Genomic DNA, 144,179 nt, shown 5'->3' with positions numbered 1-144,179 from the left:
ATGTTGTGTAGCAGCAAGGGCAGGAAAAATAATTATAGCCATTATCATCACTACTGGTTTTTGGTGATATGTTTCATGCTTTGGCCGGTACGATTGCGAAATAGGTAATAAACTGTGTTGTCCGTGGTTTTAAAACGTCTTATATTGTCTTAAATTTAACTTGGTGAGCCATGCAGAAACCCTGTTGCCGATTGAGCGTACCACAAGCAGCACATACCATTTTGTGTGCTGAGGTTTAAAAAAAAACACACACACACACACACACACTGTTATTTCTTAATGTAATGAGCAACTTTTTAAATACATTACTAAAGTTTGTCACCCTTGGGAAAAGTTTGACAATGTACCTTCCTGGCAGCTAGTTGAGTTGTCGGTGTTTGACCTACGGTATCTGTGGTCAGCGTCACTTGATATTGTGTGAGGAGGTTCTCATTTCTTGTAGAGAAAGAACTGGCAGCTGACTCAGCATCAGTGCTACAACTATCACATGGAAAAGCTGAAGATAAATACACAATGAGCAATGAGTTGAATATTCTGAACTTTGATGGCCTGATGACAATCAATCTTTTTTTTTCTTTTTTTTTCATCTGAACCATACATGAGGCGGTTTTTGTGATTTTTTTTTTTTTTTTGATTTTGTAAGTTTATTCATTTCATTTTCATTTGAGATCTGAGGTCCAGGAGACAAACTCCTTTTTCCTGGGTGACGTTAAAAACACTGTTCGTTTAAACGTGTCAGTGCCGGTCAGGAGGATCGAGGTTTTTTAAAGTTATTCAGTTTAACTTGATGAGAGTTGGTTGATAACTTTTTACCAAGTATGTCACTTCTTTCTTTTCACACATTACTGACTGATCTGACTGCTGTGTGTTTACTATAATTGTGGTAGCCCGCAGGTACGATGAAAACACCGCTACCAGTTAGTGTAGCTGGTTGCCAACAAGCCATGTGATTATTGATTAAAGTTTGCTTCTATCTTTATATCAAATTACACAAATATGATGGAATTGTGCTTTTTCCCCGCTGTCGACAGGGAGACTGGTTGAACTGTACAACTCTGTACAACACTGTGAATGTGTTTGAAGCTGAGGAAGAACTGCAGAACTGGATAAGCCGTAATAAGCAGTAGAACTCCTCCCTGGGTAAATAATGCAATATTGAGGAAGATTAAAGACAAGACTCAGGGATTCAGCTGGAGGCGTGAAGCCGTACACAGTTAAAATTCAACATGATGCATTATGTTTTTTTGTCATCACAGTGGAAAACAAATGGGCGATGTCACTTCCAAACGACTGACTGATCTTTAGTTTACACCAAACACCAAACAAAAACTCAATTTCATTTTCTTTTTTTCTTTTTTTTTCATCTGAACCATACATGAAGCGGTTTTTGTGATTTTTTTTTTTTTTTTGATTTTGTAAGTTTATTCATTTCATTTTCATTTGAGATCTGAGGTCCAGGAGACAAACTCCTTTTTCCTGGGTGACGTTAAAAACACTGTTCGTTTAAACGTGTCAGTGCCGGTCAGGAGGATCGAGGTTTTTTAAAGTTATTCAGTTTAACTTGATGAGAGTTTGTTGATAACTTTTTACCAAGTATGTCACTTCTTTCTTTTCACACATTACTGACTGATCTGACTGCTGTGTGTTTACTATAATTGTGGTAGCCCGCAGGTACGATGAAAACACCGCTACCAGTTAGTGTAGCTGGTTGCCAACAAGCCATGTGATTATTGATTAAAGTTTGCTTCTATCTTTATATCAAATTACACAAATATGATGGAATTGTGCTTTTTCCCCGCTGTCTACAGGGAGACTGGTTGAACTGTACAACTCTGTACAACACTGTGAATGTGTTTGAAGCTGAGGAAGAACTGCAGAACTGGATAAGCCGTAATAGGCAGTAGAACTCCTCCCTGGGTAAATAATGCAATATTGAGGAAGATTAAAGACAAGACTCAGGGATTCAGCTGGAGAGCGTAGACGCGTACACAGTTAAAATTCAACATGATGCATTATGTTTTTTTGTCATCACAGTGGAAAACAAATGGGCGATGTCACTTCCAAACGACTGACTGATCTTTAGTTTACACTAAACACCAAACAAAAACTCAATTTCATTTTCTTTTTTTTTTTTTTTGTTACGTTGGAAATCGCCTGCTTACATTTGAGACGTTTAGAGGCAAAACATAAGAAACAAAAGCTTTTATTATCATGTCTTCAGTTATATATGAACATATCCGATGCCTAGAGTTGGGCAATATGACGATCTCTAACATGAGACTCCTCAGTCCCCTCTCTGCCCATATGCAGAAGCCCCCATCCACTCTCCCAAGTTTAAACTCCGCATTGCCCCGGATGGGACTGAAATGTGATAAAGATGAGAAATGTTCCAATGTTTTTGGATATCATACGATACAGTTATCATCAGCACACCTCACATCATCATATCAGGCACTTCTAGCGAAAAATGCGATTGGGCCATTCATTTCTGCCATTAAACGGATAAAAACTGAGTAGAGCAGAGGAAATAAGAGCCTCTCACTGTGAGAAACCAATCCCAGCATGATTGGAAAAAAAAAAAAAAAAGAAACTAAAAAAGTACAGACGCAATCACATTGGTCAGTCAAGAAATGCCATTCATTTAAAAAAAAGTGAAACAATTTTAAACGTGTCCTCTTTCCAAATGTCTGCTCGCTGATTTGGGCCCAATCTGTGAAAGTTTTCAAGCACTTACAGATCATGTTGAGAGGGTGTATCATGACACCAGGGTGTACGCCCCATTTCCCCACGGTTTAACGCAGGGAAAGTGAGAGGCGTGGTAATAAGGGTGGCGGGTGGAGGTAAACCTGAGTGTGAATGTAATCCTCTAACTACATCAAAAAGTAAGAGAGTGTGTGCCCTCAAAGAGGAGAGTGCAGACGAAAGTGCAGGAGGTGTGTCGAAAGACAGATGAAGTGGGCGAATGTGTTGCATAAAAATTAATCAAAATGTTCAAGCTTGTACAGTCCTGAGGCCTTCATAGCCTGTAGTTGAAATTGAAATTATTGGGTAATCACCACTTTGTACAATAAAGACCTTTGTTGAGACTTCACACTACTCCTGTTGTAAAGAGAAGCCATAGAAATGTGCATGTTTATCCTGTGAAAATGATCCTCTTCCTCCCGTTTGAAGGCAGAAGCCTGAAGAGGCTGCTTACTTGACACATTTCTTAAGTCTCCGATAGCTTGTGTGTGAGCTGAGCAAAATGATCCGGCATGCATTTTCCCATCTAGATATTTACAAAGGGGCCTCTCAATCTTGGTTGTGTATTGGTTTATTGGTTGAAAATGTTTATTTTTCATTTTCAGAGGCGGGGTACAGTGTGGGGGCGGCACGGTGGTGCGGTGGTTAGCACTGCTGCCTCTCGGCAAGAAGGTTCCGGGAACTTGGCGTGTTCTGGGTTCTGTTTTGGGAGCGCATGAGTTGCCATTGGAAATGTTACAGGGGCCCAGAGTTGGGTTTAGAAACTGTTGAAATGGTTGGGGGGGGGGGGGGGGGCAGACCCACATTTAAAGGTTCTGGTTCTTGGCAATGATAAACTGTTCATTGTTAACAGTTAAAGTACAGCCGTGGACAGATTATGAGACTGGGCCCTTGGACACAGACATGTAAAAAGAACAGAAAGAATTGTGCCTCTTTGTCATTTTGCGTCTGTCTGTGGTCATTTGGCATCTCTGTAGTTGCTTTTATGTCATATTGTGCTCGTTTTGCATGTCTTAGGTTTAGCATTTTGGACTGTTGGTTAGTAAAACAAGCAATCTGAAGACGTCACCTTGGGCTTTTGGAAAATATGATCGGCAATTGGTTTGGTTGAGAAAATAATTGTCAGATTACTAAATAATGAAAACAGTTGTTAGTTGTAGAGCTGCAACAATTATTCGATTGGTCAGTCGGAAGAAAATTTAATGTGCTGCTACTTTTAAACATTTTTTTAAGCTAAACATTTTCAAGCTCTGGGAAGCTGTGATAGTCATTTTTCATTGTTTTTTGACATTTAATACCCAAATGATTAATTGATTAGTTATGAAAATAATCAGCAGATTAAACGTTGATGAAAATAAGTGATAATTAGATTTCTTCCAAACAGTGTTCCGCTACCACAAATATTGTTTCTGAGGTTTATTTTCATGGTAAGAGAATGTACAAAGGAAAAAAATGAAGGAAAACACAGAGGACTTGCAGCTGCATTAACATAGTCACTTTTAAACATATTGATTATCAGCACAAATGATCAGCTATTTGGAAAGTTCCGTCAAAAAATGGATTGGCAACAACCTTGTGTTGGTCATACGGGTCCATGTGCTGTCCAAACAAAAACAACTGCTTTTTACAGTCAAGCACCGCATTGTTGTCAGCTGGCATCATAGAACTGCATGTCAGTTTTGGCTTTCAGGCCAAGGCCATCCACAGTGTTTCTAAAAGAGGGACCTTCCAGGTCTCCAGCTTCAATAAAAAGCTGTTGACGTTTGTGTTACGGATTATCCGGAGTAACAGGGATAGTGTCTCAGGGGGGACATGTTGCTGATGAGTTTTTAACGCTTTGAGCAATGAAAACAGAATTCTCTTCGTATCAATTGTTTTGGGTTTGAAGCAGAAATCTCTAGAAGCTACTAAAGAGGAGGCTGGAAATATATCGTTTTTTGTTTGTTTATTATTTATTTATTAGTTTTTCAACCAACCTTTTAATGTAGGTCTAAAGGAATGAATGGTGGGAGAGGGGAGACAAATTAGAAAGAGCCATCCAAAGAAAAAAGAAAAGGGAAAGTTTTGCATGGACAATGACAGATAGATGCACGACGAAGTGGACTAAGAGAAGATCAAGGGAACATGTGCTAAATCACTTTCCTTCATCGTGTCAAACATACATCTCCCATAACTTAACAGGTTTGAACAACTCAGTCACGCCTGAAAACGCTGGGTTGCCATAATACTTATTGTCTCTGAGCCCTGGGGATCAGAATCAACTTGTAGACTTCTAAGCTTTTCTCCACAGAGCATCAACAAAGAACAACGAGACTCATTTCACTGAGAAAAGCTGATTATTCATCTTTGCGAAAGGCTGTAATTAGGGATTGCTTGTTGCAATCCAGAATCACAGCGCTCCGATGCGAAATTCCACCCTAAAATGAAACTTTAAATCATTCTGACAAACCGTAATATGAAGGTTAAAGCTGGTGACTTGAGTGTCAAAGTTCAAACTGCTATATATGCTAAGATATAGTAGCTCGTTTGTACGCACACGATGAGGAGTTGAGTGTAGAGACTGTGCTGGGAGATTTTTAATTAAATTAAAACAAAACATTTAACCAGGTGCATTTTTTTCACTGATGGTGACATGGTGTGCAAGAGAGTGGCCCGAAACACCGCAACAGGATATCCAAAACATGACGTGTACAACTCGCAGTACGCGGGTATGTGCCAACGACCAGACAACAGATACAGTGCTGGCAAAAAAAGCGCCCCCTACAATTATGGCCTCGTTTCTCTTCTTTTTTCTTCTTTTCTTGTAGTAGGAACTTGGTTAGATTTAGTCTTGGGTGTAGCCAGACCGATAAAGCGTCTGGGCTGATATATCAGACGATATTAGCTTACTGCAGATACAATGGTATCGGCCTATGTGTCGGCCAATAAATCACAAGAAATTGAAGTACAAAAATGCCAGAGTTATATATTTTAAAATGGCGTCACCGTTCTTTAGTCTCTCCTGTGAAAAGTGAAAAGTGCTTTGGTGTTATGGGTTGTCAGTATAGCATTATTGGATTTTACACTCAAATCAATATCAGTATCAGCCTCCGAAATCCTGTATCGATCAGGCTATGGTCATCGGTGAAATATCAAAACTTTTACCTTCCGTTGGTACAAGCGATAAAGTCACTGAATCGTCAGAGTCATTAGGATTCATCCTGGGGTTTTCACAATCGACTGTACATAATCTCATGGCAGTGCATCCAACGTTTAACTGTTTCAGTGTGGATCAATGTGGACTGAATGATATCACCATCCTTATGGTCCGGCTAGGGGAAGGTACCGTTTTTGTTTACCAGCCTTTGTCTTGATCATTGATGAATCTTTGGACTGATCTTGTTGAACTATTCACTGGACTCATTTTGTGGACTTATATGGAAAGTCCTACCCAGGACTCAGTACGTTACATCAGTACTGAACACTTAAATGTTACTGAAAAAATATTCATTTGGCATTATGGCAATGCTCTCTGTTTGTAGAATAAATGGTTCACAGCTTAGGGAAAAGGTTTTTTTTTTTTGTGTTTTAGGGTGGATAATGCTGTTAGGATTTTAGGTTAGAAGCTATAAAGGCTTATCTGTGGCTGATCTTGTTTTAGCAGTCAGCACCTTTTAATGCCAAATAAATCAAACTTTTCTTGTGACTATTGGATGGATTAAAGACATGCGATGAGCCTGGTGCAGATTCCCTTCCCCCCCCTGTTCATGACTTAATGACAGGAACAGACTGTCAAGAGAAAATAAAATGCGGATAAAGTATGTGCTATTCGCAAGAAAAAGTGCATTGTGAAATATTTCTTCTAAGAAATAAGTCCTTTACTTCCAACAGAAGATTTTTTTTTTACATAATACAGGGGCTTATTAGAGCGAGGAAAATAAGAAGACAGCTTTTGATTTGGGAAGAGAGTGGGTTGCAAAGAATATTGATTTCTCAAAGACCTTGTACTCTATCAACTCTGAAGGTTTTTCAGCCAGTCCTATTGTACTGCCCACAGTTACACACACTACACAGATGTCCTTCCTTTGATCAAGAAAGGAATATGTGAGGTTTAGTGATGGAGTGTAGAGGTATATAGCGACATGGTCCTTTTTGTCTTTTGCTGCTATTTACCCGATCACACACCTTCTCAAATCAGTGGGTCGGGGAATGAAATACTCACTGTGCCCCCTGGTAATTAAAGTCATCGTTTCGGACGGCGTTATAACCACTGGGAAACCGCAGGATATGGCCTGTAATAGACATGAACATTCAGCAGGGCAAAGCCTAACGAACGAGACAAAAGCCCCCCGAGAGGCTTGTTCTCTGAGTCCCAGCTCGGTTAGATCTTAACACACACGTAGGGACGGGAATTGATAAGATTTTGTTGACACCCAATGCCATTATCAATTCTGCTTACTGGTCCGATTCTTTATTGCTTCCCTTGATGATTCCTAATCAATTTTCTATGTGGGGGGGGCAGGCCTACAAAGGCTATCATCGTTAATGCAACCGTTTTATTATCTCTGAGGCTGAACACAGCGTAGAAAAGAGCTGGCGGTTGCCTGAGCTGTATCAACATCCCTCGGATGAAATTGGAGAATATTTGTACAGCGTTCGTTTTCATTTAGCTTTTCTTAGGCAAAGAAAAAATCTGCTCAGCCTGCCCGTTTGGCGCTAATGTTTTTATGCGCTGCTCAGTTGGGAAGCAGTGGCAGTCGTGCGTAGAGTGTCAAATAAATGGCATCCCTGGAATTTAATCCCGTTGCGCGTAGAAAGATGTTTCAGCCTATTGCTTGTGCTTCCACCTTTACTTGAAATGACCGTTTTTAGACATTGTACATCCGGCGCCGTCGTCGTCTTTCTCTGTGAAACGAAGCCGCGCTTTGGACTGTTTCTTCCCCTCCGCCACGACTCCTTCAAACAGCTTGGACGCACAAGTTTGATGTTATTGTGTTATGCACAACTGTCAGAAAAAACATGCCAGCATCCAAAAAAGGAATTGATAACCTCCGATGGTTTGGACAGTTTGGAACTGTCCCTACATATTGACATCATTCAGTGCTTAAATTTTTCAGCGGGGCATTCCCCTATTTTATAGTAGGATATTTTGAAACGAATGAAGTTAATTGGTGAAGGTGATGATGTCAATGAATTACATGTCGAGCGTGACAATTGTCGAACAGATGCGTGTCACAGAGCTCCGACATCTGGGTGTCCGCAAAATATTGAGCCTCACTTCAAAGATATTAAATGATATATGCCAAGAAAGCGATGCCGACATAACAAAAATGATTGATGCTATGGAAAAAAATGAGCTCCTTTGTTGATAAAATAGTCATTTCTAGATTGGCACGGTCATTTAGATGAAATAAGTAAAGCGTCCCTGTGGGGAAACTGAGCCACCGTAGCAGGAGGGAGATCTCTTCCTCAGAACAAAACAAAAATAACAAAACAGAGGAAACAGGTCACAGTAACCTGGGTATCCTGGATATCCTGACGTTAACAACAGTGTCTCTCCAAATATCCCAGAAATCACCCATCAATCAAACCATGTCGGAGGTATTCTAACATCTCCCAAACTGTCCTTAGCCTACAGCATTACTGAAATGTAATATGCGGCAAAATCTTGTGAATTAGAACGACCTTTTTTTATCATGACTATGAACGTGCAAGATAACCATATACAGTTCAGTATCTATAAACTTGCCAGAAAATACTGAAAAATGCACAAGTTCCCGGAGGTCAAGGTCTTCAAATTGCTCGTTTAGTTTAATTCTGTGAAAGTATTTGGTGTACAATGATATGGACCAGAGCAAAGCAGCCAACGATCCTCACGTTTAAGAGGCTCGAACCACAAAATAAATTAAACGATTAATTGACTGATCAAACTTTTTGCCTGTCTATTGTTGAATCGTTTAATCAACTAAGTGTTTTTTCACTATAGTTTTGCTTCCCTGTTTCTTGTTGTGTCAGCGAGGGCAAAAAAGAGCCAGCGAGGAAATAATTGGCAATCCACCGGGGCTGGACTGAAGTGAAACTGGTTTCTGTAGAGTCCCATAAAAGGCTCATTTACATGGAGGGACCTGTTTCTGCTTTCTGACTCTGGCAGGCATTTAAGCTTCGATGTAAAATATATGAGCCAGTATCCTCATTGACAAGACAGAGCTGCCGATAAAACTGTCAAGAGGTGTTGTTTGTTGTTAGCACAGATGTGTTTTAAAAGGGCGTGAGTGTTTTAGATGGCAGGGTTGGGATGGATCTGTGTGCGTGTGTGTGTGTGTGTGTGTGTGTGTGTGTGTGTGTGTGTCGTTTGGTGAGGGATGGTCACGCTTCGCCAACATTACGTCACTGCTGAATCTCCTGATCGTCCTCCGGCCAGCTGATGCCTGGTCAGCGCCCAGTGGCATGCTGTGTGTGTGTGTGTGTGTGTGTGTGTGTGTGTGTGTGTGTGTGCGTGTGCGTGTGTGTATGTGTGTTCAGGTACAAAGAGGAAATTAAAAAGGAGTGAAAGAGAAAGGAATGGTTGTTAGATGAGACGATGATGATATAGAGGTGACGGGGACTGTGATTTTTTTCACTCGAGCGTAAAGCAAATCTGAAGCAAATTCTTGAAGTGCTGCCAAAATCAAAACAATCAAACATGTTGTCTCCCTTAAGTGATGGGGGCAACCCTTCAGCCAAGTAGTGAAGAGGTTCATCATTTCTCCAGGTATTGTTTCAATCAGACAAGCGGCGTCAGAGATATTACACGGGTTGATGTAACAATCAGATGCTCTTAGGGTTGACTTTTCGTGCTTTTTTCTTTTGCTAGTGGAAAATGGAGGAATTTGTCTCAAGAAATAGAAGCGACACAGTGAGTGAACACTTTTATTAGGAACGTCATACTAACACTGGGTAGGGCCTCCCTTTGCTCTCAGAACAGGTGTACAGTGGTGGTCCCAGTAAAGTGCTGGGACCACCTCTTCATTAGGAATACCTGAACCCCCTACGTATTCATGCAGTTACCCAGTTAGCAAATCATGTAGCAGTAGTGCAATGCATAAATGTAGATAAATATAGCTTTAGATTTCGGAGACATTTTCTGCTATTAACTTTCATTGGAACTGCTGGAACTGTCTGGATGTCACAATAGGTCTTCTACTTTCAGCCAGCAGTCGACTGGAAGAACAACAATACACTAATATCACTTAGACCTTTCTTAACATTGTTAAATGTTAAAAGGAACATTACACAAAATCTGCGTTTGTTTAAAAATAGAAATAGGATCCTTTTAAGTAAAGAGTAAGGTAATTAACGTGGTTAATGAAGGTCCACACAAGAACAGGAGTGTGTGTGTGTGTGTGTGTGTGTGTGTGTGTGTGTGTGTGTGTGTGTGTGTGTGTGTGTGTGTGTGTGCGTGTGTGTGTGTGCGTGTGTGTGCTGTGTGTGTAAGGGGGTGTCGGTATTCTCATATATGAAGGAGGCAGATGGTGCTGAAGCAGGAGGTACAAGACCGCCCAGAACTCCTGTACGTGTGTGTGTGAACACAGCAGGTCCCAGGAAACAGGAGCAAATTCCCAGCAGATCTGCTGGTTCAGACACAGTTATGCTCGACCCAATATACACAACACACGGTCTCTCTGTCCATTCGTCCATCTGTCTCTCCACTGTTTGTAGGTTTCTATGTCTGCCTGACATCTACTCTACTCTATTACTATCTGTCTTTCCTCTGTCCCTTTTCTCCATATGTTATTGTCGCTCTCCGCTCCTCTCCCCTTATTTTCTGTTTCGCTGGTCCTGCTGGTTTTAGTAAGCTCCCATTGATTTGATGATAAATATTTTTGTGACTCACTGCTGCTGTTGTCACCCTCACAGCCCGCAAAGCGCACATTACTCTGTGTGTTGATACACACATGCTTTGAATGACTGAGGCGGGTAAGAAATAAAAATAGAAAAAGAAAGTAAATGAAACACAGAAAAACTGAGAATAAGAAAAATCATAACTAACGTGATATGTGACGAAGGAATATGGGATGAGTGAATACTGTATCCTACTTTATGACATCTAATAATTAGAATGATCAATCGAAATACAGTTAACCAGTGTTCAAAATATACATTTTCTCATCTTTTTTGGGCCATTATTAAGTAAATATTTATAAAAACACAACACAGATTGTTGTTTTTCTGAGTAACTGAGACAATGGCAGGAAGAAAAGTGAAATAAATATGCTCACTGATGAAGTGAGCCAAAAAAAAAAACCGTTGGTAAAACAAGAAGTCAATGGATTTGATAAGCAATTTTTAATCCTCGCATAGTCATCTGACAGAAGTAGCATTATTTCCTCTGTGGCAATAGAGGAAATAATGCATATTGCACCAGCCTTGAGAAAGTCCTACAGGTTAAACTGGACTAACGAATCAATTTTAAGGCCGTAATGCAGCACTCTGTAAAAGACCGTAGTTACACGGGTATTCTGCCCGTTCAGAAGGAATATCTGTTGTAATGAATGAAAACGTATTTGTCTAGTCCTGAAATATAGGACAACCCTCACTTTTTTAAACCTAAGTTTCAGAAAAAAATATCGTCTCATTCCAAGGCCAGTACAAAGTATCCCTTGTCACCAGAGCAGTAGAGAACTCTCAGCGTAGTTTTTTCTGTTAATCCAGTTTAGGCGCTGCGCCTGAGTCCTATAATGGTAGGGAAAACCCTGTTCATCTATTCAGGTAGTCTTGTTTAGACTGAGGTCTCATTTTCAAGACAGACGTGTGAACAAGGATCATTCATAATCAGCCAAGCTCACAACCGGCACATGAAGCTTTAAAATTGCCAAGGGCGATGACAAAGCTAGCTCTTGTGTAAAGGGTGCAGAGTACCTGAAACTAGTTCGGCCAACGTTAGTGCATACAAATGGAATATCCAAGGTTAAATAGTAATTGGACCGTGTGCTGTCGTTACGAAATTTAAATGAGAGGAGAGATGTGAGTTAGTCTGGCAGCTTTTACTGTACAACTTTAGAGATGAATATCACGAGGTGATTATTTCTTATTGTCAGCAAGGAAGTCCGTACAACTTTGTGATACAGAGAGCAAAGATGAATTTGTCTAAAGCTTCACGCACTGAAGTATACAACGTTTAGCTGCTGAAGTAATGATGGGGCAGTGTAACTGTACAGAATATCTGCATAATCAAGTACAGACATAAAAGTTGATTGAACAGTAGTAGCAGTAGCAGCAGTAGTAGTAGCACTAGCAGTAGTAGCAGTAGTAGTAGTAGTAGTAGTAGTAGCAGTAGTAGTAGTAGTAGTAGCAGCAGTAGTAGCAGTAGCAGTAGCAGTAGCAGTAGTAGCAGTAGCAGTAGCAGTAGTAGTAGCAGTAGCAGTAGTAGCAGTAGTAGCAGTAGTAGCAGTATTAGTAGTAGTAGCAGTAGTAGCAGTAGTAGCAGTAGTAGTAGTAGTAGTAGTAGTAGTAGTAGTAGCAGTAGTAGTAGTAGTAGCAGTAGTAGTAGTAGTAGTAGTAGTAGCAGTAGTAGTAGCAGTAGCAGTAGTAGTAGTAGTAGTAGTAGCAGTAGCAGCAGTAGTAGTAGCAGTAGCAGCAGTAGTAGTAGCAGTAGCAGTAGTAGCAGTAGTAGTAGCAGTAGCAGTAGCAGTAGTATTAGTAGTAGTAGCAGTAGCAGCAGTAGTAGCGGTAGTAGTAGCAGCAGTAGTAGCGGTAGTAGTATTAGTAGTAGTAGCAGTAGTAGAATTAGTAGTAGTAGCAGTAGTAACAGTAGTAGTAACAATAGCAGTAGTAGTAGTTGTAGTAGTAATAGCATTTCAATCAAATGTTAAATATCAATCTTTAATGACAGATTCCTGAGTATTTGTATGACTCAGAAAGAGTGATGTGGGTACCATCTGAAGTTTTAATGACAGGATAGTCATAATATGTACTTAGTCTGAACTGCATTTAAAACAAGTCTGTTATTACTAAGTGATAATTGGAAAGCATCAGAAGTTGATTGGGAGGAGCCAGAGGGATAAAAAATTATATCATCCGCATAAAGGTGAATGTTAAAGTACTCATTAGGAAGAATAATGAACGCATCTCAAGAAGCGAGGATAATATTGCTGTGTGTGTCTGCTGGATGTGTAAATAGGTAACTATTTTCTAAAAATTAGCAGTAAAAAAAATATCATATCAATGTTGTAAATATTTGTTTAGTTCTCTCTAAATCTTGGGTGAACTTAAACTGACAGTTGAGATGGTTTAACTTGAGGACTAGGGGAAAGGAGGACGGTGTCTGGACAGAGATCATAGAAAGACTTCCCCAAATTGAGATTTGTGACGGTTGCTAAAAGCCCCACAGGTTCAGGAAGGTCTGTCATATTAAAGCAGACAAGTTGGAGTTGCTATCACACATCAGAGGTAGCAAAGTGCTAGTTGGAGACCCACTCTCTCTCCTTCCTAAGAGTGACATTTCAACTAAGTTTACCCAAACAATGCCAATCAATCAACCGTAACATTTGTTTTGAGTCCATCCCCGATGGGTTGGGGTTACCGTGTGCTGGCTCTGGTACACCACGGCGCTACAAATTTCAAATTTGTCCTGAAGGTTGTGCTAGATTTCAATAAAAATTGGCCTCTAGTTGTTAAGATCCTGTAACTCTCCTGCTCGGGCCCTGAGTGGTGAATGGACTAACAAAGAGTTAAAACCATTCAGACTTTTCTGTTTTGATTTTTAAGGGAAGATATGTTGGTATTGTTCCTGAGGGACAACGGTGGCGGTGCAGTTGCTGAAAGGCTCTGAAACACAGACCTGAGCACATACTGCGCATACAGCTGCAGAATGTGTTGACTGTCGTCACACGAGGGTAAATAAGCAGCTTTACGATAAGCCGCAACAAGCAGCTTTAGAAGGAAGAATTATAGTTTTAAAGAATTATTTTTATAGAATTATTGTTGTGTTGGAACTACCCAAACTGTGAGTGTGGAGTACGGAGTCTGCAATTTGACAGTACATGCAGAGAGGAGAACATCCAAAAACATACTTTGTTTTTTTCTGCTCTGCTGTGTTCTTACTGGGGGGGGGGTACTCAGTTGCAAAAACCATCTGTATGAATCTGTATGACTCTACTCCCAAAAACACACTGAGAACCTGTAGGATTAAAATCGGGTTATTTTATTTTATATGTTAAAGTTTATCTTATACTGGACACTTGCCCGGACAGTTGTCATGGGATAGGAGCAGAACTTGCAGACTGCATACCAATGTATCGTCCAGAGAACATCTTGTATCCTGCAACATTTTGTATGTCCAGATGGCTCAGGTGCGGGTTGGTGAAACGTGAGAGGGGAAAAAAAAAAAAAACAGTGTTTGATTTCTTGTGTAGGAGCACAAGGCTGCAGCAAGGACATGATAACACCTGAAAGAGCGTCTTTGTCTGAAACTGGAACAGACAACAGGAAGGAAGCTAAACCCGCAGAGACGCAAGACTTGTGTCTGCTGAGTTCTTCAGTGGCCTTGAGTTCTGAGAAACAAACACTGGTTGGACACACGCACATGCACGCGCACACGCACACGCACACACACACACACACACACACACACACACACACACACACACACCAACACATAAAGTCTTTCAATTAATATTATTCCAGCACCTCAGTCAAGGAGGGTATTTCTTTTGCTGTAATTTGTTTGTTTGGTTGTTAATCAGCAGTCATCTCAAATGCTAACAGACTCCGATGAAATTGACAGAAATTTGGTGGAAAGTCAGGCCAATTGTCACAGGAGAACTGATCATTTATTCATCATTGGGCCATTTATCGGGCACTTTTTGTTTCGGCTCATATTCTATCAATTCAGTCCAGTTTTGAAATTGGTAATTTCCTCTCAGTGCTTTTTCATTTATTTTTTATTTCTGTTCAAAAACAGCGTGGATACATTTGAAGATGTTGCTTTCGCGTTTCTAATGTGGATGCGCAAGAAAGAAGCTATTTAAAAACATTGGAAGGTTTTTCACTGTCCGTTGCCAGCTGTCACACATGGCCGACAGCATGTTATATGTACAATGCTCAGGCGAGTCACTTATTGTAAATAACCAAGAAGAACAACTGTCATATTTCCCCCGGCCTGCTCTGGAAAACCCGAATCCTACAGATGGCGATGTGTAAAAGCCGATGATTGTGGTTCTGTTTGACAGTGTTGTTATTCAGACAACATCCACCTTGTCTGCAGGTGGTTACGGCTGTATGTCACGCTCACATGTTTAACAGCCTCAGAGACGCTACATGCCGCTTTTTTTTTTCAATACAAAAGAAAGTCAATGCACATGCCTGTATTCACACAACAAACAAACGCAAGTAAACATGGAGACAAATATGTATGCAAATATTAGTAGTGAGAAAATCAGTTTTTCCTGAGCTGTGTGTACGTGTACGTGGTATCATTGATGCATGTACTGTTGCTGTATAAGTGCATATATAAATGTATTTGCACAGGTGAGTGATTGAATTCTTGCTTCCTCAGTCTTTAACCTTTCCCCCACTGTCTCCAGACAGGTGACAGCGTTTCTGTCAGAAGCACCAGCGCGCGAATCTGTCCCAGCATGCCTCTCTGTCTTTAACTCAGTTTTGCTCGATGTTGATGTGCTGTTGGCCCGCCCACGTAGAAATACTCCCTCTTGTTATGACGTTTGGAACTTAGCCAGAAGGGGCTAAGACTTAATCAGAAGAGAAACAGAGAGCGTGGTGACAATCGGAGCTTAAACGATCAGTTGATTAATCTTTTAGTCGATCGACAGGAAAATAATTTGTAACTATTCTGAGAATCGATTAATCAGTTCAGTAGTTTTTCAACCAAAAATTGTGACAAATGTCAGATACTTGCAGTTTTCAGCATTTGAAAACTATTTGCCATATGTCACTGTAAACTGAAGACTTTTGAATACACTTGTTTGATGTTCGATAGACTAAACGATTAAGTGATTAATGAAAAAAAACTGTTACGCTGTGGACGAAAGCTGTCTGACTCCCTTCAGCACCGGGGAAGATACCTGATGCAGGCCGGTCGGTCCCAGTCTGGAGCGTGTAGAAAAAAAACTGAGTAGTTGTGGTGGTTTTAGTGGAGTCTGGCAGAGGAGTGAACGTAGACACAGAGCTGTTGGGGGGTAAATCTTTGAGAAGTTTGCTTGTGTTTGGAGGTGATAGTAACCTGAAAGACAGAGAGCACAAGACAAGATAATCAAGAAATTTTCCCACATACAACCTCTGTTCAGTGGTCGGACATAACTGAATACATTTCCTCAAGTCTACGGTGCTCGCACTTTACTTGAGTATTTTCTTTTCATGCCACTTCATGCTTTTACTCAACTACAGTTAAGAAATATTATACTTTTTACTCAACTATAACTATTTGACAATTAATCGATTAATTGATTAGTCGATTCACTATTTTGATAATCATCAAAGCTATTATTCATGCAAAAATGCCAAACCTGTCATTGTCCCAGCTTCTTAAATGTGAGGATTATTGGCTGGACAAAACAAACATCGTAAAAATGTCACTTTGGGCTCCAAAGGTAATTTTGGCGGCATTTTTTTTGCTGTTTTCTGACTTTGTACTAACAAAACAGCCAATCAGTTAGTCGAGAAAACAGTCAGCAGGTCAATCCAGAATGAAAGTAATCATTGGTTCCAGTCCTTTACAAAATAGTTAAAAATTGGCTCCATCTCAACCAACCTCAACTGTAAAATGCTGCTTACACATTAAAGTAAGTATTAAAAGTAATGAATAATGTAATGATATAAATATTTAATACCGTAACAGTCACACAGGCCATTTTTCTGTAAATGCACTTCTACTTTAAATACTTTAAGTACATTTTCCTGATTATACATACATTTTTAATGGAGGACCTTTACTTCTATTAGAGTATTTTTACAGTGTGGTATTAGTAGTATTACATGAGTAAAGGACCTGAATAGAGCTGGGAGTTGTTATACAATAGTTTATACAAAGACTACTTGGTTAAGTAGAATGGCACTCAGTAGAGCACATACCTCTGCCTGTGGCCAATGTCAAACCACATACGCCCAATCCCCCAACCAAGTTCGCTGCAAATCGGTTCAGCTCCTGCGCAATCGAACTGAGAAATAAACCACCAAGCAAACAGACGCGGGTGAAAAACATAACCTCCTCGGCGGAGGTAAATATGCGGCGACACACCATGAGATGTTCAGACCTAGGATTAAACAGACACGGAGCTCAAAGAAGTGAGCCATAAAAAAAGGTTTATAGAAAATCTTTTCTGCCTCTACAAAAGCACATTAAATTCAGTAAAGAAAAAATAAATTGGAGATGTCTCTTTGTTTTGAGCTGAGTGATATTTACAAGATACAGAGGGAAGATTACAAGGTCACGTCTCCAGTTTACTTCCTGGTACACTGGGTGCAGGCACTAGGCCATGTGTATATATACATATGACGTATACTGTATATATACCCCATTAATCCAAATCATTCAAACCCGTAACTGGTTTAAATGTTGCGGCCGATCGGTGTATCACTGTGCGCTCGCAGCAGTTGAGATTTACAAGCAGTAGTGAGTGATTTCAAATGAATTTCTGCCTGGAAACGTACAAGCTGGCTTTCCTTCTTCCTTCTGTCTGTCTTCACGAATAATTCCCCCAAAGAACTTATCACCGTGGAAATTGTAAGTGATTATTAGGTTGCTGCATTATCATGCAGCAATTTATGCGTATTACTTGTTTTGTGTTTGTTTGTCTTAAACCAAAACTACGCCCTTGACTGTAAGGGCCAAACAAACTGGCAGGTGAATAGGATGAACAATATGAATGCCGCCTTTTTGTCTGGACTCAAACCACGGACTGTGCAGAATCGGAGTCGGTCTCGAAAGTGGGGCCAGATCGGCTAAATAAAACTGAAATTCCCCATGAACGGACGGTGGCTCTGCTTTTCAGAGAGCCCCCTCTTCGTGTTGGGAGAACAAGAAGACTCCGTGCTGCTGCTGCCAGTACGATCCTTATCAGCCAGCCGGGGCAGGCGTTAAGTGAGGTGGGGGCAAAGGCTGTAAATCAAAGCTACCCCAGTAGGGGTTATTACCTAACAGCCTTCAGGGATGAGTGGGGGAGGTTACAGACATATGAGAGGCAAACACTGCAGAGACAATTCTTTCACTTAAAACTCATAAAACTGACTTGCAACTTTTATTTGCTTTATTTGCTTTTAGTATTAGTTACTATGAGGTGGGTTTTTTGTTTTTGGAGGCTTTTAAATAAATGCAATGTATATTTCAAAGGTACCTGCTCAAATTCGCCATTCGTCCTTTTCTGTTTATCGCCGCGTTTTATCTTAGTTTACTTGCACGGTGACAAAATCTAGAGGCGGAATCATAAGAAGACAAAGCTCATGTACCATGAATATCATGATATGCTGTTGTTCGGAGGAATTCGGGCTAACGTCTCTCTGATTTTTATCAGTCCGAATCTCGTGGGAGTTTACAGTTGAATTGCCTCAGGAACTAAAATATACAGTGCAGGAATCTCTGCATCTCTTGCCACCGTAACGATCGACACAAACTTCTGAAGGGAAAGTGGAGCAATGTCTTATCGCTGACGAGATGATATCATTCACTCGGTGTAATTAAATATGTAAGTCAGCTGTCTCTCATTATAAAGAGGAAATAGGCTGCAAAATCTCAGAGACCTTGAAATACAGTAGATATCTGATGACCTTTGCTTTCCAATATCAACAGAGAAACTCTGTACAGCCGTGTCATTTAGCCGATGCTTTGATCCATGTGGTACAATGAAGCCTGCATTGTGGTGAACATTTTGTGCTTCACCCGACCCCTAGATCCCTTGTCAACTCTGGCAGGAGAGAGAGCGAGGAACCGAACTTGTTGACAGACACTCTGACACGTTTTGGGAAAGGTCAGCTGAGGGCTTTTCAAGGCCCTGCAACCTCAGTCCATTACCGCACCTGCAAACCGGCACGGTCGACGTGTCGCGACAGTTTTCCTTTCACTATCCGTCGACCTGGAGGTGGCAGGGTGGAACCTGAACAGGACGTGGCTGAACCGACGGACTGAGAGCTGACCCTGCACTCTCAGTGACAACAGCTCAGATGATGGGTTGCTCTCCTCTGACTGGTTGTGGGTGAGGACGGGGGCTCCAGTTGCATTTTTTTTTTTCAAGTGTTCTGTCATTCCAGTCATTCTTAACTGGTGTCTTTTGCTCCTCGTAGGTCATCTTTCATAACATTACAAATTAACAAATTGGCACATCTGGCTGCTAAGCACCAATTCCTTTGCCTTAGGAGGAAAAACATATTCATTTGCTCATAATAAAGCAGCTGTAATCAGTATATTGATAACAGCAATGTATCAAATAACGGAAGGTAGAAACCTTCCGTTATCATTGCGATGAACCCGCAGAGAGCTACCGCCCGAATCGGCGGCTGCCTGCGGCTTTACTGAGCATTGTGACGACTTAACCCTCGAAGTTTAGCCGACCAGCCCAAACCTTTAAGCCGGCCACATGCTTCCTCTTGATGGCCTCTGCAGACACGCGCGTGTGCCTGCGAACCTCCGCGGACCCAGTGCGTGCTCCTTGAAATTTGAAAGATCAAGGTCTAGCCAGGCACATTTCCTTACTGATGATTGGTTCACTGGTCTGTGGGAACCCCCAGCCCGGACCGCAAGAACATAAAAGCGCGTAGAAAACAGCACACGTTTCAGTAGATTCGTAAATATTCGTAAAGTAATTAAAACACTCCAACCGACTAAATTACAATAGTAATTACTTGTAATTAGTAACTTTCCTGCCTTACATCTCTTTAGACATGAGCTTCATTTTCACGTTATCAGCTTTTCTCTCCCACTTTGTGATTCAAAATAAACAGCCGTTGGAAATAAAACACACGTACAATTGTAGATGTGACTCCGTGTCGGAGACAGTACAGGACCTTAACGGAAACACAAGAGTCACCACGTGGCCCACGACACATCAATGGTGTCAGTCCCTCAACTAACTCTAAAGGAGGAGATTCGATCTGTGGGAAGCTTCAGGGATCCACCCACCCTTGGCCAAATTCTAGCACTTGTGCAGACTCGATCCTCTACATTTTAACAATATTAAATGACGGATTAAAAATTTACAATTAACACAGTACGTTATGCAGAAGCAAGTCAAGCCCGGACCTGAAAAGTAATTTTCTCCTGTTTTCTTTGACCTCAGGTTGTGGTTTCAATAGCTGCAACGCTGCTTCAGCAGGCTTTCGTGTGTGTTCCTTGGTTGCGTGTGAACATTATGTGTGTTGAAGTGCGCTACACCGAAGGTTGTAGAGAGTTGCTGGTTAGAGTACAGCCTATTAAGTCTGTTTACATCAGTCTCGCAGTAATGGAGGTGATGACACGTCTTCTGGCATCGGTGCCATAAATCAGTCTAGAAACGTACAAAACGCTCAATGGCTCGGCCCCGTTGGTAAAAGATGCAAACTCTGTATTTTGTGGGACAAAACAATTTGTTAAAACTTTACTTTAATTTCCAGTTAAGCTTAAATTGCAAGAACGTGATATATTCGGAGTGGACGTATAGATGAAGCGATCATCCAACACAAAATCTGTCACAAGGAGTTGAAATTCACTGAAATTCAGTGCACTGGCATTTTTGGCCAATTTCCTCCGACATGCTCGATGAACACAGGCCATAGTCCGTGTCCTTTGCCTGTGGCCATAGAAACTGGTCTGTGTTCCCTCTTCTTGTTTGACCGTTGAACACTGAAAAACCAGTAGAGTGATTCGGCTTGATTCTGAGGGACACACAGCAAACTCTGACGTGAACTGTTCTTCTGGTGGATGTTTTAAATTGTCAGTCAGCACAGAAGCATCAGCCGAAAGGACCCCTGGTGTAAATGTAAATGTTGTGCAGTGTGGACTGAACAGCAGGAGACAGCAGCAGCAGGTTACATAAGGTGGATTTTAGCTTCCATTCCCTCCAGGCTCTCCTGCTCTTTGCTCAGGTTCACCTGCTGCCGGTGGCTTCATGCCCACCTTCTGTTGGTGTTTATTTCTGGACCAGACCTCCTCCCTCCTTTATTGCACTGCTAATCTGTCTCCCTCTCTCTTACTCCCTCTGATCAACCCTCCTCCACCTCTCTGTCCGTCTCTTTTCATCTTACAAAGCCGTTTTTTGATGAATTCCCCTGCTGCCTTTTTACGTCTCATCTGCTCGTGCTCCCCTGTCTTTCTCTTCACCTCTGCCTCCTTTCTGTTTTGTCTTTCCTGTGTAACATCTGCCATCCATTTCTAATACTAACCCTTTTTTCATTAGCAATGGTTCGACTTGTTTACCTCCACAATCCTCCTTTTCCTTCTCATCTTTCTTTTCTATCGCCGGATATTTTTTTCTTTCCTGTCCCCTTTATTGCTCTCCACCTCCTTACCCGTCTCTTTTTTTCTATTTGTCTTCATCTATCTCTTTCCTAGCTTTTCTCCCCCACCCCCACCCCCACCCCTCTCCACAGGTCCATGTGTTGTGTCACTCTTCTCTCTGTATCATCAGGTCTCTCTACCTTGGCCTGGAAATACTGGACATGGAGCCTCGGGGAAGCTTCTGCTCACCTTCTGTTCCGCCTTTAAAGGGATATTACACTGTTTTACGCAGCCAAAATTTTAATAGTTTAATGTCTAAACTCTGAGATATCTACATCCCTTAACATCCAGGTTTTCGACATCTTTTTCATTTCATGATTTCCTACATTTCCCAGGAGGCCTTTAACACCCCCTAGGCTCTATATCCTTGATGTGACATTGACTAAATTTTCAAATCCCAGTTGGTTTCTTTTCCCAAAATCATTATTCAATCACTGTTGTCTGCTCATCGTATGAGAAATTCTGTGTAGAGGAATCCATAATGTGTCTGACGGCAAAATCAGATACATTTTTTAAATATTATTTCAGCAGCTTAGCTAACAAATTGTGAATCCTGAAAGTTGAGTGTGAAAAGCTGATAGGGAAAGGTCGTCTCGGCGTGGAGTTAAAGTCAACCTCCAGCAAATGGAGCCTGCACTGTGTGGTCTGTGAGGTCTCCAAAGAATGAAGAAATCTGTTCTTTTGTCAAAGCACATCCGGCATAAACGTAGAAGTGGTATTTAACAAGATTTTCCTCGCCAAACTGCCCAAATGACTCTAATACACAGCATCTGTGGCAGGTTTATTTGGGTTTTGATCAGGCTACCGCTCACACAACAATCCCCCCTTTGGGAACTTCCCTCCAGTGATGGAAGTTGACGCCACAGACCCAGGCAATGGTGTTGCATTTCCTTCTCGGGCGTGATAAGAAAATGACAGAGCTTTATTATTTTTCCAGTATTTTTAATGATTATGATTGACCTCTTTATTATACCTTTGTGTTTGGACCCCTGCTCTAATCTGATATCTTTCTCACAGTTACCAACTGTAAATTTTAGATTATTGTCCCTTGGGGGCCACTGTAAGCCTTGCCTTAGGTTTTCTGCTCTTTAAATCTTGATAAGACAGAAATACTTAGTGTCTCTTTATTCAGAAACGTCCTATAGATTAGATGCCACCCCCCCATTATTCTCCCTCCTGTACCTAACCACAGTCATGACTCAGGGCCAGGAGTTAGAGAGGTGTATGCAGTCAGTTTTTTTTTTTTTTTTTGCAGTGTTTACACAACAGCAAGACAAAGCCTGTTGAGTTTCTGCCACAAAAACAATACATTACAGCTAATTACCACTCTCCATTAGGCTGAGAGGGTTTTAAGTAGCTGACTGTTGTTCAGTTACTGCTGAGTCACCTGGATACACCCAGACTGATCAGTAAAGCAACACTCAAAGTGTAAAGGGTTATCATCACTGTAAATGTTTGTTTGTTAGAGCTGAAATTATGAGTCAGTGAATTGATTAGTTGCTAATCAAGAAAAATTGCCAAACATTCTCTGGTTCAGCCTCTCAGCAAATGAGAATTTGCTGCCTTTCTTTGTTTTAATGTCATTGTACATCGAATATCTTCGGTTTTGGTTTTTTGCTGTTGGTCGGACATAGCGATCAATTTAGAGTTGCCACCTTGGGCTCTGCCAGCAAGCGATGGGCATTTTGTGCACTAAGGCTTCATTCATTTGTAAAAAAACAAAATCTTTGGGTTGTCTAGAGTAACTGGGACGTTATCTCTGGCAGTGGAGTAGCCTCAGTCAGGGCCTCAGTCCTGTCCCCTTGTCACGTAAGTAGCTCGATTTTTTTTTTGGGGGATTTTTTTTTTAAACTTATCTCCATGTCGGAGAAGGATCGTTTGTCCACCTCACAGTTTCAAACTAGTGGTAATGGAGTGAAATGGCGCCTGGTTTTGTCGGTCATCGGTTTTCAGCCACTGCTGCTGAGCCTGCTGTACTCAGTTCCCTGTCGGGCACGATCACCATCACCGGAGAAGAGAAAGAAGCATTAAACGTTTCAGCAGGGGAAACTGTCCAAATGATCACACACCACGGTAAAAATAAAATTCCATCTGCATCCATTGTGTGGGTGTAGCAGCAGAAGTCTCAGTGGCAGATATCTCAAAAAAATCAGCACACGCTTGTGAACAGCCGAAGAAAAACAGATGATTTAAACCTTTTTTTTTCTCTTGTTTTCACGCTAACATATTTCGTATTTTTTTAGGTTGCTTGTCATGGGTGTGAATGAATTGGGTGTGTTTTTGAATTTGCTATTAGCTTGCCTCGAATCGCCCCTTGAGGGGCCAATTAACAGTTTTTGACTTGAAATGGGGAGAGAAAATGATCTGTATGGCCAGATGCCACCAGGGGTTTGTGGGAGGGTTTTGTCTGTAATTTGGTTGGACGGACCTTTTTTTTTTAGTTTTTCCTGTGGTTCTGTTGGTTGCCCTCAGAGGTCTATACATGTCCCTTTTTTTGTTTTTGTTTGCTTGTTTGCTCTTTTCCAGTAAGAATGGATATGGGGTTTGTGGCTATAAGAGAGTTTCTCAACAATTCACCATTTAATCATTTGATTGAATGTGAGGCAAAGTTCAGAGTTGCTCATTTGAGACCTTTGTTCACCAATTAGGAGATTTTATTACTAAATAAATATATTGAACAGAAAACAAAAGGATTAAATATATTTCCCAAAAGTACGGAATTATATGAAACTATAAGCAAAGCCATACAATTGTTTGCAAAAGTATGGGCACCCCTGGACAAACTACTTTTTTTTGTTTTTTTTTTAAATTGAAGGAAGCAAATACAACCCCTGCTGCAAAATGAGCCTTTCTTCAAATGTTAATGCAGCGTTACAGGGCTCGGGCACCCTACTAGGTCAGTGTTTAGTATGGTGTGTGTGTGTGTGTGTGTGTGTGTGTTTGTGTTTGTGTTTGGTAAATGTTGCGTGTTTTGTTCTTATACAAACCTTTTTTCCCTTAAATTCAGTTGTTGCATTTATTGTTTGCAAAACTTTTCATCAGATCACGTGTTTCGAGGAAACAGTTCTGAATCAGAATCAGAACAAATGTAACTTAACATATTGTACAGTATCTCACACACACACACACACACACACACACACACACACACACACACACAAATGTATAATGCACACACCCTAGAAGTCACACAGTCCTGGCAAAGGCCCAAAGGCTGGAGCCCACAGGCAAGAGAGGGGGAGCACAGCCCACAATCTGGGCACATGGAAGAGGTGTGTGTGTGTGTGTGTGTGTCACAAAAAGAGAGGAGGGACAGTGTGAGAAGTGGGTGGAGATGGGACTCCTGAGGGAGAGCTGAAGTGTCTCAACAGCACTTTGGTTCAGAGCCCCTCCAGGCGCTGAAGTTGAAGTTAGAGGCAGTCGAAACACATTTCTACAGCTGTGTGTGTGTGTTTTTACTGTTTCTTTTCTTTTTCATGGACTTGACACCAGACCGCTATGGGAGTACACCGGTTGCCGCCGTCCTGTCAAAGGATTTTTAAAGTTCCTGAAGCGTGACGGGAGACAAAGAGAGATATTCCTGGAAGAGTCACCTAGCTGGACCTCAGGTAGGTTTTCCTTGTCAGTGACCAAACACGCTGCTTCACCCCACTTCACACTGCTGTTTATTGTGGAGAATGACACCACTATTTAGTATCACAATATTACCAAACATCGCCCTGGAGTATGTATAAACAGAGCAGATGCGCTTCAGAAGGAAGAACCAAACTTTGCATGCAAGACATAAGTCGGGCAAAGGAAAATCCTTTTTACACGTTATGCCTCCCTTATCGTGTTCTAGTCCTAATCGTGAACTAACACTGTGTAACTGAGGCTCCCATGATAATTTATCACCAGTCAACTGTTGAGAAAAAAAGATACTTAAAATTTAAGAGTCAATCAGTCGAGCAATTTGTTTTATTTCAGACGGAAGAGAACGCGTTTTAGGGAATGAGCCTTTATTTCGGCCCGTTTTTGCTGGCCGTGTGTTTGCATGGGAGGAGAGGCAAAGAGCAGCGGTGGAGGCACATGTCAACACATGCAGCTCAGCTCTTGACATTTGAAAGCTCTGGCCAAAGAGTCCCTCCCTCCTCTTTATTTTTTCTTCTAGAGCTTATTTCGTCTGTGTGGAATGAAATTGCCCAATCGTGTTTTCTTGCAGCAGCGATGCTGCGTGTATCCGAACCTTTTGCGAGGGCGTGACGGGAAAAGAAAAAGTGCATGTTTGCCACTTTTTTCAAATGACTCCCAGGTCAGGGGCTGGTTTTTTCTCTCCGGCCGAAGTTGTCTGTTGAGTCCTTTCACTTCCCCGGTGAGGCTGGCGTGGATGGTGCACACTACGAAATGGATGACGGCATTTGTGATGGATAGCCGCCAAGATAACCTTAGAAGGACTCACCACTTCATCTCTTTAAAAGTCACTTTCCATAATGGAAAGCAATACATAGGTGCTGAAAGCAAACGAGCCACTCGTTTTACCTGATTGAACCTCATTTGACCTTAAAGTTGCTCAAGGCTACATTGTGTTTACATGTTACTTTCAGCCGATGATTTAATTTGAAGGCATTTAGGCAAATGATTGGTTTTTCTGACCCTGAAGAAATGCCATGTCTCTGATAAGGCAGTGTAATTTACTAATGTTGGAAGAAGTCAGTTCAGCTTTCCAGTAAAGTAAAGTTTTTAGAAGCGCGGGGTTTCTGCAGAAATATTAAAGTCAAGCATGTGCAAATCATTCACCGAGGACCGAGAGCTTCCTAAAGGATCTGATGGATAATTTGGCAAAAGGCGAGCCTCATTAATGACACTGCTGATAACACGGCTGTTTGGAGTCACTGAGATAAAGCCTGGCCTCAGCCGGAGAGATGGATGGAACCGCCAGCCGTAAATGAGAGAGATGGATATTACCCTCGTGCAACTGGGCCCGGCCTGCAGGCCGTTTCAACTGACTGTCTTACTGGCTGAGTTACTGAGTGTGAGGTGCACACAGTCACCGAGGGGAGTAATGGAGTTAGCCGGGGAAAGACTGAAAACTAGAAAAAAAAAACACACACCAGTGGGGATCAGAGCAAACACGCAGCTGTGAATCCCACAAGAGACACACACCTATCTCCCCTCTCCGCCCACTACTCATCCCATACAGTGACGTCCCAACGATCTGCCCGACCACCTGAGTGAGTGAATGACAGGCCGAGCTCACATTTCTGACCCTCCCTGTAATTATGGTATTTGCTGTGAGGCCTGAGTGACCCTTTGGGCGTTTGTGTGTTTGTGTTTTTGTGTGTGTGTGTGTGTGTGTGTGTGTGTGAGTGTGCGTTGAGAGGGGCACTTTAACTTGAAAGGCGCCCCCCCCCCGACCCCTGCACCCAACCTTTCACCCTTCACATGACGTGACCTAAACCTGCAGAGGAGAGGCTCAGGCTGTAGCACTGTACAGTATCCTGTTGTGGACAGGAGAGAAAATTGTAACAGGGTATTTGTGTGATACGTTTTAATACGATATCGCAGGAGTTGAGGCGGTTTATTGCTGCTAAATGCTTTACTTTTATGGCCCCAAAAAAAAGAGGAAAAACAAATGCCGTGAAGGCCAAATGGAGTCTGATTGTCACAGTGTTCCCCACAGTCGCTTGAAATCTCATCCCCGGAACATTTCCGTGTCTACATGACTGCGTGTGACGGTGCACCACCACGACTTCTACAGATGTTCTGACAGTAAAAATGTTCTCTTATCTGTAGTCGTCTAGAAAAGTTGTGGGCGCCGGGTGTGTGTGGTGTGGTGCTTGCAGGGGGGAGCTAATTTAACATCAGTCAGTTAGCTTTTTGTCATTATCCCCAGACATTGAAAATCTTTCACCGGGGGGGGCTTCTGCCCCAGACAATGTATTACTTTACAAAACCGCTGCAATGGGTGGGAAAAAAATTTTTTAATGTATTATTACATATTGAACGGTAAAAGTGATACAGTTTTGATAACACGATGTTCATTATACAGTATCTTTCTTTTGCCGGACTCTGCCAGTGTGGTAGCATCTTAATGCAAATCAGAACATAGATTTACATACTCTATGGGCCGGTTGTACATAGGGTTTGGGTATGTGACAATATATACTGTGATTCAATCTACCTTGGCCTACCATCAGAGATTTTTCAGTACTGTTATCCTTTATTATCCCCGGAGGCCATTGTGGCCGGTGCTGTGAGGTCACCCATCCTTTCTGTACTGAAGACTCGGTTTGTATTAATTTAAGAGACACATCCGGTCTGTGCGCTCAGGGTTTCCGGGTTTTGTCAGAGCGCTCCGTTGTCCTGACGGGGTTAAATGTCTCCGGACCAGAGCAGCACAGGGCTGTTAACTCATCCCCATATAACCTCAAAGCTCCAGTTAAACGCCTCCATGACCCGGCCTCATGCTGAGGGTGGGAGAGACGTTGGTTCGGAGGCCGTGCCCTTCCCAACCCTTGAACCCTTCCGGGCTCGGGGTTAGCATCGTAATCCCACCCTAGCATAACCCTGGGGGTATGATCTGAAATTACACTCCTGGGCAGAAATTAGCCGTGAAAGATTCCGCGGATGGCATTTTGAAGGAACACCTTAATTTACAGTGATGCTTTTATACGGAGAACAATTGAAAAACAAGCTTTTATTCCCAGGTTTAGTTTAGTTTAGATTACATTAGATTAGATTAGACGAGATTTAGTATTAAGGAGGGTTGTGGGAAAAGTGGGTTGTGGCAGAACATAAAAAAGGACTGTACTTCCATAAAACTCAAACCTACGACTGTGGCACTAATGTTGTATGAAATGTAGAAATTAATTCTGCATGATGAATAATGGAGTCCAACACTGGGGCACGAATGAGAGCAGAATAAATCTGACTGCCGACTGGAGCCGGTTGCACAGAGGTCAAAGGTCAGCGCTATCGAGCACTGATAACGGTCATGCGGGACAAAGTCATAAAACAAGAGCAGAGCAGAGTGCTAGCAGGCAGGTCCCATAAATTAGAAGGAGTCAGAGTGAGGAGAGAAAGATGGGGTCACTTCCAGGCTTATCCGGTACTTCCTCTGATCCTCTAAATTCAACACTTGGAATCCACTCCAGACCTTTCATCTGCTTAATATGTCATGAAATAATGAGGGAACAGGGCAATTGTCAGTTGTCCAATCACTTTTGAGCCTCTGCAAATGAGGGACTATGTATGAGAATCTCTAATTCCTAAAAAGGTAATGGGATGTTTTTGTTAAGCCTCTTGAATTAAAGCGGAAAGTCTGCGCTTCAGTCACGTCTTGATGGCCTCATTTCAAATCGTTAATGGCGGTGTACAGAGGCGAAATTACGCAAAATGCGTCACTGTCCAAATACCTGTGGACCCTAACTGTCCATAGGTTGGTGGTTTCAGTAGCCGGAGGCACCGACATATACCGTATTCCTCTATACCCCACATGGGATGTGTATGGGGGGGAAGAAAAACCGAAGATTCCAGGATGCCCAGACCTCGCGCCGTAACGCAGGATGTCCTACAGACAGCAGGTCGTCCAAATAACTGCTGACAATTTACAGAAACCCTGCAGTTACACGGGGATCAGTGGGGATTAGAACGAACTCTTGAGGCCCATTCTTACAAACACGTATGGCGTATGAGACTGGTTTAAGTTGTAAGTCAGCAGCAGCGTCTCGTTTTTAATTATCGATACCCGACTGTAATGATACGGGGCTGTGATGACTCATGTTGACTAAAAATATGAGGTCACAGTCGCACCTGACCTTTTCCTTAGCATCTGGAAAACTCTGCCCTTCTGAATTTGCTAGTTTTATCGGTTTTACACAACCTCCTGTGGCCCTCCGATCGTCGTTGCCGGACACACTTCAACCAGGCTTAAAGACCCGCACGTCTCACCGGGTGTCTTCAGAAACAACCTTTCATCTGAGCGGGACCAGCTGCTGCAACACCTGGTCGTGGCGGCTAGTCGTCAAATTTGACATTTTGGGGTATTTCAGCGAGAGGCGAAACATCACTCCTGCTCTGTTGTCGACAATTCTGGGGTTGTCTTTTTCCTCAGAATAGAAGAGTGAGCGCTTAGAAGACTGACACCAGGTAAAGCCTCCCCATCCATCACGGCTTTATGCTGCAGCACAGACTTATTACCGTGTTAAATTGTACCAAGGTATAAACTCTGGATGCTGATGGGTTTTTTTTTTTTTTTTTTTTCCTTTATGGATAGGGAGGAAATTGAACACTGCAATTATGCAAATGAGAGACAGTCTGAGGGTAAGCGTAGTTTCACGTGGAGAAACACGTTTGCACCGCCACAACTGTGCCAGGAGCTTTCAGCTGTTTCTTGTGGCCTTCATCGGCAGGTAGGATTTCCTCAGCGGTTCCCGAAAACCACTGAAAGTTCTAATGGATAAATATAATAAAAATAGTTTCTTCTGGACCTTTCGGCTGTATCTTGTGGCCTTCATCAGCAGGTGGAGTTTGCTTGGCTATAATGCAGAATGAAGATTAAGGAAGTATTTATAGATGCATTTTAAATTTATAAATATAATGAAATTATGGAATTTACTTGTAAATATAAGAAATACATATAGTTAATTAGTTAATATAATTGACAAATATGTAATATTTCATATTCACATAAACATGAACGCATATTTTTTATATGATTACAACTGTATTGTATTGTCAGTCATTAATTAATCACTGTTTATGTCCCAGTGATAGACGCCTAACAGGAGGAGCTACAGTTGCCACTACTTGCATTTTGAATTTTGTGGCCTCCGTTCGCCTTGTGTCATTTCTAGCAGTTGTAAAGTGTGTGTGTGTGTGTGTGTGTATGTATGTGTGTGTGTGTGTGTGTGTGTGTGTCTTTATATTTAAAAATTATAGGTTTAATGCATTTTCTTTTTCTGTCTTTTCACTTGCACAAATAAAAACAAACTAAAATGATACATACATTAATTTACACTTAAAATGTAACTATGAAATAATAATAATATATAATATAATTATAAACCGTTTGTTAATTGTTTACATACTCCTTGTAAATGCTAATAAGGAGAGGTGACTGCAGGGATGTGTAATGTCAAACAGAAGCTGGGTTTTCATTCACAGAAAGGTACTCGAGTCCTTCTGGATTTTAGCGACTCCTTTGAAACTCCCACATTCAGACCAGCACCTCCATGTGATTACTCAGATATCGTATTTCGGCTGAATCCCAGCAGCGCTCCCCTCGCTCCTCGCTCCTTTCTTCGGGAGAATGGGGACGTGATCACTTCACAAAGACCAGGAAACAGGTTGATGGGATGAATGCAGTCACGGAAGGGGCGGCGGGAGGAATAGTGTCGTGTCGTTTTCAGTGACAAAAGGAAAACCTGGAAATCCTTTAATTCCCTTGTAAGACCACTTTCTCCCATTAGTCCTGTACCACAATTTGCCGGTACGGAGCCTTTGTACAAACCTATGGAGATAATTAGCTGTGTGCCACCGGGCCTGGCAGGGCCTGCTGTGAGCTGTTGGCTCTTTAAGATCAAACCGCATTCCCTGCCCTCCTGTTATAAAACACCCCTGGGTTTACAAAGCCAGACTGGCAGCTCTCTGGGTCCATGATTCAACTTGTCTCGCAATAGTCGTCCCGCAGGAAATGGACGACTGCCTTTACAATGAGTGAGATGCTCCGTGTGGTTAAAGGTAATTTGCACTGATGAGTAAGCGGGACATTGACTGTAAAATAAATAAAGACCAAGATTGGACGCTGTAAGAGCTACGACTAAACATCACTGTCTTACTCTTTCGATTCGTCTCACCATCATTGACAAATGCCAATCACAAGTAACCAAGTGTAAATGTTTTGCAGTTGAAAAATAACGGCCGACGGATATTTGATTTGAACGTATGGAAGAGAGAAGAGCGAGCAAATCTCTACTCATAAGAAATTGTGAACATCAAAATTTTGCTTTAAAACCGACTACATCTCTACCACCAACCGATCAGTCAACTAATAAGCTGCGAGTGAATGCTCAATTTGTTCCCTCAATATTTACAAACTATATTTCAACACAATTGCTGAATATTCCCCGTCCAGCCTGCTGAATCATAAAGTGGAGATGCAAAAGAGATGAGTGTCCCCTTCCCGCCCACTGAGACTCAAGAAATTGTACTCTTCACACTTCCAAACTTGCCTGTTTTTCCTGGTTAATAATGAAAAAAGAATGATATAGAGCATCTCAGTTGTTTCCCAACAAAGAGATCTTGCCTGGTGCCACTTTGAAAAGTGTCTAGAAATTAGATCCTTCCTGATGTGGACATTTTTTTTATTGTTTTTCTATCTATATATCTGCCATATGTCCAGTTTTTACACATCTGAATGTAATAAACACTATAGAATCAATTGATTGTAAAGTAAAGTGATTTTTACAGATAATTTGCTCACTCAAAAAAAGTGGACATGGACATGTCACAGGACATGTCACAGCTAATCTGTAAAATAAAAAATGTAGTAAACCTAAGATGACAATAAATGTTGGACTGTAAATCATAAATAATTACGATAATTAAAAGCACAACACAACAAAATACTTGAAACCTGAATAAAGATATGTATATGTCTGAGATAAGCCACAATCGGCTGATAATATCAGTCAGGCTCCATGGAGAGGTGATGAGCGGCAGCTATCGCATGTCCTCAGCCCCCCTCCCCCCGAGTTGTGTCTAAAAGCGCGTGGGTCTGCGGTAGATTTCAACGCCGTTGAGCCGTTGACCCGGTCAGCCTCACGCTGGCAGGCGGAAGTCGCAACGAGGAATGAAAGACGCTGCAGATACTGTTCTCTGACTGTACCGGGAGCCACAGTGGTGGTGGTGGTGAAATGTGATCCAGGAAGCTGGAGCTGAACATGTGGGTGCAGGTTGCTAACAGGAACACCGAGAGGGAGGGTGGGGGTGGGGCTGGCATCCACCTCAGCAGCAGCAGCAGCAACGTGCTGAGGTTCCTGCCCCGCAGCACTGGATGTTTGGAGGAACGCCGGAACGTTTCTTTTCGGTCTCAATTTCAGGTTCAGTCGGGTCCAGTGACTCCAGAGAGACACTGAGCGACAAGTCCGCAGAATCCTAAAAAGCCTTTTCAACGAGCAGCAACAATCCGCGGCGGCGTTGAATTTTACAGTAGACTTGTCAGCCGCAGCGGTGACTGACTCGGTAGTGACTCAGCTCTTCGGCTGAGGAAAAGAGTTGCGTTCGCTCGCGCTGAAGATTATTTTAGATGTGGCACAGGTCAGGCATGCGGCACGAAGGTGCCCTTCCACAGTAACTACCTGTGTGTGCAGGGTATGGGCATTAACAAATGCAATGTTGAGGCAAGTAATGCTGATTTGTGGGTTTCATTACATGTCTGGCACAGCGTTCATTGGATTGAAATGGAATTCATTATATTTCTGTGTTTTCAACCAGACTGTAATCCATCTTCATCTCCCCACTTAAATCACCCTCCTCTGCTCGCTCACTCCAGGCTTTAGCCACCGATTTACCTCCATTTCAGCCTCATGGGAAACACTACAGGAGCAAATATTTGTTTATAAGTATTTCTCTTTTCAGTTATGGCGTTGTCGAATAGTGTTCGATGCTCTGTAGCCTCATAAATTACAGAAAGCTTTGGGTCGACTGTAATTTCTTTTAACAAGACAAATGTTCTTAGGTTTTTTACTTCAGTTTTCGATGGCCGATCCACTTTTAGTTTATATTTGAATGCCTATTACAGAGTTATCAATGACGTGTTTGGCCTATAATTTACATCTTGGTGTATATCTTATTTTTTTTAACAGTGCATGTGCTACAGTAGATATTTGGATTAAAATTGCACCAGGGTCAAATCATTCTGCCATATCACAAAAGAGGAATGAACAAACCCTCTGATATTCAGATTAATGACTAATTTCTGCATCGCCTTTACCTGAGAACAGATCATTTTGCTCCTAATAAATCTAATAAAATTCATGTTTGATGGTTTAATACTGTAGCAGTAAAAGTAAAGGACTTTCCTGCAGAGCTAGCGTGATGTGACTGACAGCTGGAGCTCCCCAAGGCTTGGATGGACTGAGTAAAGAATCGGTAGAACCGAACAGAACAACTGTCTTAAAGTATCTGATTCTTTGGTGAGAAACTCAAAGGTACAAGCCTGTGTGCATGAAAACGCAAGTAACGTAATACGACCTGTGGAAGCTAAAGATGATACTTTTCAGGAAACTGATAAAACACTCAGCAGTTTAAATCAGCTCACTTAACAATTAGTAACATCATTTCAAAGTGACGGCCTTGTTACAAACCTGCAGCATTTTTTTTAAACGTTATTCAGGAGACTACCGTGTTTCAATGTTGAGGAAGAGTGAGGTTATCATTGAAAGAAAACTTTAAAGCGTCACTTCACCCAAACCACAGAGGGGCGACCCTTTAAGAAAAACCCGGGCTGCGCTGCTAATCCCTGCTTGAGACATTTGAATGTAGACAGATCTGTTCTGTCCACAGGGATAAGCATATTAAAGTGTTATTCGGAGACAAAATCCCTCTTAAATCTGTAATTATTACCCGGAGGATTACTTACCTCATACCTCATGATGCCAATCCTGTAGAAGCCATCCTTGAGACCCAGATCAGTGTGAAATTGTACGTACTGTATAAGCATGTACGATAAACTAGGAGCCAGACACATTGCCAGACAATATAAATATTCGACTGCAGCATGGGTTTGTGCAGAGGGACCCGCAATGTATGAGGTATTCTGTTGATATTTTACCGCATGTGAAATGCCCTGGGCCTAAAATAGGACCTGGCCCCTAGACTAAATAATGCAAAATCCCATTTTAATCCAGCCTCGCAGATGTAAAGCAAAGAAGAATGACATTGCAGAAAACTCTGGGAAGATTACAGGAGGCCGTAAATCTCTTCTCAAACCCAAACAGTGACCCTGACTATAGAAATCTGATTACCTGTCACCGAGCGAGTGGAGATAAAAGCCCACATACCTGTCACCCTCCAGTGAAACCTCCAGCGCCAGTCGACCTGGAGACACAGACCTGAATATTCCATACATCATAAACCCAGGGAGGCCTGTTTTCATAAACCAATATAAACTGTGAGACAGTATACGGTACTGGTATTCCTAACTGTGTGGCACAATATGAAGACATCCTTCATCTCGCATTCACATTTATCTAGGGCCTCTTAACGGAATAACAATAATGGAGTCCAATGGTTTGGATTTTTCTCTCATTACACTATCTGAACAACCTTATATCTGCAGAGGAGCAAAAGGGGAAAACAACGTGACGGTTCTTTTCATCTCTGATCTCAGGGAGCAGAATCTCTGCCCCGCAGATTGTTCTGTGCGGATTGCTGTTTTAGCTGTGGATGGGCTGTCAGAGAGGCAGTGAAGGGCAAAGTGTTCTGCCCTCCAGTTCTCTCTGCTGTCAGTGGCGGGCGGCGTGAAATGCGAGCGGGCATCAGCTGGGCTCAACTTTAGTTCATGTATGTCCACGTTTCTTGCGTACATTTGGGTTTGTGGAATCCATTGAAGAGTATGAAATACCAGTGCAAAGGAGGCACCTTCAGGCATTTTTTTTTTTTAAATCTGAGGACAAGTCTTGAGGCCTTTTTCGGGGTATCTGCAGGTCTTCATTCAGTTTCCTCAGAAAAAACAACAAAAAGGCCCTAGAATGTATTAAAACATCTTAAATTTAATTTACAAAAGTCCTAAATATTTTTTCTCACCTGCTGTTGTTTGTTTTGTTTGTTGAGCCATCAGTCTGAAACAAATGTTTGACATTTTTGGCTGAAAAGTTACCGAGAGGATTAATCGCTTATCAAATAGTTGCCAATTAATTCTCTTCCAACGGACTAATCAATTATTGTAGCTCTAAAATGAATTATTTTTAATTGGTTAAACCATCCATCCATTTTCTGCTCCAGGTCCAAGATGCGGTAATTACATTATTTAAATCAGCTTGATTTTTATATACCGCTGGGAAGGACTAAAAAATGTGGTAGTAAAATAAATAAACTGCTTATGAATGTTCCTCTGCGGAAGCAGTGATGATACAGAATTTCCTGTACTGTGTCACTTCATTTCTGAAAGGAGTTGGGAATACTGCCAAAAAAGAATTTGTGTCTATAATTTTCAAACGTTTGGGCCTCCATGTACTTTTTACAAATTTCTTTTTTTTGAAGTTCCTGTGTCAGGAAGTGGGAGTTTAACTGCACACACACTCTACTTTTCCCACATCTTACTCATCACTCCACCTCGAACAGAACTTAGAAATTGATCCTTGTTCTTTTCACTGTCGCTCTTTACCCGCAAAACCATCAAAATTCTGGGTTGTGACTAGGGATTTTGATAATATCACATATGTCTCTAGATTTGTCTCAGTGTTGATCTGTTTTTAACAATTCATGCTGCAGTTTTTGTCAGGTCTCCCTTGTAAAAAGAGATACTGCAATTCCAACACATACTGCCATTCTTCTGACCCTTTGTTAATTATGAAGGCAGCAATTTGAGGGCTCATGCCTCCAGCGACATCCAACGCACATGCAGCAATTACCATTTCAGATCTGCAGTACACATGCAGCCGTTTACACACGGATCAGCACTGAACCTCCTACTGTCATCTGCATGATACCTAGACATCAAACTACAAATCCCTCCTCATAGCTGTGCGATGACAAACGCTTAGAAATAATAATTTACTTGATCACTTGTTGCTAGTATATGGCCACCAAAAGAATAATTATGGGGAAGGGATTGGGCTGCCAACTGCCTGAAAAGGCTTGGAGGCAACTTTCTCGTCCTGAAACATTGTGCTGCTTTACTTTGCCTCTTTTATCTATTCAAGGCATGTTGGGACAAGAGTCGGATACCTTGCCACAGTCCTCCCCTCTGCTGTTGTGTCATTGTGTATTCTGTGTCCATTTTGTATTCTTTGTTAAGCTGGAGCTTGGGGGACATGATTGGTCTATTCACAAAATATTTGTTGGTAGAAGAGTTATGTGTGTGTTATGTGTTTTTCTCCAGATATACAAGTCGATACTGATGAGACTATTTATCCCAGGAAGCTCAAGGACTCAAGTTATTTTCCATAAAGGATTCTTTTATTCCTGAGTGATAGTAAATTACATTATGTTTATATGTCTTTTTTTTTTCCCTTTTCACAGGTCTGAGATCTTCATGGAGGTTTTAAAGATGGCAGCTTCAGGAACAACCCTCCTCACTCTAGCGGCAGTGCTCCTGCATGTGGTGAGATGTCAGGGGAGTATGGGAAAGGGAAAGGACAGCTCGCCGCTGAGGTTCACACACCATCTCTACAACGCCACCATCAACGAGAACTCGGCCCCTCGGACATACGTTGAGACACCAGTGAAGATGGGCATTGAAGTGACGGATCTGTTCTGGGAAATCAAATATAATCTCATCTCAGGTGACGACGACGGCCTTTTCCAAGCAGAGGCTGTCAAAGTTGGGGATTTTTGCTTCCTCAGAATTAAAACACGCAGCAGTAACTCAGCTCTCCTCAACAGGGAGGTCAGAGACACTTACACTCTCACTGTGGGGGCAACTGAAAGCACTTTTGACTTCCAGGCGAAGACGAAGGTGTTTGTCCAGGTGCATGACACCAACGACTTAAAACCTCTTTTCTATCCTGCCTCGTACAACGTAGCCATCAGTGAGGACACCCCACTTAAGTCAAGCGTGGTCAGGGTTAGCGCCACAGATGCCGACATTGGGAGCAATGCTGGGTTTTATTACTCTTTCACCAGCAGAGCTCATCCTTTTGTTGTCGACCCTTTCACAGGCACAGTCAGCCTCGTAAAGAAGCTCAATCACACCCGGTCAGAGAGATATGACCTCACTGTTTTAGCTGAGGACAGGACAAAGAAGATATCTGGTGTTCAGAAATTTGGCAATGTTGCCAGAGTCACGGTAAATGTACAAAAGATGTCTATGGGGTCTCCAGTTATCAAATCTCCAGCCAAACCCACAGTCTCTGCAGACGGCAAAATAACTATGGATGTCCACGTGGAGGAAGGAGTTAAGTCTGTGGAATCCCTTAATATTGTTGGAGGGGATCCCCACAAGTGTTTTGAGATAATCCCCTTAGGTGTGCAGGGCAGTGACTTTCAAGTGATCTCTACAAAGAGGATTATCTGGTCTCAAACTCCTTTTGGGATGAATCTATCCCTTCAAGCTAAAGACAGGAGCTCCCCAAGTTTACTCTCTCCAATTACGCAAATCCATATTCCGGCCTATCATTACAGCCCGTTGACATTTTTGGAAGACACCTACATTGTCACACTGAGTGAGTTTTCACCTCCTAGAACTCATGTACTGAAGGTTTCTGTCACCTCAGTACCTTATAATGTTACCTTTAGTATTAAAAATAATCCAGAAAGCTCTAATTTCAAGATAAATCCCAAAACAGGGATTATCATAACAACAGAGAAATTTGATTATGAGAGAAAGGATCGATATGAGTTTGATGTAGTGGCCAATCATGGCGAAGCAGAGACTCACATAGTGGTTGAAATAACAGATGAAAATGACAATAGCCCACATTTCACCTTGACCTCCTATCAGGCCACAGTGGATGAAAACATCCCTGTTGGCAGCAGTGTTTTGAAAGTAGAAGCCACAGACAAAGATAAAGGCAAAAATGGCTTTGTGACTTATGCTATTGCCAGCTCAGGCCCCTTACCTTTTGCAATAGACCCGTTTACAGGTGTCATTTCAACCTCCGAACACTTGGACTATGAGCTGATGAAACGGCGGTACCACCTGAGAGTTTGGGCTTCAGACAGCGGCAGCCCCTTCAGTAAGGTCAGCGAATGTCCCGTGACGATAACTCTGAACAACGTCAACGATAACATCCCTCTGTTTGAAAAGGTGGGCTGCAATGCCACTGTACCTCAAGATTTACCTGTGGGGTACACAATCACCGAGCTCTCAGCCATTGATTTAGATGAGCTGCAGCAGTTGACGTATGTCATCGAGTCAGGGAATGAGCTCCAAGTGTTTGGTATTGGCTCAGTGTCAGGAGCCGTCACCCTTAAGCAACCGATTCCCCTGAGCGCGAGTTCGTTCACTTTAAGAGTTGTAGCCACAGACGGAGAGCATCACTCCGAAGCCTCAGTTGTCAGGATAACTGTCACAAGCAGAGGCGACGACGCAACGCTCCACTGCCAGGAAACGGGCATTTTCAAACAGCTAACCAATAAACTGATAGAGTCGATCAAACCCATCTTAACCAATCAAGAGGAAGACACATTTTCTGATATTCACATCACCAACCGACATTCTCCCAAGTTTGACCTGAGCATTCCCAGTTCGATGGACCTCATTGAGAACCATCCACTGAATTCCACCGTTGTGCAGTTCAAGGCAACGGACAATGACACTGGGTTCAATAGTAAGCTGGTATATGCCATATCCAGCGGGAATGAAGATGGCTGTTTCTCCATTGACACTTTCTCTGGTGACCTTCAGTTAGTTTGCCCACTAGACAGAGAGAGTAAGGAGTTCTACATTTTGAACATCACCGTTTATGACTTGGGAACACCGCAAACATCCGCATGGAAATTCATCGCAGTGAATGTCATAGACGTCAATGACAACCCTCCTGTTTTTGATCAGCCCAGATATGTGGTACGTGTACCTGAAAACACGGAAATTGACTCTATTATTTTTACAGCTCGTGCAATTGATCTGGACACAGAGACGAATGGTAACGTCCAATATTCCCTGCTGACGTCTACTGACATGTTCAGAATTGATGAGTTGACTGGCGAGGTCACTGTGACGTGTCATTTGGATCGAGAAACCTCACCCAGACACGACCTCCGCATTGAAGCCAGAGACCAGGCCAAACTCAGCCCTCAGTTATTCTCCATGATTGACCTTGTGGTTGTTTTGCAAGACATAAATGACAACCCACCCAAATTTGATCCCAAGATTTACAAAATAAAAGTTCCAGAAGATGTTCCTGTGGGCACCCTTCTTGTCTGGGTGGAGAGCGTCGACTTAGATCTGGGCAGTGGGGGCCTCATCAACTACAACCTCAAGAACACAGAGAGTGGTATCTTTCACCTCGACTCCTCCACGGGTGCGCTGACCCTTGAGAGGGAGCTGGACTTTGAGGGGCGGCCATCTTACAACCTCACGATTCGGGCTGTCGACCACGGCCTCCCTCGGTCCCTCTCATCCTCCTGCTTTGTGGAGATTCAGGTTCTGGATGTCAACGAGAACCTCCACAGGCCAGTGTTCTCAGAGTTTGTGTATGAAGCCGGAGTGATGGAGGATGCAGCGGTGGGGACATCTGTGGTAACACTTACAGCTTCAGACAAGGATCTGGGCAGAGATGGAGTCGTCAGGTACCACATCCATGAAGGCTCTGGTCTAGGAGTTTTCACTATCGATGAGGAAACGGGTAATACACATTTTTCCAAATGAAATCGAAATAATCCTACTTAGCCTGATATTAGTTTGACTCCTATGTGGTGTCTTCATCTGCCGGACTTGGGTGACTAATAGTGCTAGTAAAAGTGGATACAAGCTAATTGAAGCCTTAGATTTGTTGTCATGTTGCTGTAATGCTGTTGCATTTTAAAATAGTTGACCAACAGCCTATTCATAATTTTACTATCTGTGATGTAAGAATCAAAATAATGCTTTGACTCGTTCTTCGCAGATGCTCTGTTCTTGTAATTATTCCCTGTTTTCCTTAATTTTACAATACAACAGTAGCCTAGTTTACTAATAATCACTAGGTTAGAGTGACCTATGACCTTGCATGCACAAAGAATCTTGCTGGAGTAGAAGATGAACTAATTCAAACAGTCTATTTCTCTTAAAGACTAAATTCTGAATTTAAACATCATTACAGATCATATATTTCATTTGCAAAGTATTTCACCAGTGGGTCCATTAGTGGCTGTTCGTGCGCTTTTGGTCGTGTTCACACACGGTTAGATGTTCAGATTCCCGTTGTTCTGAAAATTGCAGAGACTTATCATCCATGTTGGCATGTAAGTGGAGTTTACTTTCATACTTGACTTTGGAAACACCAGTTACCCCAAGGTCTGTTAGTAGCTGTTCTGGGGCTTTCGAAAATAGAAGACAAAATATTTTGAAAAATAGAAATTTCAGGATCTACAATTTCATGGCAACCATGCAGGATTTGCAGATGAGGTTCATGTGATATGATAGAAAGCACAAGAAACAGCCATTAAATGAACCTTTGCCCACTGCTGTTTCCAAGGTCATTTATTTAATGTTTTCTCATCTTTGAATAATAGCTCAAATTTTGAATAAGTGGCAGCACTAGTCAACTCTAGGTCGGTCAGGGGTCAGATTCAGGTATAGTCTGCATCAACGCAAAGTAAAATCTCAGCTGATTTGGTGTCACAAATGATTCTAAATCCTCTTTTCGAGCATTCTTCCTCAACGTAGCACTGGGATAGGGTTACATTTTTGTACATCAACACAATGAAATGCCTGCAGCACGTTGTCACAGAAGGTCTTCACAGCAACACATTTCCTCATGTACCTTCCCTAAGATGAGACACGTGCATGGTTGTACAACATGGTATTTCCCTGTGGGGTGTTTAAGGTGGTTTGTCTATTTTTCCATCAACATATCCTTTGCAGTGGATACCCTGCGACCTCTCAGCATATCGTGGCCCATTCCATTATCCTGCTGCTGCACTTTAGGCTCAGATAAAATCAGGGCAAGTAGAGTTCTCTGTCAAAATGGAACCACGCTGAAATATATCTCTCTTTTTATGTTGCTGGTTTTGGAGCTCTCCCTCAGGGTGTCTGTGTTTAAACTGCTTCTGAAGACAACTGTGTGCAGAAGAGTCGATTTCCCTTGCTTTTAGACTCCCGACATACCATAACTACGTTGTGGTATTCAGCTTCTTGTATACCATAAGAGCTTGAGTAAGTTTTGGCAACAGAAATGTGTCACGCATGTTAAGCAGAGAATACTAAAGATGTCCTGCCCCACCTTTGGGCACCAATCCAGACTTTTTAAAAGGCAAACAGGCGCCTTAAGTTTGGTGAAAATCCTGGTGACTGATATTTCCTTCAGGGTGGTTACAAATATTAAGTACAAAATTGATTATACTGATAACTGATTTATTCCTGAGCCACAACAGCAGGTTTGAAACAAGTAAATACTTTTATGCTGTTCACAGGTGAAAACAATGCTTTATCCAAAGAATTAATCCCGTTTCCCCACCCGTTCATGTGCCTCAGGTGTGATTCGTACAGCAGAGGTGTTGGACCGTGAGACGATGCCTCACTACTGGCTTTCTGTCTATGTCACTGACCTGGGGACCGAGCCTCTGGTCTCCTGGACTCACGTCTTCCTGGAGGTCCTGGATGTTAACGATAACGCTCCAGAGCTTTCCCAGCCGGTGTATTTTGCATCCGTCCGGGAGAACGTGGACAAGGTCAAATTAGTAGTCCAGCTGTCGGCCAAAGATGTAGACACATCTTCTGAGGGGAAGCTTTCCTTCCAGATGCTGGCATCTCACCAGACATATTTTGACGTTGATCCCAAAACAGGTAAATAAGAGCGAATGAGCATAAATGTTGTCTCCTACAAAACAATGTCATTAAACACGTAAAACAATACAGCTAAACGTTAATAATTCTACTGGTTCCCAGTGGTTCTGAAGGTCACCTTTTTATATCTCTTTCTTTAAACAGTGGAAGACACATCCAATAGGAACAAATGAAATTCTCATTTAAATGGTAGATTTTGTCTCTGAATTTAAAAAAAAAGAAAAGAAAAAAAAATTCTAATAGGAATCGACATAATTTGACGCGTTGCCACTGCAGCACAAGGCTTTCATTGTAAAACACGTTATCAGCCTGTTGTCTAACCCCAACCTGTAACCGTGGATAACAGAACCCCACTGACTTTCAATCTACAAAAGTGCACTTACCTTTGGCTATTGTCAAAATAGAACCAAAGTGGAAGCAGTGGACAACACAAATGCCTTTGGTGCTGGGCGTTTTCATAGTTAATGGTGTTGTAGTTAGTTGTCCCACTGTGCATCTGTTTTTGCAATGATTTGCTCAAGGTGGTGGGACTTAAGGTCCAAACTTAACGTTACAGTCAGTGGAGCTCCGTTCACATGCTGATGCAGCAACCTACAGCTAGGTCAGCACCAACGTCATCACAGCATCAAACCCGACTGCTTGTAGTCAGTTCGTTAAAACAAAACCATCTGATGCTGTCACATGTAAAATGTATCTTCAAAATTCCAAGCAAAACAATACTTGATCTCAGTAATATTGTGAAGAGAAAAAAAAAATTCTTCTAAATGATTTTCATAGAATAATTCATTAAAATTTAATAATCTGAAGTCCAGTGGAAACTAAACAGAATTTTAAGCTTTCAAACATGTTTTTTCAAGTGGAGCCTAAAAGTCGTATTTTTTCTGTAGCATAAAATCTCTTTTTTTTACTTTTTTTTTTAAATTCTCAAGATGACCCAACAGAAATGGCAGATAGTGTCAGTGGCCTATAATTCAAACATTCCTCTTATTTTATATTCTTGCCTTATGCCCATCCCCTGCTTATCAAACCCTCAACCGAAGCCTGCTTGAAGCTTTTAGTGAGCTTAACATATGGGCCGGGAAATATACAATAACTTTGGGGTAAAGGATGTAATTTGATCAGCCTGCGCAGTGTCATCCTCCATTTTCACGAGCAGTTTGGACAGAAATATAGGCGGCACGCTCCCCTCTGATTGATTTACATTTGGATTCAAACTCCCCTTGTGAATACAAGACATCTGGAGCACCTCTTTGCTTTGTCATTCACCGTTATCACTGCGGCCGCGCAACCTAACAGGGATTTACGTCCCACAAGAGTTGTTTGAAAAAGGGTTGATATCTCCTAATGCGCTGTTGCAAGTCCAAGCAGAAACATGCGATGCAGAACCCGGGGCGTGTCACACGGAGGTCACAGCTGAAAATAAAACTTCATACTGAGAAAACTTAAGAGGTCACTCACAAACTCACTCATCCGTTTTCTGAATGGATGTGGAGTTACTGCGAAAACCCCCCCCCTAAAATACCAGGAAAAAGAAAAGAAAAATTTGCCCGTAACCCCCTCTGGTATTCGTGCGTTCATCTTTGACAGTTGCAACTAAGTCACCTCATACAGACTTTGATGTTCAAGCACATGAGCGCTACAAGCTGCTACATGTCCTGTCCTCCTCTTATAATCTCCAGGTAGCTCTAGTGTATGTCCACACCCTAAGGCCACTATACCGAAGGATCACAGAAAGGAAGGTTTGAGTTTTGTTAATAGACAGACGTCGCACAAAGGCGGGGAGGACGGGAGGTGTTGAACAGCTGGAGAGCGTCATATTAAGACAAACTTTTTGTTTTGTTTTGGTTTTTTTGTGCAAAAGCAGGTGTATTTGATATTCATTTACTCATGAACAAAAGCACAGGATGAAAAGGGATATTGTGTGTGGGTGTACTTTTTACATTCTGAGGATTTATTAATGACAAGTCTCAGCTGTAGACACAGCTCTTTTGAACGCAGATGAGCTATAGCAGTAAAAACTACACGTCTATTTAAAACAGCACAGAACTGGTGGAACAAGAAAAGACCCAAATAACCGCAAGTAACACGGCCACCCATCGGGAACTGCTTTCGCAAAGAGTAATAATTACACAATAAAAATGTCAAAATGATCTGATTAGAACAAGACTGTATCTCATTAAATCAGGTTGAATTTACTGTACATGACCTGCTGCTTCGACCACATGCAAGCAGCTCAAGACAGACTCTACATGGCCAGAGGTATGTGGACACCCCTGAAAATCATCGGACGCCAGGACGAGTCTGATATCAGCATTCATTGATCAAATGACGATTGTGTCTCTTTGAACAAGATGCTGTTGAAGCCAGAACTTTTTCGAACATGAACGACCTTGTCTTATTTTCACAAATGTACCCATGCTTACTAATGCGCAGGTTGAACTGGTGTAGAAACCTCTCATGCCTTGACAGGATAAAAAGTGAGTCATGGCTGCGCGGAGGTTTTTCTGTCTAAGCTTTTATTTTCCTGAAGCAGATATATAGTCTGATTCAACCCCGAAGGATCACTTGAAAACGTTTCAGGAGGGCAGGATGTGTGCTGAGCGAAAACGAATGAAATCTTGTCCATTCAAGTTTTTTGGTTTTGTTTTTTTTTTTTTGAGCTGTTGTTGTCTTACTCCGACAACAGGTTTGTGCAGGGAACAAGGGTGTGCCAGCTCATCCAAATGACTGAAAATTGGTGGTGTGGCTCTGGTTAAGTAAGTTCGGTGTAGGTTTCATTATGTGTTTCACAAAAAAAAAGAGTAAAATGGTGGCAAGGCCGGGCAAGTTGGGAATGTGCCCAATTCATTAGCAGTTTGCAGTCTGCAGCAAATTCCTCAAATTACTGCGCAGCTTCTAAGATCCTTAGACTGATACGTTGTGAAGCGAACTGTTGTCTTGCTTTACTTTTAAGTTCATAAGCCCCGACCTGAGAGCTGGCTTATCATTAAAGGTTAAGTTTGGTGATATTCTATATTTTTCTTATTGTCAGGAATAAACTGAAAAGACCAAAACCAACAATGTATTGATCCGACTAACAAGTACTGCGTGCGTTGCCAAAACCTGATATACTGTACCTTATTCCTCTGAGCCATAGAGCTCAAAAATCTATTAAAAACACGTCGGTGAGCCACACTGTTGCCCGGGCTGACGTGATCCCTCATGACCGCGAACACACACACTGTAGTTTACTTTGACTCCATCTCACACACACCGTCCTGCTGCGAGAAATATAAATTCCTCCTGTTCGAACGACGTCTGAATAAAAAAAATTACTACATATTTACAAGCTGTTTTTTTTTTTACAGATTAGCATCTTCAGTAGGAGCCAGTGGGCTCGGAGCTGAGAACCACAGACGAGTTAGGGAGACAGACTAGCACATCGTTTTAATGGGATTCGTTGAATAGCAACAGCATTATCCTGTAAACATTCTCAGCGTCCACCAGAAAAGTCCCATCTCTGTGCACCAGTGAAGTGGAGTCAAACAGTGCGGGATAACCAACAATGTTTCGCTTGCTTTGAAACATTTTCATCTCGAGTTGATGTGTCAGCGTGGTCCATGCGAAGCAAATCTGTTTGTTCCACTCTGTTTCTATCTTTTTCTGCCGACTTCCAAAACATTTGGAAGAGCCTCTTAATGATACAGTTTGCATCTGAACGCACCTCGAGTCAGCTTGTCTGTTCGGATTGGCTGCGCTGATCAGATATCATTGTCAGTAAGTCAGACAAGTGAGGCTGAGAGTTTTCCATCTCAGATCTCTGATCAGATCAGGTAGTCGGGTGATAATCAAGGCCTGGTTAAGACCCAGTGGCGGCAGCTTGGGTGGATTAGTTTTAAACAGTTTTGCTCCTGCAATTAGTAATGAATGGGGCTGTTTGCTGCTCATTTCGGGGGCTTGTTTACCCACACGATTTAATTTGCATACATTTCTTTACTTAATAGTATTTGTGTATTCTTAGCTCAAGAAAGAAACCCCCCGTCTAAACCAACCCGGGTGAACTCGGACTGCTTCCTTGAAATCTTGATATCTTTAACTGTCTTTTCTTTTCCTGGCAGCCTCAGACGCTTCCTCCTCGTTACTCATTGATTTTTATGAAATGTTGCTCGGAAATGACAGGGCTCGCTAGGTGAAATAAGAGCAGCATTAAAAAAATAAAAAAAAACAAAAAAACAAAGGTGGGAAGTAGCAGCAGTGGAGCTTCAGACTGGCAGTGATTCCAGAGAAAGAGACGAGGAAACAAACAAAGTGGGACCCAACGTGCCAAACAACACCGTTTATCTTCACGTGCTTTTGACAGCCGTCCAGCATGGTTGAGTGAAAACAGGCGACGAGGGAGAGACGAGGCTTTAGCCCTGATTCCCGTGTCTGCGCTAATGACAAAAACACACTTTCTAATGTCCCCCACCTGTCCTAATGACGCCCTCCCAGCAGGGCTTGTTTGCACTGTTGTAAAAGAGACCCAACGACCCTCAGCGGGACCTCTCGCTCCACTTACGACCTGCAGCTCTGTCCACACAGAACGGCTCCCAAACGGCCTCGTGTCGGCCTCCTGCGCCGGCCCCTCACACCTAAACACTTTCTACCTAAATTCATCTAAACCTCAGCGAATGTAGTGGAGATCATAGATGCTGTTCTTGCATCCGTCGTCTTGATTTTCAAAAAAACAAAAACAAAACATGTTTCCCTGCAACTTCTTCCTTTAGTTGTTTATACAGAAATCTTCAGTGCTGTTCTACCCAGATCTACCCAGCAGTAGTACTCTTGAAGTCTTTCTTTCAGGCTTTGATCCGTGCTGGTTTTACCGCTGATACAGATATTCCTCTCTTAACCACTTGTGTTTAAAATGTATAACATAGAAGAACCTCAAACACCATGAAGCTCCAGCTCTGCAGGTGACCTGGTTTCTTTTGGAGGTTTACTCATCCTTGCTCATCCAAGTAACTGACTATAAATGCAGAGCAAGTTCACATTAGATTGGACGTAACTGCACATAAGCACCGTACTTGAGCGAATGAACTATGAACTAATTTCCACCACTGCCAAGAAGCGAGGCCAATATACAGTAAATATTCAAAGGGGAACAGGGATGACCTGTGGAAACGTGGTTTACAGACAGCTTACGTGGTTTTCGGGGGTCAGCGCTTACCGACTCCACTCAGCGATTTCCTGGGGGAAACCTTGACCTGTTCGCACCACCTTCATAAAACCTCCACCCCGATCGAAGCCTCTTTGATCAAACCCAACAAAACTTGTTAGTGCAGCTACCTTGAAGGTGGGGTAAGAAGAATTATTAACAAGGAAGAAATTACAAAATTACAAAGTACGTCTGGGGCTGTAGAAAGTGAAATGTTGAGATGACATGATGCTGTTACTCCTGCCGTGACTTGAACACCGTCCGCGAGAGCTGAACTTAAAAACCCGGAGTCGAGGCTGTTGCTCAGAAACCGATCCAGATTTCGGTCATTCTTCTCTTGTCTCACTGCCGGCATCGGGGTGATCTGTGTTGTCAAGCACTGAGAATAAACGGGGGAGGAAGTAGTCGACATTGTTCCTGGAGCTCTGCCCATTTCGACACGTGTTCACACCTGGCCTTCAGCCTGACGGACCTCAATTTGCTGCAACAACGACACATGTGACACATTCATAGTTTGAATTGGATAAGTTTAAACTCAAGCAACATGTTGCTGTCTGATTTTCTTTTCTTTTTTTTTTGATAATCCTGTCGATATTTTGTTTTTCCCGTGAAATTTAACTTTCTCAACTTCTTCCCAGGCCTCTTGCAATACGTCCATCTCACCCAGATTTCTTTATATTGTCATGACTTAATAACACCGCACCCACACAGCGCCAGCCTTTAGAAACCCTGCAGCCCTTCAGGGTCCGGTTGTGAGCTAGTTCCTGAGACGCGTCGTACAGCCACGTCAGAAATCGGCCCCACGCGAAGGCGGAGAGAAGAGTCGTGACAGTCTCTCCTGGAAGGCATTCGCAGTGTTGCACTCGTTTGTTCACATGGAAAGTGAAAGAAACAGTTGTGTAAACAATGAAAATAGTTGAAGTGGGTGTTACACAGACCCTCCCAGCTCTGACATCGGGCAGGTGTGGACAGAGGTGGCCTCTGGATCTCTTTGACCATCCTACAAGCATTTCTGCTTCCAATGAAGTGCTTGTCCAGTTTGTGTAGCGGCATCTGAGACCCCCTCCCCCCACGCCTTCCCTACCATGGAAGTGAGGGCTGACAGACAGTCATCCCACTTTACACAGTGAGTGGCCCTGGTGTGCAGAGGTAAGAAAGTAGGCGGGGTGTGAAGTTTTTCGTTTACTGTCACGTTTCGTGTGATCAGCTGAGTGCAATGCCATGACTGCCTTCGTTTAGAAGAACGTGCACCGTTTGTCCGCTTTCGTCGCATCTTGTCCCTCTCTATGACGACAGGCTTTTCATCGTGTGTTCAAGTGTGGCCATCCGGGGACAGCTACAAGCACGGACGAAACTTCTAGGCCTGACCTGAATACCTCGAAACTAGCGTTGCCATATTAACCGACGTCCAAATCAGTATTCAAATGCTGCATTTTTCATCCAACATTTTTTCATTACGCATAAACATGAATTATTATTAGTTATTCTTTTTGTTTTGTGCGTCAGTGACACGCGACCACGTGACAGGCTTACAAATTACAACCGAGCTAGCACGATGAAATAAAATAGATTAACGTCATTGGAAAAAAAGAAAGAGAACTAAAAAGAAAAAGTACGATTTCTAGCCATTATTTAAGCAACAGCTAAGGTAAACAGGTGAGTTTTAAAGATTACATTTAAAGATATAAACATTTCTAGCCGTCATTACCAATGATTTTATATACTGACCTTATACAGTTTTTAATAAAACTTGTGAATATGTAATTAAGTCCGTCTCCTTGTGCGTTAACAGTCGATTAAAGCAGATCTTCGTGTCTGAGAGGGCAAGAAGGTCCCAGTAATCTTCCCCCATTGTGATCCTTTTGTTACAATAAAAACCCGACGTCCATCCTTTTAAAAAATCTGCGAAAGATTAATTTTCATGGTCCTCGGTCCATGCTTTGATGTAAGAGACACACACACACACACACACTCACTCTCTCTCTCATCTCTCTCTTATCCAAACACTCCTCCAGCCTACCCCCATTATTATCCTGCCAGCCATACTGGCAGCCCTCCCCTGCCAGCGTGTCTCTGCTGTCCCTATTAGAGTTAACAGCGGCCCTAAAACACTCCACTTAATTTATTTAGATTGGAGGCGATGAAGTCAAAAGATACGTTCATCAGCACAATAGGGAAACGGACTCACTGAAAAAATAGACAAAATGAAACGAATTACAGCAAATCTTATCCAGTGAAAATTCTCCAACCAAACAAGGGCCTAACATTTTTTTTGACATCACACAAGTGTACAAAAAAAGATTAGAACACAAAGCAACACATATTGACGCAATTAAAACACGTTGTATACGTGTAAGAAACACATGCAGCTCGTGTTAGTTTTCAGGAGTTTAGAGTTTTAGGCTAAGTTTGTGATATTCGACGTGCCAGTGGCTGCTGAAAGAAGTTCAGATTTAGTAAACAAGCAGCTGTACAGCAGCCAAATGTGTCTGGGTAACCTGCTGAGCCACATAGTTCATGGCTTATAGCAGACACAAACAGAGTCTTAGATATACAGACACGGGCGCTGATTCAGCCTGATTCAGCCTGGTGCTGTCGCCGAATGAGCTGCTGCCTGCATCATTTATTTATTGATCGATTTATGCATGTGTGTGTGTGTGTGTGTGTGTGTGTGTGTGTGTCAGGCACGGCTGCTTCTAATAAGCCTGTGTCAGTGGCGCAGGTGGTCGGTGTTAAAGAATCTGCGATACGCTGGTATTTTAGCCGTCGGGAATCATTTGTGCTGACTTTTTATCGGACATGCGCCTTATTTGCATCCTGTGTAAGACCCTTTCAGCCCATTCACGGTGGCTGAATGATTAAAATTCATTCTTCCTTGGGAAGGATAGTGTGACGAAAAAAACCTAACCTCAAGGTCCATTTACTAGCTTTTTCCAGAGCTTTTAACCATATCTCTTCCTCACAACAAATGAGCAAACTCAGTCCACTGAGGAAAACCATGAGATGTGGATAAAAGCTCCAGATACTCGAGATAATGATACGTTTTTTGGTCAGGCTTTAATTTAAGGGTCAGCTAATGTTTCGGAAACTTTCCTCGTAATTTCCTAAAAATAAACAGGTGTTTATCTGTAAATCTGAGGGTTTTTTTTTTTTTTTGCAGCAGGAAACAGACTCATAAAAACACAGATGTACACACTCATACTGTAGACACACAGGAGGATGTACTTTTAAAAGTTGGGCACACACACACACACACACACACACACACACACACACACACACACACACACACACACACACACACACATACTAGTGACGACAACAACAACAGAAACAACATCAATAAAACAAAATGTATTTGCTTAGGTGTGATCAACTCTGTTACCACACACACACACACACACACACATACACACACACACCTACAATAACAGAAGCAGTAAAACTTCTGTCTGTGTTTATTTGTTTAGGTGTAATTAGCGCTCTCACTTCCCGGGACTTAGACTCACACGCACTAACAGCATTGATTCCTTCTTTCTTTGTGTGTGTGTGTGTGTGTGTGTGTGTGTGTGTGTGTGCTTGTGTGTGCGCGCGCGTGCACGTGTGCGTATGTACAGGTGTTATTGGCACTCTCTCAGCCTTGGATCGGGAGGATAAACCAGAGCACAGTATCGAGGTGAGACTCTTATAAACAACATTTTCACCTCCCCGCGGATAGAAGCTGAAACAGGGAAAAAGAAATCCTGCTGCGCTGTGCTGCACCGGAGGTTCAGAGTATCAGTAAATCCATAACAATACATGTTCTACAGGCTGGTGAGGACAAACCCATCTCATCTGTTAACGCACTGCATTTTATACCACTTCCATTTCAACAACATCAGTGTGAGTTAAAACCAGCGACTTACAGGTACATAAGGAAGAAACGCCCATCAAATCTGGCCTTCAACTGAAATGAAATCTGAAACTTTCCTCATTGGGCTACGCCAAACCGTTTAGGCATGCTGCAAAATAAAACCTAAAGTCCATTCAAATCCCAATGAAAATTACAAGATTTTTCCATCTAATATTCATTTTTTATTAACTTTTTGGCATGAAAGTTCATTCTTGACCTTGGAAACAGTACTTTGATCCAAAGAAAATCCTTTGCTCACATTCTCACGGTTCACTAACTAGTTTTTTCCTGGTTAGTGTTAGACTTTTCCTCAGCGCATTGAGTCTTCACAGCCAGTCAATAGATATATTAACAGAGTCACGTAAACTGAGTTATTAATTACAGTATGAAGAGCATATGGTGCTGAAATAAGGCAAGAACGGGGAAAAAACCCCTTTCTATTTTCTGTAAAATGACTAGAAAATGCTAGAAATATTGTGAAAAATGGCATTTACGTTTTTTCAGAGCCCACATTTGATGTCTTCAGTTCGTTTTTTTCCAACCAACGGTCAAAAAACTAAAGATTTTTTAATCCACTGTCACATATGACAAATAAAAGCAGCAAATCCCCGGGTTTGAGGAGCTAGGAATATTTGGCCTTTTCGCTTGAAAAATGACTGAAACGTTCGGTCTGTTTTTGAAATAGTTGCTGATTCATTTTCCGTCGATCGGCTAATAGAATCACGGTCTACTCGCTGCAACGTTTCAAACCGTGTGTGAATTCCCATTCACCTCCACTGTTGGCAGGTGCAGTGGAAATCCTAACAGAAGATATGTCAAAACATCAGTGAATGAAACCCGTACCAGCTTATGTTACCAGGGGTAACTTAATACACTGTGTCTTTTTGTGTTTGGGTAAACTGAGCCTTTCACTTGTAAATTTCGGTTGAGTCGTCTTCTTCTAAGCGGTGTAGTCAGAAAAACAGCGACAATTTCTGGGTGAATCACAAGTTCACGTCACTCGAATGAATCTGGCCAACGAAACAGCAACATGTAGTCTGACCATTAGTGCCACCGTGGAAATTCACAGAGGGAACTGAATTTTCCCATTCAAGGTTTTTATGCGATGGTTAACATGTCGGTGATCCAGCCTTAACAGTAAGAAATTACTGATTCAGTCATCGCGGACCTCGGGTTATATATATATATGTGCTCGAGTCTGATTTGTGGACACTGCCTCACCACAAGCTTTGCTCAGACACTTGAACTAACAGCTGGGGCAAAGTAAAGAGGCAAAGTAAAGAGTCTCTAAGAAAGTAAATTACAGTCCTTCCATCACAACCTAAAGTTGAATTAACAGTAGAAGATCAGAGGGTGATTTTTTTATTTATTTTTATAGTACGTAAGGTTTCTTCTAGCTTTAAAGATGATACAATTATAATGATATTAACCCTGGCTGTTCTGAATTCTCAGGTAATCGTCTCAGATAACGGATCTCCGTCTTTGCGCTCCACCGCCACTGTTGTGATCCGAGTGCTGGACGCCAACGACAACCGACCAAAGTTCACAGACAAACTTTTCCACGTCAAGCTGCCTGAGCAGCGCCACCAGGAAGGTAAGCTGGAGGTCTGCAGGATGGTCGCCCGTGACGACGACGAGGGCTCAAATGCCGCGGTAACCTACCGGCTCCAGGACAACGTGGATGAGCATTTTGAGATCGACCCAGCGACGGGCGTGGTGACATCACATGGGGATTTCTGGCCTGGGAACTACACTATTCTCACGGTAGGTGTCCAGAGCTGTTGTCGGATCATACTTTTAACTTTTAACAGTGATGTCATGCAAACTGAAGCCAGATCTGATAAACCCACGTGGCGTTGGGTGGCTCTGAGGCACAAACGCCCTAGTGTCTTTCAGCAAGTGAGATAATGACTTTGTATTTCAACAGGCTTGAGGTAAATACAAAGAGTTGTGCTTCATTTGTGTGTCTCTGTAGAAGGTGTGGAGACTTCGAGGCCTTGACTGAGCCCACCAGCTCTGCTAAAGAGGCTAAATTACCCGTGCCTAATTCCCTGAAAGGGCGCTTCACTAACACCTGCTCTGGGCCCAGTGAGCGTTCTCAGTCCTTGTCATAACTCCGCATAGCTGAAGCCAACGGGTTACTCAGCAACAGAAAAAACGGCCCTGTGGGATTTCGGAAACATCAAAAAACCATTTTTTTCTCTCCTCCACTGACAAATAGAAGAGCATCGAAGAGGGTCTTCATGTTGATGTTGAGCATCTTGACAGATAATTAACAGATAAAGCCGCTGTTATTCTATGTTTTTCTTATTGTGAGCCAGTGAAAAGAACAAAACCGACAACTTGCTTATCAGCCCATCAATACTTTCACACTTCACACTCAGCCCCAAGCCCATTGGTTGCTACTAAAGATGGGGATCCGGTGGAAACAGTGCATTTGTTGGGGACTACTTTCGGCGGCGGATTAATTCACATTTGGTTCTCTAGTGAGCATCTGGGGCAGCAGGACCGGTGTGTGTGTGTGTGTGTGTGTGTGTGTGGGACAGAGTCAGAGTCAGGATAAACTACAGTGTGTGTGTTCATGGTGCAACGTTTTTGGAAACAATGGAGAGGAATAGAGGAATAAGAGGAATAAGATATATCAGGCTGTAGACACACAGACATCACACGTTCATAGGATCACTTCATTATTGGTTTTACTCTTTTCATGGGATTTGAATAGATATTTAATGCTAACCTGCTAACCTAAAAATTAGCAGTAACATGAATGTCGTGCTGTTATTTCAGCAGTTATCTATGGCTCATTATAATTTTCAAAGCAAAGACAACTTTGTCAATCAATTTTGATTTTAACTAATAATAAATGGGTAAAAAATGGATTTCAAGGCCCCTGTGTGTGTGTGTGGATTTGAAAAAGCTTGTTAATCGATTAATCATTTAGTCTTTGAAATGTCAAAAAGTATTAAAAAAAACGCCCATTCCAGTTCCCCAGAATCGAAGGTAACGTCTTCAGGTGTCACGTTTTGTCCGACAACACAACTACACCTAAAGATATTTCATTTAGTATCATCTACTGTGTGATGAAGAAGTCAGAGAAGCTGGAAACAACATTTGTGGAATCTTTGCTCGAAAAATGACTGAAACAATGAACTGATTATTAAAATAGGAATTTCCTTTTTGATCAACTAATCGATTAATCGTTTCGGCTCTTCTCAAAACGCATCCATGGTCCACACAAGCATTTTTCTAAACTGTTTGTTAGGCGTAGACTTCTTGGAGACCTCCAGCATCACCGCAGATTCTCTTACAGTCGTTCTCTTCTTTGTAAAACCCTCATAAAAATGTTGATTCAATTTCCATTTTAATTTCCAGGTTAAAGCCGCAGACCAGGGCAGCCCGTCACGATCATCCACGGCTCGCCTCGACATCGAGTGGATCGCCCGCCCGTCGCCCTCTGCAGAGCCAATCACCTTCGATGAGCCCCACTTCACCTTCGCCGTCATGGAAACAGAGCCTGTCACTCACATGGTGGGCATCATCATGACGGAGACGCATCGGCTGAGGTGGTTTGATATCGTAGGTGAGGGGAAATGAACACACACGTGCACGTACACGCACCCTGGTGTCCACGCTCTGGATTTGAGCTGAGTGTTTATCGGAAGCTGTTTGCTGTGCAGGCGTTGCAAGGAAAACAGAACAAACTTCAGGCTCGGATGGAAAACGACAAGCATCACAAAAATGGGGGTAATGATCTCTGACAGAAAACAAGAGACGGATAAAAAAACGATTCATATTTATTTCCGCAATACGCTCAATTTTACAAGAAAGGGCGGAAAACAAAACCCAAAAAAACCACCTGAAATCCGAACTCAGCCGTCACAGATTAATGACTTCCCATAGATCAGAGGGGGTCTCTCCATCTCTGCCTCTGGCCGACGTTAAACTCCCGCAGCCGAGTCAACAAGCACACCATATTAGTAAATGATATCTGACATTCACCGTATTGCCACTTACACCAAAGTGCTGACTTGTAGAGCTCCGGCTGGAACCGGAGAATACGAATGGGTTGCGACCATCATCCATCCTTATGAGTCTCCCTATAAACCGGAGACAAGTTATTTTCTAAAGGTCAGCAAAGTCCCGCAACAGTGGATGAAATTAGAGCCTGAGCAGGGTGGAGACCTACAACGGGAGTGTGAGTTAAAGGAAGAAAATTTACTCTCTATACTTTTTTATTTCTTTGATCCAAACCACTTTTCTCAATCAGCCTCTTAAACTTTACGTAGTTGTTTTCCCGTTGAAATGTTCTGTCCCGGCGCTATAGAGGCTGGTCTCCGTGCTTGTTCTTCTGTGGATTTCTCGACGCTTAGTCTTGATATTTTAGATGGTTGGAACATTTTCGGGCATCAGACCTCACTAAGCAAAGCTGAATATACCTGGTTGGTGAATGTACAGCACGGCAGCATGCTAAAAACCACAAGAAGTGAAAAGCAGATCATCAGAGGTCATGGTGAAGGACCACTACAAAATGTTTTGGTCCAAAAAAGGTGAGGCGGAGTTATTTTATTCAACGTAGTAGATCCAAGTAAAATGACAGGTGCTGTGTTCACGGTTTTATTTAGTTTGTAAATGTTTGTTGTGTTCGTCGGCTGAACCTGCTGTCTTGTCCCCCCCCTACTGCCTGAGAGAATCAGGTCAGGGCTCTGGGAAGCCCAATCCTCCGGGCTGTGTACAGTGTCAGCTGTCTAGCAATTTATCTTTTCTATCCTATTGTTAGAAACAACACGAGAAACCTCGGGTCTAAAAGGGGGGGGGGAGACAAAACATCTCGGTGGCCTGGTAGTTACGGCACTTTCTCTCTCTCAGCATTTCCTGTTGCTCTCTAGTTAACTTTCATATCCTGTCGCTGAGGCTGGAAAACATTAAAAAACAACAAAAGGGATTATAGAACAGACATGGTGACCAGCAGCGGCAGACAACGAGAGAGAATTTGGTGTTGAAAGCTCTGATTTTGAAATTTTGACCGAGATTTTTTGCATCACTCCCTTTTTGTTGGCGTGTACAATATTTAATAAGCCGTCGGTTCCTCGACGTTTGCTTAGTAACCATGCAGCTTTCTGTAATACCTCCCTTCCAGTATTAGCAGCAAAGTTTCGGAGTTTCAGAAATCATAGATAGTTTGATAGATCCTGACAAAGGCCGGATAAATAACACAATCTTGCCGCCGTGGAAAACTTGAGTGTTCCTGGAGTGATGGATGGATAGAGGCGAAAAAGGGAGGAGGAGAGGAAAAAAAAGGTCTTGGTGTCAGTGGTATCAGCAGGAGGCTTTCTTTCTGTGAGGATTAATCAGCAGCGTTCCTTCTCTCATCACCCGCCAGATCACCACAGGGGGCGCGACCGGCCCCTCCTCCTCTTCCTCCTCTCCCCTCTCATCCTCCTCTTTCTTCTTTTTCCCTCCATTCTGGCTTCTCTCAGCCCCGAACATTATGAGAAGGCTCTTCGCCGTCAGAGAGCTTCCCGCGAAATAAAAGGCGTGAGAACAGTTTTTAGCTCGAGTGGAAATCAGCCCTCCGCCTCCGGAGGTGTCATTTGTCTCGTTCCCTTTGAGCCCCGCAGGAAAACACATCAGGGTTTGCCAGGCCGTTTCCTGCCAGGTGGGGCAGCATGTGCAGAGAAAGTCCGAGGTTCCTCCTGTTCAGTATGCTGAGCCAAACCCGAGCCGTGCCAGGTCTCACCAGAACACAACAGACTCTCTCTGCATCCCCGAGGGGACACTCAGCAGGTCTCATAGCTGCTGCCACCGGATGTCTTCTGACATTCGTTGTGTCACGAAGCAAAGGAGTCCTGATCGTCCTGAGGAAACTTACGGTTCGTTACCCTAAACATGTGCCCCGTAAAAATGCTTTTCAAGATGATTTCGCCGTGAAATTCTGAAAAGAAAACAGACTAGCTGTCTTTAAAAGAGTTTTTTAGAACTCACGCCTCACACTTTTCTTTGTACTTGGCGATTCACTCGTCAAAACCTAGCCATGTCGATTTTGTGCCATTTTTGCAAATGCCGGCGTGATTTGAAATAAGGTTTTCTTCTTCTGGAACACTTAGAAACACTTAGGAATGCTAGCGATAACGAAATGGCATAAAAATACAAGTAAAAGTCATCTTGCATTCAAAAAGCACACTAACACTTGAACTCTGATTGATTCAAAACAGCTCTGCGTTGTGATCTTTATTCTGTGGTTACACTAGTTTTGACAGCTGTGTTGAATCAATCAGAGTTCAAGTGTTTGTTGTAGTGTTGGATAATTGTGCAATGTTTTCCACCCTGTGTGGTCTGCGAACATAACTCAGTAATTATCAGTAATGGCCTGTCAACCATCAGATCAACCCATCCTCTTCTTCTCTTCTCTGAGTGTTTGTCATTATGAGAAATGTGACACTCCAACCAAATATTTAGTTGACTTTTTTGCCTCTGTCATTATGGGATGAGACGGGAGACAGACAGCCGTGCCTTTCTTCTATTTTATTCTATCCTCCTCCACCCTGGTCTTCTCCACAGTCGTGCATTACTGACCCTCATCACAGCCTTGGCAGATGAGGGCTGTTGTGTCACAGGACTCCTCTCCCGTGCCGATATGATCAGGTATTTATCCGCCCCCCCTTTACCTTCTCCCTCTCCGGCAGCAGAATCCAGATGCCTATCGACACTCTCGGCCCATGAAATAACTGAAAGGACAAATGAAGACTTCCCTCGCTGTCAAAATAGCTCGAACACCTCCGGTGAATCGGCACAAAAACGACACGCTGCTTGCAGAGCCGAGTGGAAACTCAAAACCAGTGACAGGACGTCAAATATCGGGCGAGGGCTGCACCTCTGCTGCTTTTGGATGGATGCAGCGTCCATCTGGCCTCACTGGATTGCGCTCTCTGATCTGTGCGGTGGAGGAGGTCCCAGCTTGGTGCAATGTGGTCGGGATGAGGGTCTGCACCTGCGGGTCTGAGGCCGTGACTCTTTGCTGGCGGACAAGGTTTGTCCCCTGCAGGGGAGGGTTGGGCATCTGCTCTGAGCTGAATCCAGCAGGGTTTCTTGATAGTTTGTGATAGGAACACAATGAGAATGAAAGCTACTCACATGAAGAGTCTAAGAAACCCCTTGGTGTAAAGGGTTGGACTGCAGTTTAAGGTCCAGCTAGGTGTGGGCAATATGGCAATAAAGTAACACCATAATATTATTGTGTCAATTCAGAAGCTCCCCTTTTATCCCTGGATGTTCCGACAAACTGTTCGTGTTACAGGATCAAAGCTATATCAGTTTACAATGATATCAGACGAGCCAGAGAATATTTTTCCATAACAGATGATGGAAACCAACGATTAATCAATTATCAAAATTTCTATTGATCTACTAATCAAATAACCACCTGTCGTGCTGCCATGGACAAGTTTTCAGAGGCTGTCTCACCTGTTTTTACATGTCCTCCAAAACCTTTTCTGGGACATCCTGATTGTGGTCACAGATTTGATGTTTGATGTCTGAAGTCCAGCTGTAGCTCTGACCAAAGTTAGGATATAAACTGTGATTGGATCATTTGAGATGTCTGAGGAAATGATGTCTAGTGGAATTCCTGCCTAACTGAAAAGCATTTCTGTGGCCCTTTGATGGTGGAGGAGCATAAATTGTATATAAATTTTGTAATTCGGGGTCTTTGCTGGTTCCAAAAAGTTTCAGTGGCTGTCACACTTTGGTAGAAGTTATTGTAACTATAATGCACAGCAGGAGTGAAGAAAGTCAAAGGGTTAGTCGATCTTCATTTCCGACCCTCACATGTCACAACCTGTGAGCAGTGACTCGAATAATACAACTGCAGATCATATCAGAGAAACTGATTCTCTCAGCGGGAAACTTGACCTGACTCTCTGCGTGCAGGGCGAGGACAACATGCGGCTGCTCCTCCTCTCTTGACCAGAGTGGGTCAGGTACGTGGAGGATGCCCTGAGGCAGACACAGGACAAGCTGAGGAATTAAACCTCCTTTTATTATGCCTGGGAGCAATTGCTGGAGGGAGTTGCAGTGGAAAGGGACATCTGTTTTGTGGTCATTTCAGTTTACCATCTTATCGTCTGCTGCCATCTTGGCTGATCAGTTATTCTGATAAGCTAGTTGCGCTGCCTGAGTTTGACCCTTTGAGGATTGGGGGAGAATGTGTTGTAATCCGTCTACTTGACAGGAAGAAAAATGGCTGTCTCTTCAGCTCCTAGATTTTCCACTTTCTTTAGCAGCTGTTCTTTAACGTCATTTCAGACTGAACCAAAACAACATAAATGTGCTGTAAAACCAAAACCACGAGCTAAAAAAGGCTAAAAAGCTCCGCACAGCTTCAGACTTTGTTACAATTTTCTCTGGCTTCATTGCAACCTCTGTAACTTCTTTTACATTACAATTACTCATTTGATCCTCTGTTAAAAATATTGATCAGGGGGCAATGATTTGTTGCTCTGAACATTATCACTACTGTTTTTTTTTTAATTAGCCCTTTGCCTAAGATGTGTTTGTTTATTTTACTCTGCATCAACCTTTCTTTCTCCTGCTCTACAAAATGTCCACTTCTGTGACATATTGTGCTTGATATAAGGTCGTACTGTGGGGAGTCAAGGACGGCCTGTGACTGATGGTCTTGAGGCCGCTCACCTTGCCTTGTTGCCACCGTAGCCCAGACCCAGATTAACATCTGGGTGATGGATGGATGAATGGATAGATGGATGGATAACAGTGAAATTCCTGCATAGAAGATCCCTTTTTCCTCTCCATGACACGTGGTGTCCTGACTAATGGATTAAAATATACGTTTGCATGGCTGGCCCCCTGAGAGAGTGGACCCTCAAACCGTGGCAGAAATATTATTTCTTCCTGGAGATGATCAGTAAATCGCTCTTCCTCTCTTCGTGCTGAGGCAAGAGCCGGCAAGGTGTGATGCTAAATCTGAGTCAGTCTTTTTTGGTTTTTTTTTTCTCATGAAAGGCTTCCTGGGTGCTGATGTGTTTCTTACAGGAAGTCAGTCCAGGGATTTGGAAATCTCAGTGTCAATGTGGCTGGTTAGTCTACAGTGTTTCAGCTCAGTCATTAAAGCATAGCTGACAGAAATAGACCACTGGAAGACCCGATTGTCTGTCGATTGGGACAAGCAGTGAGGAGAGTGTGTGTATTTTTGTTTTTGTATTGTAAGAGAAGGGAAGAGGAAAAACTGCACAATGCTTTATTCCCCTTTTAGTTTCACATAATTGCAAAATTGAAAACGCGTAGCCTCAACCATCAAAAAACAGAAACGTATCTGTGTTTGTTCAGCCCTTTGCAAGCGGGATATCTTAATAAACACCATCTTGCTGAGCAGATATGAGATTTACCTTTCTCGCGTATATACACTCAACCTGCTGAGACTGAGAGAGAGAGAGAGAGAGAAAGGAACGAAGCAAGAAAAGAATGAAGAATGAATGAAGGACGGAGGAAAGGAAAGAAAGAAAAAGGAAGTGAGGAAGCAAAGGAGAGAAAAGAGAACCAGTCTGATTTTAAAATTAGATGATTTTTAAGAAAGTAAAAGGAAAAACAACAATCATGCTTGTAGTCAGTAAACAATCAGATTGATCAGGATAAATAGAGGACAGAACATGACCATGAGCACAGTGGTGCATATAGACAAAGAAACCCACTTTTGAATGGCTGGAGTTTTAAGTTTATTGGCAACAACGAGGGCAGAGAAGCTTTTCAAAGCCAGAGAACAACTCAGAGATCAGGTTTTATTTCGAGATTTGGAGGGACAGAGGGAAGTTTCTCTCTTACCAGAATCCTGTGTACCCTTAAAGTCTTCGTATTTCTACCCTTTCTACCTTGTGACGAAAACGAAGATGGAGCTGCCACCGCCTCGAGGGAATTTTTCCCTCCTCAGGTAGTACGAGGCAGTGTTTCCGCAGGTCACCTAGAACTAAGCCCTGACGGCAACAGTTCCTTGTCTGACACTGATAGAATCAAGCTATCCCCGTCCTCAGTGACAGTTGCCACAGCAACCAAGGTCACGGCACAGACCCTACGCTCGTGAGAGACACGATAAACCGAGCTTCCGGTTTATAGAGTAAACAGTCATAACACAGGTGCCCTTCGGGATCACGAGGCACGCAGACTTCCCGAGGTTTGGACACACAGTAAGTATTGCAGAGAATACACAACCTGATTTAGGACCACATGCTTTAAGGTTTAGGGTATTTTTACCCAATGGAATCTTCACAGATGAGTGGCGAAGATGAAGAATATCCTTAATTGGACACGTAGTAAGTTTTGTGTGAGTTTAAATAGGCCCCTGCAAGGGCAGTGACCTTCAGGATTAGGCGGCATTACACAGCGTTGTGTTGCTCAACTCTGTTCTCCCCGGGCCGAGCTCCAACAAATGCTTCCGCTTAAGACACCTGGGTCTCTTGAAACTTCTCCCCGGCACGATTTGAGGTCAAACATACATTTTAAAAAATCAGATCGACAGGGAAACGGTCAGACAGTGCTGTTGCTGTTCCGGAGGGTTCGGGTGTCTCAGTTGGTTTCTCAGCTCGCTCCGTACACAGGAGGTCATCAAAATGTCCTGCTGTGATGGATGGATTCATTTGAAGCAAAGAAAATATGTCTTGCTCTCTCTCTTTCTTTATCCTCCTCTATTTTTTGTTCTATTTTAATTCCATAACTTTAACAGCACGAATTGATGGGAAAACCCTCTGCCCAGACAATTTTACAAAACGCACATTTTCAAAGGTCAGTTTATATATTCAAGCCAGGATGAGATCCATTATTAGCCAAGTCAAGTCAGTCTTATGTATATGTCCCATATCATAAATCCCAAATTTGCACATTGTTTATAACTGATGGTAACATTTTCTACCCAACAGCACATACCTGCCAGTATGAATAGTCATACAGATTTGAAAAGGTTGCCCCACGTAGTCATATAAAAACTTTAAAATGCATTATCCGTATACTTTTCTTCCACCTGGGACTGAGGGATCATTCATTTTAGCGCTCCCTACAGGGAACTCACCGTGATTCTTCAGATACTTGAGGGCGATGCCAAGATGCATCATTGCTGCAACCAGTCAGAATCAGACCCGCGGAGTCTGACATATCGTCTGAGATATTGCATCTGACAGCTGGACGCGGCCTGGTCCATAACCCCACGTACTGTAGCATCAGCGGCTGATGGAACAAACCTCTTTTTATTTTTACCTACCTGTCTGTTTCCCTCATCTGTCTCTCTCTCAGGGGGTGATGAGGAAAAGGACTTTGACATCCAGAGAAATAGTGGCACCATCTCGATCGCCCGCCGACTCGACGCGGCTCGGCGCTCCAACTACAACCTGACGGTGCGGGTCACCGACGGCCACCACAGCGCCACCACACAGGTGAGAAAAAAAGAACCGTAAAAAACACAAGTACTTGCTGAGGAAAACTGGTGTCAAATTTTTGCGGACTTGTTCTTAAGGTCCCGGGTTTGAACGAGACCATCCTTGCTATTTCATCCTCTGGGCTCTCAGTATTTATTTGTAAAAGTAAAATTTGTTTACAGTTCATGTGTGGGCATCAGTATATTTATTAAATATAACACCATGAACTCAGGCCTATTTTTTCCCCCACGTTTTCACTTTGCTGAGTACAGAATCTTGAATTCTGATTTGTAATGTAACCAAACACAGCAGGAATTCACCATGTTTTGTCTGATCACAATATTTACCTTGCTGTTTTTTGGACCGAGTAATTTGGACCGATTTATTCTTCTTCAGGTTTCAGTATATTTAGGTAGCCAGAAATAAATAAATAAAAAACAGCTACAAGACGTCCAACTGTGACCAGCACCAGGCAGTTTTTTTTAGAAGTGAGAATGTAATCTGAAAGAAACAAGAAGTGACAAAGCACAACACTGTATTTGGTTTAAGGAGGAAAAGGTCACCAAAACTCAGTGAATAAGCTACTTTACATAAGAAAACATGATTTTTCCTTCTTTCTAAATCCACAGTTGTCTCATAGTGGTGTAAAATGAACCTACACTAATACAACAAAGCAGCAAAAGGACATTTTCCCCTCACATTTGAGACGAGTGACGACACCTTAAAGTCGTTTGTACTAAGCAACCCACTGAGCTGAACCAAGTGATTTAAACAACAACAACTTTAGTTTTGTCCCCATTTGTCCTTATTTTGAAAATCTCTGGTTTAGAATCTAATCTTAAATCCTGCTGGCAGCCGCAGATCAGGAGCTGCATGTGCGGCAGCTCTGAATCGCCGCCTTCCATATTCAACGTCGTTTCACGCTGAGCATCTGTTTTTCTCAAACCCTGTGTATTCCTCCAAACTGCAGGCCTACATCCGAGTGCTGGACATGAATGAACATCGTCCGGTTTTCCTGAAGCCGCTGTACGAGGTGAGAGTCGAGGAGAGATCAATTAGAATTTCACTTGAACGCAGAGTTCAGAGTAGTGGAGTAGTTGTAGTAGTAGAGCTTACAGGTAAATTCTTACAGCATGAATACACAAGAGATAATTATATGTATCTTTATATGTATGTCAGAGATGCAGCCAGGTGTGAGAAGCAGCTGAGCACTGTTGGCACTCTATAATCACAAGGATAAAAGTCCTTGAGCCGGCTTTTTGTTGGGGCTTTTTGCAACAAAGTAATCTAAACCAACCAACGTCTCATCAAAGAACTTACTGGCATTTCTCAAACTTTCTTTGCCACGTCCCTCAGTGGAAACTGGAAAATAATACTAACAACAGTAAATAAACAGTAAACCTGAGCACAACATAGGATTTGTCGTATTTTAGATGTGACTTACTTGTTGGATTTAATGAGCATCACTTGTTTTTTGGTTATATTCTTTTCTTTACCTCTATTTGGGGGATAATCCTGCTCCAAGTTATGGAACAGTACAGTTCCCATAATTTGGGGGCCTGGGGGGATGTAGGCGGGATGGATAATGCTGCCATGGAGTCAGTGACATAGCTGTGGGCTGCAACTTGAGCCTCATTGTTGTTGATGCTTTATCGATTTCTGTTGTGATTTTTGTGGTAACCAGGGAACTAGTTATAGATTTATTTAAATGTAAATCTACACACATGTTGAGAGATGTTAAAACCCTCAGCCAGCAGAGCCTTACTGTGATTATCTTGAGGTCCAACAGACAGTACAAGGCTGCTGCTGCAACACTGCTGTTTTCCTTATACACAGTAATCAACAACCTCTCTGGTCCTGTCCCTGCTCTACCAGAACTATTTCCTCAAAATGTTTTCCGTCCTTAGTCCAACCACAGTTATGAATAAAAATGGTGTTCGAGTTGAAGCGTCAAAGTTCAAGATCTCAGTTTCCTATCCATTTCTCAAACCCTGTTGTTTCCCGTCTGCGTTTGTTTTTATCTTGGAATAAAACTTCACCCATTTCCTCCTCTGTCCCTGTTTATTTGAAGGTGAGGGTTCCTGAGGATACGTCCCCGTGGAAGGACATCCTGCAGATCCGTGCTCAGGACGCCGACACAAACAGTAAGCTGGTGTACTCCATCCACAGCAGCCTCCATCCAGACAGCGCCAAGTTGTTCCACCTGGACCCAAAGAGCGGAGTCCTGGTCATGACGGAGGAGCTCGACTACGAGAGGATCTCTGTTCATACTCTCATCGTAATGGTAATGATACAGTTGTCTCAGCAGGATGCATCAGAACTGAATCTTATGAGGATACCTGTAGTGTGCACTAACACCAAATAATAATAATAATACGCTTCAATTATACAGCACCATTTATACAAGGAAGGTAGTTCAAAGTACTTTACAAATAAAAATATATATTTAAATTTATATATATTTGTTTTCATATCTTTAATTTTTATTTTCTCTTTTTTCTCTGTATCTATTTCACCTGTCAAAGTACTTTGGTCAACATCTCTCGTCCTGAACTCTGCTTAAAAACACATTGAGTGGAGAAAGCAAGTTCTTTTAGTAGCTCTTCTGGAGCTTTCAATCATCACATTATCTTCCTCATCAGATTTTTTTTTTTTTTAACAATTAATAATAGCACTATTCATATATGGAATACAGCACAAACTGCTTTACAAAGATCTTTATGTTGCCATTATTGTATAGTTATTCATTTTCAATTCTTATTTAATAGTATAATTTTATTTTATTTATATCCTTGTATTTTTAACTTTCTGTAAAAGCACATTGGTCAATATTACCATTGCTGTCCTGTACCATATCTGATACTATAAATTTCAACTTTTCATGACGCAAAAGACACAGCCTTACTTTCAGCTTTGTGATCAAGCATTTTTCAGCTAATTCAATGGGTTTTTTAAAATGGTTTATTTAGCTTAAGAATTAGGGGATTTTTCACTACCTATGAAGGATCACTAAATCCTTTAGTTTACTTAAAAAAAAATGAAAATCACCAAATCACCTTGCCACCACTGCCACAGACACATTAACATTTCTTCGCTTCTCCTCAGGTGCGTGATCAGGAGATCCCAGTCAAGAGGAATTTTGTGAAGGTGGTGGTTCATGTGGAGGACTGTAACGACCACTCGCCAGCTTTCCTCAGCCTCCAGTATGAGGCCAGCATCTCCAACCTGGCCCCTACAGGCTCCGTGGTTGCCCGGGTCAAGGCACTGGACAAGGACATGGGCAGCAATGCCGAAATCAGCTACTCTCTGCACTCTGGTGAGCGGCAAAGAGTTACTTTTTATCTTCTATTTATGCCTGCTCCTTTTTAGCTTCATTCTGCTTCACATTCATTCAGTTACACATATTCACACCTGGGAGCCGCCACCATTTTCTACCCCGCTGGGAGCTTCCCTGGTCAACCACAGCCTCCAAATGTTGACTACTTGCTGGATGGCCTACCTTGACTATCTGAGAGAGAGCAGAGTGTATCTCAGTTCCCCTTCGCTGCCATAATTTCCTGTTTGGGATTTCGATTTCAACCTCAGGGTCTCAGTCCTCCTCTCAATCTTGTCTCTATAACTTTATTACCTCTCTCTGCTTCACACACGGAGCTGAAAAACCCTGACCTTCTGGGAGAACAGCTGAGCCGTATAACTTGCATTCCCTTGCAGTAGTGTAGGATTTATCCAGGGGATACTGCTGATCATGGATGATCAAAGGGGCTGGGAAAATATGTGGCAGATCCCGGCACATGACCCCAACTGCTGCAGAGGAACGAATAATGCCTGCTCAGTGTATTCTATACAGCAAAGAGCATCCATCTTAATAACTGTCTCAGGTTCAACCTTTAAGACTTTTCTTGATTAAAACCAAAGAAAAAATTTGCTAATAGAGAGAGATAAATGTAACCAGAGCAGTGTCTCTGGTTTAAATGAAATAGACAGAATAAAGCTTATCAAAGTAGTAGAATAAAAAAAAAAGGCTTTTATCCATAAAAATCTTTACAGAAATTGATATTGAAAACCAGTGAAGTATCAGATTAATTTTATTTTACTTGTTTTAAAAGAGTAGTTTAACATTTTCAATTTCTTTCTGAGAGTTAGATGAGAAGATCAAAACCATTTCTTATCTGTTGGTTAAATATGAAGCTGGAGCCAGCAGCCAATTAACTGGCTGGAAGCAGTGACTTCCAATTTCTCGGCACGTAATCAAATAATTACCCAGAATATGGAATTATTCATAGATAAATGATCTTGTAAAATATTTTGTGATGATCACGATCGTGCTGTTTTACCATAACCCTGTTTAATCCAATGTACACCTAATCTAAACAATTAGAATGAATGAAATGTAATGTAAAAGTGGTGTACTCCTGCACAAAAACAAAGCATAAAAAAGTCAGTCATGTCAGTTATGGACCAAAACATAGTGTATGATGATAAAAATTACAAGCCTGAGCATTTTTTTCTGTAGTTCATTAGTGTAACACATTATTTCTTCTCCTGCAGGTAATATCGACAACATCTTCTCCATAAATCCAGAGCTGGGCTCCATCAGTGTTTCTAAACCTTTGGACCTTCAGCCTCAGGACCAGTTCCATTTGACAGTAAAGGCCACTGATCAGGGCTTCCCCCAGCGCAGCGACCTCTGCACCATCCACGTCCACATCCGCATTTCTGACCAGACCCCACCCGCCTTCCCTTCGGAGGAATACTTAACAGAGATCAGTGAATTAAGCGCCCTCGGAACGTCGGTGGTCACCATTTCAGCTTCCAGCCCAGCTGCAGTTCATTATGGGATAGAGAGTGGCAATCCGAATGGGACATTTCATATCAACCCCTACACTGGACTGATTTCAACCCAAAGGCACCTTGATTTTGAGAACTGCACCTCCTACAAGCTCAAAGTTACAGCTTCCACCACAGCCGGTGCCTTGTCCAAGACTGCCGTTTACATCTACGTGATTGACGAGAATGACAATGCGCCTGTTTTTCAGCAGAGGGAGTACTTAGGGCAAATAAGTGAATCAGCTCACATAAACAGCATGGTGATGGGAGAAAGAAACACCCCTCTGGTCATCCAGGCTACGGATGCAGACAGAGATGCAAATTCTCTGCTGGTGTATGAGATCCATGAACCAGAGGCCCTGAAAGTCTTTAAGATAGACTCAAGTATGGGCACCATCTCTTTAATATCACCAGTTGACTTTGAAGCCAGGGCTGAGTATCACTTTACTGTGCAGGTTAAGGACTCAGGGGAGCCATTGCTGTACGCAGCAGAGCCTGCCAAGGTCACTGTTCGCATCCTGGACCTGAATGACTGCCCGCCACGATTCTCCACCCGAGTATACAAGCCATCCATAATTTTCCCAGCTGTCAGAGATACAGAGGTTGTCCAAGTCATGGCCCATGACGCCGACTCAGCAGTCTCATACAGCATCACTGAGGGGAATCTTCACAATGCCTTTTCAATTCACCTGTATACTGGAGTCATCACCGTGAGCAATGTGTCTGAATTTAGGCCATTCTACCAACTGGTTGTCAAAGCCTCTGACGGGCTCTACAAAGACTTAGCTAATGTCATGGTAAATGTAACAAACCTAACACCAAGTGATCTTGGATTTGAGCACCAAGTGTATTCAGCAAGCATCACAGAAAACCTGAAGACAGTCAAAACTTTGGTGGCACTAAAAGTTACAGGCTGTAATTTAAACGAGCCTCTTTCATATTCTGTGGTAAACCCAATGGGGAGGTTTGCGATTTCGCAGACTTCAGGCGTACTTGAAACAACAGGTATCCCTTTTGACAGAGAGGAACAAGATGTGTATGATGTAGTGGTGAAAGTACAAGACATAAGAACACCACCCAGGACGGCCACAACTCAGGTCAAGGTTTTTATAGATGATGTCAATGACAATTCTCCGCAGTTTCTAAACTTGCCATTTTCGATGATGATATCTGAAGACTCTGAACCAGGAGATGTTTTGTATCAAGTAACTGCCATCGACAGAGATTTGGGGGAAAATGGATCCATCATGTACTCACTGGAGGAGGAGTACGACCTCTTCAGAATAGATCCTGATGTAGGTGACGTGTCCCTTCAGAGGCCTCTTGACTTTGAAGCCCTGAACAAGTATGTGTTGACAGTCTTGGCTATAGACGAGGGTGAGCCCAGTCACAGCACAGTGGCGCAGCTCACTATTCAAGTGAGGAATCGAACCAACCCAGTTTTCCAGACTCTACTTTATCCGCTGAAAGTCCCTGAAAACGTCCCTCCCTTCACCACCATCTTACATGTCCAGGCCAGAAATCCAGAGGGCTATCGGCTAATCTATAATCTTGAGGAGGAAAACGCCTCAAAACACTTTCACATTGATTTCAAAACAGGTGTATTGACCGTCACTAACCCCCTTGACTACGAGAGTCAGACGATGCATGTGTTGACAGTTCGAGCTACTGACTCTGTAACCGGAGCTTTCTCTGAGGCCTCAATAGAAATAGAAGTGGAGGATGTGAATGATAATGCACCAGTTTTCTCAAAGCAAATGTACAGTGTAAACATTGCTGAAGGGCTCCCAGTTGGAACTTCAGTGATACAACTGTCTGCTTCTGACAGGGACTCTGGTAGAAATAAAGATTTGACCTTCAAAATGGTGAAAACGGAGGGGAATGAGACTGATTTCTTTGAGATCGATCCTCGGAGCGGGTTGATTGTTACAAAACAAGTACTGGATCATGAAGACACAAAGCACTTTAATTTGAAAATCAAAGCCACTGACAACGGCACTTTTCCTCTTAGTATTGAAGCCAGGGTCTTTGTAAATGTCACAGACGTCAATGACAACCCACCAGATTTTGTCACCTCCCAGTATGAAGCCACACTGGATGAAATGGCAAAGTGTGGCCACATAGTCATCAAAATCCAAGCTTCTGATCCCGACACCAATGACCTCAATAACCTCAAGTACAAAATCCTCTCAGGGAACGAAGGACGTTACTTCAACATCAATGAATCCTCAGGAATCATCTCCTTTTCTAACGTCTGTAAGAGGAATCTGGATCCTTACTATAACTTGACAGTGGCGGTTTCTGATGGGGTGTTTCAGAAAACGGCACCAGTCAATATTGACATGATTAACAGCAACAGGCATAGTCCATACTTCAAACAGAGCATTTATGAGGCAGAGCTGGCTGAAAATGCAGAAGCTGGAACTCGTGTGATCCGATTAGCTGCCATTGACCCTGACGATGGGCCATATGGCAGCGTTGACTACACCATCATCAACAAACTTGCTGATGAGAAATTTTCTGTTGATAACAATGGACAGATTGTTACTACACAGCCTCTGGACAGAGAAAACCCAGACCAGAGAGTCATTGCTGTTAAAGTGATGGCAAAAGATGGCGGCGGAAAAGTGGCCTTTTGCACGGTCAAGATTATTCTCACTGACGAGAATGACAACGTACCTCAGTTCAAAGCGGCAGAATACCAGGTTTCAATTCAGTCAACTGTAAATAAAGGCTCCCCTGTCATTCAGATCATGGCTTATGATGCAGATGATGGAAAAAATGCAGATGTCACCTACACTGTAGACGAAGCCGAAGAAGTGACAGAAGACATCATCGAGATCAACCCTTTCACTGGTGTTGTGAGTGTCAAAGAGAGTCTTGTTGGCATGGAGAACAAGATCTTCAAGTTCAAAGTTAAGGCTCGTGATGGTAGCCTCCCTTTCTATAACTCCACAGTCCCCGTTCAAGTCAAAGTGGTTCCTTCTGAGGTTCCTCTTCCAAAGTTCTCAGAGCCTCTCTACACCTTCTCAGCCGCTGAGGACATCCCCATAGGGACGGAGATAGGCTCTGTGAGGGCCGACTCAGACATGCCCCTAATTTACAGCCTTGTGAATGGGAACACAGTTGAAAGCAACAAAGACAAAGTTTTCAGCTTGGACAAAGAAAGCGGAACTTTGCTGTTACAGAAGACCATTGACCATGAAAAGACAAAGTGGTACCAGATAGATGTGATCGCCCAGGGGAACCACAAGGGGACTGATGTGGCATCACTAGTGTCTGTCAGTATCCAGGTCCAGGATGTGAATGATAACCAGCCGGTGTTTGATGCAAGCCCATACAGGGCCTTCCTGGCTGAGAACATGCCTGCTGGAACCACTGTTATTCAGGTGAGGTAAAGGAAGTATTGTGAATCTTTGTTTCTCGGATATCCAGAGAGTTTAACAGTGTGAGGCAAGGGAAAATTAAAGCAAGGGAAAATTAAAAAGATGTTTTTCATACACACTGAAAAGCACATTGTTAAACTGAATACTATTAAACAATATCCAGCTTACAACCGCTTTAACATCGATAGAATGTACATTCTTTATGTGAAAGGAATACTTTTTCTGCAAAACCTCTTTCTTCTTTAGGAGTTAAATGGGAAAAACAACACCAATTTCATCTGTGTTCAATACATAGATTGTTCTGTGGCGTGTTTAGATTAGCTTAGCACAAACACTAGAAGCATGGGAAAAATGCTAGCCTAGCTCTGTTGATCCAGATCTTCAAAATTCATACTGACATGCATACATCTTGTGTATTTAGTACTTGTAGAAACAGAAGACAAGACTCTTTAGTAGCACTGAAATGGTGACATTTCATAGACCAAATGATTAATCGGCTAATTGAGGAAACACTTAGCTTACATGAAGCTGATTAGAAGCTATTTACTCTTCAACAACAGCTAGGACCAAAAACTCTATGTAGCATGTCAGAACACTTTCTCAGCTCTGAACAAAACAAAGGTAGTCCTCTGATCTATTGTTAATAAGGTTAGTGACCTAGGCAATTTAGGCAATTATGAAGTTGTATAGAGGTGGATTTTTCAAGAATCTTCTTTTGTCCAAAGTTCTCTGTTTCCCTTGCTTATAGTCTCAGACCCAATTTAGCACGTAACCAAGATAAGCTAAACATGTCCTGGACACATGCCGGCCACTAGACTTTATGCGGCTTTCACAACATACTGTTAAGACTATCATTAAGGTTAGCCAAGTGGGAAAAATGTCACCTAGGCTTCCTAGTTGTAATTATGTGTCAGATGTCTGGGACTCTACATAGATAGAATATCTCCCATTTAGCAAAAAGTAATACACAAGTGCCAACAAACTGGTAGCAAAAGGCTGGAAACGTGAATAACATCTTTTCATTTAAATTACATCTAAATAAATTACAATATCGATACTAAATCAGTTGATTCGGCTGATTAAAAAATGAGCCATACACTCTATTTATCAGGTTTCACTTGTTAAGAAACTGCTACAAATATGTAACACAATAACAACTGCTCACTTAGGCTGTTATCTTGGGGTGTATACAAAGCTAGTTACTGGGCTAACCATTTTGGAAAATTAGTTACAGCTCCCAATTCAGAATAACGGGCAGTTTTCTCATCCCATTCGGTAGGCAATGCATAAATGCATCATTTGCTTAAATTTTAGCCAAGTGGTATGCTAGGATAAACACTTCCTGGACCAATATCTCTAATACAACAAACAATCTTATTTACCTAAATGTCAGCATATCTTTTTAAAATGGTTAAATTTGTAAATCAAATTTAATGCAATCACCAACCATTGCTTTTATTGACCCACAGGTGACCGCCAACGACCCAGACACAGACACCAACGGTCTGGTAACCTACAGCTTGGAGTCACTCCCTGATCACGCCACGAATGACATCGCCGAGGTGTTTTCCATAGATGGTGGGAGCGGCTGGATCACAACTGTACGGGAGACGGACTGCGAGGCTACAAGACTCTACAGGTTCAACGTGGTGGCGACAGACCACGGCGGCGACGTCAAGCTGTCGTCCAGCGTCGTGGTGGAGGTGACGGTGACGGACGAGAACGACAACCCGCCGAAGTTCTCCGACGACGTGTACCGCGGCTCGGTGGTGGAGAACAGTAGCCCGGGTGAAGTCATCGTCTCCATGACGACCACAGATGCTGATGTGTCTCTGGAGAACCGCCTGGTGACATGTTACATCACAGGTGTGCTTGTCTGAATGTGTGTTTATGAGTATATGTGGGTGTGTGTGGCAATGGCTTCGAGCCTGTGAATGTGAGTGTGTGGTCTTGTTATCATTCTTGTGTGTGTGTGTATGTCTGCGCACAGGTGTAATTGTGTGACACTCATATTGTGCACTCACCTGTGATCATAACTTTTGCAGTTTTCTCTGAGAGCGAGTGTGCTTGTGTTTATCAGCCAAATTACTGTCCCGTTGAATATTTGTTGCACTGTGGGATTTATCAAGACATTAAAGAGGTGAAATTAAATCTCTGTTAATCGCTGAGTCATGATATTATCTTAGTCAACCACAGATTAATCACAAAGAGAAACAGGTTGACGAGCTGACAAGACAGGAATTCCAACTGGATATCCTGCAGCTAACAACAAAAACAATGTTGTTAATGCAGATCTTCTATTTTCCTCTAGACAGTTTAACCCTGACCCTTCTAAAGGAGCTCGCTGTCACAACATTGTTTTTGGAAAGTGTAATGGGGAAAATTTGCATTGGAATTATTTAGAAATGGGAGAGTTTGGCTGCTGCTGACACTGGCTTGTCACAGAGAAATAAAAACAGAAGCAAACATTGGATGTTAAAAGTGCCCTCCGCCAGAATGATTGATGTGATGATTTTACTTATTCAGGAGATTCTGTCACAACAGAGCAGCTTCATGCAACAATAGAAAAAATTCATTACTGTGATTTTCAAGGGTTTTTCATCAGGACCGTAGCCAGGTTTTTAAAAACACTGAATCTGGAGTCTTAATTTCCCCCCTGCAACTCAACTACATGAGAAAGTTTTGACTAAGCACTAAAAGAACATCAAATCATTCGATATATATATTCTGCTTTTTTCTCATAGTTTTCTTACAAATTATCTCTTTTTTTTTTTTTTTTTTTTTTTTACTTTTCGATAAAAAGTGCGCTTTTGCGTCTATGAAAATGCACCAAATGTTGATGGTGCACACTATATTGCGGGAACAGTTTTCCATGAGGATCTACTATAACCACGTAGATTTTAAAACGTTAATTTATGGCATTATTATTTTGATGGTCTAACTGAGGTTTCAAATGATTTTCTAAGAGTAAAAAGCTTGGGGAGTCTCTACATAATTGATATTTTTTGGAAACATAGATATCAAGTATCAACAGCTATAGTCTGAAAAACTCAGAAGCAGCCTTTAGTGCCTGACATCCGTCTACGTGCATTTAAATGATATGAGTTATACCATACACCTATTCCCTACAGTGCTGCAGGCTGTTAATGGACGATAGCATGTAATCAGTGTTTTTTCACTGCCAAAGAAAACCGACATCAAAGTTTTAACACATCAGTCACAAGACCTGTGTGGCAACTTTTCACAGCTGCAAAGAATTAGAACATTTTCCTTTTTTGAAGTTGAAGCTTTTGTTCAATGAGCAGGCAAGACATGTATAGCAGCTCCATCTGCTCATCACCTGTCAAACAAGGTGGCTTACTGGCTGTGATGCAATCTGCTGTAGCATACAGACTGAGGGCCCTATTCACCAGCCAGTGTCAGCAGTCTAGTCAGAGAAAAAACAGCTGAAGTTTTCATCTCAACGATAAAAGATCGTGAGAAAGGAAAGAAAACAATAAATGTTAAGTACGCAGGTGAGTCAGCCTAATGTTAAAACATCACCCCCAACAGAAAACTGAAAAATCAAGATGGCAAACAGAAATTGCTGAATTATTCATCAGGAACAAAATGGTATCAGTACTCAGAATCAAAGATGGTTTGTTTTAAAACTGAATTGAAAAAAACAACTTTAAAACAAATATATATTTTCCTAATATACAGAGCTGTAACCAGTATTTTAGAAATACTAGGGTCAAGTACCCACATTTATGAGTTTTATCTCCCAACAACAAAGCTCTCTCCACACAGTCAGAGATAACATGGTGATGGGGAAATACTTTGTCGTTTACATATTTATTCATTTTTTATATTTATGTCGGCAAATATAAGTGTGTTGAGTTTAAAGATTGTGTATTTGGCCTATAAAATGCCAGTATTCTTTGTAGATAAATCTACTAAATAGTTAATCTAAAGAAAAATAAACAGCAACTATTCTGATAGCCACAGCCCTGCTTACATGCAATTTGTTCATGAACTTCACTTACCTACTTATTTAGTAACATCCCTTATACTTAGTACCTAAATGCATAGGCCTTTCTTGGAAATATACTAATCATTAACAGCTAAATACCAACAAATTTTTAGGAAATTGAGAGGAAACTGGGAAATGAGATGGAAGATACAGGACTGTTACTGTTAAGAACTATCTCTCTATAAAGTAAGTAGTAACTCAGTTCTTCATTACTCCTGCAGACGGGGACCCGTTGGGCCAGTTTGCCATCATCCAGGAGGACGAAGGCAAATGGGGTTTGATCGTGAAAGAACGTCTGGACCGAGAGACCAAAGACAGATACACGCTCAAAGTAACTGCCACTGATGGGAAGTTTGAGGCTCCGGTCACAGTGGACATCCATGTACTGGACATCAACGACAACAGTCCACTGTGTGAACAGGTGAGGGAATTATTTCACCCTTTCGTCTACAGATAAGATTCATCACATCATCACATTGTTCTCGTTATCCATCAGATGTTACCTCAATGTCCAGCAACAGCTTGTCAGACACACTCTCACCAGGGAGATGTTCCGTTACAACTTTCTTCTTGGGTACCTGTGACTGAATCTTATTTTCTTTGCACATTTTCTTTACCGCTTTAATTGTGCCAATAATGTCTCTCGGCAAATTAAGTCTGAGAGGCACCACGTCTGCCTGTCAGTGCCTCCTAAAACCTTCACTAATAAAGAATCTCAGTCTGGTTTTACTGGAGTGTTTTAGTGAAGAAATCTTACAACACGCTAAATATTTGTGGTTTTAGCATGAAAATGCTTACATTTTAAGACTACCATCAAACAGTGGTCCACCTTCGGCAACCTGTACTGAACAAACTTAATGAAACAATTTGTTATTGGATGTAAGCTGAAGAGAGTTCCTTCTACACTCTAAAAGCCCTCATTTAATCACACCACTGCGGCTTCAACGACAGTCCGTCCAAATCTGCAGGGCCAGCAGTGCACTTCAGAGGCACTTCTCCAGTCATATTTTATACTGCAGCCCCCCCCACACACACACACTCTACAAAAAAAACATGTCAATATCAATTCTGAGAGGAAAGTACTCACTCCAAATAAAACAGAGTTTGGTTTTTCCTTACTAAATACTGGGAGCTTTGAGCTGTTGCTGTTGCGTTTAATGGAAGAAGGAATGACATACAAAAAGGCAGTGACGTGGATATTCTTATTTTATTGATTTATGATGGTAAGTATTATGTCAGAGGGTGACACGAGGATACAAATGTAAGCCCAACTCAAGTACACTTAAAACCGGGATCGCACCATCAGTCCTACATTTAATGGTCTGCTCTGCCACTCGAGCTACCGCCGCCTGATAATGTACTATCCAGCACTCAGCGACTTCACTGAGAAAAGTTTTATCTAAATGGATGCCTGATTATTGTACCTCCTGTTCCAGCTGGTGTACACAGAGGTGGTGATGGAAAACTCGCCCTCCAGCATGTTTGTGCTTAAGGTTTCAGCTTCAGATCCTGATGTGGGAGCTAATGGCCAGATCTCCTACACCCTCCACGGTCCCGACGCAGACAAGTTCCATCTCGACCACAGGACAGGTATGATGGTGTCTGTTTGGGGTCAAAACGTGAGTGCTCCCTCTAACTGAGGTGTGCTGAGTGTTGTGCTGAGTGCAGCTGCTCAGACAGGCTCTGGGCTGACAAGAGCCAAAGCCACCCCCCCCCCCGTTTTCAGAGGCATCCCAATGACATCCATCACACTTTATTTCTGTCATAACATCTTTGATATCTTCCAGGCGATCACCTGCCACTGAGGTAGTGAGACAGACAGTTTTTAGCCATACTAACAGAGAGGTTGTGGAGACGCTGTGTTAGCCAGTCGACGGGCCAAAACTTTGGGACAGATATCTTGACAGTTATTTGATCCGAAAGGATGAAGTGATCCCCTGACCTTTCAGTTAGAGCCACCGGCGGGTCAAAAGTTCCACCTGCCTCAAACTTGATGATTGGAAACATGTAAAACTAAAGACTGAATTTATAACAGCCTCAGCTCTACTTTGACATGTATGCTTGTAAAGCAAGGTAGTGTCCTCAATATGCTAAACAATAGCAGTTTACACTTGCAAGTGTTAAAGAGTTTTTACCATGGCACAGTAAAAACTGTGGTAATGTAGTGACCATTCACAAGGCTAAGTGGAAAACCGGCGAGCTAGCCGCTAACATGCTAGCAGACCGTGAACATGGAAAACATCATAGCTCGGGTGCTAATAAGACAATAAGTTACCTCAGAGTTTATTCAGGAAACGTTTCTGTCCCATCGACTCCTGTCTCGTAACTGTCCTCAAACCATTCATCTTCTGTGGGGCTGTGCTCTGGTAGAGCAGGGTTACATGTGTATAAAAAGCGTGTGATGCAACACGGCCAGCAAGGCTACGATAGCTTCAGCGCTGCAACTTTACATGCTAACTGTATGCACGTTGATGTCCTCGTTAAATATTGAAAAACTCAGGTAACCTAACTGAGGTGTGTTATTTTAGCACAATTTTCCTTCCTCAATTAAGCTGTCCTTCCCCAGGTGAGCTCTTCACCCTGGCTGTACTGGACCGTGAGAGGGAGGTCGAATACAACCTGGTGGCGAAGGCGACAGACGGCGGGGGGCGGTCCTGTCAGGCAGACATCCTGCTGATGATCCAGGACATGAACGACAACCCGCCTCGCTTCTCCACCAGCCACTACGAGGTCACCGTGTTTGACAACACGACCGTCCGAACGCCCATCGCCGTCATATACGCCAAAGACCCAGACACTGGTAGGTTGCTGCTGAGTTTTTCTAATGTCATTTTGGGTGCTGTGAACATGCAGTTACAGCACAATGAGACCATAGAGAACAATCTATAATTTGTCTCAGGTCAGAACATGTTGGGACAACCCCTTAGTCCTGGGATCAGCGATCCTACTATACTACTAAAGCCTAATGCACAGGCTTGTGTTTGTGCGTGTATGAATGCGGTATTACTGATTCTTAACATTATAAAAGACGCAGACATTCCTGACAGAGATTTGCTTTCCGAAACACCCACCTGATACCTTTCCTCTGTTTCATTCCAGCTGTGCCATTATTATTCGCTACAGCGATTTTAACCCTTACCTCTGACAGCGTCACTGTCTTTCTCTACTCATTAGGCCAAAGTAGTTAAAAAAGTTGTCGCTTCTGTTAGGTAATATTCAGCTCCGGTTTCTAATATCCTGTTCTTCTGTTTCTTACGAGTGCTGGGGCTGAGAATGTAAAATTTCTCCTGAGGATGTGGCACTAAAGGAAAGGCCGTAATTTGCAGCACTCGTCTTCTTCCCTGCCTTTTGCAGAATCATTGCTCTCAGCCACCAACTGTCACCTGGTGGAACTTGTGATACCAAGGAAACTCACGTGGTCTCAGGGTTAGGGATTCAGTATGCTTCAAACGACGTGCTTGTCAGATTGTCGACATACCAGGACTGTGCTTTGGTTTTACGTTGTGTTTTTTATGTTTTTGTTTGTTTGTTTCGTGTCTCTGCGTCTCCATGTTTTAAGTTGGTTTGAATCTATGTGCTTTTGTTTGTGTTTTCTTGGTGAATATGCGTGAAAAGTGTGTTATGTGTAGGCTGTTTTATGAAACACACCAAACCAGACTATGATAATAATGATAAAATATATTTGTAGAGCTCTTTAAAAACAGGGCAAGAGATTAAAATAAAATCAAGTTACAGCGTCTTACGTCTTAGATAAAACCAACTCCAGTGATGTAAGATAAAAGAAATTATAAAAAGGGGATAATGTCATAATCTGAAACATTTCAAGCTACCGAGGCCATAACGCATCCTTGCTTTGACTGCTGTTGACACTGTCCTGCTCACCCTCTTCTTTGTGTTTTACGACTTTAAACAAAACCCGCTCATCAGAATATTGCTCCTTAGGGGACCTATCGAGTTTCCTTGGGAAATTTGTAAAGTCGAGACTCTAGGAGCCTTGAATTTGATCAGTAAATTTCATGGACATCTGGCCATTAGTTCTCAAGATAGCTTATGATATAAAAGGTCAGACGCAGACTGAAGGACCGACCAGCATCACCATTCTCTGGCCCTGATACTACAAGGATTAAAAAATCGGTTTACGATCACTGTGACACGTGTTCAGTTTTCTCAGGTGGTAACATCAAGACACACAGGCTTCAGATTCTCTTCTCGCATCAATGGACCAAACTAACAAAAACTCCTTGTTTAGTTCTGATCTAGCGTTTGCTTCCTTCTTCCTTTCTTCACGTGTCCCTTAATCTCTATTTTTCTTTTTCCTGTGATTTTTATAAGCCTCTTGTTTCGTAATCTCACTTTCACAAATGCGTCTTTCTGTGTGAGCGTCTTGGCAGACAATCTGACACTGTTTCACACTGTGTTTTTAATCACTTCACTGTGTTAGCTCTGAACAAATAGCAAACAAATCCCCCCTGTTTGAACTGAGGTGGCACAGTTTGGTACAAATTTCTGCTGCAGCCTTCGAATGTATTTTTTATTTGTTACCTCTGATGGTTGGTTGGTTTTTAGACGTAATGTCGGATAAAAGCGAAGTAAAACAGACGTATCTGAAACCAGTAGAGCTGAGTCATTGGGGGCGTATGTGTGGTGTTTGATTTGCCATTGAAAGGATGTTTTTTCTCTCACAATCACACACACACACACACACACACAGACAAATTCACACAAACACACAAATTCACACTTGAGTAGTCACAGTTCACATATACTTCGATCGATTAAAAACGCCAAAAGACGTTACCGTGGACAGCTACAAATAATCTGTCCATACAAAGGCCGGTACACACATGCACACACTTTAGATAGACAAAGTCAGACGGGTAGACATTCACACACACACTCCGGGCTTACACACGCACACACACAAGCACACACACACACACGCACACACACGCACAGTCGGGTAGGGAAACATGAGCAGACAGAAACGGTCGGCCACTCCCTCAGATGTGCAGCAGCTTGTCCTCGCTCTCTAAACCGCCAACTTTCTCACAGACGACAGTGACTAATGAATAACTTTTTTTTTTTTTCTTGGATGTTTTACTTGCCAAATAAACGCATCAAACAATCTGTCACATTGAGAAAGAAGAGAGAAAACACAAAAACACAAACTGCACATGTCACAAAAGGTAAACAGGAATCCAGATTGTTGTTTCTGTTGATTCGGATTATGTTAAATTCTTTATTAAAAATCTGAAAATTTGAATGTAACACTGAGAAATATGTAGAGAGATCTGTCATGAGATGATCATCTTCCCTCCCTCCTCCAATCAGGATGAAACTTGTCTGAGCAGTTATTCTTTTTCAGAATTTGATTTCTTTTACGGCGCTATGCCTCCAGAGCATCAGGAAACATGAGGGAAGAGAGAAACTAGCGATAACATGAAGCAGTTAAACCAGCAGGTCCTCTTAAGATCCGTGATTTGAAATTTTGGCCTTTTACTGTAGCGCCATCTTTAGGCCGATTAGTTTGTTGTTCAAAACTGCTCGTCCCTTCCAAGGCTTTTCAGAGCCGAACCAGCCGTGTTTTGACGCTTTGTCTGAGTTAAAAATGTCGACCCTTTTCATCGTGGCACTACCATTATTCTGTGTATTAATTCAAAAACAGCAGCTCCCAGACGTTTTAGCTTGTGACTTCTTAAAACAAAACCTGACAGCTTACAGGTGCCTGTGAGCTGCGGGGGCATGTTTAGAGCGCTTTTAATGGGGGATCGGGTAAAGGCAATGATTCACCTGCAGCGGTGCTTCATGGTTTGCCTCACTCATGAAAATAACAAGGCAAATTCTTGTCATGGTCAGGCTTTTGGTGAACACTCAGATTTCAGTGGGGGCTACCTGTGCCACCACAAAGTGAGCAATTCAACCACCAAGTGGTTTTATCTCTGACACTGTTTCATTTAAGTAATATTCAGAAGCCTGAGGAGGTAAAAAAAAAGGACATTATTCACCATAAATCATTCTTTTCACTGCTTTTTAAACCTTCATTAAACTGCCTAAACTATACATAGATTTTTGAAATGTTTTTTCATTTCTGTATTTTTAACCATCCAGCAACCTTTCAGATTTATGATACAAACCCTAGTTTTGCTCCGACCTCCTGGTTTACAACTACACTCCCAAAATAAAGATAACGATGGTCGGTCCCGAGTTACCTGGTGTTGTTGGATTCGGGACGTTTCTGCGGGGCCTACAGATGGTGACGTCAATCGTTTGGTGGGTCTTTCCATCTGTGCCTAGACCCGGGTCTAGAGCGAGACATCTAATCATCTACCGGCCAGGTCGTCATCGAGTTTGCCCCTGACATGCACGGCCACAGCTGCTTGACTTCTCGTGGTCTTTGTGATCCCCTCTAGCAGCACAATCAGGCCAAAGTTTAGACCGAGATTAGGCAGATGGTCATGAACATTTATACAACACATTTGTGCTCCAAAATGAATTGAACCTCTTGGGTTTTATTGACCCTGATACTTTACGATCCGTTTTTACTCCAACTTTAAAAATGGCATTCTAGTCAATCCATCCAAAAACTTTGGTTGTGTGGAAATAATGAACATTGCAGCCTCCTGGTGCCAGTTTCAGGACTAGCCCTCAACATCTGCATTACACAGTTCAACGTAGATGTGAACACAGGAAGCCACGTGACGCCAGAAAGCCCCATACCTTCAAGTTTTGTCAAAGTCACGTCTGACATATGGACATATTTGTGATTATGCAAAATTGTCTTTCTTATGCTCAGTAGCTGTGTGTGAAGAAGCAGTTTTATCTGCTGGGTGTGTATGAAGATAGTAAAAAATAACCTTCATTTGTTATTTAAGTTGAAGTCCAATATTTTTTTATCACTGTTTTTTGGCACATGCGTTAATGTTTCTTCAACATCAAAGTCTTTTGATTTCCGAGTTGACAGTTATATGTGTTTTTTTTCCTCTGTGCTCTGACGTGTCCTCACTTTTAATCGTACACGCACCTTGTGGAAATCCAGTTTTGTTTTGATAACAGTAGCAGTATCTTAGATAATTTGTTTTCCCCTTCAGACAAAAGACTCCAGGTGTCACGCCGCAGCACATCTGTCAGTGCCAATATCCAACTCGTGCTCACGTCACATAACCGACACCAAACAAAATGTTGTATTAGGAGGGTTGTTTTGGTTCTTTTTTAAACAAATATACTGAATAATCAAACAGGCTGAATCTGTTTTTGTTGCCGCTGTCGATCATTATCTACTTCTAGTACATTGTGTCGTTGATGAGTTACATCTCTGCTTTCATTCTCTCCAGGTATAAACTCAGAGGTGAAGTACTCCCTCCTGGCGGGTGAGGGCGGTTACTTCTCTCTCGAAGAGTTTTCCGGGATCCTGCGGCTGGAGCGCCCTTTGACCCCCGACACACCGCCCACCTTCGAGTTGAAGGTAAAAGCCACCGACCGCGGCCTGCCCCGTCACCTCTACTCCGTCGCCACAGTGACGGTGGACGTGGTCTCCCTGGACGACTACCAGCCCGTCTTCCTGAGCGCCGAGTACACCGCCCTGCTCCCGGAATCCTTAGCGGTTGGGTCGGAGGTGCTGAGCGTCTCTGCCCTCACCAGAGACGGCGGAGGGCCGGATCCTCTCGTGTATCGCATCGTCTCCGGCAACGACGACGGACGGTTCCTGCTGGACTCGCGAACAGGTTAGAATACTGTGGATTTGAATCCATCTTTCTCACACGTTATTTACAGATTCACACCCCTGGTCAAGGTGAAGCCTGGTGTGAAATCACAGACACTGTCTGTCACTGAAAGAAACGCTCAAAGCTTAAAGGAATATGCCGTCTCCGCTCTCTTTCCGAGAGTTAGAAGAGAATATTAATACCACTCTCATGTCTGTAATGCCGTGCTCACGTCATATTGTAGTACACAGTAGAGGGACGGGAAAGACTCCCATGTTAATTCCTTTCCAGCTTTCACATCATCAGACCCTTGTAATACCGTACAGAACAATATAACACAATAGCCATTAAATTTTGGTTCAATTACACTGAATGACCGACTTTAGCTGGTGGACGAGTCTGTGTTGGTTTGGTTGAGTATATACGGAGTGTTATTAATCCCCAGGTTGAATATACGGGAGCTTCCCCAGCTGAGTTACGACTTGGATGTTGACTTGAACGGTATTTAGAGGTCAGAAGCACATGACTACGATAACTCTGATATGACATGAACGTGGCATGAGCACTTCTTGGCGAACCTTCAAGGGCATTGGCCTCCCGGGGCTTTTCATCACGGTCAAGTTCCCAGGCAAGCGGGGAAAACGCTGCAGAGTGGAGCTGGGTATATAAATAACTTTGTTAAAGAAATAGTTGCAGTAACTCCCTCTGTAATCACAACTTGTTGCTTTTGTGTACTGATCAAAAAAAGTTCTAATGTGTTAAATAGTGAACTCCATTAAAATGTGACAGAGCCGGGCTAGCTATTTCCCCCTGCTTCAAGTCTTTATGCTAAGCTAAGCTAGTCACCTTATGGCTCCAGCTACTGTAAATACTTAACACACAGACGTTGGAGAGTGGTGTAAATTTTCTTCGCAATTTTCAACGCTCTCTTTCTGTTTACTGCCATAAAGCAGGGTTTTTCCAGCAGGAATGTTGTGCTGTAGATCCAGCCGGATTGCTGCATGGCACAAAACATGACACACAATCAAAAGCAGTGATGACTTAATCTAATTTCCCTCCATGGTGTCTGCGGGCTGCCAGTCAGCCAGTCAGTTTTGCAACCGTGTTGCAGGTTTACGGTTCATTAGTAATGTCTTTAAATGAATAATTTTAATAGTTTGTGCATATTAATATGCAACACTTTTAACATCCCAGAGGAAGTCCACAGTGTCAAACGCTGTGAGCGCAGTTATATAATTAGATATGATAGATAATTAGAAGACTAAAGGTTCTCTTGGGGAAGTTCTCTTCCCCAAGCTCTAAACTTTTTAACAGCTTCCTATCTCTGTTTCTGATTAAAAGAGTTCATTTTCTTTATCGTAGACCAGCGTTGTGATCGTTGTCCTCAGCTTCCGACAAAATGAACCCAGCATCCGGCCTCGCCTTGTTTTTAAAAATCAAAGTTTCATTATATTTGCCAAATGTAGGAGTTAGAGAATTGGGCCTCTGACCCGAGGGACCGTCCCCCAGCTTGCTGCCAATAAATCACTCACGAGCAGCTTGTCAGAAGAAGAGGCGCACTCACCGATCGCTGTCCACCTCATTTGGTTTCATGATTAAGGGAGAACAGAGGGTTTAAAGGTCTGAAAAGCTGAGACGCGGCGATCAGAATCTCCGACTGAACTCGGCAGCAAAAGAAAAACTACGCTGGACAGATAAACGGGCGTTAGTAAGAATACCTTAGCTTTAGCAGGGTTCTTGATAGTCTTGGTACGCGTTTTGGCAGATGATTCATATTTATTCGTGAGACACATTGAACTAGAAGTCAAATATGTGAAGCTGGTATTAAAATATAAAAAGTCTTGTCTGATTGCACGAGCGACCAGGCTGAGGAGTGTCTTCTGGGATAAGTACCTCAGGCGGCGTTCTGATGTTGGTACTGCAATCAGTCAAGAATCAGAAATGAAATTGTTTGGCTCTGCTCAGAGACCAACCTCCGACTAAAAGTAATCGCAGCCCACTCCGTCAGTTGTTAAGGGGGACTGACGTTTTTGCTGTTGAGTTAAAGGGATTTATTAAAAGTGAGACCTTCTTAATTTGCTTCTGAAAGCTGCTCTGATACCTGTCAACGTGAAAGTCAGGATAGGAGGATGCTCACTTTACAATCTAGGACATCTCCTGCTGGTCACTTGTTTCTGTTCTCTCTCTCTCTCTCTCTGTTTATAGCTTCCACTATTCAATATATCCCCAGATCATCGTTTCACACAGCATACACACACTGCATTTTTTCTTCCCCCCCTTTGTTTACCCCCTGTGGACATAGTTACACAGAGAACTGAACCACTAACTCACGGTTTGATTCACAAGCGTCACAGCAAAAACGGTCAATGTGCAGCACACGCACAGTCTCACACCAGTTGCGTGCGTGCCGAGTGTGTCCGTACTAGGCGTCCGACAGCCTGAACTCTAAAGTCAGCATTTGTGTAACGACACGTCAGGGATGGTAGTGAAAAATTCGTACAGAACGCAGGGTGAGCAGCTACTGCCTCAGAAATCGATTCAAGGCCGTGAACCTTGTTCCAGATGTGGTCATTCTCAGTACTGTTGTCTGGTACTCCCGTTTACACTTTATACAAACTTTTTCTAAACACGTCTCTACTAATACACCATCAATATATATGATTACTGTGGCAAAAATGACTGGAATGGCGGCTGCTTCTCTGAAAATGTGGCGCAGTTTACCGCAGACTACACTATTAATATGACAACATTTATAATTGTAGCTTTAATAAGCTACAACTTCAAAGGGGAAATTGAGTTGTATTTTGGTAGGTAGACCTGATTAGACCATGAACAGTAGTTAGTTTGCATAAAAAACAGTTCACCACTTTTCGGGGAAATATGCCGATTGCTTTCTTACTCAGCACACATACGTGAGAGTGTGATTGTTTTTGACGACGTGATAAAAGTCACTCTGTTAGAGTTACTCGACCGCTGCTGAGAGTTAATGAATTACAGAATTACATAAATAAATTACGGCTGCTCTGCACCGACTGTAAACCTCTCCAAGGATGCCGGAGGTCTGAAAACCCTGTATCTCACACTGGCACTTTTTTCTTTTTGTAACACCTGACACGCTGCAGTTTTTCATAGCTTACTGCAGCTGCCAAATGGGCTGGGGTTTACCCGACGCGACAGTGCAAACGTGTTGGCGAATCACAGTGTGATGGAAGGCTGAAAGCGTAAAGCCCACACATGGATCACGCAGACATTCAAATGAGTCACAGTGATAGTGTCAGTCACACAGTCACACAGTGTGACATTCATTCAGAGCGTCGGAATAAGCCACAAACAAGATGTAAAACTTATCGGTCAAGTTGTTATGGTCACCGTGCATGGAGAAATGCAGAACTCTGGGTCCGGTGCATAAATGTTACTGTGATGTTACCTGGTGTAAGTTTGATTTTCGCGTGTGAACTTTAGCTGGAAAGGGAAGACCTGTCAGCCACCGCTGATATTTACGGTGGCGTCCATGTGTGCGCTTGTGTTTCTCGGTACTGCGAGCAAATTTTGTCTAAATGAACGCTTTTGGAAAGTCAAGCTGCATTTATATTTGTGTTTCAAGGGGTTACAGCACATACATGTAGCAGCCGCACTGTATCTGAGGCTACAGCGTGGCTGAAATGGGAATATACATCAGGCCTATGGCAACTTCAGCTGCTTGGGTTTTGATGATCGTGGAAATTGTTAATGGTGAAGACATTAACATTAAAATACACTTACACAAAGCTTTTTTCCGTTTGCTATGTCGACATGCGGAACTCTTTACCAGCAGAATTAAACATGAATCATCACCGGGGACATTTCAGACTCAAATTGAAACAGTTATTAAAGAGGGATCAGTCATCTGAATGATCTGCGTGTCCTTTCGTGAGTCTTTTAGTATTATGGTTAGGAAACCGCTTGTATTTTTAAGGCCCTTCTAGGGATGAGCGCTGCAATCCAGCTCAGGCTATAAATGCTGTGGTACGTGGCACTGGTTCATGCTATATACTTGTCCTTATACAAATGAACATTCAACAAATAAACAGTGAATTAAAGAATGTAACTACAGCGACTGCACTGCAGTAGTTTCCTATTCAGTAATGGGACAAGGTGCTGGATAGATAAAACCATGAAAGACATCTCCCCTCTGTCTCACATGAATGTATTTAATTATCTCGAGAGAAGAATCACAGGGCAAAACTAGTAGGAATCATCTCATATACTTAAACAGTTTGGCAAACAAGGCACCGTTCCATGTAAAGAGGAAACAGCGGCTGTCTCCTGACAATAGACATGGAGAAGTCACACAGAAATTAAGGCTGCGCAGGAGCGAGGTTTGAGGTCGGAGTTGGGTCTAAGTTAAGGTTAGGTCGGGAGCTGGACTTGGATATGTGGCTGTGAAGGTCAACGTTAACCCCCCAGTTATGCTTGCACCTGCACAGCTGCCAGGATCTGCTTAAGTCCTATTCTAGCACCCGCTAACTTCATGTTATACATGTCCATGTCTGTTTGGACAATAAAATCGGAAATGAAGTAGGGACGTCCGGTGTTAAGAGAAAGGGGATACGTTGTGATAATGAGTATCCTTGTACATGTACAAAATGTTTCTGTTTGCTTTGGTACCGTGGCCCGGTAACAGTCCAAGAAAGGTTGTCTTTATTTCAGATTTAACTGGATGTCAGATTGAATCACGTGTAGCATTTAAAAGTCTTCGCTTTAAGTTTCTAAACCCTGCACTTGACTGTGTGTGTTTGTTTTGTGCGTGTACACAATATGACGAGGGAAAAAGAGTCATTTAAGTTGACGGTGACAAATCACGTTCGCCCAGTTTCTTCTTTCTGAGAAGTTGCTTCATGCTGTGCAGAATGAGCTCAGACTGCTTTGAGCAAAACACAAAACACAGATACGAGCCCTTATTGACAGAGACGCTGGGAGCAGGGAGCACAAGCAGCCGAGCAGTAGCTGCGGTAGATACACAAACCACATCTCTGATCGTAATAAAGCCACAACATGCAGAGTTTTGACAGCTAAAAATCACTGCCGCAATAAATCTCACACATTAGCTTAATTACCGGCACAGCCAAGAAGTTTCAGCCCCCGGTGGTTTCTGCAGCTCACACTGTGTGAATGTGGAGGGGGAATCTGCTGGATTTTTTTAACGGGAATTATTTCCAGTAATATTACAAAAAGGCACAGTTTTGTTTTTATAGAACAAAAGGAGCTTTTGAGCTTGTAGCAGTGGCTGCTGTTGGAAGGAGTTAAAGGCTGATGGGAATAATCAGTGCCACAGATCTTTGCTTTAACTATGTTTTTATGTTTTTTTTTTTTTTTTATACTAGACAATAAGAGAAAGCAATAAGAGTAGAGACTCACACCAATAAAACCAAAAAAGCACAATAAAACACAACAGAACTGAGAGATGAACATATAAATGGATAATAAAAAATAAAAAGTGATGTTGGTTGTAGCTTCGCAACCAGATTGATAATGTGGGATTATCAATCTGTTATCAACCCAGACAGAAAGGACTGATTTAACAGAAAGACTAGAGCTCGGAAACAGGCTAAAATCCCTCACACTGTAAGACCCTGAATTTCAAAAACAGAAACGAAAGCACCGTATTTAAGAGTTTATGGATCCACGGGAAGCACAGCTCCAGCAGGTAAAGGAAACACGCTGTGTGTGAACAACTGTATCAACAGTTTGACAAAAGAAAAACGGGCTTATTTTAGCCTTTACTTTGATGGTACATTGGTTCTACCTTGACGTGCTTTTACAGCGACGTACATGAGTGTGCGCTTGTGCTTCTTTGTGATGACCAATTTGTGTTGCCCTTGAGAGTGAGGACATTTTCGGGGGGAAAAAAGTGTCCGTCCTTTACTTCTTCAGAGGGCTCTTTGAACAGTCAAACTCAATTTTGGGGTTGAGGGATAAGGCTAACAAAGCGTTAGACCATGTCTCAGTACTGACTTCCCCAGCCCCCCAAGCCCATTGATTTCTACTGACGATGTAAATATTTATTTTTTTTATAAATTTTATTTATTTAATATGTAATTTCCTAAAACAGCTGGGCACAGTGGTCCGAATGTCATTCAGACAGGAGTAGATAGCGCTTTGGATTGCGATGATTCTCAGCAGTGGATCCGAGCTCTTGCGGATATTTCAGGACACCGCGGAGGAGCCCTGTCTGAGTCCCTCTCATTCACTGTGTGGTCCCAGATGGTTCCCACAGAAAAGCTCAGGGAAGCAGCTGTGTGCTCTTTAACTGAGGCGGGGACATTTGCAGAAAACCAACCATCTAGTCCTTAGCTTTCAAGCCTTTTCTTTTGTTTGAAATAGACCGACAAAGCTTACATCTCACCTGTGTGTCACTTGTCCAGGTACGTTACCTCACCTCATTGTGGTGCTTTTCCCCCCAAAAGCCACATGGCTTCTAATCAAGCATAAATTTCACCTTTGTGTCGCTTGTGTAAGTTTTTTTTCAGCCGTGGAAGAGGCTCTTTTTATTTTTTTAACACCTTGCAGCCACACCCACCACAACTGCAGTTCTCACCAGCCAGTGGGTGTTTTTAGGTACGCAATAATGAGCCCATTATGGGTGGGTTTACCTATCACGAGAAAACTTATCTGCACAGGTGTCAAAAAGCTGTAATTTATGTTTTATTGGTTTAATTTAGTGTTTTCAAGTAGGATCTTTCAGTTTGACGAGAGAAAAGACTTCAGGAATGAAGACTAATTGGTTGGTTTGGCAAACGTGCTTGTGGTTAACTTCTCCACCTCCAATAAAGAGCAGCACACAATTGCTTCAGCCAGTTTTTGTATGGAACCATCTGGGAAATGGGGCTAAATGTGGGATTGAGTCAAAATAAACTAGAACTAATGTTTTACACACTGCCTCTTACAGCTCTTTCCTGAAGGATAATGCTGGTGTTATTCGCAGTCTTTCTCACTGTCAGCAAATCCCATGAAAACAAAAACAAAACAGTGTGTTAGTCCGTCTCTCCATACTCTCACAACTGAGACTATGGGTTCCTACTGAAGAAATAAATCTCAAAAATGGGTCACAAATATATATAGTTTTCGATTCACATATATTGTAGATTTGGGAAACGGCTCAGTAATTTTCCAAAAAAACCAGCTGGTCACAGTAGTTTTTACCAAATATTACTCAAACAGGGGGAAATGATGCATTACATCACACAACTACAGTGTGTGTGTTCGTCGTAGTGAAGGAACATGTCGGCCAGTGCAACAGTGTGGCTCTCTAATGTGTTTTTAATAGTTTTTGGACAACAATGGGGCTCAGTGGCTCAGAGGGATAAGACATATCAGGCTTTTGGATACACAGACAATACTTGTTAGCAGGGTACATTCACTGTTGGTTTTCTTTCTTCCAAGGGAGCAAGAAAAATTATAGAATATCAGCAGACTTTAGGTTTATCTCAAGGTTGGGGTCAAGATTTAGGGTTTAGACATGTAGTTGTCAAGTGGATACAGGCCTTTAATTCATGTTGCTTTGGATCAGAGCCTCGTAACTATGATTCAGTCGTGACTCGAATGGGATGTGAATGAAGACACCATTTATTTACGTCTGGCTGCCGGAATCGGTGCTCTTAAGCAAGCATCTCAAACTTTAGCTATAGTGCCCACATATGTAAATAAAATAAAATTTAAAAAATAAACAGTAGAGTTGCTCTACGAATAAAAAAAACAAAATTGGTTTTGGATGTATTGGCCAAGTGAGAAAGAAACGATGAGTATGAAGGAGATGCAGGGTATTAATGGGAAAAACTGGAGCCCGATAGGAGAAGGAAAAAAAAAGCGAAACAAATGAAAACATAACACAGCATGGATCATTCTGACTCAGGCTGGCTGTCCAAATCTCCTTGGTCTCAGGAAAATCAATAAAGTGAGATCCGTGCTGTGTGTACGAGGTGCAAATAATTTACTGATTGAAACATGGAAGTGTGTCGTTTGAGGGATATGGTAGATGGTTGTTTTTGTTGGATCCCATTTTGTTGTGTCTTAATGAAGTGGGGTTCAGGAGACTGGCTGGCAGCCCGGGAAAATATTGCTCTGCTGGAAATGATGAGCTGCAGTCAACAGACCCACTCAGGCTGCGTTTGGCATAATAAGCTCACTAGCAGAGGGATCCCGTCTCTTCACACACTCGCTCATTTACCAGGATAGCAGCGCGTTTATTATTGAATCTGTAATTTTTTTGTATCAATATTTCAGCGCTAGTAACTATCAGACTCACCCGTCCTCCCTGAGATTTTCCACTCTTTTATAATAGTATTACAAATAACTGTATAAATAATTGCAGAGACATTTCATTTATAACCAATACAGAGCGCGCTCCGAAAAATTCACTAATAAGACTCTGTTGATGAAATGGCCAAAGGAGGAGGAGGGAGCAGGAGGTGAAAAGATCTATCCGTTAAAGTTGAGCAGGTTTACAGCAGGTCAGACGAATGAGGACTTCAAACCGTCTGAACTGAAAGGAATGACTCAATCACAAACCAAAAAAAAAGTGGACATGACACAATATACCCCTTTAAGGACGCTCACGCCTCTTTTATCGCCGCCATAAATTGAGGTTGACTTCGCATGTTGATGACAGATAACGCACGAAGACAGCAGCCAGCTGTGGAAGGATTTATGGTTCCTGAAAGGTTAAACTCATAGCTTCACCGAGCTGACAAAAGTGGGAGTTCACTACATATGTCACATGATACCACAGGCACACAGCGTGTGCTTTGAATTATGGTGGATATTATCATTCACACCCGCTTGCTTGTACCAAAGGAACATCCATTTTGAACAGTATATTACGATCTGTCACCACATAATATACATTTTGCATTCCAATATGATGGGCATTCAAGCAGAGCAGCACAACACTGGCTTGCACAGAGGGGGGCGCGATGACAGTTCAAATGTGCCTCTGATAAACCGCAGTAGTGAGGATGGAGATGCATGAAATAAGGTCTGGATAAGGAACGAGTTCGTAGGGAGTCACTGATCTGAACCAGAATTCTTTAAACTGAAATCTGGTCCCGTAGAGTCTTGTTTATTTGAGTTCATTTTTTTTACATGGCTTCTTATGTGGGTCAGCTGGTCGTCCTTTTTGTCTGTCATTTCATTTTTCACGTGGCGCCTCACTTGTTGACGGGGTATCTCTGAAACCAGCGACTAAAATTACATCCGTCTCAGCCGTATGTTGAGGTCAGTGCTAAACTGGAGAAAGGATGAGTCAATTAATTAGTCGATCGGCAGAAAATCATTAATTAGCTGATCATTTATCAAGTAACAGCGTCGATTCTCAAATGTGCAGATTTTACTTTTCTCTGATATATCATTGTAAAATCTGGTTTTGGACTGTTGATCAGAAAAAAACAAGCTATCTGAAAAAAAAAATCCTGGGCTACAGGAAATTGTGATGGACATTTGTTAGGTTTTTTGGACACTATTGTGTCTTCATGCTGTTTTACAGTATCACACATGGTGTTTGATGTGTCGTCATGCTATTCTAGACGTGTTGTGCCTAATTTGATCCATGTTTTCAGCCCGAAATATTTAGTATCTTAGAAAAACTTCTGGGACCCTGACGGGTGTTCAGCCAAGCAGATGTATTTGTAATGATGGATCCACCGGTGAATCTCACGGGGGTGAGGCTGTAGAACTACACAGAACCAAATCAAGACCTTGCAGGTGTCTTTTATGAATCGCTCTGTGTCTTTCTGCTTTTCAGCTGCACCAGGCGGCTTAGTGAACTTTTTGTGTTTTGTATCAGAGGTGAGCGTTTAAAATTCAAGAACTTTAATCACCCCTAAGAAAACCTGTGACATTAAATCTGTACAGCGCACCCCAGGCACTTGTGGTCAGCAGCCTGTTCTGTCTGTCATGTGTAACACTAAAATAAACCAAAGTTATAAGAGGTGTAAAATATCTAACAGGCCTAAGAGTTCAGCTCTATCTCATTCCCACTTGTGAATCTTATGAAGAGTTGATTTTCCATTTCTGATTTCCTTGTTTTCTTCGTACAAACAGGTCAAAACAAAACCGCAAGAATCACTTTGTATTTACTCTGTGGTCTGCAGGTCTTCTGACCCTCACTGCACCGCTGGATTTCGAAGTTTCCCGTGAGTACTTCCTGTCTGTGGAGGGGAGTCGTGGCAAGCCGTCCCTCAGCGACATCACCACGGTTATCATCAACGTGACAGACGTGAACGATAACACGCCGGTGTTCGGACGGGGCGACTACAGCGCTATAATACCAGAGGATCTGACGCCTGGAGGCCTGGTGATGAAGGTGCAGATCAAGGCCCATGCATATGTTTTACCCAGAAAGAGATGTTTATGGATACACATACAGAAATACAGTATTTGATGGGATGTAACAGTACAGAAAAATTCACAGTTCAGTATGTAGCTCGCTTTTTGGGTCACGGTTTGGTTTGTGTTTTCGGTACATCAGAGAAAACGGATGAAATGGATTTACTTTGAAAAATGTAAATATTCGTGACAGTGGCTCATTAGGTTAATTCGTACCGTAACAGTTAAAGCCCACAAATGCTGGAATACTGTCAGTAAGAAAAAATAAATAGCACAAATGTCATTAATGCTCCATTATAAGAGTCAAGTATACCCTCAAGTATAAAGTAAATAAAATAAATAAATGACCGTTAAGATAAGTGCAACATATTCATAATTCCATTAACCATTAAAACCATTAGTGCGATTTCATTCTTAGAATTGCACATAGTAAGACAGATTTCTCTCTTTATGTCAACATCGATGGCACAGCTATGTTGATTGAATACATTTTATTGGAATTGTAACTGGATAAAAAAAAAACCTACCGTGGCCTTCGTGGTTACGCTTAACGTGAGCGCCACGTCGTCGCCGGTCAATGGACCCGTGTAAGGCCGATTAAAGCGCGAAGTGACAGTGAACACGTCATTACAAGATGAATAAAAACAGTAGGCGCCGTAGTCAGCCAAAGAAAATCTTGGTCGACTGAAATCGTACCTACTACTCAACCAATCGATTGGTTCGCGGGGAAAAAAAAAATCTGCACCTTATCTATAGATGAACTAAATCGGCCACAGGGCACTGAGTGCCCCTCTACCTGGATATGCAGGGTATTAGATCATTTTAACCTAATTGTTTTATACTGAAACGATAACCACAGACTCTGAGCCGACCAGCGTGCACTTGCCCATATTTATATGATTTCTGAAAATAGAGCTATATCACCTGGTGATCCCAGCACAAGAACGATGAGGAATATACAATCAGAGCCACAAGCATTAAACACTAAAGCTGACCGAGCTTCCTAACGCAGCTGACTCCGAGTTAAAAAAAAGATAGACCTAGCAGTCTCCGTTAGGTTGGGTAGCTAGTCACAGGTAGTCTGTCCCTCCTGCCGCTGAAAGTAATGGATTAATCCTGGAAGGCTACTGATGCAGCGCTTTTCTCCCTGTGAAAGTCCAACCAACGAGAACTTGGTCGGATGAGAGCATATCGACCAACCAGTCGACCAGTCGACCAGGAGACCGGCTGATAGACAAAAACTGGTGCACTGCCAAGACGTTCCGGGGGGAACTTGCTCTGTTTAATCTCCATTCCTCGAGTGCAAGTACACAGACAGAAATAGACTATTCCGACAGTAACTGTTGGGGTCACAGGACGTACCGAACCGAGGAAGTCTCATATCGAACCGAGCAGCCTGTACCAAGTGGTTTCGGGAAGATTATATGTACCGTTACGCAAGATGTATACAAGATCTTTTAGATTGAAATTGGCCTACGTGCAGGCAATAAGCACATCATTTTCAACACCTGAAACCGAGCAGGTGACTGACAGGCTGCTGTCTTTAGAGCATCGCACTCTCTGAAGTGAAGGTTACATTAAATAAATGAATGTACTTTATCATTGATTTTTCAAGTACACAGAGTATGACTGCGGGGCACATTCATACTTCATAGACACAGGAGCATAAGTAATCTTCAACTGAATCTCTGAATTGAATATGAATGTAAATTAATTATTTTTCAATGGTTCAATTTAACTGAAGGATGTTTCTCCATTATCTGTCATTTTCTTTGTTGAGCTTTCAAGCTCCAACACATACACACACACACACACACACACACACACACACACACACACACACATGCACGCACGCACACACACACACACACACACACACACACACAGAGAGACACGAACAACATGCATCAGATATAACATACAAATAGTTGTTGGTCATGCGACCACATGCACTCAAAAAAACAAAGATAACAAAATAAAGAACAAACGCGTTTTATTCAAATGCACAGAATTCAACTTTAGAAAAATCGCACATATGGATATTTCCACACGCACAGTAACAATATGATAGGATGAGGTCATTTGCAACCTGTTCATGACGTACGCCTGAAAAAAATAAAAAAACAGGTAAAACACACGCAACACACACACACACACACACACACACACGCAGAGTTATCCGACAACATGTCAGCCGTCATCTGCCAGGCCAGCAGCAGAGATAACACAGCAATAACACAGCTCAGTGGCTCGCTGATTGTCAGACCACGACGGGATGATGAGTCTGTAATCACATGGTTTCGTATTTGACATTTTTCTTCCCCTGTCGCTTGTTCCCATTCGTCCGCTTTCACCGTTTAACTGCACCATATGTCGCCATTTGAAATGTTTTAACTGTTTTCACATAATTGTTGGAGAGGGTGCTCTGTCAGCGGAGAGAATTATGTGAGACACTGTGATAATGATCTAAAGCCAAGGCAACGTAGAGGAAAACGAGGACAGGGTGAGCTCAGAGCATAGTTTTATTGGAATTTTAATCAGTTATCTCTGTCTGTTGTTGAGCCCAAAAGTTTTTCCTTTAGACAAATGAAACTATCTGCCATCGAAGATTATTACGTGCATCGTGTTTTCGGGAATTTTCACGTTAAAGAAAAAAAGAGGGGCTTATTTTGTTGTCAAGTTAACACCAAAGCTAAAAAGAGCTAACACAGTTGTCGAGCTAGATTGTAAGCTAAGTAAATATTTTCATTCAGTAAACGCTGAAGCTAAAACGAGTTCAAATTTTAGTCAAGTTAAGTTAAGTAGTCACGGGTAAGAACGTCTACATGTTGCTGGCGTGATCCCATCGCAAGATCTCTTGTTTACAACTAAGTAACAAAGACCTTTGAATGAGCCCTGCTGATGTCTTCAATCAGCGTCAGAGGCGCTAATGCGTAGCTAATCGTGACCCCTGACCTTGCTTTAGAACGATTAGGCATTGCTGTCTCTCTGTTGGACTGCATTCATTGGGTGTGGTTTGTCAATAAGAGTACGTGGGTCGTCGTTTCTGCCTGATCCTCTGGCATCCCACAGGAGGACCTAAGACAAAAGAGAGTTTCTGTCTTATTCCCACGCTCCCTTGTCCTTTCCTCCAGCTAACAGCCACTGATCAGGATGGTCCGATCAACAATCTGCTGCGTTACTCCATAGTGAGCGGAGACCCTCTGCAGCAGTTCTCCATACACCCTCGCAGCGGAGAAATCACTGTCCTGACTGCACTGGACAGAGAGGAGGTCAGTGTGTTTCTACGTGTGTTAAACAAATAAAAAGGAACAAGGAAAAAAAGATTAATTTTATGTTGTTTCATTTAACAAACACGAGAAATAAAGGACGACTGATTCAATATTACGCCCATTTAATCAGACGTCCTACTAAACAGGCATAGACAGAAAAAGAAAAGCGGTGAAACTACTCAGAAAGTAAAAGAAACAAAAACCAAATAAAATGGAAGAAATGTACAGAAAAGAATTTCACCTCTATCTTCCTCTCCAGATCCCTCATTACTCTCTGACGGTGCTGGCGGCAGATGAAGGAGATCCCCCCCTGTCGTCCGCGGTTCTCATCACCATCACGGTCACTGATGTCAACGACAACCCACCGGTCTTCTCCCAGGTCAACCACAGTCTGCTGCTGCAGGTACGTCCGCCCGCACGTCTCCGCCATGATTATCTACACGAGGACACATGTCCACCACATGTTCACAAACTGTGGCGAGCCCTTCAGTTTGGAGCTCGCTGCCGCTTGAAATGTGGCTGTTTAGCTTAAGTTACCTTCTTCACATCAACTGAACATTGACGTGACACATATCTTTAACTTTGGCCCGTGCAATGAGACCGTTGCTCATTTTCTATGGGAATGAAGCAATTTATGAACCTTTGTGGCCGGCGGCGTATTATGAGCATCAAAGCACCCCCACTTGCTGTTTTTCGATGAAGATCCTGTGCACTGATTGCAACCTGTCGAGCAGTTGTCGAAGAAAAAGTGACAGGAAAGTGGGCACGTCGTGGCCAAGCAGCACCGACAAGCAAGCGAAATCCTGGTTCAGGTCTAAAGACTGGGTAAAAGGTGCACAGAGTTGAATTACTCTCAACATGGTGTGAGAGTCTGCTGTCTGCTCCGCAGGACGAATGTGTTGACTGAACATGCATCTTTTCCATCTATTTTCATCTCAAGAGTACATCAGATGCTTCATTTACAATTTGTAAAAAAAAAAAAAATGTTTCGTCCCATTAGACTTCAAAAAAATCCATCGCTTCTGATGATTAGAAGTGCGCTTCTTGCATTTAATTCTGTTTTATTCATTAATTTGACCCCTGTCGGACACCAAAGACCCGTCTGGCAGTTTCTTTTCAGTGTGTTGCGGTTGAGAAAAACAGCTTTGTTTTGTGTTCAGAAACCCACCACGGTCGCGGCCTGGAGCAGTTAAAAAAAAAAAATGCTGGCACCATGCTTGCTTTGCAGCAGAAGAAAACGCCAGCCTCACTCAGACCACTGCAACAACAAAAAAACCAACAAGCGATCTGTGAAATAAAAACTCACCCAGAACGCTCCGGAAAAAGAATTGCTCGTGCGTCAACTCCCGCTTATAACCTCCGGTGTCCCGAGGGGGGAAGCGGCAGTTGCGTTCAAGTGTGAAATTTGACAACTCAATGAAAAAAATATCAAACGGGGGGACGAGTTATGTGAAAATGAGCAGAACGTGCACTTCCTCATGGAAAGCCAGTTTAGTTTAGCTGGTCACCTTAAAAGCCTGAAAAAGAGCACAAGGTATTTTCCTAAGACCACCATCCGTCGTGCCAAATCACCTTCGAGTACGGCTTTAAACCTCTACCTGCTGTGCTCCTGACGACATAGTGAAGTGATAATGAAGACGGATGAATAATCAAAGAGAAACCACTAAAGATCGGTCATTCTATGTCAATCTGTCTCTCTTTTCTGTATCATTCTAAGTCTCTTTCTGCTTCTCCATGCTGACCTGTAAGTGCTGCTCTCTCATAAGTGCGGCGCCCAGAGCTCATCAACACTGTGTGCTGAGAGTTCAAGACTGAAACTCTTCAGAAAAAACCGGAGCGGGGTTTCTGAACTTTGCGGGGATCAAAGCGGCAGAAAGATCAGCTGCCCTTATTTGTTTTGTTTGTGTGCATGTGTGTGTGTGTGTGTTGAGCGTGTGTGTGTTGCTTGCAGGACATCAGTGGAACCCTTTCGCCTAAAAGCTCTAATTACAGGGCTAAGTCTGCAGGCAATTTACTCCCTCCAATGCTGTGTGTGTGTGTGTGTGTGTGTGTGTGTGTGAGAATTTGCATCGCTGTGTGCGTTCGGACGTGTGTGTTCGTGCCAGCGCTGATTCAGCCACGCTGGATGTTGCTCGCCGACAGGTAAAGTGGTCTCTGCCAGCTCGCCATCACTCTACCTGCTGCAGCTCTGCCAGCTCAGGAACTCCCATCAAGTCACGGAAAAGCTTGTTCCCGAGCCACGGCGTCGGCTCTGTGTGGTGATGGCGGATCCATATCGCCCCATCTGCTGATGTCGCCGCGGCCAGCTCGGCCTGACGGAATGAAGCAGATGGATGTTACTGAACCAGGGGAAAGGAGATGTCAGTTTTTTTTTTTGCAGATGTTTCAAATTGGTGGCAGCGTCCTCTCTGCTGGAGCCATGACATGCCTTTGTTCGACGTCCTGCCACTGTTGGATGCCCACTTTTATGACTGGCACATCTGTCGCGGTGAAGTGTTGGCCCAGTATTAGGCAGCAGTCGAAATTAAGTCGCTAAATCGATCAAACAATGAAGTCAGTTAATTCACTAAAAGCAGCAGATGGACAGGTAATCCGTTATGTTTGAGAAAGTCCTCAAAGGATGCAGGAGCGCTGCAGCGCAGTGATAAATCCTGTACTCCTGGGAATGCTGACTGAAGTTTGTCCCCTCCTTCCAGCATGCTAAGCGGTGACGCATGACTAATCACTCCCGAATTTAACAGGATTTAACTCCGCTAAAGTGATCCGTTTGGCTCCTTGATGCACTGCATCTGTCAAATTTGGAGGAAAGGTGAATTAGGAAGCGATATCATATCGCAAGGATTTGTTTATTGGTGCCGCGGTGGAGGGTATGAAGGTCGTCTGAGCGCAGGCAGGCTGCAGCGGTGGTACTCTCTGCGTTTGTGGTGATGGGAGCAGCTCACGCTCACTATAGAGGGGATGGGATACATGACTGCCTGCCACTTGGAGCTCACAAAGCAGTGTCGTACTGCGCTGTTGTGGACCTGCAGTCTGAACAGACTAAAGACTTAGAAAGATGAACCGTCTTATGAAGTTTGTTCTTGTTTACCATGGACAGTGAGAAATACCAAAACAGGAAGTTAACAGAAAGATTGTTCTCCATAAATGACTGTGTGGGCCCCGGACATTTAAACTGTGGGGGCGACCACATGGGGAAAATAAAGGTTGTCCAGGGAAAATACGACTCCCTGTTGGTGCTCACCATTAACCCCCCCCCACGGGATCCACAGGGAAAACCTGTGCAGGGAAGGCGGACCCCCTCCATCATTAATACCTTGCCACAACATTTTACAAGGCATCAAACTCCTGACCCTGACACATGCTTAAAGAATGACTGGCCGAAAAGCCGCACCCGTGCTTTCCACACGCTCTGATGAATGAATGATGAATGATTTTTTTTTTTTTGCCAAAACAGGACCGTGTTTTGTGGTGTGTCTGGTGGGTAACTGAAAAACCACACCAGAGGTGTTGTGTGTTTTAGTCCGTTAACTCTAAGCTGCGTGTTCCTTACTGCCGCCCGTCTCCCAAGGTTTGCTGTAAACTTTTAGATTGATAACCTACATTCAAATTCAGTACGCCATGAAAATCAACATGCCGGGCCTTTTAAGATGGCTTTGGATAGGTAATCCATCACAGCAAAACCGTTTTAGGACTTCATTACTTTTTTGTCAAACTTACTGTCTTTGGGTACTGATGTCTTGGTGGTGCATTGATAGTCAAATTCAGAAGACAAACAATAAACGGACATGGACGTTATGATAAGAACAGTGAATTTCAGTGGGGGTTTTTTTTGTCCAGCAGACCACTCACTCTCATATCTCTGCTTTTGGAGAACTGAATGCACCAACAGCACGAGCTTTTAGAAACTTTTTTTGCAATATGTCAAAAATGCAAATAAACGTGACACGACCAGTGACAGAAAATATATCAAATTGTTGCGCGCGATGCCTTACTTTTGACACAAGCACTTTTAAAATCTCAAGATAATGTTTTTTAGCATAGAGGCGAGCATGGAAATCGATCTAAAAAAACATATAAAAGGGCATAGAAAATGTTATTAATGACCTGTTCTAGTAGCCCAGTGGCTGTGATCGCATCGCCCTCACTTCAAGTCCAGCCAGGGACCTTGGCCACATGTAATTCCCCTCTTGCTGTTCCCAGATCTCCTGTCTATCTTGGCTGACTGCTCCCAATACATGATTCAAAATTGCCCTCCTCAAAAAAGACAATGGCAGTAATACAGCTGAGTTATACTTAATGGCTAAAATATGCGACAACTGTATTGTAAATGTGTTGTATCTGGAACACACACCACCAGATTTTTATTCATATTTAAAATAAATGAAGGAAAATAATTGAACTTTGAGAGAAAGATGAATTTATAAACCTTGTCTCCTGCAGGAGGGCGAGTCAGTCGGCAGCAGCATCCTCCAGCTCGTGGTGATGGACAAAGACACGCCGAGGAACGGCCCGCCGTTCTCCTTCCACATCGTCAGCGGCAACGAGGATCGCCGTTTCCACATCGACCAGGGCGGGCTGCTGTCGCTTTCTGCTCCGCTCAGGAAGAAGGTCAAACCCCACCATCAGCTCAAGATACAGGTGAGGAGCCTGTGAAAACAGTGTCCTGAAACCCCCCTTGCTTGCTCACCTTGTTTCCACTCTACCTCGACTTTTTAATCTTTTGTCTGTCATTGTCTTTACCCCACAAAAAAAACTATCTATTGTTTTTTCTGTCAAATCGCGATATTTCACCACTGTCTTTGCCGGATTCCTATGATTAAAAAGTGAACATCTCACAAATTGTCACACTATGAAAACGTGCTTATTGTAATCCTGGGTCAGCGATAAAATGCCAGATGCACTGCAGAGTGTCCCTCGTGGCCTCGGGTGCAGTGTTGCTGACATTGCTGTGAGGAGAGGTGGAAATCACACTGGCAAGCACTAGAGAAAGAGGCGAAGTAACTTTTATTGTCTACTGTGGATCAGAGTGTGGCCGACCTCGCAACCTGAGAGTTATGTGGTGCGTCAGGTCCAACAATTTGCTGAATAGTTACAAATTTGACTGCCTAAGGGCCTTTTCTTTAGCTTCGATTGGATGTGGAGTCACACATTCTCGACATTACCCTCACGCTTAAGTAGACCAGTACGTGTTGTCCTTCAGGGCTCATGAAAATCAATTTGTATTATTGAGACGGGTTTGAATGTCCAACGCTGTGAACTAAGTTCTTAACTGCTAATATAAAAGGAAACGGTTTTACTAGCATCCTTAAGTAGTCTTAAAGTTTACTATTATGCTCTTCCACTATAAATATTTAAAACAAAAAGGTTATTACGATATAATTATATATTATTATATTAGGCTGTTCAGGATGATTAACTGCAGGCAGTTTTGAATACAGCTGAATATGCATATTCGTGGTTTGCATTGCATTACATTGCTGGTGCACATATTTTTGGGGGTTTAAAACTGCATTTTTAACCATATCAGTGGTGTGTGTGACCGATGTGCATGCAGAGACTCCCTGAGCTTAGAGGGGTAGACTGTAACCCAGGTTATTTTCTGTAGCCACGTTTCACAGATGTTCCCTAAACGCCTCACATGCAGACTATCTGTAGACGCTAGCTAGGCGACTGCGCACAGAGGACGCCTCTAGTCCCCACTCAGTTACTGCAACTCAGACAGGTGTGTCCCCAAACATTAGAGAGTAAAATAAGGTATTAGTTTGAAACTGAGTGACTTTATCTACCTGGGCGGGTCCAGGGCCTTTGTCACTGTCATTGTATAATTGAGACTCATGACCCATTAACTGATCAGCACAATTTTTTCCTCTTAGATGGTTCCATTTGACTCATTTTCAGAGGCCTGAAACAGTTAAACTATACGGTATTTTACAAGAACAAAGCAAATGTGGATGCGTGTAGCACATTTTTGTTTTGCCTCATTTCCTACTCTATGCTAATGATCCAGTGCAGCTGCTGAACCCCAACCTGGGGTTCGGGACCCCAACGAGGGGTTGCAAGATAAACACGAGGAGTCGCGTGGTGATTAAGACGATAGGAAAACAGAAATATACATACAGAATATATGTAACACAAAATGATGCTACTCTTCAGACTTTCTTCTAATCTTTGCTTTTGTTTCTTGTGAAATAATGATTTGAACTCTAAAAAGTATTCAAGAAAAAAAAATATTGCCCCTTCGTTTAAGGGGTCACCAATCAAAAAGGTAAACAACTACTGATCTAGTGGCCCCTCAGATTCTTCTTGAAACCCCTTGTGGCAGTCTTGACCCTCGATTTGGGAACCTACCATAACTTACAATTGCAAAATCAATTGTGATTGTTCAAAAAAGACCAATATTGGTGGGATATAAGTCCAATCGATCCTTGTGACATGTACTAACTGCTGTCTGTGCTTCATTCAGGTGACGGACAGCGGCCACCCTCCCCTCTCCTCTATCTGTGTGGTCAACATCAATGTCACCGAGCAGAGCAAGTATCCACCCTCTGTAGTGCCTTTAGAGGTCTTCATCACTACCTCCGGAGGGCTGTTTGCCAACCGGGTCATCGGAAGACTCCATGCTTCAGACCAGGACCTGCAGGATTTCCTGACCTACAAGCTGGTGTCAGAAAACCCAGATGGAGGAAGGTTCTCGGTCGACCTTGCTGATGGTAAGATCTGGGCAGATGAAAACCTGGCAGAGGGCTCCTATTCACTCAACGTCAGTGTGACAGATGGGAAGTTCAGCGTCTGGACCGGGGTCAAAGTTCACGTGTGGGCAGCTGATCAGAGGGCGCTGGACTCTGGCCTGACGCTGCAGCTGGTCGGTATGTCAGCAGAGGAGTTTCTGGGCGATCACTGGAGAGGCCTCCAGCGCAGCCTGAGTCAAGCTCTCAGTTTACCCAGACAAGAGCTCCACCTGGCCAGCCTGCAGCAGCAACATGACGCCCAGGTCCTGGAGGCCCTGCTGATCTGGAAGCCTCAGAGTGGACTCGTCCAGTCTCTACCAACCAGCAGACTTGCAGGTGATCAATCACTGTTACAATGTGGGTCCTATAAAGTATTTAACTAATTCCAATGGGAAACTGGGGTTAATATATTAGCACTACACATTGTGGAGAAAATATGATGCATGATGTATCTTAAATGATAAAAAAAGCAAACCAAAAGGAGCACATCTAGATCAAATCAGTTTTTAGGAAGCAAATAATAAGGTTTTAGAGGATAGCTTAAAATTCCATGTATGTGACATGTTTGCAGCTGTAAAAATCTTCCAGTGCAACAAGTGTCGCGGTGTCGTCAAACTCATGGAGGCTGGAAGGCTTTAGCCGTCAAGCAACTGCATCACATGGCACCAGATTTTCACACTTGTCACTTTTTTGGGTATTTCCACACCAAATGTTTTCATTTATATTTAATATAAAGTTAAAGGGAAACAAACTAAAACAAGAAGAAATGTACAGTTTTTCTCTGGGACTTGGTGTACATTGGTTCACATTATTCCAGTGCCGGAATTACTGGATGCATGCAGATTTTTCCCATCTGAACACTGAACAACTGAGCCACTATGAGGTGACTTTAAATACTGGAAAACATTACAATGCAAGCATGGCAAGTTCAGGAGCTACGAGTTAAATGAGTCCCAGCTGTTCTGATATTTCACCGGGTTGCAATATGGACAGTGTAGAGACTCAAAATTGTGATAGTATTAAAAATATGAAATTGTGCGGCCCTACATAATGTGTAGCTTTCCAGAAGGCCATGATGGAAAGCTGATGGTGTTTTAATGTTTAGGGTCTACCGGGACTGGAGGGTTTTGGCAATGATATGCAATAAACTTCTAGATTTAAAACTTACAGTTTACAGACCTCAGAACAAATCAGTAATTCACTTTTAATTGAACAATAATAGCAATTCATACCAAAGATATAAACTAGGCTGAAATACAGGCCATCGGGTGAATTTCTATGAAGAAATTCAGTGAAGAAATTTCTATTTCGATGAAGACTCTGAAAAATGTTGGCGGCCATTGATTCGGACACCAAGGAAGTCAGGAAATCCCAGTGAGATGAAGAGTCTCTTTGAATATGCAGTCTGAACTGTCCCCTTTGATGCAGGTATCATATCAGACATCGAGGAGTCTCTGGGCCTGAGCATCCTCAGGGTGAGCCACAATGGGTGTCTGGGTACCAGCTGTCCACCACGAGGCTGCAGGAACGCTGTCCGGCTGACAGGAGAGAGACTGGGCCATTTTGCCACTGCCAGAGCTGGTTACATCACCCCCAGACACACCTGGGAGAGCGTCTGCCCCTGTAACGGTGCGTACGTACGCGTGTGTGTGTGTCTGACATCTCATCCAACTGTGGATGAAATTGTACAACAGAAAACCAATGTAAAGTGTAACTGAGGACAACTGAGGTGAAGTTAGGTTCAGTTCCTGCTACATTTTCATCTTTTCTTTGTCCCGTCTTCATGGAAAAAGTAGAAGTACAAGAATTATGTAAGAAGATGTACAGTAAATTAGAAATGAAAGCACCTGCTGAAATCCTCAAATCAAGATAAACAAATTATTTTAATCATAAAGAATATTGGATAGAACAGCAATTACGGGACAAAATGATAAATGTAAACAGTTGAAAAAGACAATTGTTTCTTATCCATGTTATACAAGTCGTTGTTGTACCTTGGAAGTAATCATGCTGCATAAATGCAAACAAACCAGGGTTTTAATTTACTGAAGCTCTACAAAATGACTGAGCTTTTATTCCCCCCCCCACACACACACACACACACCTCATAACAGTTCCTCGGTACATCCTGTGCAATACATGTGCATGTCGACCTCAGCTATAGTTTGACTTTGGGATGTTACTGCCAGTTAAACTATATAAAAAAAGATAGCAAAATGATTTTTACAAAGATTTAAACGTTTTTTTTTGTTTTTTTTTGAGGCGAAACAAGATTAATGAACAAGATCTATATCTAAGTGTAGTAATGCCCTTGTTTCAGGTACCATTGATCAGAAAACGTAACAGCAAAGGATCAATGACCACTGTGGTATAGTTCCAATGCACAGAGCAACTTACGATCAGTCATTTCTTTTAGTAAAAGGTGAGGGGAAGAGGTGAGCAAACATCGTCTGGTAATGTACCAGTCAGGAACAGAAGAAACAGCTCAGTATGAGCATCAGCCCAGACTGCGATTCCCTTCAGTTCCGCAGGAGCATCCTTCACCTCCTTGGTTCAGATCAGGTTCTCGCTTTTTTAGGAGAGGACACTCGTGTTTTCAGGCAACTCGTTGAAGATGTCTGTCGCTGCCTGAGATCAAAGAGCCCTCTTCCTCTTACCTTGATGACACTGGTGGAGTAAATCCCCCAGATTTAATAAAAGAGAGAGGCCAGGCTTGGTGTGAATGTGGGTCCCCCCACTGGCTCCGACCGCAGCCGATAGGACATCTGAGCTGCTGAGCAGCGGCGCCACCTTGTCGCATCGTCTTCAGTGATTTGTGTTGGCATTCCTGTGAGGATTAGTGCTGCCAGGACAGAATGAAAAAGCCAGCGAGGTGGTCTCCAGGACGTACGCTCAGTATCAGCTTGTTTGGAATCCTTTTCCTCTGGAACATCTTCTCAGTGTGTTGTCGCCACAATATTTTGACTATATCGGGCACCTCTTTGGTCTTAAGAGGTTCTGAGGTTTGGCGATAAGAAGGTACCATGTGAGAATCAGCGTGCAGAAAAATAGAAGTGCCTTAAAAGCAGGAGTTCAGTTGCAAGGTGCAAGGCTACGGTTAGTGCTTTGATATCGAAATTTAACTGCTCATTGTGTCCCCTAGTGTCCTCTTTAAGACGCTAACGATCTTCGGCAACCGAAGCGATGCGTTTTAATTTTTCTTCAGATACTGGTGCGGAGCACGGGGTCAGGGTAAAAGACAGCGGATTCAAATCCCACTCTAGGAAAAGTTGTTTTTTTTCACCAGCAGACTCTGGGGACACGTTGTTACTGAACCTTCCCACAGGCATCATTAAATTTTCATCTTAGAGCTACTGAAAGAGCAGAAGAAGTTTTGTCTTAACGGTAATAGTCTCCCTTTCGCTGCAGAAATCACCACTGATCCGTCCATTCATGAATTCACTCATCCTTCATTCACTCCTTCCTCCCCGGTTTCTACTGCTGACGCTTAAACTCGTTCGAGACCCTTCACTTATGAGTTTGCTCTTGTTTTTTCTGGCCTTGGGCTTTTTTGCTTTTCAGCTTTTGGTGATTTTTCCAGTTAAAAGGATCAATCCGATTTTAGAAAAACATGCTTTTTTGTTTCTATCTTTGCAGTGTTTTCTGTCAGATGTGAGATCACGTTACGGTCAGTGTACAGCGTGTGTCATCTGCAGGCTCAGCTGTCAGATTTGGTCTAAGGTGAAGGTGGGAAAACAGTGCTGCCTGGAGAGAAGAGATTAGTTAGAGGTTTTCCTTCTTTTTTAAAGTTTTGTGGCCTTGAGTTGTCATGTGAAAAGGGTTCATTTGGTTGGCTTTAGAATTTGGTGCCGTCAGGCGCAAGAACTAACAAGAATTTGTACAATTTTTAATTTGCTAATCTTTTCATAGCCATATGTACACATTTTCTGAACGTTTCAAAAAATATTAAAAAAAGGCCCAAATATGTCCCTCTGGCTGTTCCTCTGTTACCTTCTGCTTGTGTTGTCAAACATGCAGTATAAGTTAAATGTTGTCTGAGTATCACACAGGTCAATTAATAGCCCAACCAACACTGACATTTTTTAGACAGATACAACCTTAGTAGTTGGGAGTTTTTAAGATATGATATTTATTTCAAGCATAACAGACATGAATATAACGATCCAGAATTGCATTTCAACTAACTGTGTCTCAGATATGAACTGAGCAGGAAAAACAATGTCATGACCCCAAACATGGTTTGGCTTTTCTCCGCTGCAGTTTCTTGTTGCTTATTGGTCAACACATACACACGCTGATGTAAATATCGGATAAACTAGTTCTATCAAACATACAGTACTGTACTTGGCCTAAAAGATAAACAAAACAAACAAACAAACAAACAAACAAAAAAAAAACGCTATTGGCGTGGACAGAAAACTAAGAATATTTTGGCTAGCTGTTGAACACAATTATTTTCAGGGACAGTTATTTTCATTATCAGTGAATCTGTTCATTATGTTTTTTGATTGAGTTCTGAGAGCCCGAGGGGACATCCCTAAATGTCCTGTTCAGTCTGAACAACACTCCCAAACCCAAAGGAATTTCATTTTATGTAATAATGTAAAACCAAGCAAAACAACAAATCTTCACATCTGAGAGGCTGGACCCATTAATACGACCTATTTTCATTCTATTAAAGAACCGAAACCATTTTAAATGATCATCAAAAGTGTTCACTGTGTGTGTGTGTGTGTGTGTGTATGGATCCATTCATATGTGTGAGTCTTCTACTGAAAAGGGTGTTACTCTGTGCATTTGAGCTCCACAGTTCCTTTGCTATTGTATTTTATTCAACTGGCAAATGATATCTGGACCAAGGCCAATTACGCACTAGTACCGTTAAAACCAGTAGGTAAGATACTCATCATTCAGGTAAGACTACCAGGAGTTCGGATTTAAGACTCTGACTCACCGAGCACTTAATTAAATCGGGAGCAGCAACAGTTTTTTGTCTGCAACTTTAATAACATTGCGGTGGTAGCTGTGTCGCTCACGGTTGTTTTCATGTTTCTCTGTTTCAGAGTCAGCAGTGAGGTTTGACGGTAAGTCCTACCTGAGGTACCTTCACGGGATGGACGAGGACAACCGGGATTTCAAACTGTCGCTGAGGTTCAAGACCTTCCAGGAGGAGGGCCTCATCGTGTCCGCCAACAGCTCCAACGACTGGGGGATCTTACAGGTATTTGTCCCCCTGAGGCTGTGTTTAAAAAGAAGAACACAAAACGGGATTACTTTTTCGAACCAGTCGTGGCCGATGTACTGGTCTCCCGATTTCCTAAATCTCAGCTTTTTATCAACAAACACATGCAGCCCAATTGTGTTTGCTCCCAGACTTCAGCCTGTTATGGAGTGTTATTACCGCTCCTTCATCTAACAACTGTTCTCCTGTCGTTTGTTCCTACACCAGACTGGGTATACGGCGACAGTAACACTTTATTTTAACCTCCCTATTTAGCATTGTTAAGCAGGAAGTATACACATTAAATAACCACTTTAGACCACAGTGTAATACAATTTAAGCGTTATTAATGGAGTTGTGAACAACTTGAACTGTTCCTGTGAAACATCCATAACTGGATTCTGTTTGTAAACAGGTACTGGACAAACAATGTAACTCAGTTTTATTAACATAAAATATGTCTTCATATGAGAAGTTAGAATTGTTTAGAAATACTGTACGTTATAAACACTTAAAGTGTCCTTTTATTTGCTTATAACTGCATTGCAGTGTGTTATAAAACGTTTCTATACTGATTATAAACGGTAAATAGGGGACGTTAAAGTGAAGTGTTAAGGCGAAATTCACCTGCACTCTGCCTGAAAAAGGGCATGATATCACATTTCCTATGTGGAAACAAGGTCCAACAGTAACTTCTACATTTCCAAACATAGTTCAGCTGTGTTGCTACAGGTCAAACGAGCACATCTGCTTGTTAAACGTCGAACGAAGGTGAACTCTGACCTTCGCCTATGAGTCACGGGGAGACAGGGCGAATATTTCGTATACGAGACGTGTGATGTGACCGAGCCATTCACATGATGTGTAGTTGGCAGAGCCGATCCAGGGGTGCATTGTACCTAAGTACAGTTACTCGAGTACTTAACTACTGTTTTGAGGTACTTGCGCCAAACTGTTTCCGTATTCTGTTACTTTGTAGTTTTACTCCACCACATTAATCTGACAGATATAGACACCGGATACTTTGACGATCAAGATTTTACATGCTAGCATACGGGCAGTGTTATGATTGGCCACATCTTGCATTGTTATACTGCAGACTAAACTGGCCAACAGTTTGTTTTCTTTAACTCAAACACTTACAAGGCTGTTTTCACCTTCATACTTCAGTGATAATAATCCAGTGTTACTATATCGAAATGACTGCGGCCATATTGACGCCACACGAGTGCTTTTACTCTTCATACTTTAAGTACATCATCCTGATATTACTTCTGTACTTAAGAATGAAAGCAGGACTTTTACTTGTAACGGTGTACACTTATAGTGTAGTTTAATTTTAGTGCAGGATCTGTGCTCCAACCACTCACCCAGTCAGACGTAATGTAGTCCTAGGTTGTAGCCGTCTCAAATAACTGTCCCAACTCACCTACGCATCTGCCTCATTTTCAAGAAATCGACATTTTCGTTTTTTTGAGAATAATATCACAGAAGGATAAAACACAGCTACTTCAATTAAAAACGACTGAGTTTTCTGAAGTAATTCAAAAGTCATTAGGGTCTCAGGTTGTAAAAAAAACAGATGGGCTGGAGGATATGAAGTTAACAGTGAAGCATAAACCCTCACAAGAAATTTCTAGATTTTAGCTCAGATTATCAACCCAGTAAGTTGTGCTGTTACTGGCGGTTTATTTGCCTCAGCATGTGTTGGCTCTCAGCAGCACGGCAGCATTCATTTGAAATGGGTCCAAGCACAAACCGGTAAAGAAAACGAATGTATTTCAGACAAAGAGCTCTACTCACGGCCTGTCAGCCGGAAATGCCACAACAGCTCAGGGCCAAAAAAATAATAAGAAACTGCAACACACAGGGAAAAATTCAATTACAACTAAAGGAACATGGAAATTCTTATTTTCATTAATTTGCAGGAAGTGTAAATTTATGTTGGGTTCTCTTCGGAGCTTGCGGTTAATTTATTTTGCTCTTTGAGTCTTGCCGCTGCGGAGGGATCAAATCATTAATGCATTGTTTTCAGATACTGTTGGTGTAATGTTGTTTGACACTAATTTACCATCAGAATGATAAAATGTGAAAGCTGCTGATTTAATCTATGGGGGTTCTCGCTGGGGAACAGCAACGATGATTGAAGCTTTTCAATACAAAATGTTTCAGGCTCAGATTTATAAATACTCCTGGATGTTCTACCTCAGCTGTGCTAACGGATACCATCTCAAATGTCAATATTTTATTTGATACTTGGTTCCAGCTGTCCTGTTATCAGCTCCGGTGTCATGTTTTTCGAAATATTTGATATCTGGTGAACGGTTTGCCTCACTCGCCGCCTGATCTCTGTTTGTCCTTCTCTGTGTTTGACGCAAACACCGATCCCAGAATTGCAGGACACTCCGTTGTGAATCTGGGTCAACACTGCCAGCGTCACGCAGCACCTGTTTGTCGCCCCGAAAGCTGGCAATCGAAATCGACTCGATTTAAATTTGTTCCGTTGCGGCAACGCTGACGTTTGAGACAACGTGCCCTTCTTCACTGTGAAATACCAGCTGTGTCGGACCAGGAAACAGAAAAGCCAACGTGAGAGTGAGAGAGTTTGTTGTTATTATTATTATTCTTCTCAAACCGTCCAAACCCTGCTGGTTGTCTCTTAACGAATCCTGCGGACGATCACGTGTTTGAGCGTATCAGGTATGCCTCTCCTTTATCTCTGCGTGGCAGTCTGTTTCACGTGTTTATGTGTGCTAAATGCCTGATTGAATATCAGAGCTGGCGGTAACCTCCCGCCCCGTATGCACTTAAAGCCCCACATTAGATTATGAGGCCAGCAGTACACGTCTGCTTTATTATTCCCTGCTTTTCCAGTGTAATCAGCTCATCAATGGCCTTTCAACTGGAGTAGTGACGACTGCTGGCTCCGAACGTCGCACGTGAGCTGCATGTTACGCTTCTCCCCTCAAAATGCACACGGAGGGAGCGGGACCGGCGAGACCCCTGCAGGAGCTGTCATGTAAAACTTGCTGTCTTCAAGATTTATTTACATGCTTTTCAGAATTATCAAGGGGAAAAAAAAAGATTAATCTCAGTGGTACAATACAGGGTCTACTGTACCATACTAAAGGGGCATGTTGAAAGAGAATAATGAATTGTTGTATTCTTTGAGAGACATGAATAATTCTCTAAACAGATAACAAAAAAATGAGTTTATATGGACTTTAATGCTGCACGATGCCTCCCCTTGTGGGCTCCTCTCATTTGTGCGACATCCGTGTGCACTCGGGCGGAATATTCAATCATTTTGGTTCTCAGGAAACTTCAAAAGCGGCATTCAGTATTTCCCAAGGTTCTTCCTCCTGGGTTTCGGATCTCAGCTTGTACTAGCAAGAATGCGTCCCGGCCTGATTCATTGTGAGCGGAAATGGCTTCAAAAAGAATTTCTAAACGTGGTCATCTGAGGAGTCACTCGCCTGGTTTTTGTGACGTCTTCAGAGGAACTTCCCTGGGATACGAGACGCTATTTGCGCACTTCTTTCCCCTCGGGACATGAGCTGCCATGCATCTCTGTGGCTTCTCATAAAACTGCCAAACTCATCAGTATTCTCCGTCAAGAGCGACGCCTTTGAGAAAGAAACGAAAAAATACAAATTTAAGTTCAGACCTGTTTACTGCCGGTAAATCTGTTTTCTGTCTGCGCCCGTCTCAGTCTTAGTCATCACCTCTGAAATGTAGATTGCGGCTGCTTGAATGGAGAGCGGCCTTGGCAAGCCGAGCAGAGACAGTAGAGGTGACTTCTCAGTGCAGGGAACACACGGTCCTGATGGGGAGTGACAGCTCGGACCTGACAGCGGAGCAGCTCACAGACTCGCCGCTGAGCAGAGATGCAGATACCCACTGGCGTGGAATCAGTGGACCAGCGCTCGCCCCTCGTGCTTGCTGCAGTGACGGAGAGTGATCGACTCTCATGACAGTTCAGTAAAAGACGTGGCCTCTCAGTTAGAGGACAGCCGAAATGAGCTTTTTATTTTTAGCCTTGCCAGCAGCATGGCTCTGTGGACGATAATGTCAGTCATTCTTGTCCACATACAGGATAGGTGTAGAAGAAAGCATACCTGCTTAGCATCAGCATCACTGAATATCCCTCATTTAATACCACACTGCCTGTTTTTACATGTACATCGTATTTATGGGGCCAGTCCATTCACATTCCTCTTTTCATGCTCTGGAGCAGAGTCCCATGTACAGTTGGGCACGGATGATTTGATAATCTTCTTCTAACCAAAAGGGGACTGTTGCTGTCCATCAGTCACCCTCTACTGGACTGAATGACTTCCCATCTCCATTAATGAAACAGTGCATGCAGATATGCGCTCAGCCTTATTCTCAGTTTTATATTGTTGCGTGTGTAAATGTAGCCAAGAGACGTCAATTCTGTTCCCGCGTTACTCAGCTTTATTTTGAACAACAACAAACCAATTGAGCGCACTCGGTGAAGCTTCTATCCCCGCAGAGGTGCGGCCTTTGTTTTGTGTGTGAGTGTGCACACACAGTACATCACGTGCAAGCACAGTACACGAGCGTAGCAGCTGTTGTTGCGTATCGAGTTTTGCCCAGCAGCATCGAACCTCCGTGCAGGAAACTTGCAGCGTTTGCGTCGCCGATTTAGGGGAATCATGAAGCACTGATGCTGTGGAGCTTCAGTCCCTACGGAGTTTGACTTGGCACTTTGCACGGGCTACATCAGCTGTGCTGATACCATAAAAGCCTCAGTGCATCAAACTGTGCTATCTCTCCTCAAATATCCACATAAATCACACCAGAAGTCACACAGAAGTCATGTAAAATAGATTAAAAGACAAGCGACAGGCGCCTCTGATGTCTCAAGGCTTTCACTTGTTCTTCTGCCAGCGTTTCAGCATCTTTCCATGATAAGCCAGAGCCAGAGCAGCCCTCATCCCCCCCTCCATTTTCCCTGTGTGCTATCATTGATCCATGTGAAGAATTTTGCAGGTCCATCCCTCCAAAACGAATCATTCCTTTTTTTTTTTTTTTCCATCGCCCCAGCCACAGGGAATCAAACAGAAACCTTTGGCCCGAACGGCCTGAAGGCTGAGCAGCCTGCTCATGAGTGCGACATCTGAAAAGTGAAAAAATAAAAACGAGACAGAAAGTAAAAGGAGGAGACAAAAGCTCATCACGCTGCAGCAATTAAAGAAGCAGGAGCCAAGCGGAGCGGTATCAATAATGCATCACGGCCTTCGGTGTCCAACGGGGCGATGCTTTGCAATTTGCAAAATACACACTCCATCTGTATATTTGATAGGGAAGACATGAGGAGCCCTCTGTTACATAAAGAAAACATGAATAGATAAAAGGTGCAGGAAAAAGCTGCCGGCTTGTTAGTTTGTGAGAATGCTGAGCGTGCAGAAACGTTGAGGGGTTTCCACCGATGTCGATGAAGTGCAGAATAATTGTGTGTGTGCGACCCACTGTGTGCACTGCGTCATGTTGTACATGGGGGACATCAGCAACATGGGGAGCTGACACCAAAAAACAGATTTTACCTGTAACACGAAAAACTCAACATCAACAAAAACACAACCACATTTGTCCTCTTAATCTCTTCCGTCTCCGTGGGCTGAATGTAAAAAAGAAAAAGAAAAAAAAGACTCATATAAGTTACTGTAGTTGCAGGAATTGATCATATCTGGTGTGCGCTTGTACTGTTATTAATTACACTTAAAAGCTTGTACATAAAAACGGAATCAGAGTACATACTGGATTTTGTTATCTCTCAATACTGATGAGATTTTAAGTTAAGACCAGTCCAAACAAAACAACAGAAGCCCTGAGTTGGTGATTTACAGGTCAAAACATGGCTGCATCTGAACATCGTTTTGGCAGCATTTGAATAATTATATTTCAACACAGAGAAGGTCCTATCTACATGTCGAAATACCCTCATGTAAAAGCTGTTTAAAGATGTAACCCAAACATCTAAAAACCCTTTCGCTTTCGACCCAATTTAGCCCCGAGGTGTTTTAGAAGTCTTCTGACCTGCAAACCACCCAATCAATGCATCTGGAGGAGTAATAACACGGGGAAAAATGCTGTGATTGAACAAACAAATCAGTATAACAGGCACCACAACAAGGTTGATCACCGTAAATTAGCAAGGTCTAAAATGCACGTTTGATGTCAACTTTTTTTCCAAGAGATGACAACAAACAAGATTATGTTTAACACACCAGATGTTGGAAAATATCAAACATAGCTAAACCTGGAGTTCCTATTAACATCTGAATATTGGTCTTTGTAAAAAGTAAGATTTTTAATTTGGTTATTTGTGAATGAAAAGGTGTAAATTCTGTTTAATTCGGTGGAAAAAACTTCAGTGTATTAGAATTACGCTGAAGGCAGACATCCATACGCAACGTATCTTACTTGAAGCTAATCGAGTGTGAACAATTTCAGTGGTTAGCTCTTTTATTTCATGACTCAACACTACAAAATACTACCTGAGTTTATTGAAAAAAAATGGACTGAGTACAAAGTCTATTAAAGTAAAGTGACAGTTATGGTTTTCTAATAAGCAAGCAAGCACAAACATCTGGGCCCCGTACATATGCGGTCTCAATGGGCTCCTTTAATAAATCCACTGGCCACGCCTGTACGAATAACTGAATCAAAAAGTGTAAATCCGTGCATCTCCAGGGGTTACAGGGGTTATCAGTAATAAAGTGTTTTAAATGCATTCAAGAAATATCTGGAATCTCAGCCTAATTCAGCATCTTTTCACAACATGAAGCCTCCACATTATTTCTGTCACGGTTTCTCAGGTCGTTGTTTAACCCTGAACATAAGACAAAGGTGAAAAGGATTGCTGCATTACTCTTTTTCATAGTAAGAGAATTCAAATAAGACCAGACTGGAGTTGCTGGCCAAGACTGTTGAAACATAGAAGTAAAAACGTAACTTATGTGTTCGTAATGAAGAATTTCAAAATTACAGATATAAACTAGAAGGGCACTGCAGTGCACACCTCCACCAAGGACAAACAGTCCTATCCTGTCTGTTGAGCTCTTACAATAGAAAAATAAAAGGAGCCAGTAGTCTGATAATATAAATGATTTATTTGTCATAAAAAATAGCAAGTACAACCCTGTGTGTAATGTGGATTCAGCATTTTCTTCCACCAGAACTTGATCATTATCTGGATCTGCCCCAAATTGGACAAACTCATAGATCTCAACACCATAAATACGTCAGATTTTCAAGATCCATACATTACTTCCTGAGAAACTGATGAAAATGTCAAAAAATGCCCTATTTTACAATTCTAAGCAAAGGGACAAAAAGTCCATGGACCCCCCCCCCCCCGCCTTTAAGCAGATCCGCACTGAAATTTAATGGGATCTTCCCCGGTCCATGCCCCATCCCTCCATCAGGTTTGGTGCAAAACGAACACAGACATGGGTAAAAACATAACCTCGTTGGCAGAGGTAACAATGTTTGAGTTTGAGGTCCTGGTAACTTAGTTCCACTTTTTCCCTTCACTACAACGTCCCTGAGCAAGACAAATAACCTAAAATAAAATACCTTACTTTCTAGTTCCTTGTCCCTAACCTCCCCCACCCTCCAACTACTCTAGAAGCTCTTTCTGTTTAAAAATAACTCACCCATATCGTGAATGGTGGCTTCTTATTTCTTCTAGTAAATAAAAACTTTTCGTACTTGTCTTGTTGCCCTAAAGAATATGTGCATCATTAACCTTTCGCTGATTGACCCTTTTTCTGTCCTCAGCTGACCAGTGGAGAGCTTCACTTCAGGTACAGCTGTGGAAACAGCCCCCCTGGTTCGTTACTCATCAGATCTGATCCGGTATCAGATGGCCGGTGGCACAGCGTCCAGCTGGAGGTGCACTCCACCGCCCTGAGGCTGACCCTGGACCAGCAGCATCCTACTTCCACCTCCCTGACCGAGCCATGCCGGATGATGCGCTCCCATGGCGCTTTGCTCTTTGCTTCGCTCGCTCAGGACTCTGCTCCGGACGTCCACAGGCACCCCCGTAATTTCACTGGCTGCCTGGAGGGCCTGGAGCTCAATGGGGAGCCAATCAGAGTGGGTGACACAGCAGAGTGGAAAGGCTCAGGGAGCAGGAGGGTGTTTGGGGTGTACCGGTGCTGCAGCAGGGCAGGGGCCTGCGACAGCAACCCGTGTCAGAACGGAGGGGTCTGCGAGGAGGACGCTACCGGAGGTGAGTGCACGAATAACGAAATGTGACTTTTTAAGTTCATTTATACAACATTAACCAAACGCATCTGTTTGTACCAAAGACATTTATTTTCAGCGGATCTGACTCGGCATAACGTGTGAACTTTCCACTAAATGAATTATACATAAATTAAACTCGCAGCAACATGATGAAAAAAGGTCAAAGTGACTCAGAAAGATCAACAGAAAAAGCTGATGTTTTAGCAGAAACCACTTCACAGTGTAGGTACTGAAACCAAAAAGACAGATTCACTAAGTTAGATGAAGTTTAATCCTAGAGGAGCCAAACTGACTGGCATAAGGTTAAAAACAGAAATATCTCCTGATTTTTTCCCCATACCAGCTATCTGTTCAAACCACAGGTGCAGAGGACCCACAACATTTTGGTACTGTCATTTCATATGAAAATGGGGGCCCAGGGTACCGGGCGGCAGCGAAGTCGAACTAACAAGTCACCTTGACCCAATCCCACATCTACCATCCTAATGCCCCAAATTCTAACTAGAGCAGCAATTTCGGATTAATCCGCTGTTTTAGTAACATTGGCTAAAAGCTACAGTGACACAGCTGTTTAGCAAAATTTCTAATACTTAAAAAAAAAACGAAAACATTATATACTTGTGAGCTCTTTTTAACAATTTCCGTCTTCAGTATGAAGAAATGGGCTTGAGGCTGAGAGCCGCAGACAGAGCGGGGAAGTAAAGTACTGAGAGACCGACTCACACGTTGTTGGTTTTGGTCATTTCATGGGATTTGTTCACAATGACAACAAGACTAGGTCGAAACCCAGTATGTGGCTGGACCGCCCTTCATCTGTCTGCTTCTCTCCTGCTCTCTGTGCTCCCATATTCAGGCATTTAATCCACCTGAATTCCCAATAACGCCGTTCTGATTTACATGTTTTACTGTTTTATTGTTGTCAGACAAAGGAAAAAGTATAAAACTGTGACTGAAACGCGGCTCGATAAGACCATCAGTCACTTCCAGGCCATTTCCAAGCTGCTGCTCTGCTGAAATCCTGGTTTTATAACCGCGACGTCATCTGACAGAATCACCAGAGGCATAAGTTGAAGACAACGGCCGTGCTGTGATTTCTCCAATATTGACTTGTAATACGATCCCTCAGAGAGAAAGTCAGAAGCTCATTCACGTCTGTCAGCTGCCGTGTGGTCAATTGAATCAGACGCATAGAGAGTTGTGCCTGCAGAGGGAAAGCCGGACCCCGCGCTCGCAGGGCAACGCTGGCGACTCTCCTCTACGGAAAGCAGGTCAAGATTGTCCAGAAAGTCACATTAGATTCGCCGCACGTTGCTTTTGTGAAGACAAGTTCCTAACGGGGATGGAAATGTCGGTAAATGTAGCGACAAAGTGCTAAGATGGCGATGAAGAAGAGGAGAAAGAGTAGTTGCTTTAACATGAATTATTCTCGTGGGTCTCTGTAAGACTGCAAAACCGAGTGCAGGCAATATTTCCTTTTCCTAGAAAAGGTGGATATGAAACCAAACACAAAGCTGAGGGGGATACAGATTTCTGTGCTTTGGGAGAACAATGAAAACAAAAGAGAGCAAAAAAAAACAAACCTGCCGCCTGTCGGTATTTCTTTACTGTTGTTTACCTGTTTGGTCACTGAGCTGCATAATATCTTATTCTCCTGTAGTACAATAACAAAATGCCCACAAAATGCTCCAGTAGGCAGCAAAAACAATGAAGGCTGCAGATGTTTCTTTTTTGTTTTACTGCAAAATTTAAACTAGTTCCTGTAATGTTTGTTTGTTTGTCTGTTTTTTTTTAAAGCTTAAATTCTGTTTGCTTCCTGAGACAATAAAAAGGGTTGTGAGGTAAAAGGAAGTCACAGGGCAAATGAAAGCAGTGAGATTTAACTTGTTTTCTTCTTCTTATACCAGTTCAGGCCTTTTAATGTCTTAGTTTATTTAGTCAAAAATGTAACGTCAGATAAGGAAATAATCTAAAATGAGATTAACAACACAAAAAGATATGTTACAAAGTAATCTAAGATCACAAGTCCACTCACTAACTTTTGGAGCTTTCAACCAGCAAATGGAGATGGTTCAGTTGTGCTTATGCGACGTCTGTATCATAAGTTGTCGTATACAGGAGGACAACATAACTCCCGTCTGTATTCAGGAATGGTCTTTGACATTGGTTGTGAGAGGAAAACTGGAGCATGTGTGGAGTGTTTAACATCATATACAACAAATGTGTTGAACACAAGGCTGGTAAAAATTTTTAAGAGCCCTGGACCCCAGACAACATCAGCTGTCCATAAACCCCAAACCAACATCCGTCACGGCGTCAGCAGGGAAATAAAGGTCCACCTGTTGTCACGTGACCCGAGTCCCATGTTTAAGTTCACATTACGACACCTGGGTCACTTTCATGAACTGAACAAGGTGCTGAGATGCAGTCAGAAGTAGAGCTTTTTCAGCTGACATTGATAAAGTTAAAAGTTTCAAAATATGATACTGATATATCTGCTAATGTTTCTTTTTTTTTTTCAACATAAACACGTAACGTAAAGAAGCACTTTCGATCCCCGTCCCTTAAGTTCGGTCGTTGAAGAACTGTGATCAAGATTCGTACAGAGCAGGAGAACTTACAGTTTAAAAAATGAACTTGTCAGTGCCTCATATTGGACAGACGATGCAATGGTGTCGCTGTTTCTAAAATCCCTCAAACATATCTTTGGCATCTCTGTACTGCAGTTTCTTGTTACACATCAGCCAATACAGGTGTATCTTTGACAAACAAATATCAGCCACTATGGCCCAGGTAGTCAAATGAACAAAACAGATGTCCATCTTTTAAAACATCGGTTGTAAACCAAAACAGGTAAGTGGTTACTACGAAAGTCACAAGTCATTTGAGGAGATTCCCACAGATCAGAAACGAATGTTAGAAGCCTCGTTTTTTGACTGTCATTCTGGTGGCCATTAATCGCGGGGTTGGTGGTTCAGTCCACGGCCTTACACGTCAAAGCGTCCTTGAGCAGGACGCTGAACCAAAAGTGTGTCTCTTTGGTCAAAAGCGTCGGTCAAATGACTGTAGTACAGTCATGGCAAATGAAAAGAAGGATCCCGCAGGCAGGCACAGAACCAGTGATGAAACTGATGATCACATCACATCCAAAGCAACCTGCAAGTGAAGAAACTTAGGGTTCAGTGTCTTGCCCAAGGACACCTCGGCACGCGGACAGGAGGAGGATCAAGGCGCCAAACCCCTGCGATCGGCGGACAACCCGCTCCACCACCCGAGCCACAGCCGCCCACTGATAACTGCTTTCTTTTCAAAGCGCCACCAAAACTTTTTCTTTCTGAGAAATTTTTCTGCCTTAACATCCATTGGTAAAATTTGTAAGTGCAGATATTTTAGAGGCAAAGCAAAAAAAATTCAATGAATGTCTTTGCAAACCTGGTAAGTTGAGTCATACCTGTAATATAACTTTTGTTTCTTAATTCGACAGATCTCGTCAACTTGGAAAACCGTCTGTGTGGCTGTCGCATTGTATTCTGAACTATTTCCTGCTGCTGTGGGTGTAGAAATTGGTCTGTTTTATTCTTCGCGGATGGTTTTTTCCATGTGTTGTTGTTGAAAGATAATGACAAAAATGGCAAATCTACAAAGAAGCTCTCACTCTTTGACAAAACATGACGGAGATGTTTATCAGACTATTTTGTAGGTTCTGGGCTTGATGTCATGTTTTTTGCTTTTGACTAGTTATCAGCAAGAAGAGGTAAAAAAGCAGGAACATTGCTGTTGGACATGGTTGAAGTTTTTTAGGGCTGGTTTTTACCTTTTAATATCAAACACGCCCTCGCGTTCTCTGGCTGGATCAGGTTGACGTTTGCTTTGATTATTTACTGCCTGTAGGGGAGACTTGCCGTGGCTTTGATCAGTCGTTCTTGTCTGAGACGTTTTATTTGCTCTTTAGAGCCGCGCTGCAGGTGTGCAGGAGTCTTCCACGGCGCCCGCTGCGAGCTGGCCGACAACCTGTGTGCTTCCCAGCCGTGTGCCCATGGAAGGGTGTGTGTACCCAAGGCTCATGGTTACATGTGCAACTGCTCTCGGGACAACGCTGAAGCACGGTAAACACACACGTGCACAAACTTTGTTTATTCACTTTTTTAAGCAGTAACACATTTTTTTAAATATATTCTTTGCTTAAACATGGTTGTGTTGAACATGTTTATAAGGTTGTCCTTCCATCAAGAGCTCATACTGTAATTTACCTTGTGATTTGTCTGGTTTTCAGGGTTTTTAGTATCCAATCTTGATCAAAAAGCCGTTTTACAGGCTTTACAGAGGAATAAAGTTATGAGGGGACCCCTGACCTTTGTAATGAAAATGGCCAAGATGTATAAAGATATAATGAAAGCCCAAAATATCAGCTCTCAGCATCTCCGATGTCAGACAACTTCAGTGCTGAAGTGCTTTACTGATGAAGCAATTCTTCGAAAGAAAGAAGAAAGTTAATCAATGACTGATAACGGTTTAATCATTTAGGCTACGTTAAATTGTTTTTGTTTTTTGCCACTTTGGAGTAGAAGAAGAAGCAAATGGACAATTTTCTGTATTTTCTGACATTTAATAGACCAAACAATTAATCAAGACCATAATCGACAAATTAATTGATGATGAGAATTGATAGTTGTAGCCCAATAAATGACTTTAAAAATAATATTTAATCACAGAGCAATCAATGGTCAAAATAATTACCTGCCGCCGTAACTCTCCCAAATGTGTTGTGGTCAAACAGATAACGTCCACCCACAAAATCGTTAATAGGTGCAGAGGGGTATTCAGGATTCCAACAAGGCCGAGTAAATACAAAGCCCAGCACAACCCTCATTATATGCAGCATCATTTGCACTGAATTATAAGCTCGCAACTTGAAAAACAACACGCATGGCCTTGAATTTACATGCATATGTGATTGGACTCGCATACTGAAATTACAGCGGCATTTGCATATTCCTCCTTTCATTAAGGCCGCCTGTGGAATTCCGTCGCTCCTCGCGGGAACTAACAGTGGTGCGTGTTCCAGGTGGGGTTTTCATTAACTCGCTGAATGAAACATGACCGTTAGTGGATCGTAATTGCAGGAAGTGGGAGTTTGCCGTGTGACTTGTAAAGCACACAGATAGATGTTCCACCGTGCTGTGATGGTCTCCCTTAACATGTGCGTTGCATCGTAATCAGTCTCTGCAGTGGACAGCGGCACACAGGAGGAAAATGTATTTATGATGTCTGCTGTGTATTTTCATTTAATACCATCTGCAGGAACAGCCATCCATCCAAAATGCAAAGATACGGGACTTTGCAACTCGGTTCATCAAAAAGAACTTTACACTCTTTCCAAAATCCAAACTCCGTGTCCAAGAAGAGCAATAATGAATGCTGTGTTTTGCTCTGTAACTGCTGGAATATGCAGCCAGGGAATTCAGCAACTTGGAAATGAGTGGGTAAAGCTGAACACCACGCAGCATTATGTGAAACAAAATGATTGATGACAAGATGGTTTTTGTCAGTACCGCAGCAGCGGCACTTAGCAATCAGGGCTCTGCCAGTAGGTCCTCGGGGTCTTGTTTCGTGCCCGGGCCTGGAAGATGGAGCGCCGCAGTGAAGCTCTCAGTATCATCAGCCAAATTTAACCGTAACTGCCGGGCCAAGGTGGCAGCCTTTGAGCTGCTCTTCGCTGTAGTGCTCTTGTTCACGCACTAAATTCACATACTCAGCAGTCCACGGCAGTTTGGTCCTAAGTGATAAGTGAGACAAAATTCTTGATTTTTTTTTTTTTGGCTACAATTTCAAAAGTTCCATGAGTTGCAAAGTCCAAGTGAGGCGAAAAAAATAGTGCTGAGGCGATCGGTCAGTTAATCGACAACTACTTCGGCAACTGTTTTGATAATCAGTTAATGGTTGGTGTCCATTTTATGCAAAAATACCAGACATTTGATGGTTCCACTTTCTCCAGTGTGAGGGTTTGCAACTTTTTCCAGTCTTATGTTGTACTAAACCAAACATCTTGGGGTTTTGGTCAAATATAAAAAGATGGGCTCTGGAAATTGTTATGTTCGTTTTTCACTATTTACTGATGTTCTACAAACCAAACAACTAATCAATTAATTGATAATGAAAATCATCGTTAGCTACAGCCCTGGAAAAAACACTCGTGCATGTTGCTGCTGTTATGGGAAACATTTCTAGCTTTTAATCCTGAATCATGTTTTAATTTCAAGTGAAAGTTAACTTTATGTTTGTGTAGCCTGAGTGGGAACAAAATCCCATTAGCCTTAAAACTCTTATCAAGACTTAGTTTGACAAATGAGTCTTAACTCAAGGCCCTGAGCACATATAAAATAATAGAAGATACTGAAAAACAATAACATACATTTGAATATAAAAACAAGATGAAAAACAAAACATAAATCACAATCATAAATATATATTAAAAATACAAGTAAAAAATAGACATCATTTTGTTAAAACAATTACTTTAAAAAACAGATTTAGAAGGATGTTTATTTGACTTGGTGATGAATAATACAGAAGTGTCTGAAATCATCAGTCCATCACTCAGTGTACCTAAATTTGGGCTGTAACTAAAGGTTATTTTCATTGACCATCATTTTCTCAATTAATCAATCAATCTTTCAGTCTATAAAATGATAAAAAATAGTGAACAATGGTCATTTACAATTTCTGAGCTCAAGGTGACATTATCAAATCACTTGTGTTGTCTCGACCACGTGTCCTAAATCCAAAGACATCCAATTTACTGTGATATATGACAGAAAACAAACAATTTCTCACATCTGAGAGGCTGGGACCAGAGAATATTTTGAATTTTTTGCTTGAAGAATGACTGAAACGTTTAATCAATTATTAAAATAGGTGCAGATAAACTTTTCTTCCGATGGACTAATCAGTTAATCGACTCATCGTTGCAGCTCTAAATTAAACTCAGATTACATGGATATGGTGTTACACTGTATTTTCCATCTCTGCCATCCATCCCACATGGTGTACGATTGCCATTAGCATGTTAGCGATATCGATTACCATACTACCGTGAACATTCGGCTCAAAGCACTGCTGAGCTTACATAGAGCGGTGGTGGTGAAAGAGCTGATGAGAGTAAGCAAATAAAGTGATCTGAGCCATACGAAATAACATTACACTGCATTCACACGTCAAAGCTACAGCATTTTAAAATAACAATCCTTTCTGTCGTACCTAAGTCTCCTAAATCCAACTTCCTTTACTCCTATAGGTGCCACAATCAGATAGAAGTCTGTTCGCCCAGTCCGTGTCCTGGAGGCTTTGACTGTAAAGTCATTGACGGCTCTATTCACTGCGACCCACTGCCTCAGGTTGGTGTGAACAACAAATAATGAATGAGTGCGCTGTTTTGTCTTTTCAGAAATGACACTCGACATCTTTGCCTTATACGCGATCCATCTATTTTCCCGTCTGTCTAGAAGGTGTCTCCGATGATTGGCAATGTGGAAATCATGGAGATCAGCGCCAGCGTGCTTGGATTACTCCTCTTGGTTGGCGTCTTCATTTGCATCAGGAAACGTTACGTTCAGCACAACAAGAAAAAGCCAGTCTGTGTCCAGGACTCCAACGGGTGAGAGCGAAATTTTTGTCCTCAACGTTTTCAGTTAGTCCAGGTTGTATTTTTTTAAGACAGAAAAAAATTTAGTATTATAATGTTTTTTCTCACGATCCTAAAACCCGCATTCGGGATAGGGTTAAATTCACCAGCTACTTTCACTACACTAGCCTTGTCCAGAATCTATTATTTCATAGCTTAACACATTCCCAACATTTCACCAGGTATATGACAGTAAAAAAAATTAACTAATTAATTCATTTATTATTAATTAATTTCGAAATGAGGGGTCACACATGTACAATATTCCAGTAGCCTACCGTGCTCTTTAGTATCAATTACTTGGAAAAGTCTTGGACAAACAATTAAAGTTTTCGCCACAGCTTTCATGCAACAAGTAGTGCACACGGCTTCGTCCGGCTCACCTGTGTCATCGGATCTGACCCCAAAATACTCCCAAACAGGGAGTCCAGTATCCGCTGGCGTGGAAGATTTTCTACAAAGGACCCCGAGCACAATTGAACACACAAAACACTGACAGGGTTAAAGTGAAATATCGTGTAAGTTACGCTATAAGAGACAAACGAACATCGTCACGAGAAGTCAAAGGAGAGTCTCTCAAGAGAAGGAGTCTTACACTCATCTTAATAGTGTTTCTTGAGACACAGAACTTAGTCCCAATTGGTCATCTTCATTTCAACCCAAACTCATCATCCAATAAGATAGAAACATATAATGTTTGCGTTCGGCCCATGCACTGGCCATTAATTGAAGCTCAGGCACAGCATAGCTTGGCTTCTTTCCGTACATGGCAAGGTGAGAGGCTGCTCCGTGGGTAGGCCGCCCCTGGATAAAACATCCGTCTAAGGCCCCTGGGAGACACCTTGAAACTTCCATAGGAGCATCACCAAAAGTGAATAAATGATAAACCAACTTTTCCACACTCACCGTGTTTCTCAGCCCACCTGCCTGCCCGTTCCTGCAGCTGCCTTTATCATGACCGACCTCTGGTGATGAGGGTTTTGCACTACAATGCACCATGTCAATAGTGCGCCTCTGAGCCAGCTCGTCGGAAGCAGCCGGAACTGGAGGAGAATCTGATCCCAGCAGAAAGAGAACTTCTTCAATTATACAAGTGTGGAGTTGTACAGGGACGTCAGTGGAAACACTCTCTCTCGGAAAGATGTTCTACTTGCAACACAAGACCAGGCTAAAAACTGATCTGCCCTCCAGTTCTTCAAACTTTATTTTTTCTGCGCTCTTCTCCAACTTCCCAAACATCTAGTTTAGGCCCTAACATACCGTATAAATGCTGAATAACAACTGTGTATCCAGTGGACACCAAATAAAATAATCATCCACCTGTGTTGTGTTTCTAATGAATTACAGATGACTTGAAATTACACGTATCTGTAATTACTCCGCAATGATTAATATTTAGCAGAAACCGAAAAATCTCTTTTGTCACCCGCAGCTATTTCCAGCCCGACAACCAAGAAGTCAACCCCATCGAGATGACCTCGCTGGTCGGCCCCACCAACGACCTCGACCACACGCCGTTCAGGTCGCTTCGCTCGCGCAGCCAGATCGGTTCGTCGGGCGGTGGGGTTTCCTCTCCAAAGACGCAGGGGCCGGTTGTGTGCAGCGTGGCCCCCAACCTCCCCGCCAGGCCGCCGTCCAGCTCTGACAACGACTCCATCAGGAAGAACCAATGGGACATGGACTATGAAGGTAGCGTAACGATAAGTGTACTTCAGTTTGCAAGGGTAATGCTCACTAACACTGCAAAACAATGTCGTAGAAATATATGCGAGACGTAATTTAGGAACCGTGTCTCCGTTAGATGTTTCTCCACCACAAAGCACTAACACGTTTATAGAAAAAAAAGTCAGTCTGCTGATATAAGATTCACATCTTTTAGACTCTCAAGTATCATTATCAGTATCTGCTTCCAAATTCCAGTGGTTTAGGTTCTTATTTCACCACGTTGCACGTTTATTATTACTGTCAGTGGATGTGTGAGATGCTGGAGTCATCACAGCACTGTCTACAGTTTTTTCCCCTCGTTTTCAGAAAATTAAACTTTGATTTAAGCTACAGTCATTCTGAAAATCGAGTAATCGTTTTAGTCATTTAGTCAGTTTTTTTTTTTTTTAAAGCAAAAATGTCAAAGATTTGCTGGTTCCAGCTTCTCAAAAGTGAGGATTTGATGCTTTTCTTTGTGACACATGACAGTAAACTGAATGTCTTTGGATTTTGGGCCGTTGTTTGGACAAATCAAGATATCTCAAGACATCACCTTGGGGTGTGGGAAATTACATCAGGTATTTTTTAGTATTTACTGTAATTTTATAGACAAAATGATTAATCAATTATTGATCGCTAAGTGATAAAGAAGATAGTCGTTCGTTGCAGCCCTGCTTTGTATCAGGATATGATAGTGGCCATCAACACCTCCATATTGAGTAGTTTTATTCTGTATACTGACATTTTAAAGCTTAATTCATTTTCCTTCTTCGATTCTTTTCTTCTTTCTGCGATGACATATTTTCTAAACCCGACACACAAGACAACTGTATTGTCAAATGTATGTATTTTCATTTAGGGCACATTGTTTAGCAGTTATTGTAGTAGAGCAGTAGATTTCAAGTTAATGTTAAAAAATAATTGTAACACTAATTTCAAACTCCCTTTAAGGAAATGTCAGCTGCAGGGAAGAAAAAAAACCTTCAGTGAACAAACTAAATCATTTCTCTGTTATGTTGCAAAGCCACACATTAATACAAAAGGTCAGAACAAGGTGGATGATTCAGTCGTTCAAGGTCATTGTAAAGGAGTATTTAATTGTCATGCGGAGTGGTGCATCATGGGACACACCGGTGTACCTGTCAACACAGCGCTGATTAAACTCTGGAAGATAAAAGATTCATAGACACGGCCATTCAGATGCGATATCGTCAGAAAATAACAAAGTGATTTCTGTGTTTCATCTCTCGGCGTCTTTATTTTCCACTTGCTCTTTCTGTGATTGCCTCTCTCTCCCCTTTCATGTCTCTTGCTCTTTTTTTTTTTCTCCAGTGTGTCTGCCTACATTCGGCTTTTCTCTCATTCTATATTCTGTAATACCCTCCCTTTAGTCAGCCATCTGTTGCTCTAGGTGCACGCACAGTTCTCTAGAGCCAGCTGCGGGTGACATGACCAGATCAGAGACATAATCTCAGAGGAAAACATTTGCTCCCATAGGTGTTTTACCTATTTCAACGATTCTGTTACTTTTGAAATCTGCAAAATTTCGATCAAAGCCTCAAAGCCATTTTTTAAGCGTAATAAACTTAACTGTTTATGATCGAGGAACTTCTTTTAATCTTTTAATTTCATCCTCAACTACTGTGTAAAAAATAATAATGACTGAGACGTCACCGTGAAGACGGTTGGCAGACGTGTGATAAATAGGTGGTGCGGGCACAGCTCTGTGTGACAGTCGTGCTTAATGAAAGCTGCTCGGTGCTGCATAAGACAGAACCGGGCGCACACACAGCTTTATAAATCTGTTGAAAAGGGTGCGTATGCGTGCCCCTGTTTGAGCCAGGAATCGACCCGGGACAAAGTTTCCCTGTGGTGTTTTGGACCTCTCGCAGCACCACGGAGCACCTTTTCTTTTTTTCCATGAAGGGATGCCCGTTTTGTTTATACAGCATGTTGATGGACAGGAGGCAGTGATGTGACTGCTTGCCGGTTTAAGATAAAAATACAAAAATGTTCTTGCAATGGGGCCCATTGTCTCCATTCCTGCCCTGCGTCGTTCTCTCTCACGTTCCCCTGCTCTCAATCTCGCCTGTCTTTCTCCTCCTCTCTCATTCTCTGTGCGGCTTCACTTTTCTCTCTCTCTCTCTCTGTCTTCATTTATCCATCCCTCTATCTCTCTGCGGTCTATTTGTCTTTCTCCTGCCTCCTCCTTTGTTCTTCTGTCATGCGCTGACCTGTCCTCCTTGCCTTTCTGACATTGTCTCTCCCTCTCCTTTTGCGTGCAGCGTGTATTTTTTTTTTTCTTTCATGTAACGGATCAATACAGCCGTGACTCATACATCCACTGCTATGTTCTCAAGACAGATGAAGAGAGGCAGATCGAGCGTTTGTCATGCCATCGTTCCCCAGGCAACGCCAGCCTGGCGGGCCATTCATCTGCTTGACCTTATCACGGAGAATAAAGGACACATTCCTGTAGTTATTCACTTGTTACCCGACTCGTTGTTAAAGGGGACGGCGGCGGAAACCCCTGCACTTTGCTTCTGGTTCACCCAACGACCCCGGCACTAAATCTCCTCTGTTATTGAACTCACCTGTCGTACGAGCAGATCCGGTGATTTTGCTCGTCCGCAATTGAAATTTGAGAATAAACAGTAGTATCTCAGGATAAAAGATCCGCGTGCTCCGTGAAGAGCCTTCATCTTCTGTCACGATCGCTATTGTTGAGCTGTTGATGAAGCATCCGATCACAGGGCCCCCATCAAACTGTCAGCCATCATGAAAAATATTAGTGGCTTTGTCCAAACCCCTGAAAAACTGAAGTGGTCCTCACTTACCTACCAGATGATGTTATTTTCACGTTGCTGCATTTATAAAATACTTACAAATTATGAGAAATTTGAAAGGACAAGGATCCTGATGTTCTGTGTTCACCTTACTGTCACCAAATCCCGTGAAAAGATAAAACCGACAATGTGTTAGTCCATTTCTCAATCATTTCCGACTTCACTGCTCTGTCTGTGGCCCAGTGGCTCCTACTGAAGATCTAAATCAAAAAAAACCAAACAAACAGGTCATTAATTTGTGAAAGTTTTGTTTTGTTTTTTTAAATAGACTCGGAAGCTTCATAAAACAGCTGGTAACTGTAGTTTGTAGCAAATGTTACTCAAAAAGTGATCTGGATTCTCCGTTATCAAGCTTTTTTAGATACCTGTGGTTCTGATTTCGGCTCAGGTGGTGATAAGTCACGACTCCTCTGTTTAGCCAAGTATGTGCAGGTGGATGGATGCTGACGCCAAATGGTTTCATTCATTTTCTATGTTTTCTGAATTAATTGTTGGATAAAAACTGAAACTGAAAGGATGAAGTTAAAACACAGGAATTTACGGAGAGCTGCATTAAAATCGAATGCAGCTGCCTTTCCTTTTTGCTTTGTCCTCGGTCATTCACTTCGGAGCTTTCCGGCTATTTGCAATCACCGTAATGAAGCCTTCATGTGTAACAAAGCGAAGTTTCGTTAACAAGTCGTGGTTTTTAACGTCCTTTTCGAGGCTGTTTAAATACCAATTTTAGGAATGCCACTTGACGACTACGTTGATTAAGGACACCGCCGGCGTAGTTCGGCGTGCACGTTTGCTAAACTGTATGTCCTCAGATCTCAGATCCTTCCGGCTACGCCGCCGACCAAAACCAAAGGGAACCCCCCTGCTGCAGGCGTACAGTAAATATGCACTGTGGTGAATTCTGGCACTAATCACGATTTTGTTTTCCCTTTACTGCACCGTTTTGCTGATTAATTTTAGAAAGACGCCCAGAGGCTGCAAATATTCATCACTTCACAGGTACAATTCGAAGACCTTAACAAATAAAAACTATTTATCTGCACAGTGGACTATTTTATTCACATTTAATCGGACTTTGAATAATTTTTTATTCCCCCCGGAACTTGAGTTTGATCAAAGGAGCTTCGGCTACTCTTAAGTAGAGCTAAGCTTGGTGTAAAAAACCTTTCAGTGGACAAAGTAACTCAGCCCGTGTCAGTGATCTGAGACTTGGTTCCTCTGATTTCTGCAGCTCTCGTTCTCTACCATGTACTGACCTGTGCAAAGTGTAGAGCTGATTGCTTTTTTGAAGTCTGTTAAGTCTGCACATGTAGGTTTAAAGGATAGGTTTTGTTTGTTTTTATCTCATTACAGTACTTATGTTGAGAGGGGTCCGGAAGGATTATGGTTTCGGTTAAATGTGGAAAAAGGAAACATGTCCTGTCTTGTGTCACTGTTAAGTTCTTCTATACAGAACCAAGACCCTAATCTCAACGCGCATGTGGGCATCAAGATACATTTGAAAAATTCGAAACCCATGGTGTAAGACAACAAAGTACTTCTGCCGTTTGTTTGATCCGAGACCTGGTCCCTTGTTTCATCGGAATAACACCAGCTCTCGTTCTAAACAAGTGATCAAGCTGTGTAGAAATAACAGGCAAAGATTTCGAGTCTGATATGAATGCCGACCTTTGATGTCTATTACAGAGGGAGGTTTAAAGATGCAGTCAGTTTTCATCTCTGTAGCCTGGAAACATCACTACTGTAGAAATACTCTTATTTCTTTCACTTTGTCTCCCTCCTTTTCCTCTCATCTAAAATATATGTCTCTCTTCCTTCCCCTCTCCACATCTAAATGTTCCTCCCTTTGCCCTCTATCGCTCCGTCACACCCTCCATCTCCGACTCCGTCTTTCTCTCGACTCTTGAATTCTTTCCCTGCTTCGTTCTCTGCCTCGTCATTTTCCACCTGTCTGTCCCTCGACCCTTCACTCTGTCTCATCTTTTGCTTTTTCCCGTCTTCCACCACCGTCTGTCTCTTGTTTCCGTCTTGTCTCCGGTCCCTCCCTGTAACTCCCTGTGGCCACTTTGTCTCATTTTCTCTCCGTCTCTCAGTACGAGCAGCTGGGAGTCTGCTTAGTGGAACATTTTTTTTTCATGTTTTTTTCTTTTTTTCGTATTATGTGTCTGCCTTGTTAGTTTGAGTCTGAGGATGAGAAGCAGGAATCTGAAGTTGTAATCCTCAAGAATCCTTAATTTGTGGTCGGATTTTGCCTCCCAGCGTTGCCGCCGAGCGCTGATTGCTGCAGGGTTTTCTCTGCCAGTTACAGTGTGAGCTGAGCTGCGACGCATTCCTCCTTTGGATTTTGTGTTCACTTATTATTATTATTATTATTATTACAAATACTTTATTGGTATAATTACGTTTATACTCTTTCTTTAAGTGAACATAGGTTAAATCTGGGGCTAAGTAATATTCACAATTTTTCTGTGCTAATGCCAATTCCATACCTTTCTGATGAAAAAGGTTTTTCTAATTCCGTACAATACTTTCAAGAATATACAAGAAAAGTAAAGAAGAGCATCCACTGGCCTATCAGAGGCCAGTGGATACTAACGGATTTTTAACAGTGACATTGATATCGATATTTAGGAATTTACAAACTCAACAACAATATTTGTCGGTATTTGTTATCATAAACACATAATAGTTCTTAAGGAGATATACACCGAGCAGGAAGCTGAATATTAAAGCCCTCACGTAGACAAACGATGCAACATGTCTTTGGTATTTCTGTACCGTGCGTCCCGCTTGGGTAACAGCTGATAACACAGTATTTGCTGATACAATATATCTGTGGCATTGCTTAGTTTCTACTGTGCATGTGGGACAGAATATTTAATTAAGACACATTTGACGAAGGGGATGACTGCTGTGTATGTTGTGTCAACAGTGTGCGTCATTGCTTGTGTGTCCTTGGACAGATGAGAGGATTAAGCATAAACTCACTGCCACTTGTTATTTCTGACGACACGGAAACTACTGATTGATCAACTGATCGTTCGGCCTGTAAAATGTCCAATAATGACTGAAAAAAGCTCAAAGTGCTTGTTTTGTCCAATCAAAAGTCCAAACCCCACAGAGATTTAATTTACAGTCCTATCAAACAGACACAAGAAGAAAATCCTCACATTACTCACTGCTGATCAACTACCAGAACGGCTGCTGATAATTGTTTCTGTCTGTCAACGAATCTTTTTCAGCTCCGAACCACATAGCACGATTTTTTCAAAAGATTTGTGGGTCCCTGACCGTGTGTCACACAACCCACTTTGAGAGCGTCTGTCCGGGTTTACGTTGAGGAATGCAGGAGGGTGTGTGTCAGCAGGTTCAAGTGCAACCGCCAACACCATCTTTTCTGCTTTCAACGCCGAAGCACCGATCGACGCCGATTTAGACCATTTACCCGAGTAAATGGTAAATAATAAAATACACAGAGAACGATGTCTTGGATGCGGATACGGCTCTGAGAGGGAAAATAACTGAAGTATGAATCACTGCAAGAGAAACAGAGAAACAACTACTCACCTGCCAAACCTCTCTTCCTGCCGTTAAATCTGCAGAAGAAGCTTTCAAATGTGTATGGTGTGCAACTTCCTATTTAGGATTAGCACAGTGAAATTTATCATCAAATAAGTATTTCAAGGTTGGGGACTTGGCTTGAAATTAGTTTCAGGAGAATATTTAAATGATAAAGAACACACCCGCACACAGGGGCGTACACACAGCCAGAGGAGGTTATCATCACAGTTGCCCTTGAATTGCCTTAATGTTAGCTGATTGAAGTTTTTGTTTATCCAAAGAAGGATGGATGATTCTACTTTGGCAGTCATTTGAAATGGGGCTTGATCAATCATCTGCCTTTAAGTAGAACGTGGTGACCTTAAGGACATTTAGCTTCCTTTAGACAACCCCCCTCCTCCTGTTTTGCTAATCAAACCCACACCGTTTCAAATCTGCAGTCAGGGATATAATATGAAAACAGTCAAAGCTTTTGTTTTTTTTCAACAAATCCATCCTGCACAGCAACAGCTGTCCCAGTGTTTACGTGTATTAATCTTTCAGGGGCAATAAGTGTCAAGCAGAGTTCTTTGTTCAGTCAAATCTAAGTGGTAAACTTTTCGCTCTGAAGGAGCCTGGACTTGCAAAAACACTGCCATATGGTAGTGTCAGATTTTTACCAGGAGATATTAGCTTGTTGCAGATACATCGTGTCAATGGAAACATCCGCCGATCCGATTTATTATTGGCCTCGATAATCCAGCATCGGTCGGCTCTAATCCAAATTTGAGAAAACTGCAACCCATTTCATTCTATCCAAGATTGAAATTAATTATCAACAGATAAAACAATAAATCTACATTATAAAATTCTGATGTTCCTTTGTTTCCTCTATCCTCAGTCTACCCAGCAGACCCAGACTACTATGGGCACCCAACAGTCCAGGAGTTCCCCCAGTTTGACATCGTAGAGGACTCGTACTCCACCTCCACCATGGACTCGCGGAGGAACTCTCGATTCGGCGGCTTCCCGTTCCCGCTGGACCGCTGTGACCGCCGCGCCCCCCTTCCACCGTGCTACAGCAACCAGAACCTGGACGACTTCCTGGGTCCCGATGGACTTCCTCTTCCAAGCTCGCAGTGCCCCAACGAGTACACCGCCATCAGCTACTACCCCACCCAACACACCCGCAGCCTCGACAACGTCTCGGGAGGCTACAAGAGACTCAGCATGCGCCTGAGCGTGGCTATGCCATCATATGCAGAGCAGGCCAGCCCGCCGCCGGTGCCGAACCCCGCCCAGCCTCAGACACGACCCGCTGGGCAGAACCCACGAAGCTACGACGGGTCGAGCATGGTGGAGAGCGATTACGGGAGCTGCGAGGAGGTGATGTTTTAAGACCCAGTTTGGCTCAAATCTTACATCTTTCCCAGTGATTATTCGCTTTTAGTTTCATATGGACACCTAAACAGTACAAGTACATGCCCCCTATCTACTGTTTCTCCGTTATAAGGCAGCTTTGTGTACAAGTACGCCTCTCAGAAGATACTCTTTGAGACTACAGAACAGTGGCTCAGCAGTATCTCAATGTGAGATCTGAGCCTTTCTTTTTTTTCTCCACTCAGATGGAGATGAAAGAACCATGTGAAACAATAGTTCAGACGTCTTTCATTTGTTTGACTCTTTAAAATAGTCTAGTCAAGCCGTGCCAGACTAGATGGGGGTAATTCAGGACTCCTCGGTTACCTCAGGGGAAGAAGTTCAGCAGAAGTTCATCTCGTTGTCTGAGATACGGCGCTGAGAGCACTCGTCAGCTAGGCTTCTTCAATTGTGAACAGTATTACTGACTTGACTGTGGCACGTTTCAAAGTCAAAACGAGGCAAAACGTCCAGACTTTTTCAAGACTTCGGCACGGGAGAATCTGCCGTTCAGAAGAGGAGTCCGCCTCGGAAACGTGTCCAAACGGCTGTGTAGCAAACTACTTCTCTTGCATTACACTTCTCAACCACGTCCGACAAGCCCAGTCATTCTAAAGACATCATTTTAAGCTCTGCCAGGCATTGATATTGGCAGGTATACTATGCACTGTATGATATGATTGAACATAATGACAGCAGGCATCAGGAAAACACTGTTACCATGACAGTGTCCAGCGTGACATTCAGCCAACAACACTCGTTCAGAAATGTCTCTGTGATGAAGTCCCGATAAAGAGCTTTGATGAGGACTGTGGCATTGTATGAAAAGTAAATCCCCGGCGAGGTTCATCGTATCCGCCCGTCCTGGTCATAACAGAACCGCGGGAACGTCAGAAACACAAAGTGCGTCTAACATCAGCCCCGCCGTTTCAGATCTAGACGTATTAAAGGTGACATTAAGCACATTTCATGCAGGATGAACGTTTCACTGATCTCATTCATCAGCTTACTGTGGCGGTTGTTGATTGTTGCTGTCTGTCACAATGAAGGGGGCTGGATCCTCAAAAAAAAAAAGATGAAAGCCATAAACACAAGTGAGACGTTGATGTTAATCGTGACGTAGACGTATTTTAACCTTAACTGTTACTAGTGTTTCCATTGCTGTAAATTCTGTAGATTTCGAGCGTGAAAGCATCTCCTCGTTGATTTTAATGAGTGTCAGCCAGAATAAAGTATTTCCTTTGGGAGGAGCTGTTAGTGTTTGTTCTGCCCAGCAGTGTTGCCGCCCTCGATGATAAAAGGAACACTCGACGCGGAGTAGTTTTGGCAGTAAAGAAATGTCTACGCAGCCATTTTAAATGGTGTAAATGTGCGAGCTTCAGATAAAAGAAATGCTTGTTTTCTTTCCTTGGCCTGGAGCTCCTTGTGCAGTATGTAGCGTATTAAAAAGTGAATGTGTTGTACCGAATAGTAGAGTCGATGTTTAGCCTGAACGGCATTTTCTGAAAAGTAACTGTTTGACAGTTACGAGCCACGATGTTCACGATTAAACTTCACTTCAAACAAAATCACTTCATCAACATTTCTTTTATAAAGAATTAAGAGTAACAGCTATTGATTATTGATTATTGTTAAATGATTACTGCAAAGTTGATCATTTTACTGTAACGTAAGACAAGGAAAGGCAACGAGTCCTAATATTTTACAACTTGGATTTAGCAAACGTTTAAAATCCTTTCTTGATAAATGGCTTGTCAATAGTTGTTGCCAGTTGAACTTCTGTTACGGACTAATCATTTCATCTGTTATCTCTCCTTTTTCAGTTTAGTCCATGAAAAGTAAAAAAAATAATGATGAATTCCGTCCTTTCCAACTTTCTCCGAAATTCCTTAAAAAAAATTAAGAGTTATTTAATTTGTTAAATGAAATGGAGACAAACAAGCAAACCTTCAAATCTGAGGGGCGGTTATCTACATGGTGCTCGTACATGAACCGTCATCTGACTTTTAATTTGTATGGTGGATCCACAACCAACCGAATGATCGTTTCAGGTCTAAAGGTGTTAAGTTCTCAGTGCTTTCTAATGAACTTCACTCGCTGAAGGAAACCTACAGTGGGAGCCATGTATTGTCCCCCTCAGTAAATTACAACAGCATATACTGAACGTAAGGCTCCAGAAAGCCACATGCATTATGAATGACACAGTAAGCGTAATGAAAACAGATGTTTCGGCAGCTGTTTCAATTTGGCCACTCAGCAGTCAGGGCATTTTTCATTCTATATTCAAACATGAAGCACATACTGATTTGTTTGTCCTTTGCGTCGCTGTAACAACCAGTGTCAGCAAGTGATTATACTGTTCAAACAACACACAACCTCCAACAGGTCACTTGTGAATTTCCAGCGCAGATAGCGACGCTTCAAGGATCAGAGCTGAAAGACAAATCGGATTTTGCCGCTGTTTGGACAGTTTTGTGTTTTGGTTAAACGACGGAGCACAGGGGGAACATGTACACAATGTTTACTGCTGTTCCCAAATTAATCCTATTGTGCCAGGTCAAACGTCATCTCCACTTTATTCAGATTTTCAACTAATTTTGCAAAATCTAAGAGTGTGTCACTAAATCCTCTTAAAAGATTAAAGGCCATTTTAGTTGTACGCTGTCAGTTAATGTATGATGTCTGTCTGTCTCTGGGGGTTTAACTGACTGCTGTTTTGTTTTGTTCCCCCCCCCCCAGTCCTTTGTGCAAAAAAGAGCTTATTAACTACAGGTATTGTGTTGCATATACAGTCTGTATCTGTGTGTTGCTGTTGTTGGTTGTTAGTGCAGAATCAGCGCCACCTGAATGTACATTACATTTGTTTTCATTCATAAAGTTTATTTTTGTATCAATGTGGGCCTCCCCATGTTTTGCTCTGTTGTTTCTCTGTGAGAGATTTTATTAAGATGCCATCTTGCTGTCGTCATTTTTCACTATTGTAAAGAGAATATGAATAAAGGTATTAGCTTCGATGAACACTCATCGATGACATCGGACTTCGGCGGGTTTCGTCACTGTGTGGGGACAGCGGTGAAAAAACTTTGGGCCCTCTCAGGACAGGATCGGTGTTATCAGAGGAAATCACGGGCAACTTGAACTGGCCCGTGCACGTCGGCGATGTGAGTCACCCAGACGCTCAAAGAATTTCCCGGCTCGGTCTGTAACACATCTGCCGACAAATTTCCCCAGCCCAGACGGTTAGAAGCCAGATCAATCAGCATTTCATGGGTAAGTGGTTACGATAATGACAGTACTGAGAAGCACTTAACTCCTTGAATTGATCAACAACATAAGCAGTGCATTCGGCCGTATTTTAGCGAACACGAGCGACTGAAACATGGTCGAACAAAAACACAGCAGAGAGGAAAGTCAATTTCCTAAGAACCGGCGTGATGTTTTCCCACAGCGGGTAATGTTCCACGCTCAGTCCCAAACCCTAAGATAGTCAGTTAACTTCCACCTTAGACGAAGAAAAGCAGACAGTTCTCATAATTTTAAAGCTGGAGTCAGGGAACGTTTGGCAGGAAAATAACTAGCAGCTAATCTGATACCTGATCAGTCTATTGCACTTTTTCAAGCAAAATGCCAGACAGTGAATCAGTTCAGCTCTACATGTCACTTTGAGAAACGGGGATGTCCCCATCTGGGTTTGTTTTTTGTTTTTTTTTGGCCCAGAGTCCAATCCAATCCTTACTTTTACCTAAGTATTGAATCAGCATGTGCAGTCTCTGACACTCTGAAATAACAGCTGTAGCCTACTATATCTGACACACCCGATTTGTCACAAGCTCCTTCAACCTGATACTGAAGGTCCTGAGTCACGATGAATGAATGTTTGACTGGGAGAATGTGACCCCTGAAGATGACAGGATGCGATCCACCCCAGAGAAGACGTCTCGCCCTGTCCGCTTTGCCGGAACCACGGGAACCCCCCCCCGTCAGCTCACGGCTGCACAGAGGGGTATTACACAGTTGGGGGGGGTTTCTTTGCCCACAAAAGGTCTTTGGCTGAGTGCACCAGGTTTCAGAGAGCACTTTAACCAGTCAACAGATGAGTTTTGGGGGGGCTGGGGCTTCCGTCACGTTACCGCCAAGGGCGTTTGTCATTTTGCCTGGTGAAAGCGATGGCCGCATAGCTGCATGTCTTGAACACCGCTCTTTGCTAGTGAGAGAACGAGAGAGTTAGAATCGGAGCTTGGCGAATCTGTGCGACGTTACATTTTGTCAATCTGGATGTCGGGGCTCAGAGTCACCTGCACGAAATGCTTTTCGCATTTACACACTCTGGCGTGAGGGAGAGCAGCGCTGCGACGCCAGCAAGCTGAGGCAAACAAAACACAGAAGAGTACAGCTACGAAAGGTTTGGATTTGGATTCTTTTACCGCTTAGCCTTTAAAACATGCCCGGATAAGGACGTGACAAGAACTCAGACCGACCACAGTTTGGACCGCTGTGGAAAGCACAAAGACAAACAGTCCACTTGCAGTTGTAGAGCGGTGGCTAGAGTGGTGCTCTGCTGCTTCCTACATCTTTCCTTCATTTGTCTTTGCTAAAAAAAAAATTTTTAAAAAACGAGTAAAGATAAAAAGGGTTTTGTTGTTGTCCTACTTTGACAAATCAGGATATTTCGTGAGATGACATTGCCCTACCGGCATTGTCTCCATTTTTTTTTCTACCAATGCAATAATGCCGTCAGAACATTTTGAAAGATTATAATATCATCACATTTATGATCTACATCTAGTGGCCTCAAGTCAAGTCACTTTTATTTAAAACGCATTTTAAAAAACACGTCACAGTTTGACCAAGGGCTATAAAGTGTTTCAAGGAAAGACTACAAAGCTAAGAGCAGCTGAGGACGGAAAACTGTTTTCTCAAGTACTTTGAAGTTAAAATGAGCTCAAAAAGCTTAAAAAGGTTAAAGGCCAATTCACTTGCCTGAAAAGTACTTTTGATCTTCACCCACTGAGAGGGTACAAGCAAATTCCTGTGGTCTTAACGGAGCAAAGCAAAATATGCAGCGACGGTGATGCTACGTTTGCGCAAAGTCCATGAACAGGCCCGTTTCTTCTCCCTGAGTAACCAGTGGAACGAGAGGATTATTCAAGTGTGTTCGGGGATTCGTGCTGAGATCTCATTTCATAATTTTCTTTCGCTGAGCGTCTCCTGATGCACTAAAACGAGTGCGATGCTGTAAAGCGGCGTGGAAATGTGGGAAGTGTAATGATCATCTAATCCCTCAATAACTTACACATAGATACATTTACGAACGGATGAGTCTAACCCAGGCCACCACATACTGGACTGGTGTGTGTGTGTGTGTGTGTGTGTGTGTGTTGCGGAGAGCAAACGGGATAAAAGCGGGATGACACAGCGGACGCATGTGTCTGGCAGTCTGATGTTTTTGTTGATACTGGAGTGTGACGGGATGAAAATAAACGTGTGTTTGTGTGAAACAGAAAGACAGAAGGTGAGAGATGCAGGCGCTGAGATAAAGGTGCGACGTTGTCTGCGTTTCAGACTCCCGTTACAACGGAAGCACCTCTTATCTCGCCCAGTCAGAAACTTTCTGCCTGATCCTGACTGTACCTGATAAAGGTGTTTGTGTGCACATGTCCTTCTGTGGTTGTCGTGAGGAAATGTTGGTTTCAGGGTCGAGGGAATGCATTACGTTAACGAGTGTCCTCACAACTAAAGGAAGACCAGTGTGTGTGTGTGTTTTGGAGGTAGCTATAACACACTGCAAATCAGAGACTACACACACTTTCCACTGCTCTGATTTTCTCTTGCCCGGAGGCTTGAAATATATCATCAGTATGTGATGGTTATTTATTTTTTCCTCCTCCTCCTTCTGCTTCAAACGAGTAATTCTCAACAGCCGACACTCCCTGCACTCGAACTCCTCCGTAGCTGCCGCAAATATCCGGATCTAACCACATATCATCTACATTTGCATCGATCTTCTGAAAGAAGCCAAGTGCCAGCCCATCGGGAGCTGGTTTCAATAGGACAGTAGGGTTTGATTGAGGATCGCCGCAGTCACAACCGAATGCTAAGGCGCCAAGAAATATCAAGTCTTGAGAAATTAAGGCGCCGCGCGCCGACTTCCATGCAGGTGCTTACGGGGGAAGATAAGCGTTTAGTCCTTCGACCGTCACCGCAGGAAATGCTCGGCAAAAGCGGTTCACAATTCCTAGCTCGGAAGATCCAAGTACACCGAGCCAAAGCTAATGCAGTCATACTACAGCGGTCGGTGTGACGCGTTACACAGAGGTGATTCTGTTCTTCGGCCTGCCCTCATTGATATGAATGGGCTGGACAAAATAACGGAAACACACGTCCCCATAATTCAGCACAACTCGACGAGGACGCAGAGATCTAATACGGCAACGTGGTGGATGGGCTGCATTCAAAGTAGCTGTAACAAATTACGTGCCAGTTCAAATATCATTCTGAAAAAGTGACAGCCCTAAGATAAGCCAGAGCGCAGTCAGACAATCTAAATAGCAGAGCTGAAACGATTATTCGATTCATCGATTACACGTTTGACAGAAAAAGAATCGGCAACTATTTCAATCATCATCATTTTAGTATTTTTTCAAGCAAAAGTTGTGAAAAAGAAGCCAAATATTCTGTAATTCCAGCCTCGAGAATGATATTTGCTGCTTTTCTTTTTAATATTAGATTTCTAATATTACAGTCTTTGGACTGACAAAACAAATCACGACGTTTAAAGATGACACCTCCGGCTCTGCAAAGCTGGGACGGCCATTTTTTGACAATTTCTTTGACGTTTCGTAGACCAAACGATTAATCAATCAATTACAAAAATAATCTTTAGACTATCCGATAATGAAAATAACTCAAACAGCCCCACAAACTACTGGAGGTACGTATCTGAAGTGAAGGAAATATCGCACAAACCATCATAAAGAGCAGTAACTACCAGCCTCTAACACATGAGTAGTCCGTCGATAGTATAATGCTCATTTCAAACCCTAGCATGTGCAGCCAGCACAGCTTTCCTTGATGGTTGGTCAATACCAGCTTAAAAATGCCTTCAACTTGTTGCAGGCCATCGGGGAAGTGAGTGCGTCCAACTGGTTGGTCATCAAACTGACCTCAGCCTGGTGTTGGACCTCCAGTCTGCTCCGATCGGTTACAGCGAACGCTTGACGTGATCAATCAGTCAGTGACCTACTGGGCCGGACCAGACAGAATCCTGAGGCCTCTCGCGTCGTCATCCGTGTGGTTACTAGATGATGGTTTGAGAGCTGGAGCGGTTGGTCGATGAATCTATGTGTCGATCGACAGAAAATTCATCAGCAAATAGTCTGATAATCGATTAACAGTTTCAGTTTTTTTTTTTTTAAGGAAATACACATCAAACATTCTCTGGGTCCAGCTTCTCAAATTTGGGGATTTGGTACTTTTCTTTGTCTTATGTGACAGAAAACTGGTATTTTTTTCGGGGGTTTTTGACTGTTGGTCGGACAACACATAACATTAACTTGGGCTTAATGACTGTAATAGGCAGCTTTTTCATTATTTTCTGGCATTTTTTAAACCAAACAATTAACCGATTGATCGAGGAAGTAGTCAGCGGATTAATCGATAATAAAAATAACTGTTAGTTGCAGCCCTATATGGTTTACACAGTGTCCTCACCCATTAAATCCGTGGCCTTTCCTGTGGTGTAGCTCCACCGCTTGATTAGCATAAAATGTACAATATTATATCTCATACAAAACATTTGATGAGCTGCCGTTTCCTTCAGGCGAGGCAGGGGCCTCCAACAGACAGCACCGGGGCGAAGCCCGTACTTTCATTTGGTTCTCCCACTAGCAACGAACACTAGAGCTACAACAATCAGTCAGTTCATCGATTTGTCGATCATCCGAAAAATAATTGCCCACTATTTTGATAACTGATTAATCATTTAAGTCATTTTTCAAGCACAAATGCCAAAAGATTTGCTGTTGTCAGCTCTTAAATATTAAGATTTTCTGTTTCTCTCTGTTTTATATCACAGTAAGCTGGAAATACTCAGCGGATTAATTGATAATAAAGATAATTGTTAGAACCCTCAGAACCCACGTCACTGTGGGTTCTGAGAAACTGGGATGGATGTGTTATACCTTTTTTTTCTGGCATTTTTAAGACAAAACAATCAAGAGAATAACTGGCTGATTAAAAAAAAAAAAAAAAAAGTTAGTGGCAGCCCTAATGATACTGATAGGTGATTACATAATGCTAACAACATTAATGGTTGATGACAAACGAAAAACAAGTTTTTTTATGTATGGATCTGCAACTGACCATTATTTTCGTTATCAAGTAATCTGCAGATTAATTCCCTCAATTTATCAATTAATGTTTTTTTCTAAAACATATCAGAAAAATAGTGAGAGTCGCCCGTTACACTTTCACACAGCCCAAAGGGACGTCTTAAAATATTTACAGTGACACAAAACCCAGGAAAAGTTTTCATCTCCTCACATTCCAGAAGTTGGAATGCTCTAAAAATGACAATAACAATTAATCGATCAGCAAGATAGTTTATTGTCAAACTGACTAATCATTGCAGCTCTGGTTTGATACGATGCAGATGGAAACGGACATGACTTAAGTCCATGCATTAGTGTGTCTCTGTTTAAATCTTCCCTTCACACAACGTTTTATTGCTCTCCTGTCACAGAGACATATGATACTTCCCTTGTTCACACTCCCTCCTCACACTCTTTTTTCCTCTTAAACACTGACTGACACACACACACACACACACACACACACACACACACACACACACACACACACACACACACACATCCCTGTGTTGCTATGTTCCTGGGGACGTAACCTAAACCTAAACCTAACCTGAACCCTAAAACCAAGTCTCAACCGTCAAACAGCCACTTAAACTTGTGGGGACCAGCTATTTGGTCCCCACAAAGCTGTCATACCCCAAAAGTATAGTGGGCTCCCGCACACACACACTCACACGCACGCGCACGCACACACAGTGAAAACTCAGGAAATCATGGGCGTCAGACGGCAACGATGTGTGTCAGGTGGTAACCACCACTGCATGTGTCTTCCTATCGTGTTTGTGCCGTCTGCACCACAAGGCCCGTAACTTAAGACTTTCACGCCAGAAATACAGATACGCAACCTATCTTAAATTGCCGGGGCTCACGGAGGGTCAGGACCCGTGACAGACGACGAAAATGAGGCAAGTTGGGAAAGGGTTGTGACGCTAGTCCGCTAGTCTACAATCTGTTATATATACATATATATATATATATATCCAGTGCAAACACTTAACCAGCTACCTATAGCTGCTACCTAAGAAGGGATAAAAAAGCAGGTTGTAAAAGATTCACAGTGTTGGTGTTTTTTACATCTGCTGTTCATCCCTCTTTATAAATCTGGGCATATTCTGGGGTGTTTTTTTTTTTTTTTAATCTCCTTAAAATGGATTAAACCCAGAGTTAAGTCCTGACAGGATGAAATGAGTATTAGAAAAGAAAAAAAATGTGCCACATTTGTCATAATACTGAGGCGCCTTCATCTCTTTTGCTACACAATTATTATCACCAATATTTAAATTATCAGCTTTCTTTTCAACACCTTTTTTACTCAAGTTAGAATATATTTGTGTTGACTGGGGAACCTCAGCAGTCGATGATGAATGGACTGAAGTTATTCAGGAAAACAAACAAAGAATTGCTAAATAACTCTAAATGTGAGAAAAAGCTAAGGGGAAGGCAGGTAGGTCCCTTCCGGACTCACGCTGCCTTTCCGGGAGGTGCACTATAAGATCAACTGGTATCTTACTGGTCAATCTGCCTAAATCTTTCATCAAGCTCAGCGGCCAACAGCCAAGTCAGTGTTGAAACCCTACCATAGTGAAATCCATACCGAGTGCCCACCATCAGCTGGAAACTGAAGCTGACCGGCTTGATCGGCTTATTATTGCTGCCCAGTGTGTTTTTACATTTTTAAGATAAACTGAATGATTTAAAGCTCCTTTATGGGTAAATAAAACTGATACAAATCCACTGAATCCTCTCAAAAATTCATCATCACAAGGTTTGCACGAAGAAGCTTGAATTCCCAGACCCTATCCCCACCCAATTTACCGAAAAGGCAGCACTTCTATTCATGACCTTCCTCAGGCATCGGTCGATCAAGTGGAACTTGAGTTGGGATTGTTTTGTCAAACTTCTATTTCTAAGGTCAAGAATGAACCTTCAAGCTTAACGTATGAGCCGACATGGACGACCAGAGGTTCTACGGATGAAATTAGAGATGGGCAATGTGGATAAAATCCTCCTTCACAGTACGGAACGTGTAGTTTTACATCACGATATTTATACAGTATATAATGTACTTTGCAAAAGTTTAAGGCACTTCAGATGTTTAGCTTCTTATCCATCACACAACACCATCAGGGAGGCGTCTGACTGGTCCCAGATTCATCATTTAGCAGGCCAACGAGTCCAAACACACAGCCAGAGTCATAAAGAACTTTCCTCAGAAAGAGCCCTGATCTCAGCATCATGGAGTCAGTCTGGGATCACATGAAGGGACAGAAGACACTGGGACAGACTAAATCCACAGAACTGTGGCAAGTTCTCCAGGACCCATGGAACAGTCTACCTGACAAGTACCATGAAAACTGTGCGCACGGGTACCGAGGAGACCTGGTGCTGGTTTAAAAGCAAAGGGGGGTCACAGCAAATACTGATTTGATTTAGGTTTTTTTCTTTTTACTGCACTTTGTATGAAGTTGATTGACAAAGAAAAACTATTCATGGCGTTATTTTTTAAAGCATCCTCAATTTAATTTTTGACTAGAACTTCTTCT

At 42.5% G+C, this 144,179-nt stretch overlaps 1 protein-coding gene and 1 long non-coding RNA gene across 2 annotated transcripts; one reads left to right on the top strand and one right to left on the bottom strand.

Annotated features, from left to right (window-relative positions):
* The first annotated feature begins 36,413 nt into the window (after nucleotides 1–36,413).
* On the top strand, nucleotides 36,414–134,209 carry fat2 (FAT atypical cadherin 2). Its single transcript, XM_040120164.1, has 28 exons — nucleotides 36,414–39,672; nucleotides 41,502–41,813; nucleotides 50,607–50,665; nucleotides 52,334–52,645; nucleotides 54,254–54,461; nucleotides 62,174–62,313; nucleotides 63,266–63,328; nucleotides 64,367–64,579; nucleotides 65,401–65,611; nucleotides 66,844–70,511; nucleotides 71,978–72,374; nucleotides 74,742–74,941; nucleotides 75,957–76,110; nucleotides 77,087–77,320; nucleotides 81,852–82,241; nucleotides 92,348–92,559; nucleotides 95,717–95,854; nucleotides 96,114–96,257; nucleotides 100,295–100,492; nucleotides 102,318–102,918; nucleotides 104,011–104,211; nucleotides 107,646–107,803; nucleotides 115,613–116,066; nucleotides 120,033–120,186; nucleotides 123,375–123,474; nucleotides 123,583–123,734; nucleotides 125,194–125,450; nucleotides 132,750–134,209. Exons 1-28 carry the CDS (start codon nucleotides 36,420–36,422, stop codon nucleotides 133,244–133,246), a joined length of 13,080 nt encoding a protein of 4,359 aa, XP_039976098.1. The 5' UTR covers nucleotides 36,414–36,419; the 3' UTR covers nucleotides 133,247–134,209.
* On the bottom strand, nucleotides 104,024–110,481 carry LOC120785442. Its single transcript, XR_005706600.1, has 3 exons — nucleotides 110,139–110,481; nucleotides 107,678–107,821; nucleotides 104,024–104,253 (listed from the first exon to the last, which is right to left on the bottom strand). It is a non-coding gene; the product is annotated as an uncharacterized LOC120785442 (long non-coding RNA).
* Nucleotides 134,210–144,179: the final 9,970 nt, after the last annotated feature.

This window comes from Xiphias gladius, chromosome 23 (assembly GCF_016859285.1).
Source record: "Xiphias gladius isolate SHS-SW01 ecotype Sanya breed wild chromosome 23, ASM1685928v1, whole genome shotgun sequence".
Taxonomy (NCBI): Eukaryota; Metazoa; Chordata; class Actinopteri; order Istiophoriformes; family Xiphiidae; genus Xiphias; species Xiphias gladius.
This window is presented reverse-complemented; position numbering and strand designations above follow the sequence as displayed.

What these genes read in the sequence shown, in the direction of transcription:
- fat2 (XM_040120164.1), top strand. Translation starts at nt 36,420, where the DNA reads ATGGAGGTTTTAAAGATGGCAGCTTCAGGAACAACCCTCCTCACTCTA. An exon ending in CGCCAAAGACCCAGACACTG is followed by an intron (nt 77,321 to 81,851) that starts GTAGGTTGCTGC and finishes CATTCTCTCCAG; the next exon opens with GTATAAACTCAGAGGTGAAG. An exon ending in ATGGGACATGGACTATGAAG is followed by an intron (nt 125,451 to 132,749) that starts GTAGCGTAACGA and finishes CTCTATCCTCAG; the next exon opens with TCTACCCAGCAGACCCAGAC.